The following is a 144,179-nucleotide window of genomic DNA, read 5'->3' on the forward strand; positions in this document are numbered from 1 at the left end:
GAACACCGCCCGAAGAAGGAGAGGGACCAACTTCGGCCGAAGTCATGACAGAAATATATAAAACGCTGATTAAAATATGTCATCTGTAAAAAAAAACACAAAATAAATAAACACTAAATAAATATATATCTGTTGATACATTTCAGATTGGGCCATCATCATTACAAACATATAATTTAGGGGTTGAAAGCCTTCATAACATAGTGTCATGCTAATGCTGGCGACAAGCAGATTGAAGACTGTCGATTATTATTATTACCATTTGGAAACAATGAATCTTTACGGGTGATGTGATCATGTTGTAAAGAAAATCTGTCTAGTTACCTATTCATTATAGTGATACATTATTGGTGACAGTCTTCGGCAGGCCATGAATACTCATTCAACCCATATCTCATGTGGTTCCTGTCTAGCATGACTCCTAAATGTATCCTTGGGATATAACTTACATATTATATAATAAAATATGTTAATGTTGATGATATTACACAGAGATAACACAAAGTCGGACAGCTGAAAACAAATATGTACAGTATTCACACAAAATAACAGATTGGATAATGTAACATCCAAAATGTTTACATTATCCAAAATGTTTAGGAGGACAAAAATGCAGAAATTGACTAGCATACTAAAACACAATTGAAACAAATGAAAAAGCTTTCGCTATGTACCTTATTGGTGCTTTATCATTGATCCCCAGAATGCACTACCCACAGATGTGTTGTTGAAAGACTGAGTCATATATTCAATCATTCATTCAGTACATATCTCTACAATTTGGACTTGCAAGTCATGAGATGTGGCTATAGTGAGAGCAAGAATCATACAGAGTATTGCTTAACCAGAGATTACTAAATACATATATTATATAGAACGCAAGAATAATGGCAAGGATATACATAGTGCATTCAGTAAATGTCCCAAGATACTAACCGTTCCCCAATTTACCCAACTATTTTTATTTGATTTGATTAATTCTTCTAAACTCAGCAAAAAAATAAATGTCCCTTTTTCAGGACCCTGTCTTTCAAAGATAATTCGTAAAAATCCAAATAACTTCACAGATCTTCATCGTAAAGGGTTTAAACACTGTTTCCCATGCTTGTTCAATGAATGAACCATAAACAATTAATGAACATGCACCTGTGGAACGGTCGTTAAGACACTAACAGCTTACAGCTGACACTATAAAGAGACCTTTCTACTGACTCTGAAAAACACCAAAAGAAAGATGCCCAGGGTCCCTGCTCATCTGTGTGAACATGCCTTAGGTATGCTACAAGGAGGCATGAGGACTGCAGATGTGGCCAGGGCAATAAATTGCAATGTCCGTACTGTGAGACGCCTAAGACAATGCTACAGTGAGACAGAATGACAGGATGGCAACTGAGATCCTTTATAGCAAAGACACACCCATCTAAACTCACATGACAAATAACAGATCTTAGGAACATTACACAAAGCAAGATTTTACTTTAGAGAGGAGTATCCCATAGCCAGACAGCATTGGCTATAAATTATCATTCAGTTTGCCCTCTTAGACGAAGTTCTTATCTCGTTCTTGGTACCACTTAGGACCAAAACATTACCTCATCCAATGGCATATATCAATTGTCAATTCTAGATACTCCCATATCAAACACAGCCCCTCCTGGACAAGATCAGAAAAGACAGTGAGCCTCTTAGGTCAAATACTAAATCAAGATAAGGGCAACCTCAGAGGGGACGTGTAATAGTTACAGACACATTCCCATAAGAAGATAAGCCTGACCTCTCCAATCTCTGGGCCCCTAGTGACTGAGCCCTAGCAGAGAAGGGATAACTGCAAACTGCCAACAGTATTATCCAAAAGAAAACATTCTAATGACAAATATCTCACATAAGCATTATTATATAAATAAAACATCTTATTTATCAATGTTACCCAACTAATTCTGATTCTGCTACCACAGCATGTGTAACAACACCTGCACACGGTCGGTACATCCGAACATCACACCTGCGGGACAAGTACAGGATGGCAACAACAACTGCCCAAGTTACACCAGGAACGCACAATCTCTCCATCAGTGCTCAGACTGTCCACAATAGGCTGAGAGAGGCTGGACTGAGAGCTTGCAGGCTTGTTGTAAGGCAGGTCCTCACCAGACATCACCGGCAACAACGTCGCCTATGGGCACAAACCCACCATCGCTGGACCAGACAGGACTGGCAAAAAGTGCTGTTTACTGACGAGTAGCAGTTTTGTCTCTCCAGGGGTGATGGTCAGATTTGCGTTTATCGTCAAAGGAAGCCTGTACACTGGAGCGGGATCGATTTGGAGGGGCAGGATCCGTCATGGTCTGGGGTGGTGTTTCACAGCATCATCGGACTGAGCTTGTTGTCATTGCAGGCAATCTCAACGCTGTGTGTTACAGGGAGGATATCCTCCTCCCTCATGTGGTACCCTTCCTGCAGGCTCACCCTGACATGTCCCTCCTCAATCCCATTGAGCATGTTTGGGACCTGTTGGATCGGAGGGTGAGGGCTAGGGCCATTCCCCCCAGAAATGTCTGGGAACTTGCAGGTGCCTTGATGGAAGAGTGGGGTAACATCTCACAGCAAGAACGGGCAAATCTGGTGCAGTCCATGAGGAGGAGATGCACTGCAGTACTTAATGCAGCTGATGGCCACACCAGATACTGACTGTTACTTTTGATTTTGACCCCCTCTTTGTTCAGGGACACATTATTCCATTTCTGTTAGTCACATGTCTGTGGAACTTGTTCAGTTTGTGTCTCAGTTGTTGAATCTTGTTATGTTCATACAAATATTTAATCATGTTAATCAGATTACACATTCAATATTCTTCCCAGGTCATTGACTTGGTAATTCATGTGTTATTAGCTAACAGGCCAAGAAAAGCATAACAAATACTAAATAATACATTTTATTTTACCATTTATTTTACCATTTGAGTCAACCAAAAGTGAGTGTGGAAATCTTGAAATAGTGTATAAAATGTTGGTGCTGTGTTAGGTGAACACTAAATACTTTGTTGTATGCACCTCTGTAGACTATGACTGCATTCATGTAAATGGGGAGAAATGACATGCACTTGAACACATAAGCAACATCGCAGATTCAGTAGAATACCATTGTATTGACCTTACAGTGAGTAGTTCATACAGGTCATTATAGGTAATCCATAGTGCTGGTGGATTCTTTTGTTTTAAGGGTCGGGTAGAAACGCCAACAGCGAGAAGAAAATTATGAATATATGGACCAGAGTCATGATGCAGTTCCCTTAAGCACATCAAATGGAAATTAAAGGCACCATTAACATTTTTCTCCATTGAAATACTCTGAACCATTGGTATATAGTAGTGTATATGGCACTTTCTTTCACGACATGAGCATGTTTGTACACATTTCTATTTATTCATAAAATACTTTATTCACTACTTTGCTAAAATAAACGTTGTCTTTCTTGCTTTTTTTTGTGCAAATATTTACTTTATAGAAAATAAAAGTTTAGTGGTGACTATTATTTATTTTTGAAGTATTTTATTATTTTATTTTCTAAGTGATATTTAAATTTTAAATTTTTTTATTTTTTATTTTATTATTTTATTTTCTAAGTGATATTTAAATTTTTGACATTATACAGCAATTGGATCTTGGTTGGCGATGATGCTGGATAACCTGGCTTGCAGGTCATCCTGTGGGGAGAGTCGGAGTGCTGGGTAAGACCTGCAGCTGTCTGTGAGTGGCTCCACACCTGCAGCCATGTAATCCTGTAAACTCAGGAAGGGCGTGTCCTCTCCCACGCGATAGTCCTCCTCCGTGTCGCTCTCCGAGCTGCTCCGAGCCGTACTGCCGACTCGGTCGTTGGACTCCGTTTTGTGGCCCGCCGTGTGGCCATTGGGCTTTGTGCTATTGGCACAGCGGCCATTGTTGTTGTTTGTGAGTTTTTTAGGGAGGCTTTGCGGGGGAACGGTTGGTGCCACAACCGTGGCGGCGACCGCCTCGTACTCCTGCGTTGTCTCGTAGTTGTCGTTCTCGACCATCCTCAGCGGGCTGGGCGGGGGGCTGTGTGCCTTATGGCCATAGTTGTAGTGGGCACAGTTCCTTTTGGACTGGCTGTGGTGGTGGTCGGGGCGCGGCGGCTTGTCACGGGGCCACAGTGTGGTGGTGAACAGCAGGGGGTCCTCCTCTTCGCCAGTGGGGCTGACTGCCACCGAGGGGACTGAGGTGGCCAGGCTGGACAGTGGGGCCGAGATCTCAGAAGGAGGGGAGGCCGGGGTCACGGGAGAGAGCAACTCCACAGGAGACAGGCGCGTTGGGGTGGTCATTGCTGATGCATACCTGACAGACAGGACCAAAAGAGAAGCCACTATCGATTAGGAACATAAAAGTGAGAACACACAACTGTATGCATGGACACCACTTGAATCCTTATTAGGGACACATGCTTTTTAGCTAAAATAACTAAATCCATAGCATTACATTTTGTTCCCTATAGGTATAGTCAAATCCTCAAGTGCACATCCGATGAGCGTAGGCTCCTTTACTGAAGTGCAGTGCAATTCACCAGTCTCCACTCAAATACTTTATTTTTTACATTCCTCTACTCTTGTTCAGGATACACATTCATTCCCGATCCATTTCATCAAGCAGGTATAGAACTGTATAGGCCTTTCTCTTAGTATGTGTGGGGAGGACAGAGACACAGATGTGAAGAACACTGGAGCATTTGTCTCCGTCTGCCCCAGCCAGTCATTAGAGTTATGTGCACAGATGGGTTCTCTCTGACTCAGTGTGACCTGTGACCTTTGCTGCACAGCTCGACTGACAACACTGTTACACCTGCGCTCATCAGCACCACATTGGTTTACTAATGAGGATTTATGAAGTCATCATTGTCCATTAGGTTTGATCTAGGAGGGACTGTTTTTGAAGTCTAAATATAGGTGTAATGTGTGCTCCATCTCCGGCCTCTAGGTCACCAGGCTGCTCGTTATGGCGCACACCTGTCACCAGCGTTACTCGCACCTGCACATCATCAGACTCACCTGGACTCCATCACCTTCCTGATTATCTTCCCTACATATTTCACTCCCTTTGGTTCCCTCCGCAGGTGTAATTGTTTCTGTTTCCTGTCTGTGCATTGTTCGTTTTTCAAATCAAATGTATTTATGAAGCCCTTCGTACATCAGCTGATATCTCAAAGTGCTGTACAGAAACCCAGACTAAAACCCCAAACAGCAAGCAATGCATGTGTAGAAGCACGGTGGCTAGGAAAACCTCCCTAGAAAGGCCAAAACCTAGGAAGAAACCTAGAGAGGAACCAGGCTATGAGGGGTGGCCAGACCTCTTCTGGCTGTGCCGGGTGGAGAATATAACAGAACATGGCCAAGATGTTCAAATGTTCATAAATGACCAGCATGGTAAAATAATAATAATCACAGTAGTTGTAGAGGGTGCAGCAAGTCAGTACCTCAGGAGTAAATTTCAGTTGGCTTTCCATAGCCGGTCATTAAGAGTATCTCTACTACTCCTGCTGTCTCTAGAGAGTTGAAAACAGCAGGTCTGGGACAGGTAGCACGTCCGGTGAACAGGTCAGGGTTCCATAGCCGCAGGCAGGCACATTAGTTTCTTGTTTTACATTATGTTGTGTTTATTTATTGAAACACTCCCTGAACTTGCTTCCGGACTCTCAGTGCACATCGTTACAATAGGACAGCTCATAGGAAACCTACAATAATTAAAAAATAACTATTTCATTCAGAAGAAAGAAAATGATAACATGGCAATGGAAATACCACAAATCTTGGATTAAATCTTGGTTTACTGTATATTTATAAACAAAGTGCCATGATATATAAAATGAATGTTATTCCCTAAACATGATATCAAGTATAATCTCTAAAATATACCTTATTCTTAAATGGATATCGCTATTTAACTCAGTGTCTGCCACTTCTTAATGACCTATCATTAGTCACAAACACTCAATTAGTTGTATGGGCTGAAGGGAGGTTATTGTGTGTAAAGCAGCACGTAGCACCATTAGCTACATTAGGTTATCTTTCTCCTACCTGTCTCTGAACAGCGAGTCCCTGGAGGAGTCTGGCGTGTCTCGGGTGTTCTTTAGGTAAACACTCAGGTCTCTGGCGCCGCCCGTGGCGTCCAAACGACCCCGGTGGATGGGCGTGGCGTGTCGGCTGTTCTCCATTGATGACATCACCAAGACAGAGCAGCTGTGAGAGAAGGCACTCTCGCTGTGGCAGTTGCTCCAGCTGAGGGGAGACAGAGGAGAATGAAGAGGGTAGACAGAAGAGGGGAATTAATTGCTTCTCTTAAATGATGCATAACACTGGCTGCTTCAGACCCTGATGTAAGCAGTAAACACGTTAAAACATGTCTATTGCAAACCTGGGTTCAAATACTTTTAGAAATGATTTCAAATACTCCAGCTGGGCTTGATTGAGCTTGCCCGGCTTAATGGACCAATAGAATAGTCCCAAATCTGCTATAACTGCCGTTCTTACACTCCAAGCAGGCTAGAACAAAACCACAAAAGTATTTAAAGGATTCAAATAGCACTTAAAGTAGTTTGCAATATCAGTGGGCTTTGTGATGAATATCAGTGGGCTTTGTGATGAATATCAGTGGGCTTTGTGATGAATATCAGTGGGCTTTGTGATGAATATCAGTGGGCTTTGTGATGAATATCAGTGGGCTTTGTGATGAATATCAGTGGGCTTTGTGATGAATATCATTGGGCTTTGTGATGAATATCAGTGGGCTTTGTGATGAATATCAGTGGGCTTTGTGATGAATATCAGTGGGCTTTGTGATGAATATCAGTGGGCTTTGTGATGAATATCAGTGGGCTTTGTGATTCATCTGATTCAATAAATGAAGGAGCAGAGCTGGCTTTTTTCCCCAAAATGTAATTTAAGGTGCCCCACAGCTTTTTACTATCATTCTTTATATTGTCTCATAGTGTAGTTTCTTTTCATTTTTATTTAGTTTCGTCACATGATTTCTTAATTTGAAGTACATTTGCCAATCAGTTGGGCTGCCAGACTTAATTGCCATACCTTTTGCCTCATCCCCCTCAACCATACCATTTTTCCAATTCCTCATCAATTCAAGGGGATTTAACAGTTTGTATAGTCATTTTCTTAATGGGTGCATGCTTATTAGTAATTGGAATAAGTAGTTTCATAAATGTGTCACGTGCAGCGTCTGGTTGCTCCTCATTACACGCCACAGACCAGCAAATATTCTTTACACCATCAACATATGAATCACTACAAAACGTATTGTATGACCTCTTATACACTATATTAGGCCCAGCATTTGTAACTTTGGTTTTCCTAGATATTGCTATTATATTGTGATCACTACATCCTATGGATCTGGATGCTGCTTTACAGCAAATTTCTGCAGCATTAGTAAAGATGTGGTCAATACATGTTGATGATTTCATTCATGTGCTGTTTAAGTTCAAGGTCAGAATACGCATGGAGAGAAAAGATCATAAAAAGATCATTACGTTCAATTTACGTGCCTTAACTGGGGTCGGAATTCCCCCCAATGTGAATTCATTGCTTTTCAAACCCCTGACATAAACGGAGGATAGAGGAAAGGAGGAAAAGCGGGGTTGTCTGTGGTGAAATGAGAAGGATTAAGATAGCGTAGAGGCTGTAATGCATGTTGACAGTTATGACAGATTGAAGGAGATGAACAGAACATTAGGACTTTATCTTTGACACATTATTACAGTATCTTCTTAGAGCAAGCGCTCATCTCTTTTTAAAAGCGGACGACTTTCACAGATGGGAGGAGAGGAAGGAAAGGAAAAAGGAAAGCTGTTGTGTAGTATTGTACCTTTGACTGGAGGTGTGGGTGACCGTTGTCGATTGATGCACTGATGATGTGTACTGGCTCGTGGAGAAAGACATTTCCGTTTCCTTCACGAGTAGATGCTGTGTGGGCAATGCATTTTTAGACACAAAATGCTATAAGAAGGGAAACGGGAAACAATCAAAAGAAGCGTCAATAGTAAGGCCATGAAATCACGTTCACATTATGAAACGTGCAGTACCTGTAGCTCTGTGTACTCTGAAACAAGTCAACAAAAATATATACAGTGCCTTAAGAAAGTATTCAAACCCTTTGACTTTTTCCACATTTTGTTGTTTTATAGCCTGAATTTAAAATGGAATAAATTGAGATTGTGTCACTGGTCAACACACACACAACAGCCCATAATGTCAATGTTGAATATTTTTTTTCGAAAGGAAGGAAACCTCTCAGGGATTTCACCATGAGGCCAGTGGTCACTTTAAAACAGTTACAGAGTTTAATGGCTGTGATAGGAGAAAACTGAGGATGGATCAACAACATTATAGTTACTCCGAAATACTAACCTAAATGACAGGATGAAAAGGAAGCCTGTACAGAATAAAAATATTCCAAAACATGCATCCTGTTTGCAATAAGGCACTAAAGTTAAACTGCAATAAATGTGGCATAGAAATTAACTTTATGTCCTGAATACAAAGCGTTATGTTTAGGGCAAATCCAACACAAAACATCACTGACTACCACTGCATCATGTTATGGGTATGCTTGTCATCGGCAAGGACTAGGGAGTTTTTTAAGGATAAAACTAAACGGAATAGGGCTAAGCACAGGCACAATTCTAGTGGAAAACCTGGTTCAGTCTGCTTTCCAACAGACACTGGGAGATAAATTCACCGCAGGACAATAACCTAAAACAAAAGGCCAAATATACACTGGAGTTGCTTCCCAAGATGACATTGAATGTTCCTGAGTGGCCTAGTTACAATTTTGACTTAAATCTATGGCAAGACTTGAAAATGGCCGTCTAGACATAATCAACAACCAACTTGACAGAGCATGTAGAATTAAAAAAAAAAATAATGTACCAATATTGTACAATCCAGGTGTGCAAATATTGTTATCCACAGCTCTGACAAATTGAAAACCATATTCATTGGCGACTCCATTACCCGCAGTTGTAGACTTAAAACGAATCATCCAGTGATCATACACTGTCTACCAGGGGGCAGGGCTACCGACATTAAGGCTAATCTGAAGATGTGCTGGTTAAAGATAAAACTGGCGAGTGTAGAGAGTAGAGGGATATTGTTATCCACGTCGGCACCAACAATGTTAGGATGAAACAGTCAGAGGTCACCAAGCGCAGCATAGCATCAGCGTGTAAATCAGCTAGAAAGATGTGCCGGCATTGAGTAATTGTCTCTGGCCCCCTCCCAGTTAGGGGTAGTGATGAGCACTACAGCAGTCTCACAACTCAATCGCTGATTGAAAACTGTTTTCTGCCCCTCCCAAAAGATAGAATTTGTAGATAATTGGCCCTCTTTCTGGGACTCACCCACAAACAGGACCAAGCCTGGCCTGTTGAGGAGTGACGGACTCCATCCTAGCTGGAAGGGTGCTCTCATCTTATCTACCAACATAGACAGGGCTCTAACTCCCCTAGCTCCACAATGAAATAGGGTGCAGGCCAGGCAGCAGGCTGTTAGCCAGCCTGCCAGCTTAGTGGAGTCTGCCACTAGCACAGTCACTGTAGTCAGCTCAGCTCTCCCCATTGAGACCATATCTGTGCCTCGACCTAGGTTGGGCATAACTAAACATGGCGGTGTTCGCCTTAGCAATCTCACTAGAATAAAGACCTCCATTCCTGCCATTATTGAAAGAGATTGTGACACCTCACATCTCAAAATAGGGCTACTTAATGTTAGATCCCTCACTTCCAAGGCAGTTATAGTCAATGAACTAATCACTGATCATAATCTTGATGTGATTGGCCTGACTGAAACATGGCTTAAGCCTGATGAATATACTGTGTTAATTGAGGCCTCACCTCCTGGATACACTAGTGACCATATCCCCCGCACATCCCGCAAAGGTGGAGATGTTGCTAACATTTACGATAGCAAATTTCAATTTACAAAAAAATTGAGCTTCTGGTCATGAAATCTATGCAGCCTACTCAAACACTTTTTATAGGTACAGCTAAGAAGCCTCCTGGGCCATATACAGCGTTCCTCACTGAGTTCCCTGAATTCCTATCGGACCTTGTAGTCATAGCACATCATTTTCTAATTTTTGGTGACTTTAATATTCACATGGAAAAGTCCACAGACCCACTCCAAAAGGCTTTCGGAGCCATCATCGACTTTTGTCCAACATGTCTCTGGACCCACTCACTGTCACAGTCATACTCTGGACTTAGTTTTGTCCCATGGAATAAATGTTGTGGATCTTAATGTTTTTCCTCATAATCCTGGACCACTATTTTCGGACCACTATTTTATTACGTTTGCAATCACAGCAAATAATCTGCTCAGACCCCAAGCAAGGATCATCAAAAGTCGTGATATAAATTCTCAGACAACCCACAGATTCTTTGATGCCCTTCCAGACTCCCTCTGCCTACCCACGGACATCAGAGGACAAAAATCAATTAACCACCTAACTGAGGAACTCAATTTAACCTTGCGCAATACCCTAGATGCAGTCGCACCCCTAAAAACAAAAAACCTTTGTTAAAAGAAACTAGCTCCCTGGTATACAGCAAATACCCGAACTCTGAAGCAAGCTACAGAAAATTGGAACTTTCAAGCTGCATACTGGACCCTATTCCAACTAAACTACTGAAAGTGCTGCTTCCTGTGCTTGGCCCTCCTATGTTGAACATAATAAACGACTCTCTATCCACCGGATGTGTACCAAACTCACTAAAAGTGGCAGTAATAAAGCCTCTCTTGCTCCTACCTATCTTTCTGATTTGGTCCTGCCATACATACCTACATGTACGCTACAGTCACAAGACGCAGGCCTACTAATTGTCCCTAGAATTTCTAAGCAAACAGCTGGAGGCTGGGCTTTCTCCTATAGACCTCCATTTTTATGGAATGGTCTGCCTACCAATGTGAGAGATGCAGAGTCGGTCTCTACCTTTAAGTCTTTATTGAAGTCTCATCTCTTCAGTAGGTCATATGATTGAGCGTAGTCTGGCCCAGGAGTGTGAAGGTGAATTGAAAGGCACTGGAGCAACAGACCGCCCTTGCTGTCTCTGCCTGGCCGGTTCCCCTCTTTCCACTGGGATTCTCTGCCTCTAACCCTATTACAGGGGTTGAGTCAATGGCTTACTAGTGCTCTTCCATGCCGTCCCTAGGAGGGGTGCGTCACTTGAGTGGGTTGAGTCAATGACGTGGTCTTCCTGTCTGGGTTTTCTTCGACTTTAACAGTGTTTTGTATAGCTCATTGACAAAAAAAGACAATTAAATCAATTTGAATCCCAATTTGTAACACAACAAAATGAGGAAAAAGTCTTGGGCTGTGAATATTTTCTGAAATCAATGAATATTTGAAAGTTAGCGAGAGAGTTGCTTAGTCACCATTATAAGATGTAAGCTAGCTACGTGAGTGACTTACATTGACAAACTGGACGTTTTCAAGTGAAGGGTTATAAATCGGAGGTCCATTAGCCATACTTGCCATGGTGTTTCTTTCATTTCGTAGGCTCTGCCTCAGAAGATCATGGAGTTTTTTCCTCTGCTTTCTGTGCACGTAAAGACAAACTGCATTGTGAGACTGACCAGCCATTTAGCCAATCCAAAAACCAGAGGGATGACAGATTTTGTCAAAGGTTGACATCAGAGGTTGTGATTGACCAAAACAAATATTTAAATGTTCAAATGTGCAGGCTATTACCTCAGAGAAAACTACAAATTGCATAATAAGGATACTAGTAAATAATGATTTTGAGTTTAGCATAAAAATGTGACGTGAATTACTTTGTTTTGCAGTAGGCAACCACACACATGATTCCAACCACTAGGAGTGCAATGCAGATTCCTGTTATTGTTAATACACGTTTCTGATACAGCTCCTCAGCTTCTGGAAAAGAGGACAATGCATTCTTAAAACTCCACAACATGCAGGCCTTACTGTTACACAAACCAAACTCTACTTGGAAATCCCAAGGGAAACAAACAAACGTGTTTTAGGTTATGTATTACATTCACAGAAACAAACAAGCCGGGGCACAACGTTTTAGAGGAATCACGTGGGCTTCATTCATGGCATTTCTTTCTGCAATGTTAAACAATGTTTGTCTACTGAACGTGGCCCAGATATAACATTGTATAGTGGCTGTCGACCGAGACGGAATAAATCGAATACATTGATCTGAGGAGGCAGTTCTGCTGAATCCAGTCGGAAAGCGAGGAAGTGTTAGTTGAAGGTCGGGCTCAGTGATCATGACTAGGCACATTTTCCACAATTAAAATCACTCCTTTGTGTAATGTTAATATTCTAATACTGCAAATAGTGCAACATTGTTTGTTCACAGGACCCAGCGCTTGGAATTATGGAATAATTATGTTTCAAAATATTTAGAGGTTAACAGTCACCAGATTAGGGGATCAAGTGAAGTGAGTAATTATATAAACTGTTCAGTAATCACACCTAGTTTGTTTCTACTCCGTTTTTGAAAAATTGTTCGGTTTGCCTCAGTATTACGTGTCCTGTGAACAAATGATGCTAGAAACAATCACTTATTTGGTAAATTGTTCAGAGTGAACATCAAGATCCCTTAAAAGACCTACAGCAAAAACTGACATCACTGATGAGAGGGGAGGAAGCATGAGATGACAGGAAAACAAAGGGGACACTGTTGGACACATACAGTACATCCACACGGTACACTAGGAAATAGGACGACAGGAAAACAAAGGGGACACTGTTGGACACATACAGTACATCCACACGGTACACTAGGAAATAGGACGACAGGAAAACAAAGGGGACACTGTTGGACACATACAGTACATCCACACGGTACACTAGGAAATAGGACGACAGGAAAACAAAGGGGACACTGTTGGACACATACAGTACATCCACACGGTACACTAGGAAATAGGACGACAGGAAAACAAAGGGGACACTGTTGGACACATACAGTACATCCACACGGTACACTAGGAAATAGGACGACAGGAAAACAAAGGGGACACTGTTGGACACATACAGTACATCCACACGGTACAGTAGGAAATAGGACAGGAAAGCAAAGGGGACACTGTTGGACACATACAGTACATCCACACGGTACACTAGGAAATAGGACGACAGAAAAGAAGGAGATGAAATGAATGGGTCGCGAGGGAGGGCGCTGTCAGCATAGTTGGCATGACATGCTAAATACTGGTTGGAACAGAGGAGGGATCAGGGGAGATGCAAGGAAAAGGCAAAAGCAAGAGCTGAAGGGATCTGAACATACAGCATAAACACACTGCAGTCTCTCTGGGCACCTACACTATCTATTGTGTGTCTGACACAACAACAAGAAATAGTCTACTGTAGCTCAAACGTTTGAATGAGTCTAATGTGAGTTTATGGTGGACATTTTAGAACCTAATGTGTGTTGGTATTTTGAGGACCTGCTCGTCGTTTGTTTGTGTGCAGGTTAATTTGACTATACACTAACACATTGAGGTTTTCCAGAAATGTATAATAGAAGGTGTCATTACTAAGCATTGTAGATGCTGGCTACACCATGCGGCTTCGAACTACATGACGTTAATCACATTGCCATTTTTGGGCATGCCGCGAGAATAACAGCATCAAGGCTTGATAGATGGGCAGCATATTTAAGATACATACAGTGGGGCAGAAAAGTATTTAGTCAGCCACCAATTGTGCAAGTTCTCCCACTTAAACAGATGAGAGAGGCCTGTAATTTTCATCATAGGTACACTTCAACTATGACAGACAAAATTAGAGAAAATCACATTGTAGGATTTTTAATGAATTTATTTGCAAATTATAGTGGAAAATAAGTATTTGGTCAATAACAAAAGTTTATCTCAATATTTTGTTATATACCCTCTGTTGGCAATGACAGAGATCAAACGTTTTCTGTAAGTCTTCACAAGGTTTTCACACACTGTTGCTGGTATTTTGGCCCATTCCTCCATGCAGATCTCCTCTAGAGCAGTAATGCTTTGGGGCTGTTGCTGGGCAACACAGACTTTCAACTCCCTCCAAAGATTTTCTATGGGGTTGAGATCTGGAGACTGGCTAGGCCACTCCAGGACCTTGAAATGCTTCTTACGAAGCCACTCCTTCGTTGCCTGGGCGGTGTGTTTGGGATCATTGTCATGCTGAAAGACCCAGCCACGTTTCATCTTCAATGCCCTTGCTGATGGAAGGAGGTTTTCACTCAAAATCTCACGATACATGGCCCCATTCATTCTTTCCTTTACATGGATCAGTCGTCCTGGTCCCTTTGCAGAAAAACAGCCCCAAAGCATGATGTTTCCACCCCTATGCTTCACAGTAGGTATGGTGTTCTTTGGATGCAACTCAGCATTCTTTGTCCTCCAAACACGACGAGTTGAGTTTTTACCAAAAAGTTATATTTTGGTTTCATCTGACCATATGCCATTCTCACAATCTTCTTCTTGATCATCCAAATGCTCTCTAGCAAACTTCAGACGGGCCTGGACATGTACTGTCTTAAGCAGGGGGACACGTCTGGCACTGCAGGATTTGAGTCCCTGGCGGCGTAGTATGTTACTGATGCTAGGCTTTGTTACTTTGGTCCCAGCTCTCTGCAGGTCATTCACTAGGTCCCCCCGTGTGGTTCTGGGATTTTTGCTCACCATTCTTGTGATCATTTTGACCCCACGGGGTGAGATATTGCGTGGAGCCCCAGATCGAGGTAGATTATCAGTGGTCTTGTATGTCTTCCATTTCCTAATAATTGCTCCCACAGTTGATTTCTTCAAACCAAGCTGCTTACCTATTGCAAATTCATTCTTTCCATCCTGGTGCAGGTCTACAATTTTGTTTCTGGTGTCCTTTGACAGCTCTTTGGTATTGGCCATAGTGGAGTTTGGAGTGTGACTGTTTGAGGTTGTGGACAGGTGTCTTTTATACTGATAACAAGTTCAAGCAGGTGCCATTAATACAGGTAACGAGTGGAGGACAGAGGAGCCTCTTAAAGAAGAAGTTACAGGTCTGTGAGAGCCAGAAATCTTGCTTGTTTGTAGGTGACCAAATACTTATTTTCCACCATAATTTGCAAATAGATTCATTAAAAATCCTACAATGTGATTTTCTGGATTTTTTTTCCTAATTTTGTCTGTCATAGTTGAAGTGTACCTATGATGAAAATTACAGGCCTCTCTCATCTTTTTAAGTGGGAGAACTTGCACAATTGGTGGCTGACTAAATACTTTTCCCCCGCTGTATATAGCGTGAATGTATGTTTATTATTCTATAACAAATATGGTATGTTATGGCTGGATGATCCCTTCATTGGCACAAGGAAACTGACTGGAGATGAGGGGGGCAGGCTCAAGCTTCTAGTCCTACATCTGCAAACTAAAGAGAAAGGAACTATCCATACCCATAAATTCAATCCCAAGATGTTCTGCCAATGCAGACACGTGACAAAAAGAAAAGAGAGGTATTTTTCAGATGAGGTATTCAGAACTATATTGCTCTCAAAATGTTTCTACAGAGAATGGAATAATGCATTATGACTGACTATTTCCCCTTATAGAATAATTCTATAATTATTCTAGAAGAGGGTTTCCCAAACTTGGTCCTGGGGCCTCCCATAGGTGCATGTTTTGTTGTTCGCCCTAGCACCACACAGCTGAACAAAACATGCACCCATGGGAGGCCCCAGTACCAAGTTTGGGAAACCCTCTTCTAGAATATCCACTCTATTATAGTCTAACAGCTAACTAAGTAACTAAGATGATGTTACCACAATTAGGAAAAGTGATCAGACACCTAAACCCATCGAATACATGAGTTAATCAAAAATGCATTCAAATGTATCCATCTAATAATCGCTACCATGAGAGGAACTTTCTCAGTGCAGTGGCATGCACATGCAAACATCACTTTGCTTGCATTACCAATGGTAATGTCGCTACACTGTCAATCAGGCAGGTTTACGGGCACTAGTTAGGGCATTAGTCGTTCAATGTTAAACACTACGACATGTCTTACACCTCTCATGATGTGTGATGATCATGTACTATTGCGATTCCCAACACACACTAATGCAGATCTACAAAGTCAATTTTGCCGTCATACCAAATTCTGATTTGCCATTACTCCGATCAACAGCCATGCCTGTTAAATATGTTCAGAGGAATACAAAAACGTATATATACAGTGCATTTGGAAAGTATGCAGACCCCTTCACTTTTGACATATTTTGTTACCTTACAGCCTTATTCTAAAATGGATAAAATTCCAATGAAACTGTTACGTACTGTGATGTACTTCCTATTCTCTCTTCGACAATAGTCTACAATCATCATACTGGTATTTTGGTTAATAGCTGTGTTATCAAAGGAGCTATGATGTGATTATGAAGTTGTGTATAAACTGACGCAATGAGGTAGTATAGGAACAGAAGGCATATTTTTCCCTGAGTAAATCTGACTAATATTCAAACATCTTGTTGGCCCTTAAAAACGATGCAAAACATAAACACATGGCTGTTCTGCACTTGTGAACCCTCAGCTTAGAAGCTCCAAGGCACCTTTCATATGACTGCCCCAGTAACGCTGCTCTGAAAAATGTATAGAAATTCAGCCAATACTTTAGAAATGGGATTAGATTTAGTCCCGTTATGCCAATGTGAAGAAAACATTTTTTGTACCCTATCCATGTTCTCTACTCAAAATATGGTTAGTGACAACAATAACAACCACTCTGTTCTTGGTCAAATTCTATGACTCATCTCATTGTTAACACATATCAAAGTCCTGCTTTCACCGTGTGTAACATGACAGTAACATGACAGTAACATGACAGTAACATGACAGTAACATGACAGCTGACTGAGTTTCAAAGTGTTTGCAACTTTCCCTACTTGGTCACGGGCAACTGTGACGCCTCAGGAGAGTACAGAGTACTATCAATATCAACAACATCTTCAACTACTCTCGCTGGGTCAAACAAGGACTAGTCAAATCAGAAGGAAAGGACTCCTTCCTGAATACTACTCTGAACAGACCCTAACATATACCTCCATTTTGAGTAGCGTACCCTCGACCCACAGCAGCCCTTGTCAGGAGGTCCATTTGTCAGCGAGGGGTAAATGATTGTGCTCTCAGCTCTTCTGAACTGCTGTCGGAGCCGTCTTCATGTCTGTCCTCTCCGACCTCAGCTGCGTTCCCACAGCAAGCATGAAAATATATGACTATTTTGGCAACAGCCATACGGAGACATTGGCTGTCCCCCCTTTGGATAATATTTCCTGATCGTCAAGGATAGGGCTGCGTCCATCCTTTCTCGGCCTATACTACGCACACACAGCATCCGTAGCTCCTCCTCATCTACAGCATCCCTCCTCCTCCTCCGTAGCAGTGAGTGTCTCTTGTTACATTGCTGGCAGCGTGCCCTCCTTGCAGGTCCAGGGGTTCACGGACACGGTATTTTTCCCTGGCTAGATAAAGGCCTCCAACTGGCCGCGGGAAGAGGTTTGGGGGTGGGGTGTGCTGAGAATTTTTGGTCCGCTAATAAAGTAAAGTCCCAGTGCAATCATTTACATTTCTATTTCTTGGGGTTCTGATTTTTCAAGGGGTCAGCATCCCTACTACCCACGGCCATGCCAACTGGGAGGAGGAGTAGTGGGCCACGATGATTAGAGGAACAGATAGCGACAGCAGCATTCCTTTGATTAGCTCCTCAAATTCACTCGCTGTCATCTCAGGGAGACGCAAAATACAACTCCCTCTGTTCCTTTGCTTCCTCCACACTCTGATTACATCTCAATAGGCATCTTTTTTTTGTTCCACCTCGTAGATGAAAGCATGGTCTTATTGCTGCTGTTTTGCCAGGCAATGACGTGTATTCATGGATACTCAATAAAACATTTGAAATGATCAAATAATGTATCTTCAGTCTCTCTCTGTGTTTTCATAATTTTCCATCAATTTGCAAGAGGCTGAATTTCACCAGAGAAATCATCTGAGCGAGGGAAACAGCGCCTCTCTGACTCAGTATAAGAATGCTGTTCATTGACTATAGCTCAGCCTTCAACACCATAGTACCCTCCAAGCGCATCATTAAGCTTGGAGCCCTGGGTCTGAACCCCTCCCTGTGCAACTGGTGAAGGTAGGAAACTGAACCTCCAGTACACTGATCCTCAACACATGGGCCCCAAAAGGGTGCGTGCTCATCCCCCTCCTATTCTCCTTGTTCACTCATGACTGCGTGACCACCCACGCCTCCAACTCAATCATCAAGTTTGCCGAGTGGCGCAGTGGTCTAAGCCACTGCATCGCAGTGCTAGCTGTGCCACTAGAAATTCTGGGTTCGAGTCTAGGCTCTGTCAGAGCCGGCTGCGACTGGGAGACCCATGGGGCAGCGCACAATTGGCCCAGTGTCGTCCAGGTTAGGGGAGGGTTTGGCCTGCAGGGATGTCCTTGTCCCATCGCGCACTAGCGACTCCTGTGGCTGGCCGGGCGCAATAAGTGCTGACACGGTCGCCAGGTGTACAGTGTTTCCTCCGACCCATTGGTGCGGCAGGCTTCCGGGTTAAGTGGGCATTGTGTCAAGAAGCAGGGACGCACGGATCTCGACCTTCGCCTTTCCCGAGTCCGTACAGGAGTTACAGCGATGAGACAAGACTATAACTACCAATTGGAAACCATGGAATTGGGGAGAAAAAGTGGTAAAACAAGTTTGCAGACAACACAGCAGTGGTAGGCCTGATTACCAACTTCGAGAGAGCCTACAGGGAGGAGGTGAGGGCCCTGGCGGAATGGTGCCAGAAAAATAAACTCAACGTCAACAAAATTAAGGAGCTGATCATGGACTTCAGGGGGTTTGGCCAGCAGGGATGCTCTTGTCCCATCGCGCTCTAGTGACTCCTGTGGTGGGCCGGGCGCACTGCATTCTCAACATGGGGGCCCTCAGGGGTGTGTGCTCAGTCTGTACTCCCTGTTCACTTATGACTGCACGCCCAGGCACAACACCAACAGTGATAGGCCTGATCACCGACAACGACGAGACAGCCTATGGGGAGGAGGTCAAAGACCTGGCCATGTGGTGCCAGGACAACAACCTCTCCCTCAACGTGATCAAGACAAAGGAGATAATTGTAGACTACAGGAAAAGGAGGACCGAGCACACCCCCATTCTCATCGATGGGGCTGTAGTGGAGCAGGTTGAGAGCTTCAAGTTCTTTGGTGTCCACATCACCAACAAACTAACATGGTCCAAGCACACCAAGACAGTGGTCAAGAGGGCACGACAAAACCTATTCCCCCTCAGGAGACTGAAAATGTGGCATGGGTCCTCAGATCCTCGAAAGTGTTACGATGAGCGAAGGGGGGGAACCCAAGAGCGGACTCAGAAGAGGAAGCCGGGATGAATGCACAAATAGGTTTATTGATCACAGAGAAATGGGAAGTGCAGAACCGGGGTAGCTAAGATGAGTTGCAAAAACCAGGATTGTAGAGTGAGGTTGGAGTTGGCTGAGTAGGACAGGGGAACAGGTCCTGAGGGGAATCCAAGGTAATGGTGGTGAGTGATATCCAAAGCAAAGTGGTTGGTGGTGAGATGTGGAACAGGAGACAGGAGACAGAGACAGAGCGGTAACTACAAGGAGAGGACAAAAATGGTGTAAGGCAGGGAAACGAGCACAGCAGAGCAACAGGATCTTGAGAATAAACAAAAGGCTAGACTGATACTGTCTGAGCAGAGATTACGATCTGGCAGAGTGGAATTGGCAGGAATGGGTATTTGTAGAGGTCTTGATTTATGGAACGAGTCACAGCTGATAGAGATCTGCTTTGACTCCAGCACACATGTCTCCAACCACACCATCACACACAAATAGAAAGGGAGGGGTCGAGAGAGAACGAGTGTACTGGAGCGAATAGCTGCAGGTAAAGCATATACTGGATGACCACTAGGGGGTGTGGCAGGAGTAGATGTGACAAAAAGGTTCTACAGCTGCACCATCGGTTGCATCACTGCATGGTATGGCAACTGCTCGGCCTCCGACCGCAAGGCACTACAGAGGGTAGTGTGTATGGCCCAGTCCATCACTGGGGCCAAGCTTCCTGCCATCCAGGACCTCTATACCAGGCGGTCAGAGGAAGGCCCTAAAAATTGTCCAAGACTCCAGCCACTGGTACCGGAGTGCCAAGTCTAGGTACAAGAGGCTTCTAAGCAGCTTATACCCCCAAGCCATAAGCCTCCTGAACATCTAATCAAATGGCTACCCAGACTATTTGCATTGCCCCCCCCCCATCTTTTACACTGTTGCTACTCTCTGTTATGATCTATGCAGTCACTTAATAACTCTACCTACATGCACATGTTACCTCAATTACCTTGACTAACTGCCCCCGCACATTGACTCTATACCGGTACCCCCTGTATATAGCCTCGCTATTGTTATTTTACTGCTGCTCTTTAATTATTTGTTACTATTATTATTATTATTTTTATTTTTTTATTTTTTTAACTGCATTGTAAGTAAGCATTTCACTGTAAGGTCGGAGCATGTGACAAATCAAATTTAATTTGATTTGACTGCCTGTCTTTCAGAACACATACATCACGGCCTGTTCACCCCACTATCATCCGGAAGGCGAGATCAGTACAGGTGCATCAAAGCTGTTTCTATCTCAAGTCCATCATAATGTTATATAGCCATCGCTGTCCGGCTACCACCCGGTTACTCAACCCGGCACCTTAGAGGCTGCTGCCCTACTGTATGTACTGTACGTCGATGGAATCAATAATGTTTACATAATTTTTTACTCATATCGTATTTACAGTTGAATTCAGAAGTTTACATATACCTTAGCCAAATAGATTTAAACTCAGTTTTTACAGTAGAAATTCCCTGTCTTAGGTCAGTTAGGATCACCACTTTATTTTAAGAATGTGAAATGAAAGAATAATGGTAGAGAGAATGATTTATTTCAGCTTTAGTTTATTTCATCACATTCCCAGAGGGTCAGAACATAACATACACTCAACTAGCATTTGGTAGCATTGCCTTTAAATTGGTTAACTTGGGTCAAATGTTTCGGGTAGCCTTCCACAAGCCTCCCACAATATGTTGGGTGAATTTTGGCACATTCCTCCTGAAAGAGCTGGTGTAACTGAGTCAGGTTTGTAGGCCTCACTCGCACACGCCTTTTCAGTTCTGCCCACAAATATTCTATAGGATTGAGGTCAAGGCTTTGTGATGGCCACTCCAATACCTTGACTTTGTCCTTGAGCCATTTTGCCACAACTTGAGAAGTATGCTTGGGGTCATTGTTCATTTGGAAGACCCATTTGCAACCAAGCTTTAACTTCCTGACTGATGTCTTGAGATGTTGCTTCAATATATCCACATAATATTCTTTCCTCATGATGCCATCTATTTTGTGAAGTGCACAAGTCCCTCCTGCAGCAAAGCACCCCCACAACATTATGCTGCCACCCCCGTGCTTCACGGTTGGGCTGGTGTTCTTCGGCTTGCAAGTCTCCCCCTTTTTCCTCCAAACATAACGATGGTCATTATGGCCAAACAGTTCTATTTTTGTTTCATCAGACAAGAGGACATTCCTCCAAAAAGTACGATCTTTGTCCCCATGTGAAGTTGCAAACTGTAGTGTGGCTTTTTTATGGCGGTTTTGGAGCAGTGGCTTCTTCCTTGCTGAGCTGGAATTGTTGTTGTTCTGTTGACATTCTGTTGTTTTGGAATTGATTTGCACTTTTCGCACCAAAGTACGTTCATCTCTAGGAGACAGAACGCGTCTTCTTCCTGAGCGGTATGATGGCTGCGTGGTCCCATGGTGTTTATACTTGCATACTATTGTTTGTAAAGATGAACGTGGTACCTTCAGGCGTTTGCTTCCAAGGATGAACCAGACTTGTGGAGGTGTACAATGTTTTTTCTGAGGTCTTGGCTGATTTCTTTTGATTTTCCCATGATGTCAAGCAAAGAGGCACAGAGTTGGAAGGTAGGCCTTGAAATACATCCACAGGTACACCTCCAATTGACTCAAATGATGTAAAATAGCCTATCAGAAGCTTCTAAAGCCATGACATAATTGGAATTTTCACTGGAATTTTCCAAGCTGTTTTAAGGCACAGTCAATTTAGTGTATGTAAACTTCTGACCTACTGGAATTGTGATACAGGTACTTATAAGTGAAAACAATTGTTGGAAAAATGACTTGTGTCATGCACAAAGTAGATGTCCTAACTGACTTGCCAATACTATAGTTTGTTAGCAAAAAATGTGTGGAGTGGTTGAAAAATGCGTTTTAATGACTCCAACCTAAGTGTATGTTAACATCAGACTTCAACTGTATGTACCGTATTCTAATGTATTTTAGTCAATGCCACTCTGACATTGTTCATCGTAACTTCTTGAGAATACTTGACACGCAGACGTCCCAAGTATGCCCCTGGAAATGCAAATGCGCTACGCTAAATGCTAAATGTACTCGTTACAACTCAATCTTTGATCAAAATTCACAAGCAGGGTATTGAATTAAAGCTACACTCGTTGTGAACCTAGCCAGCAAGTCAGATTTTTAAAATGCTTTTCGGCGAAAGCATCAGAAGCTATTATCTGATAGCATGCACCCCCCAAAATGCCAGCTCGACACGTAAACAACAGATTTTGCGATAGCCGGCGCTACCCAAAACGCAGAAATAAAATATAAAACATTCATTACCTTAGACGAGCTTCTTTCTTGGCACTCCTATATGCCCCATAAACATCACTATTGGGTCTTTTTTTCGTTTAAATCGGTCCATATATACCCAAAATAGCTTTGTATGGAAGTTGTGTCATTCAGAAAAAATCATCGTTTTTAAACGCTGCGTAATTTTTTAAAATTAAAAAAGTCGACGATAAACTTTCACAAAACACTTCGAAATCCTTTTGTAATCCAACTTTAGGTATTAGTAAACGTTTATAATCTATCAAAATGATTACAGGGCGATGTCTCTTCAATAGGTCTTCACTTCAAAAACAATGCCATCTGACTGCATCCGGGTGAAGACTGGGAAAATGGAGGTCAGATAGATGGATTTTCCAACAATTAATTAAATTGAAAATTAGGACAATGGCGCCATCGTGCGGAATTTGTATGAATTGCAGGCAGATTCCCATTAAATTCTGTTCTCTTTTAACAACTGGTGGAAGTGACTTATGGAAATTATTTTTTGCTTTCAGAGAGCAGTTTTTCTTGCGTTTTTCAATGAAACACACGATCTGTTATAGTCACAGCCGTGATTTAACCAGTTTTATAAACTTCAGAGTGTTTTCTATCCACACATACTAATCATATGCATATACTATATTCCTGGCATGAGTAGCAGGACGCTGAAAAGTTGCGCGATTTTTAACAGAATTTTCAAAAAAGGAGGGGGTAGAAGTAAGAGGTTTTAATATTTAAATTCCATTCTTTTACTTTTAGATTTATGTGTATTGTTGTGAATTGTTAGATACTACTGCACTGTTGGAACACAAGCATTTTTGCTACACCTGCAATAACATCTGCTAAGTATGTGTATGTGATCAATAAAATTTGATTTGATTTGTAGCCAAAGTATCTGATGCCTGTCGTTAACAAAAGAGTATAACATGTTGCAGTTGTAGCATTTGATTGATGCCAGCAAGCACTAGGCCTCCCTTCAACTAAGCTCAACTGGGGGTTGTCCTGGTGCAGCAAAATGTCCCCCAAGTGTGGCTAGTTTGGTTTTGGCTTCACACCAATCAAATCACTTCCTAAGAAAAAATGTAATTTCAGAAAAACATGTCTGTGATGGGGAGTCCCATAGGGCGGTGCACAATTGGCCCAGCGTCATCCCGGGTAGGCCGTCATTGTAAATAAGAACTTTAGTTACTCTACAATTGTTGGGCTATATGTTTTGATTTTTAATACATTCAAAGGCTGCATAATGAGACAAATTATTATTTGAAAAAAGTTGCATGAAAGGCATGAGCTCTGCCTTGTTTTTTGCGCAGGCTGTACAGACTTCATCAGTTTCTCGTTCACAATTTGACAAGCACTTGATAATGCCTCGAATTTCCCAGCGGCATCCTTTTGTGTAGCTGTAATGCTCCCTAAAAAAATCCAGGCCTTTTGCAGTCAGTGGCCGTTTTGCCCTTTGGGCTGAATATAATAATTATAATTCCCTTCTCCCTGAGTGCTGTGTGCTCCGAAGCACCTCTCACTCACATGGCTCTCCATCATGTGATCGGGGCTTTCTCACAGGCTACAGGTGAAGACAGACACACCGGGGAGGCAACTGCACGCATCCATTATCACAAATGACCTCAAATGCAATTATGCATGTAGTGCTTGTATTATGAAGGGTCATTTTTATGGTGAAATTCATCTTCCCCAAACTTGAAACTCACGCCCTGCTTATGTATACCAGTTAGGCTCTACACCCCTTGTAAAGCGGATTAATGTGCTTAATCTTAAGAAGTAATTTTGTCCACTTTAGTTGTTATACAAACACGAGGTGTGCGACTGTGATTAGAAAATTTGAAAAAAGTTAGTATTTCTTGCCTTACACTGGGCATCATTCACAAGTGATAATATTTAATTCACAAGTGATAGGCTAATATTGTCACCCATCTGATTATTCTTGATTTAATCTTGTCTTTACATCTACTAAATTATGTATGTGTGAAATTTGTTTTGATTTAGAATGGACCGTTATCATGAGCCTCTCTCGAAACAGGGGCAGGGGTTAAAATGCAGGTCAACTATGCACTTAAATAGCGAATGGAGGACGCTTTTCCCGTGATTCATTTTCATGCCAGCCAGGTAGGCTATACTCCTGTTGTAAAGAGAAGCAATGTGTTTAATATTATGAAACTTGAGAAATCAATGTAGTAGCCTAATTCTATAGAAAACTGATGGGATCTTCCTCTTTTTATTAAAGCCATCACTGTTTTCTCACGCAACTGCACAGCTTATAGTAATGTTGCGCAACATGCTAATACGAATGACCATCAGCAGCATCAGAGCTTGGAGAAGCCTCATTACCGTGACTAAATGGTCACATGGAATATGACTGCCTTCATGACCACCGGTGTGGCGGTAATACGGTCACCGTTACAGGCCTATGTGTGACTGTTGTCTTTTTGTTGTCTCAGCATCATTGTATATCATGGTGGTGTATGAACGAATGGGTTTAAGCTGGCTAATACTTTGGCTATCGACATGTCTCTAGACAACTGGAATGTGACAAGTGTCGCTGGTTCAAATTATATTTCATTTATACTCCGGTGGAATGTCTGTAGACCGTCGCTGCGACTGTCCGCTTCATTGTTGCAGGCAGATGAAAAAAGTTCAACTTTGACCCTGTCGCTGCGTCCGTTGTCATGGTTACCTGACTAAGTCAGCAACGAGACAATGCTCAAGTTTTAAAATCCTCATGTAGAATGCCCTACTTTTATTTCATCACATCGTAAGCTATTTTCTTTAATTTGCTCACCATTAACTTGTAAATAATGACATTTTTGTAATAGTTTATTTTCCTGTAATAATCAATAAAAATGATGTTGTCAGCTATGATATGGTCATTATTTGAACTAACGTTAGTTAGCTAGCTAACAAGCTAGAAGCAAGCCAATACATTGTTTAGAGAGTTGCTTTAGTTGCCTGGTTTGCTAGATTGACATATACTAAATATATTTTTAAATGGAAGGGTTATTGGTGTTAACATACACCAGTTATGCTATTTTGGACCACCAGGGTGCTGATGTCGTGCAGCCTGTCGTTTTTGTGTTTATAATGTCAACGACAAGTGTGATGTCGGACGACAATAGAATGTTCATGATGTCACTGCGCCAACTGTCTACAGACATGTCAATAGACAAAGTATAAATCACCCTTTATAGAGCAAACAACTAAATTATCAAAACACAGGCTGTAATATGGCTTTTTAACTGGCTTGGCTTGGCTTCCTCAGTGATTTTACCCACGCACCGCAACTGTTGCCAGGTAACCTATGGTAATTGGACAGTAAGGTGAGTGGGTAAGTCACAGTGATAAAGTGCACTGGGGCCGTTGCCTGGGCGGCTGCCTCTCTCCCTCTCTTGCCTTTCCATGACATCAAAGAGGTCTCTGTTCCGGTTTTTACAGTGCCTCCATAATCCACAATGACCCCTACCCACCTCCCATAAGTGTTATTGCTCTTCAGATTATAAAATACATTGCAGGCTTAGGTTGTTTCCTTTCAAAGGCAGTAAGTAGCGAGATAGAGCTTTTTTAGTACAGCAAACAACACTGTCCCCTGCCTCCTATTTGAAGGTTCAAGTTTGGAAAGTTGAATATACAGTGCCTTGCGAAAGTATTCGGCCCCCTTGAACTTTGCGACATTTCAGGCTTCAAACATAAAGATATAAAACTGTGGCCCATGATCACTCTGGATGAACTGTAGAGATCTACAGCTGAGGTGGGAGACTCTGTCCATAGGACAACAATCAGTCGTATATTGCACAAATCTGGCCTTTATGGAAGAGTGGCAAGAAGAAAGCCATTTCTTAAAGATATCCATAAAAAGTGTCTTAAAGTTTGCCACAAGCCACCTGGGAGACACACCAAACATGTGGAAGAAGGTGCTCTGGTCAGATGAAACCAAAATTGAACTTTTTGGCAACAATGCAAAACGCTATGTTTGGCGTAAAAGCAACACAGCTGAACACACCATCCCCACTGTCAAACATGGTGGTGGCAGCATCATGGTTTGGACCTGCTTTTCTTCAGCAGGGACAGGGAAGATGGTTAAAATTGATGGGAAGATGGATGGAGCCAAATACAGGACCATTCTGGAAGAAAACCTGATGGAGTCTGCAAAAGACCTGAGACTGGGACGGAGATTTGTCTTCCAACAAGACAATGATCCAAAACATAAAGCAAAATCTACAATGGAATGGTTCAAAAATAAACATATCCAGGTGTTAGAATGGCCAAGTCAAAGTCCAGACCTGAATCCAATCGAGAATCTGTGGAAAGAACTGAAAACTGCTGTTCACAAATGCTCTCCATCCAACCTCACTGAGCTCGAGCTGTTTTGCAAGGAGGAATGGGAAAAAATGTCAGTCTCTCGATGTGCAAAACTGATAGAGACATACCCCAAGCGACTTACAGCTGTAATCGCAGCAAAAGGTGGCGCTACAAAGTATTAACTTAAGGGGGCTGAATAATTTTTGCACGCCCAATTTTTCAGTTTTTCATTTGTTAAAAAAGTTTGAAATATCCAATAAATGTCGTTCCACTTCATGATTGTGTCCCACTTGTTGTTGATTCTTCACAAAAAAATACAGTTTTATATCTTTATGTTTGAAGCCTGAAATGTGGCAAAAGGTCGCAAAGTTCAAGGGGGCCGAATACTTTCGCAAGGCACTGTACATAAGTTTGAGTGTTCAATTCCCCATCTTCTATTATTGTTCCATTCAATCATGACATAACAATATCAGGAAACTATAATGAACTGCTTTACATTTCATCCAACTCTACAAAACAAGGCAAAAAAAATGGACATGCGAGAAACAGGTAACGGTGACTAACCCCGATCCGTACACATTTGCGCAACTGCAGCATTTAAACGAGGCTGCAATGAAAACTAATGGGACTGTAGCGACTGTTTTGGCATCAAAGTCCGGGGTGTGAACTAAGTCTCGATTGACATGGCAATGGACCCATAGTACTGGAGAAATAACTGACCCCGCTGTACTTTAAAGTGTGACGTGTCACAACGTAACGTACTGCACGCATTATTCAACTCATTCTGCGCCGTACAGCCTCTTTCCAAAACAATAAATCATCAATGGTGAGTGTAATGGTGAGTGTAAAGGGAATTACTCATGAGTTCATCAATAGTTATTTTTAGCGTAATCACTGCGAGCCATCATGACTCTCAAAAACTGTGACAGGCACAGTTGAATTGTGAAGATAAATTTAGCGCCCCCTTGAAAACCATATTCAAAATCGACACAAACCTTTACATAGGTATGTAATGACACATTATATAAACTCTTTATGGTGTTATATTTACATTTTAGAGTTAATAAGTTGGGCGGGTGAAAAATGCAGTTTCCCCATACGACATATCTCCCCTTTCACTATGACGCAGTAGCGTTTGCTTCCCCACCCACCATTTTTAAAAAGACGATCATGCAGAGATGGGCATCATCAAGGTCTCGTCATTGATTTTGCTGGAAAGGGGAGAAAATGTGCTTTACAATGGTATTCATATTACAGTTGACCTGGAAGTATTACGTTTTTGGGGTGCTTAAATTAAGGTCAAATGTATGGAACATCGCAACGTACAAAAGTGCGTTAGCTACCGTTATACATACAACATTTAAAAAAATGAAGCAACAGGAAGTAGCGCTGATTGAGCATGCTCCAATCACAAGCACAGACAGGAAGAGAAAATAGACGTACTGTAGAAGCTGGCCATTACGTAGTTTTGACAGCGATCACCAGTAAATTCATTTGGACACCTGAGAGGGAAACAAAAAAGTCACAAACAGAAGACAAGGAAGAAGAGAAGATGAGTTTACACCAGATCTACAGAAGACTCACGTGCATCGCTGGTGTTGTCAAGGAGACTGATATGTCTTGCAACCATTGCCAGTTCTGTTTGCGAAAACATATGTACTTGAGAGAAAAGTCTCAATCAATGTCTTAGTCAACAGGCCTCGAAATTCAGCAAATGTTTGGCTCATGCATTCTGATTCCAGGGAGATTTAATTAAAACTTCTTCGGGCTAGGGTCCTTTTTTTCTAAATTTCCACCTGACTGACATGTCCCAAGTAAACTGCCTGTTGTTCAGGCCCTGGAGCCATGATATGCATATAATTGGTACCTTTGGAAAGAAAACATGTTGAAGTTTGTAGAAATTTTAAAATAATGTAGGAGACTATAACACAATAGATATGGTTGGAGAATATCCAAAGAACAACCAATTGGATTTTGGTTTTTTGAGAGCCCATGCTCTTACAATGGAAAGTATATGGGCATAATGAATTCTAGCTCCCAGGATAACATTTCTATGACTTCCACAGGGTGTCAGCAGTCTATGTTCAAGGTTTCAGGCTTGTAACTTCCAAAACGAATGAGAAATATCAGTTTGATTTTAGCAGGTGGGTTCTGTCTTCATCTTGCGTGCATACACACATTTCAAAGACCTGTACTAAGTTTCCTATTGAACATACTTTTTTCCGTATGAAACTGTATAGTTTGATTACATTTTAGGGTATCTGAGGAGTCAATAGAAATGTATTTTGACTTGTTGAAACAAAATGAAAGTTTCATTTTCAGATTTCTATCTCTGCATGTTGAACGAGTGGATTACTCAAATCGATGTCGCCAACTAAACTGACTTTTTGGGATATAAAGAAGGATTTTATCTAACAAAACGGCACTACATGTTGTAGCTGGGACACTTTGGATGACAAATCAGAGGAGGATTTTCAAAAAGTAAGTGAATATTTAATCGCTATTTGTGAATTTATGAAACCTGTGGCGGTGGAAAAATATTTTGATGTGGGGCACCGTCCTCAAACAATCGCAGGGCATGCTTTCGCTGTAATGGCTACTGTAAATCGGACAGTGCAGTTAGATTAACAAGAATTTAAGCTTTCAACCAATAGACACTTGTATGTACCTAAATGTTTAATATCCATAATTTTTTACAATTATTTATTTGAATTGTGCGCCCTCCAGTGTCACCGGAAGTTGTCCCGCTAGCGAGACGCCTTAGCTGTGGACTCCATGCCTGAATAATTGTCTGATTATCAACCTCTTTTGATCCATCGAGAAAGGAAATCGAATCAGGATGTGTGTATGTGTGTCTATTAGTAATTTGTATGCCGTTCTACCCCACTCCACACACACACACACACACACACACACACACACACACACACACACACACACACACACACACACACACACACACAAACAAACAAATTGTCTGGATGTATTGGCCGTCTGGCTCTGGGAGAGACAGTGATTGGAACTTTAGAACAGGTATGAAACACCAGAGAGAACACGAATGGCTGAGTGTGCAAATATTTGGGGTTTATGACTTTCACAGGCACAGTGGCTTGACATCGCTTCCCAATGTATTCCGCTAAGCACCTGGTGCCTGATGTAACATCTAACAGTCTACCAAGTAGACGGCATATTAACAAATTAAGCCCTTCATTAAAATATAAATGACTAGAGGCTAATTGAAAAAGGGTAACATACTGACCAATGCTCAGTTTTTTTGAAAAATCTGCTTTTTTGACGTTTCTTCGTTTGTAAGTTGTTTGTGTACTGAAGCGGGAATTAACGTGTGGGTTAGGGGCGAAGACTGGCAGATCACCTGGTGTCTGATGACAAAGCAGGAGGCTGAGTAATGTCTTGCTAAGGAAGAGATTGTGGAGTGAGATGCAGAAAGAATCCAACAAGCCAGTCCAGCTGTGATTCAGTTCTGACAGGGTCTGCTGGGCAAGCCCATTCTCTCAGAGGCAGAGAAAGAAAAGGGGGATAGAGAGAGAGGAACGTGGGAGTGGGATGGAAAATAGCAGGAAACTGATATGTGTAGGTGTTGCTGGTATGTATGTTGGTTTAGTGACCATTGTCAGGTAGAGTACAGTAGGACGTAATTCGAATGTACTGCCGTTTCAAATAACCGCATGGCTAAAGAAAGACATTCGTATTGGCTATGAATAGTTAAATACAGATTAAATTAAATAAAACATATAATTTGCTATAAATAAATTGAGGAGGGGGTCAGGATGGAAAGCGTTTCTTCCATGATGTTCTGACCCTTCCACACTGTGTGCCTGTTACAGAATCCGTGCTCCGACTCTTCAGGCTTCAGCGAATCGGGCTCCACAGGGACCCCTGGCAGACAGGTTATTTTTGTAGAGGGTTTCTGAGGGAGACCGAGAGGTTATTTTCTCCCCTCCCTTCCAGTGACGGCATGCTGCATCATTTACTGAAAGGAAACGAAATATCCCGGAGACAGCAGCATTTTTGCGCTTAGTCACCGAAGTATTGAACACGAAACTCAATCTGTCGGTGGACGGTAAGAGTCTGTCTTATGTATGTGTTGGATGGCCCAGACCCAAAGTGTATCCTTGGCAATGTCAAGCCTTGTGTCAGGCACAAAGAGGGAGGAGCAGCAGTGATCTTTCTTGCTGCTGCAATGGAAGCAATAATACCATGAGCTATCCCCACCTCACCATGTCTTTTGAAAACGACTGGGTGTTCTAACCACAGATGTAATGATGTAATATACAAATTGGGAGATGCTGTAGATAATTAGGAAGAGTTTACAACCTCGGAATGTTTCTAAAGGGTCAATCCACTTTGCTATACAGACCACAGTGTACTTCAATGCCTTAGTGGTCAATTGGTCTGGATAATACATGATTTTACCTCAGATGGATTTTATATGAATGACAATGATGGAGAATGTGGACAGGACAGCAGAGAGGTGATTATCTTGTCAAATATAGATGTCAGCGATGTATGCTGTTGCTTCTCATACGAAGCGTGTAAAGAGCATGCCAGCTTGTTTGCTGCTCGGGATGATTCGCTACTCATGTGCCTTGAGCTGAGTACTCAAACTCTCAGAGACTGAAAGTCACAGAGGTTCAAGCCACAGGGGGCACTGGGAAAGCACATCAAGCCCCGTCCTGCCTCGGTCTCTCATCGGCTCTATCACTTGGATCAGGGCTGAACACTCTTGACAACAAGAGTGCGATGCTGGAGCATAGATCAATGTCCTGCTGTAAGAACACGGCTGATCCTGACACCAGCACAATGTCAGCACAGAGTCATGTTCAGTAGGGCATGTGACGGAAAACACTTTAAAACGTTTCACAACAACAAACTGAAATGACCCTTTCTTATTGGACAAGTCCAGGTAGTCCCTCCCTACTACAGTCTGTTTAGTTACATTTGGTGCCTAATGAACATGACCCAGCTCTAAGGTTACAAAGTTAAAAATGAAATGGGGAAGAAGACAGAAAGAAAATCTCATAAATACAACATAGCCCCAGATTTGGGGTTTGTTTTTCTTAAATGGAGTGCGATGAAAGGAGCCGGCATTAATAATGTAGGGGGGGCAGAGGAGCATGTGGATAGGGACCTCCACCTGCTCTGCTCTCCATGCTCTCCCTGTTGCTTAGCCCAGTTAATGTCATCCAAAGCATCCATTAGAACATCCTCCCCTACGGCTGCCCAAAAAGACATTTCAAAGTGCAGAGGCAGCACATTTGTACACCGCTATGATGTCTTGTGCATTCACTTTAATCTCTGCTCAGGTCTTTGGATTGTTTAATGATTTACTCAAAAAACATTCAGCTGACACCTTTGCTTTACTGTAAAAAAGACTTTCCTCTAAACTTGGCACAGTTTGGGCCTAAAAAGCTCTGGGGCCTAATTTAGCAGGCATAAATGGGGCTGGACATAGCGCATTCTAAAAGATCATGACTTCAAACATGATAGATAGTAAATGTTATGACTGCATCTACTGTATCAGCATGTGCTACCTCTTGACATGTACAAAATAGCAAAGTAGTGTGCTGAAGTCGGCACCGGCATCATGTGGGAGCACAATTAAATATTTAGAAACAGCAGCTATAAGACATCAGGAATTGTATTAAGCATAAAGTCAAACATAGTCTGCATGGTATAGTACAGTGTGTGGTGTGGATGGTGTTGTGTTTCATCATGTCCTACCTGCAGAGGAACTTGGACCTTCCAGGGGTGATGTCCAGGGTGAAGCACTCCCCTCCGTTTACGCAGTAGTTTTTCTGGCTGTCACTACAGCGCGTCATGTGGCTGGAGGTCTTCACCACAGCGGTGGTGCTGGTGGCAGCTGCAGGAAGATACGAGGGATTAGCAGGAAATGCAGGAAATGGATCCAGTCATCCCAGTAGACCCCTGGGGAGTGTTCAGCTGAACGCTAGTGCTTAGAGAAAGCTACTGTGGCCTCTCTGTACGCTCAGTGTACATCCATGATTTATACCCGTGCCCTTTGTTACAGCGGAACGCAAAATTAATGGCAAGAGATATAGTAAACCGAACCCACAAAGCAAGGATTTGCTTATTGATTACTGCTATCCTTGACAGTAAATATATCAATGAAATGCTTTATCGCACATGCGCCTTTACAACATAAAGATGTACATATATATTTACAAGAAATAAAAAGACACCTCTTGCGGTAGAGCGATCATTTCAACAACTCAAATATAAATGTACTATTCCAGAGCTCAATTGTGTGAGAGAAGACCTGGAACAATAGAGACATTAAGAGCAGTGATATAACTCAAATATTAATAAAACATTTACAACTCCTTGCTGTCTAAATAATGACTTCAAACCTAAAGTCAATTCAGAATGGTTATCTTATCTTCAATGAACCAGCTTTGGAGCAGTGATGTTTCTGAAAAGTCTCAAGACGTGGAGACGCATTTCCCCTTTTCTGCCCATTGGAGCAGCTCAGGCCAGTGCCGTCCAGTGAATCAATAGGCTGGAGCTCTAAGCACTCTGTCAGCTGGAGGTCTCGACAGCCTCTCCCCACAGCCTGTCCTCCCCAGTCTGCACTGTATGAAAGCCCATAAACATTTTAAATAAGCACTTCCCCCCCCCCCCCTAACCCTCTATCTCATCCGGATGTCACTTCTGGCATCAGAAGCCTTTGCGCATCGGAAATACAATGGATGCGACTGCCGGCCGAAAAGACGTCAGAGCTCGATGACTAGGGGGTTGAATGAGTTATCTTGCAAAACAAATCTACTTCCTGGCATGGATGAACGCTCTAGTCGGTTTGACAGTGTTTAGGGCAAAAAAAAACATGGGCCGTGAACCACCCACCGGGCCCTCTTAGACTCAGAGCACCACAAGGGCAGGAGGAATATACTTTCACATACATAATTTTGGCTTAAAACCACATTTTGGTCCTGGCTAATTCCAGCCGGACGAGGTGAGCATTGTTGCATACTTTACTCCTTTTTAAAAACCTACCTGGGAAGAGGATCGTGACCCGGATGCCAATGTGACTGGTTTAGGCTTCATTGACGATTCCGACGTAGTGCCGTGCCTGTGTCTCCTTCCTGACAGACAATCGAGTTAACTCATAGATTATTCTTGAGATGACGCAATGATTTCATAGGTCACAGACACCATGAGGTTACATTTTGTACTGAGAGACATTACCTTTTGACTAAATGCAATTCAATCTCTAGGGGCCATACTGTTGTTTCCCAGTAAACAGCCAACACTGGTTGAATAATTGACAATGCAACAGATTGCTTATCTCCCACAAATCAAATTACTTGCTATGCCACCGTTAAATCAATCAAAAGTCTGCATCCTACTCTTCATTCTAAAAAACAAATGTAAGCTCCCCTCTGCATACAGATAGACTGTAGCTAATATATGGGGAACAATCTCTCCTCACAGACGCCAATGCAATTACACTAGGGCTTAAATAAGGGACAAGTTTAAGTAATGACACACTCAACTAATCATAAATACCAACCATTCCAACGATATGACCCTCAGACAGCCTTCCTCACTTTTTCAAATCCACCAACTTCCAGGTGCTAAATTGTAGGGCAGTTTATCTATTAGAAATGTTGAGCCTTTTCAGCACTGCAACTAAAAGACTGGCAACTGGCCTACCTACGATTGCTCTGCTAGATAAGGGTAATTGCCCAGTGAGGAAAAAAGAAACACATCTGATTGCCATTACTGACGTTTTCAGCTTTTGTTTGGGACCTTTCAAAATGTCAACCAGCTATTGATACAAACCCTATCACTAACATTGATTCAATCAGCAAAAGTCAGCATTGTTATCTGAAATACATCAGCACATACTGTATGCATTAAAACTGGTAAGCGATCGGTACCAAATCAGTCACGACACACCTTACTTCCTTGTACAGTCTAGTTCTTAATCCAGTATCAAAACAGGGAGAAATATGGTTTGAAATATTGTTAGTTTTACAGCAGAGGCTTAATGAGAGAAGTGAGAGAGAGGGTCATGAGGGCTATATTTAACAATGCTGCAGAGCTCAAGCTGCACCTTTTTCACCCACCGAGTTTGATGGAAGAGAAAGATACAGTTCAATCAACAACAACAAATGTGTGTGGTGAATAAGAAACCCAGAACTGGGGAGCGTCGTCCTTCTGCATCGGCCCTTTGGGCCAATGACGGGCTGGTGGTGGATTTTTGCCGACCCAACAGCCCATTGCAGCTTACCGTATGCTTCCCAGTCAAAACAGTTCACGCATTTACACAAGTTTACATACACTTAGGTTGGAGTCATTAAAACTCGCTTTTCAACCACTCCACAAATGTCTTGTTAACAAACTATAGTTTTGGCAAGTTGGTTAGGACATCTACGTTGTGCATGACAAGTTATTGATACAGATTATTTCACTTATAATTAACTGTATCATAATTCCAGTGGGTCAGACTTTTACAGGTACTAAATTGACTGTGCGTTTAAACAGCTTGGAACATTTCATAAAATTATGTCATAGCTTCCGAAACTTCTGATAGGCTAAGTGACATAATTTGAGTCAATTGGAGGTGTCTAATGTCATTTGCTCGTGTTTCTTGGCCCAATTAGTCTCCTCTTCTTATTGGTGTCCTTTAGTAGTGGTTTCTATGCAGCAATTTGACAATAAAGGCCTGATTCATGCTCTGAATAGTTGATGTTGAGATGTGTCTGTTACTTGAACTTTGTGAAGCATTTATTTGGGCTGCAATTTCTGAGGCTGGTAACTCTAATGAACTGATCTTACATTATTCCATGTGTTATTTCATAGTTTTGATGTCTTCACTGTTATTCTACAATGTAGAAAATAGTAAAAATAAAGAACATCCTTGAATGAGTAGGTGTGTCAAAACTTTTGACTGGTACTGTACATACAGTACACTGTATTTATAGATTGCATTTGGATTACTGTTACAGTGCTATTTGGTTTGTTAAAATTGGATTCCTTCTGACATTTCATGATACATTTTTTATTTAAAAATGTTTATTATTCATGTACTTGTTTCACATTTTACTGTGTAACAATCAGCTCGGATTTCAAACCATGCTGCAATTAAAAGTTCAAAGAACTTACAGGATCAGTCTCACCGAATTGTTGAGGAAGAGGGAAATCAAGGCTGGTGGATTTCCTTACATCAGCTCAATGTTCATGGCATCCTCCAAAACAAACACAATCCACAAGAATGAGCAACAATTATCACCTTCAATGGTTAAATCTATCCTCTTTATACAAATGGAACCTCAGCCAGGTACACACCAAATACTACTCCCCCCTTAAAGCGATAGTCCAAAAATATGACAATGACGGCCATCCTAGCTTTGCTCAGGCAAATAAACGCAGTCAGAACTGGCAAATACATAATATACTGTAACAGCATTAAAATACACAAAGGTTTACCCTTTGAATGTTTTTTAAACTTTAAAGCAGACACAAGTATATGTCTATGTGTCTATCACCTCACACTTGTGGCTGTGTCACAACTGCACCCATTATAACATCTGCTAAACTGTGTACAGAGTGAAATATAAAGACAATTTAATATTATTCTCATGTATATCAAAATCTATTTAAAACTGCTTTAGAGAGCAGTAAGACAGACATCTGTTCCATGGCTACACCATGTAGCAGCCGGACGACTGTTTTGTCCCATCCCGTGTGTACAGTTGAAGTCGGATGTTTACATAAACCTTAGCCAAATACATTTAAACCCAGTTTATCACAATTCCTGACATTTAATCCAAGTAAAAAATCCATGTAGCCACTTTATTTTAAGAATGTGAAATGTCAGAATAAAAGTAGAGAGAATTATTTATTTCAGCTTTAATTTCTTTCATCATTTTCACAAGTTTACATACACTCAATTAGTATTTGGTAGCATTGCCTTTAAATTGTTTAACTTGGGTCAAATGTTTCAGGTAGCCTTCCACAAGCTCCCCACATTAAGTGGGTGAATTTTGGCCCATTCCTCCTGACAGAGCTGGTGTAACTGAGTCAGTTTTATAGGCCTCCTTGCTCGCACACACTTTTTCAGTTCTGCCCACAAATCTTCTACAGGATTGAGGTCAGGGCTTTGTGATGGCCACTCCATTATTTTTGTTGTCCTTAAGCCATTTTGCCACAATTTTGGAAGTATGCTTGGGGTCATTGTCCATTTGGAAGACCCATTTGCGACCAAGCTTTAACTTCCTGAATTATGTCTTGAGATGTTGCTTCAATATATCCACATAATTTTCCTACCTCATGATGCCATCTATTTTGTCCTTTCCTTTGCTGGTTTTGCTGAGTGGCCTTTCAGGTTATGTCGATATAGGACTCCTTTTACTGTGGATATAGATATTTTTGTTTCCTCCAGCATCTTCACTAGGTCCTTTGCTGTTGTTCTGGGATTGATTTGCACTTTTCGCACCAAAGTACGTTCATCTCTAGCAGGCAGCACGCGTCTCCTTCCTGAGCGGTATGACGGCTGTGTGGTCCCATGGTGTTTATAGTTGCGTACTATTGTTTGTACAGATGAACGTGGTATCTTCAGGCATTTGGAAATTGTTCCCAGGGATGAACCAGACTTGTGGAGGTCTACAATTTATTTTCTGAGGTCTTGGCTGATTTCTTTTGATTTTCCCATGATGTCAAGCAAAGAGACACTAAGTTTGAAGGTCGGCCTTGAAATGCCTCCACAGGTACACCTCCTTTTTGACTCAAATTATGTAAATTAGCCTATCAGAAGCTTCTAAAGCCATGACATAATTTTTTGTAATTTTCCAAGCTGTTTAAAGGCACAGTCAACTTAGTGCATGTAAACTTCTGACCCACTGAATTGTGATACAGTGAATTATAAGTGAAATAATCTGTCTGTAAGCAATTGTTGGAAAAATTACTTGAGTCATGCACAAAGTAGATGTCCTAACCAAAACCATAGTTTGTTAACAGGAAATGGCCCCATCAGTAGAGGATGCCTGGTTGCTCTTCAAAAGTGCTTTCCTCTCCATCTTAAATAAGCACACCCCATTCAAAAACTGTAGAACTAAGAACAGATATAGCCCTTGGTTCACCCCAGACTTGACTGCCCTTGACCAGCACAAAAACATCCTGTGGCGTTCTGCATTAGCATCGAATAGTCCCGGCGATATGCAATTTTTCAGGGAAGTCAGGAACCAATATACTCAGTCAGTTAGGAAAGCAAAGGCTAGCTTTTCAAACAGAAATATGCATCCTGTGGCACTATTTCCAAAACGTTTTGGGACACTGTGAAGTCCATGGAGAATAAGAGCACCTCCTCCCAGCAGCCCACTGCACTGAGGCTAAGAAACACTGTCGCCACCGATAAATCTATGATTATCGATAATTTCAATAAGCATCTTTCTCCCGCTGGCCATGCTTTACACCTGGGTACCCCTGCCCTGGGCGAACATCTCAGCACCCCCCCCTGCAGCTACTCGGCATCCTATTTCGCAACAAAGCATCCTTCACTCATGCTGCCAAACATACCCTTGTAAAACTGACTATCCTACCGATCCTTGACTTCGGCAATGTCATTTACAAAATAGCCTCCAACACTCTACTCAGCAAACTGGATGTAGTCTATCACAGTGCCATCCGTTTTGTCACTAAATTCCCATATACCACCCACCACTGCAACCTGTATCCTCTCGCTGGCTGGTCCTCACTACATATTCGTTGCCAAGCCTACTGCCGCCAGGTCATCTATACATCTTTGCTAGGTAAAGCTCTGCCTTATCTCAGCTCACTGGTCACCATAGCAACACCCACCCGTAGCACGCGCTCCAGCAGGTATATTGCACTGGTTGTACCCAAAGCCAACACTTCCTTTGGCCGCCTTTCCTTCCAGTTCTCTGCTGCCAAAGACTGGAATGAATTTCAAAAAATCTCCCTCTCTAACTTCAAGCATCAGCTGTCTGAGTAGCTTACTGATCATTGTACCTGTACACAGCCAATCTGTAAATAGCCCACCCAACTACCTCATCCCCATATTATTACTTACCCTCTTGCTCTTTTGCACCCACTATCTCTACTTGCACATCATCATCTGCACATCTATCACTCCAGTATTAATGTTAAATTGTAAGTATTTCGCCTCTATGGCCTATTTATTGCCTACCTCCCCCCTACTCTTCTACATTTGCACACACTGTACATACATTTGTTTATGTGTAACTCTGTGTTGTTGTTTTTGTCACACTGCTTTGCTTTATCTTGCCCAGGTCGCAGTTGTAATGAGAGCTTGTTCTCAACTAGCCTACCTGGTTAAATAAAGGTGAAATATATTTTTTTAAATAAAAAGACAGTGCTGAGGCAGACAGTGGTGGAGATGAGGAAGGTTGCAATGCAGGAAGAGGCACAGGAGACACAGAGAGAGGAAGCAAGCTGAGAGAGAAGTTAGTATTGGTTCCCAAACTTGGGGTCAGGAACCCATGAGGAACCCTGATATTTAAACGAGGTCCCCTGAGAGAATCTGTAATTTTTCAAACATTTTAGAGTCAACTAAGTTCATTTAACACTTACGCACTTTTGCAATAAAGAAAACTGTATTTCAGTACAGATTACATGAGGTAATAAGAACATGAACGTGATTAAAAAGATAACACATTTCAATATAAACATCTCCACATCCTATATTTCTGGACATTTCTAGTGTCCAGTCCGAATTAACTGTTTTGGGAGGCATGACCTGATGTGCGTTTTCTGTCATTTTTAACTACCTGAAAATGCAATCAAACAATACAGTTCCAAAAATGTAATATATTTTGGTTTATATCGGTGATTGTTTGTCTTATCTCGATCGTGTTTATAGTTTATCCACTTATTTTTTTACCTCTACATCACTGACGACGATCGATGCTACTCTACAACCTAAACATCACTAGAACCAATATTTTGATGTGGTCTTGTGTGGCTCAGCTGGTAGAGCATGGTGCTAGAAATATCAGGATCATGGGTTTGATTCCCGCTGGGCACACCCGTATGCACTCACTACTGTAAGTCACCTGGGATAAAAGCGTCTGCTAAATGGCATACATATGTGCAGTAACTGCAGGAATATAAGATCAACTCGTAACTGAGCTGAGAGCACCACATTGGCTTGATGGGGAGGGTAGATTCATATTATTTTAAATGGAACATCTTCCATTTCAATGAAATACTACTAAGCGTTGTGTTTAAATCGCTGGGCTGGCTTGCATTGTTAATGTAACTGTAAATTAAAGTCACTTTGAATTCTAGTAACTGTGCAGTTAGGGGCAACATTTTGATTAAGCAAAAAAATATGTTTTTTGAGATAAACTACACCCATGCTTTTCATTTCGCACCATAACTAATGATGGTGAAAGGGAGGAAAAAAATGAAAGTGTTTCTTTCCCCATTCCAACGGTTGTTGACAGACTGCTTCAGACCACCTGGTGTCTGTTTAGTCAAGAGCCCAATTGGATTTCTCCAACCAATGGAGTGGGTTATAATCATAACCACCCCCCTCATCCCCTTTGGTTGGCTTTACTGTCTACTTCTAGGGCCACAACTTGAACCGATGGATAATCTAATAGACACACCATGGAGATGCCGTGTCTGGGACAATTTTGTTTTGAGCAGACGTCTCCTCCTATTCGATAAAGACTTTCGAGGGCTCCTCTTCAGAGGGCCCAATTAACGAGGGGAGAATATAGTTTGAGTAAAACATTTTAGTGAATACCTTACGAGTTTACAGACTTTTCTTCAACTTTCACCAGCTAAATTAGGAATCCTTTTGGGCAGAGTAGCCGACCATATTAGTTCCTCTAAATGTTTGTTTGATTTAATTCAGAAATAGTAAATGTATGATAAGTATATTAACTGTGTTTGACACCACATGCCAATGTCAGTAAGGGTACAGTACATTGGTTGTGAGTAATAAAACACTGCTGTGCCATATTTCACACTAGTGGTAGTGGCAGGTATAATTAATTAGACAAGTTCATGTGAAGAGGTAACGATAAGTGTATGTCATTGTTATCTGATAAACTTATCGGCATAGCTTTATAGAGTACAATTTTGTAAGTGATTAATAACTGGGCATTATAGAGACAAACACCATGTATCCCACTTCAATTGTAAAACATTAGCAGGCTCAGGAGTTAATATAGCCTGTTCATTTATCTGGGACCTGAGAGTCAAAAACGCTGGTTTGAATGAATAAACCAGTGTGGCTAGCAGCAGCTAGGAGGTTATGTGATAACTATTTCACCTCAAGCATCGCAACAACACCTAGAAAACAGAGTATCCTATCCTCAACCCACATCCCTTGGGGGTCTGAACACCAAATGATCTGTTAAAGAGTAGAGAGGAAGCCCATTGTCTCCGACCACTTCCTGTGTGTGCGAGGCTACTCCAGGCTATAGGTTAACAGTTCCGAGGGCTACCAGACATAGGGAGCATCTGTTTTAATCAGCAGTGTCATATGATCAGCTAATTACTCTCATGGTGTCTTCTGTTAATTTTCAGGTCAGGGTTTTGTGCACAGAGATGAGGCGCCTTATATCACAGCTGTTGACAAGAAATGAGTTTGTTTTCTCTTAGAAACAAATCAAATTTGATCGGTCACACACACATGGTTAGCAGATGTTAATGCGAGTGTAGCGGAATGCTTGTGATTCTAGTTCCGACCGTGCAGTAATATCTAACAAGAAATCTAACAATTCCCAACAACTACCTTATACACACAAATCTAACAAATAATCTAACAATTCCCCAACAACTACCTAATACACACAAATCTAAATGGGTGAATGAGAATATGTACATGGATGAGCGATGGCCGAGCGGCATAAGCATGGTGCAGTAGATGGTATAAAATACAATATATACAGTCCATGTGATATGAGTGATGTAAGATATGTAAACATTATTAAAGTGGCATTATTTAAAGTGACATTGTTTAAAGTGACTAGTGATCTATTTATTAAAGTGTCCAGTGATTGGTTCTCAATGTAGGCAACAGCCTCTCTGAGTTAGTGATGTTTAGCAGTCTGATGGCCCTGAGATAGAAGCTGTTTTTCAATATCTCAGTCCCAGCTTTGATGCACCTGTACTGACCTCGCCTTCTGGATGATAGCGGTGTGAACAGGCAGTGGTTCGGGTGGTTGTTGTCCTTGATGATATTTTTGGCCTTCCTGTGACATCGGATGGTGTAGGTGTCCTGGAGGGCAGGTATTTTGCCCACGGTGATGCGTTATGCAGACCGCACCACCCACCACCCTGGAGAGCCTTGCGGTTGCGGGAAGTGCAGTTGCTGTACCAGGCTGTGATACAGCCCAACAGGATGCTCTTGATTGTGCATCTGTAAAAGTTTGTCAGGGTTTTGGGTGACAAGCCACATTTCTTCAGTTTGAAGGTTGAAGAGACGTTGTTGTGCCTTCTTCACAACACTGTCTGTATGGGTGGACCATTTCAGTTTGTCTGTGATGTGTACGCCCAGGAACTTAAAATGTTCCACCTTCTCCACTGCTGTTCCTTCGATGTGAATAGGGGGGTGTTCCCTCTGCTGTTTCCTGAAGTTTCCTGTATCTCCTTTGTTTTGTTGATGTTGAGTGAGAGGATGATTTCCTGACACCATACTCCAAGTGCCCAAGTGTCTTATCGTTGTTGGTGATCAGGCCCACTACTGTTGTGTCATCTGCAAACTTGATAATTGAGTTGGAGGCATGCATCGCAGTCATTGGTGAACATTGAGTACAGGAGAGGGCTGAGCACACACCCTTGTGGGGCCCCAGTGTTGAGGTTCAGCGAAGTGGAGATGTTGTTTCCTACCTTCACCACCTGGGGGTGGCCCGTGAGAAAGTCCAGGACCCAGTTGCACAGGGTGGGGTTGAGACCCAGGGCCTCCAGGTTGATGATGAGCTTGGAGCGTACTATGGTGTTGAATGCTAAGTTGTAGTCAAAGAACAGCATTCTTACATAGGCATTGTTTTTGTCCAGATGGGATAGGGCAGTGTGCAATGTGTTGGCGATTGCGTCATCTGTGGAGCAGTTGGGGCAGTATGCAAACTGAAGTGGGTCTAGAGTGGCCGGTAAGGTGGCGGTGATATGATCCTTGACTAGCCTCCAAAGCACTTCATGATGACAGAAGTGAGTGCTACGGGGTGATAGTCATTTACTTTAGTTATATTTGCCGTCTTGGGCACAGGAAAAATGGTAGCCATCTTGAAGCATGTGGGGACAACAGACCGGGATAGGGAGCGATTAAATGTCTCTGTAAACACACCAGCCACCTGGTCTGCGCATGCTCTGAAGACACGACTAGGGATGTCGTCTGGGCAGCCTTGCGAGCGTTAACAAGTTTAAATGTTTTACTCATGTCAGCCACAGAGAAGGAGAGGGGGGGACGGAGTCTTTGTCAGCGAGCCGCGATGTTGGCACTGAATTATCCTCAAAGCGGGCAAAAAAGGTGTTTTACGTTTGTCTGGAAGCGTGACGTCGGTGTCCATGACGTGGCTGGTTTTATCTTTGTAGTCAGTGATTTCCTGTAGACCCTGCCACATACGTCTTGTGTCTGAGCCATTGAATTGCGAGTCCACCTTGTCCCTGTACTGGCATTTTGCTTGTTGGATTGCCTTGCGGAGGGAATAACTACACTGTTTATATTCAGCCATATTCCCAGACCTCTTTCTATGGTTAAATGCAGTGGATCGCGCTTTCAGTTTTGCACGAATGCCGTCATCCATCCACGGTTTCTGGTTAGGGTAGATTTTAATAGTCACAGTGGGTACAACATCTCCAATGCACTACTTAATAAACGCACTCACAGAGCCAGCGTATAGGTCAATATTGTTCTCTGAGGCTGACAGGAACATATTCCAGTCCACGTGATACAAAAAATCGTGACGCGTGGCTTCCGATAGGTCAGACCAGCGTTGAATGGTTCTCGTCAATCATACATCCTATTTGAGATTCTGCCTATAAAACGGAACGAGCAAGACGGCGTTGTGGTCAGATTTGCCGACGGGAGGGCGGGGGAGGTCTTTGTTTGCATCGCGGAAGTTAGAGTAGCAGTGGTCGAGAGTGTTAGCCCTGCGAGTCATGCAATCAATATGCTGATAGAATTTAGGTAGCCTTGTTCTCAAATTTTCTTTGTTAAAATCCCCAGCTACATTGAATGCAGCCTCCGGATATATAGTTCCCAGTTTACATAGAGTTCAGTGAAGTTCCTTGAGGGCCGTCTTGGTGTTCGCTTGAGGGGGAATGTACACAGCTGTGACTATAACTGACGAGAATTCTCTTGGTAGGTAAAATGGTCGGCATTTGATTGTAAGGAATTCTAGGTCGGGTCACCTTATCTCAGGTCTATAAACCCTGCATGTGCTGCGATTGTGCTGGTTGAGTGAGGAAGGATGGATCAAATCAAATCAAATGTTATTTGTCACATGCGACAAATAGAACAGTGAAAGGCTAACTTACAAGCCCTTAACCAACAATGCAGTTTTAAGAAAAATACAAGTTAATAAGTAAAAAACGAGAAAAAAATTTACAAATAATTAAAGAGCAGCAGTAAAATAACAATAGCGAGGCTATATACAGGGGGTACCAGTGCAGAGTCAATGTGCTGGTTAGTCAAGGTAATTGAGGTAATATGTGCATGTAGACAGAGTTAAAGTGACTATGCATAGATAATAAACAGAGAATAGCAGCAGCATAAAAGGGAGGTGGGCAATGCAAATAGTCTAGGTAACCATTTGATCGAGGTAATATGTGCATGTAGACAGAGTTAAAGTGACTATGCATAGATAATAAACAGAGAATAGCAGCAGCATAAAAGGGAGGTGGGCAATGCAAATAGTCTAGGTAACCATTTGATCAGCTGTTTAGGAGTCTTATGGCTTGGGGGTACAAGCTGTTGAGAAGCCTTTTGGACCTAGACTTGGCGCTCCTGTACTGCTTTCTGTGCGGTAGCAGGGAGAACAGGCTATGACTAGGGTGGCTGGAATCTTTTTTAGGGCCTTCCTTCTCCCAGCAAGCTGTTGAGTCATTAGTGAGACCAGCCAAACTGATTGCTCTATTTATTCTATCCCCGGGATCGCCAGCAGTGCTGGTTCCTACTCAGACAGATTGAGACCTCCCTGACTTGACAGATTGGAACAAGAGGATGGCTCTGAAAAACCAACGGGAGTCTATGGAGAGTCAGCTCTCCATAGGGAGGAATTAGGAAGAGGAGCAAGTTTCACTGGTTACTCTACTTGGGGGTTTTGTATTCACTGTTGCGTCTATGAAAGGCTGAGAAGGATGACAAAAAATTTCACAAAGTTCCACATTTTTTCTGAAATCCCAGTTCGACAATTCACATAATCATTAAGGAATAAGCAGGACCCTTCCCAGTTATTCAACTGGGAAAGTTTCCAGAATTGTGCCACCCTAGATTGGATGGGAGTGACCATTCTCAGATCCAACCTGAAACTGTTAAAGACGAACAGTGGATATCCTTAAAGCAATGCATATGTTGTCACTTCGAAAGCCCTGAAAGAGCGAGGGACACGTTGAAGATACGTTTATGATAATTAGGGACTAGCTGAGCCTTGAAGAGGCAAAGGATTGGAGGGGTATCAATTTTCCTTTTCCTAAATATTCATGCCACTGGCCAACTTTGCAGTAGGGATAAATCAACCCTGGCTCAAAAGTTTAAAAAATGCCTATTTCAGGAAGATCTTTAAGGGCCTTTAAATGGTCATCCATATTTTCACTGCGCAACCATGTCTTAGGGCAGAAGTTAAATCTTACAATATGGCTGGGGCATCTCCGCTGCCCACTTACATCTTTAATCTATCTGCTTGTAGGTAGAAAATGAGAGGAATCAGGTAAACTCAAAATAATATATTGGTTTGGAAGACCATGTTAAGCTTGCTTTTGGGTTTTCTGTGGGACTGTTTGAATAAATTCCTGTGAATCATGCACTGGCTAAGTAGGTAGGACTCTCCCACTCCAAGCTTTGCATTGACATGCACATCTACAAGAATGGAGTATTTTGAGAACACATGCTGTGGATATGGGAACCTTGGAAGCCCCATCGTTCTTCACCATACGTGGATTAGGTTTAAATCCCGCCTGATCTAAGGGCCTGGCTAAACTGGATTTGTTCTCTTCCAGGAGCCTCTCGTCCTCAGTCTGACTGACACCCATTGTCCCTCTCTTCCATCCCTTCAAGGCTGAGGAGGCACTTGGAAATGGTCATGTGGCAACAGGGGCACTCTCATTATATTCTCCAAATGTAGGGTCACTGTTAAAAAGTGAAGAGGATTTTCATTTCAAGTTATTTGTATTCACAAAGAATCCAGAGTAATGGGATTTCACTGAAATTACTGGTCTATGGTCGTTGACCTAGCTCTTCATCATTATAATCATTATTATCTACTCTTATTTGACCAAGTAAGCTGATTAAGAACACATTATTATTTATAGCAATGACCTGGGAAGATTTACATTGGGGGGGGACTGAGGGGCTGAATGAGCCAATCGGAAGTCAAGGATGGATGCACTAATAAGTTCATCAAAGTGTAAAAGAAATATATGAACTATAACACTATTGTTTCAAGGAGCTTTGATTTTAATGAACTTTTCAAGTACTTACTCTCACTTGAAAAACACAAGGGTAATCGGGGCAGAACCATGAGGGGATTGCGGAAATGGAGTGACGGGACATCATTTTAAGAGGCCATGTTTGATGAAAGCGATTCAGACAGTAGCAATGTACTTCTTTGCGTGTGGGTCCCTGGACACCTACAGACTTGATGAAGTAAGTGATGCACAAGGGGGAAACTGGAGGGAGAACATGACTAATAATATATTTGTAGAACATCTACAAACAAATGTGCATACAGTTCATATAAACTGTTAGAAAGTAAAACTGTAGATAAAGATTGTGCACCTTGGTTAGAACTTATTATGGACTGCTTCACCATGTAGCAATAAAACAAAACATGCAGGGCATCTGTTCAAAAACCTCCCACTTAAAATCCAAACAACCAAGAACTTCAGGGTTCTCAAAGGGTACATATTCTAATATCACAAAACTGAAGGGTACATCTACCATTATGATCTAAAGTAATTTCCTCACCTTAAATAAGCGTGCCCCATTCAAAAAATGTAGAACTAAGAACAGATATAGCCCTTGGTTCACTGACCTGACCTGACTGCCCTCGACCAGCACAAAAACATCCTGTGGCGGACTGCACTAGCATCAAATAGTCTCCATGATATGCAACCTTTCAGGGAAGTCAGGAACCAATACACACAGTCAGTCAGGAAAGCAAAGGTTAGCTTTTTCAAACAGAAATTTGGATCCTGTAGCTCTAACTCCAAAAGGTTTTGGGACTCTGTAAAGTCCATGGAGAATAAGAGCACCTCCTCCCAGCTGCCCACTGCACTGAGGCTAGGAAACACTGTCATCAACGATAAATGTACGATAATCGAGAATTTCAATAAGCATTTCTCTACGGCTGGCCATGCTTTCCTTCCTGGCTACCCCAACCCCGGCCAACAGCTCCACACCCCCCGCAGCTACTTGCCCAAGCCTCCCAGCATCTCCTTCACCCAAATCCAGATAGCAGATGTTCTGAAAGAGCTGCAAAACCTGGACCCGTACAAATCAACTGGGCTAGACAATCTGGACCCTCTCTTTCTAAATTTATCCGACACCATTGTTGCAACCCCTATTACCAGTCTGTTCAATTTATCTTTCTTATCATCCGAAATTCCCTAAAGATTGGAAAACTGCCGCGGTCATCCCCCTCTTCAAAGGGGGTGACACTCTAGACCCAAACTGTTACAGACCTATATCCATCCTGCCCTGCCTTTCTAAAGTCTTCGAAAGCCAAGTTAACAAACATACAAGTTAATAAACAGATCAATGACCATTTCGAATCCCACCGTACCTTTTCCTCAGTGCAATCTGGTTTCCGAGCTGGTCACGGGTGTACCTCAGCTACGCTCAACGTATTTAACAATTTCATAACCGCCAATCGATAAAAGACAGTACTGTGCAGCCGTCTTCATCGACCTGGCCAAGGCATTCGACTCTGTCAAATCACCGTATTCTTATCGGCAGACTCACCACCTTGGTTTCTCAAAGACTGCCTCGCCTGGTTCACCAACTACTTCTCAGATAGAATTCAGTGTGTCAAGTCGGAGGGCCTGTTATCCGGACCTCTGGCAGTCTCTATGAGGGTGCCACAAGGTTCAATTCTCTTTTCTCTGTATATATCAACGATGTCGCTCTTTCTGCAGGTGATTCCCTGATCTACCTCTACGCAGACAACACCATTCTGTATACATCTGGCCCTTCTTTGGACACTGTGCTAACAAACCTCCAAACGAGCTTCAATGCCATACAACACTCCTTCCATGGCCTTCGGCGATGTCATTTACAAATTTACCTCCAACACTCTACTCAGCAAACTGGATGCAGTCTATCACTGTGCCATCCATTTTGTCACCAAAGCACCGTATACCACCCACCACTGCGACCTGTATGCTCTCGTCGGCTGGCATATCGCTACATGTCGCTACATATTCATCGCCAGACCCACTGGTTCCAGGTCATCTATGCGTCTTTGCTAGGTAAAGCTCTGCCTTATTTTACCTCACTGGTCATGATAACAACACCCACCCGTAGAACGCGCTCCAGCAGGTATATCTCACTGGTCATCCCCAAAGCCAACACTTCCTTTGGCCGCCTTTCCTTCCAGTTCTCTGCTGCCAATGATTGGGTATGAATTGCAAAAATCGCTGAAGTTGGAGACTTATATCTCCCTCACTAACTTTAAACATCAGCTATCAAGAGCAGCTAACCGATTGCTGCACCTGTACACAGCCCATCTGTAAATAGCCCATCCAATCTACCTACCTCATCCTCATATTGTTTTTATTTACTTTTTTTGCACACCAGTATTTCAACTTGCACATCATCATCTGCACATCTAACACTCCAGTGTTAATTTGCTAAATTCGAATTACTTTGGTACTATGGCCTATTTATTGCCTCCTCACGCCATTTTCACACGCTGTATATAGACTTATTTTTCTATTGTATTATTGACTGTATGTTTGTTTATTCCATGTGTAACTCTGTGTTGTTGTTTGTGTCGCACTGCTTTGCTTTATCTTGGCCAGGTCGCAGTTGTAAATGAGAACTTGTTCTCAACTAGCTTACCTGGTTAAATAAAGGTGAATGATTTGTCACAAATACAATGCTTTTAGTTTTAGAAATATTTAGGACTAACTTATTCCTTTCTACCCATTCTGAAACTAACAGCAGCTCTCTGTTAAGTGTTGCAGTCATTTCAGTTGCTGTAGTAGCTGACGTGTATAGCGTTGAGTCATCCGCATACATAGACACAGTGGCCTTAATCAAAGCCGGTGGCATGTCGTTAGTAAAGATTGAAAAAAGCAAGGGGCCTAAACAGCTACCATGTGGAATTCCTGCTTCTCAGCCTCTTCTATGTTTGAGAGGCTTCCATTTAGAACACCCTCTGTGTTCTTTTAGAAAAGTAACTCTTTATCCACATTATCGCAGGAGGTGGAAAGCCATAACACATACGTTTTTCCAGCAGCGGACTATGATCGATAATGTCAGAAGCTGCACTGAAGTCTACAACACAGACCCCATAATAATTTTATCATCAATTTCTCTTAGCCAATCACCAGTCTCTGGACAATAAAGTAGAAGAGCTCAGGGCGAGGATTTCCTTTCAGAGAGACATCAGGGACTGTAACATACTGTTTCACGGAATCATGGCTCTTTTGGGATAAACTGTCCCTGTCCATACAGCCAGCTGGGTTCTCAGTACATCGCTTAGATAGGAGTAAAGAACTCTCTGGAAAGAAGAAGGGCGGTGGTGTATGTTTCATGATTAACTAATCATGGTGTGATTGTGATAACATACAGAAACTGAAGTCTTCTTCTTCACCCGACCTAGAATACCTCACAATCAAATGCCGACCGTATTACCTCCCAAGAGAATTCTCTTTGGTTATAGTCAAACGACCCTCAAGAAACCACATATCCTGAGGCCGCATTTATTGTAGCTGGGGATTTTAAGAAAGCGAATTTGAGGAAAGTGCTACCGAATTTCTATCAACACATTGAATAAAGTACTCGCACTGCAAAAATGCTTGACCACTGTTACTCCCCTTTCCGGGATGCCTACAAGGCCCTCCGCCTTCACTTCGGCAAATCAGATCATGACTATATTTTACTCCCCCCTTCCTATAGGCAGAAACTCAAACAGGAAGTACCCGTGCTAAGGTCTATTCAACACTGGTCTGACCAATCGGAATCCATTCTTCAAGATTGTTTTGATCATGCTGGGATATGTTCCATGTAGCCTCTGAGAATAACATTGACGTATACACGGACACAGTGACTGAGTTCATCAGGAAATGTATAGGGGATGATTACATACCAACTATGAGGAGAGAGCCTACAGGGAGGAGGTGAAAGGCCCTGGCAGAGTGGTGCCAACAAAATGAAGGAGCTGATCATGGACTTCAGGAAACAGCAGAGGGAGCACGCCCCTATCCACATCAACGGGACCGCAGTGGAGAAGGTGAAAAGCTTCAAGTTCCTCGGCGTACACATCACTGAAAAACTGAAATGGTCCACCCACACAAACAGTGTTGTGAAGAAGGTGCAACAAGTGACTCTTCAACCTCAGGAGGCTGAAGAAATTCAGCTTGGCCCCTAAGACCCTCACAAATTTTTACAGATGCACAATTAATAGCATCCTGTCGGGTTGTATCACTGTCTGGTATGGCAACTGCACAGCCCGCAACATCAGAGCTCTCCAGAGGGTGGTGCGGTCTGCCCAATGCATCACCGGGGGCACACTGCCTTCACTCCAGGACACCTACAACACCCGATGTCACAGGAAGGCCAAAAAAAATAATCAAGGACATCAACCACCCAGGCCTCGGCCTGTTCAACCCCTACAATCCAGATGGCGAGATAAGTACAGGTGCGTCAAAGCTGGTACCGAGAGACTGAAAAACAGCTTCTATCTCACGGCCATCAGACTGTTAAATATTCATCACTAGCCGGCTACCACCTCTATCACTGCTACACCGCTATCAACTCTGCACCTTAGAGGATGCTGTCCTAAATACATAGATATGGAATCACTGGTCACTTTAATAATGGAACACTAGTCACTTTAATAATGTTTACATAATGCCTTAATCATTTCATATGTATATACTGTATTCTATTCTGCTGTATTTTAGTCAATATCACTCTGACATTGCTCATTCTAATATTTAAATATTTCTTGCTTCCATTTTTCTACTTTTTGATAGTGTGTACTGTTGTGAATTGTTTGATACTACTGTTGTGAATTGTTAGATACTACTGTTGTGAATTGTTAGATACTACTGTTGTGAATTGTTAAATACTACTGTTGTGATTTGTTATTGTTGTGAATTGTTATACTACTGTTGTGAATTGTTAGATACTACTGTTGTGAATTGTTAGATACTACTGTTGTGAATTGTTAGATACTACTGTTGTGAATTGTTAGATACTACTGTTGTGAATTGTTAGATACTACTGTTGTGAATTGTTAGATACTACTGTTGTGAATTGTTAGATACTACTGTTGTGAATTGTTAGATACTACTGTTGTGAATTGTTAAATACTACTGTTGTGAATTGTTAGATACTACTGTTGTGAATTGTTAGATACTACTGCACTCTTTCCGCTACACCTGCAATAGCAACTGCTAAATATGTGACCAATAAAATTAGATATTATTTGATTTGAATTAAGTATATGGATAAATTATAAAAACACAACCATACTAATTTAACAAGTGCTCTTGCTATTTCCTCATGTAGAATAATGAGAATCCTATTGTCACATTCTGACCTTTATTTCCTTTGTTTTGTCATTATTTAGTATGGTCAGGGTGTGAGTTGGGGTGGGCAGTCTATGTTTGTTTTTCTATGATTTGGGTATTTCTATGTTTCGGCCTAGTATGGTTCTCAATCAGAGGCAGGTGTCATTAGTTGTCTCTGATTGAGAATCATACTTAGGTAGCCTGGGTTTCACTGTGTGTTTGTGGGTGATTGTTCCTGTCTCTGTGTTTGCACCAGATAGGGCTGTTTTGGGTTTTCATGGTTCTTGTTTTGTTAGTTTGTTCATGTGTAGAGTCTTTATTAAAGAACCATAAATAGAAACCACGCTGCATTTTGGTCCGCCTCTCCTTCAACTCATGAAAACCGTTACACCTATTCCAGTCAGCACCCCGGTGTAATGACTTGGTTAAAGGGATAGTTCACCCAAATTACAAATCCCTGTAAGCAGTCTATGGACAAGGTATGACAGAAATCCATGCTTTGCATGCAGCGATCCACTTCAGCAAAAAACTGCGATTGCAGTTGGCTAAGGAACGAAAACACTGGAGAATTAGTAAAACATTGCCTGGTCTGATGAATCCCGGTTCCTGCTGTTTCACACTTATGGGTATGGAGAAAACCACATGAGTACATGAGTACATCCGTAATGTCGCTTGTCAACATTGCAGGCTGGTTGTGGTGGTGTGATGATGTGGGGTGCGTTTACATGGCACACAATGGGCTCCTTGATAAAGTGTATTCATCTGCCAATAAATTTTTCCAACAGGATAATGCCCCATGCCACAAGGCTAGGATTGCCCAGGAATGATTCCACGAGCATGACAGTAAACTCAGTTTACTGCAGTGGCCTGCCTAGTCACCAGATCTCAATCCAATTGAGCATCTGTGCAATGAGATGGAACGAGCTAGTCTGAAAAAAGATACACTACCAGCCAACTTGACACAACTGTGGGAAGCATTGGACTCTACATGGGCCAGCATCCCTGTGGAACGCAGTTCAACACCTTGTGGAGTCCTTCCCCCAGACGAATTGAGGCTGTTCTGAGGGCAAAGGGGGTTGCAAGTGAATGTTAGTTTTGTACACTCAGTGTAAATGGCATCCACACTTCAAAACAAGGACTTCAAGGATCTTTGAAGAGTTAAGAAGAAACATGCACCTTTTTTATTTTATTTTACCAGGTAAGTTAACTGAGCACACATTTCCAGTAATGACCTGGGGAATAGTTACAGGGGAGAGGAGAGGGATGAATGAGCCAACTGGAAGCCTGTAAACAAAGAGAATAGAGAGAGTCCTCCAGAGGAGTGTTCAGATGGTTACTAATGGCATCGGGGAGACTTTTAATTGCAGTGTCTGCTCCACAGGTGTTGTGGGCGCAGAGGCGACTCGTATGGGGAATTAGCGAGGAGCTAATCAACAAGGTGGGAAAGAGCCTAGCAGAGCACAGTAGAAGTAGGAAGACTGGGCGTCACACACGCTATTAACCTTGATTGTTTGTCCTGCTCTGTCTACACAGCTATCCTGTAATGACAAATAAGAGGACACACCAACCATTATGGTGAGCAGGGGGCTATTACACAGAAGGGGCCTGTTGTTGAATGCCACTTACAGAATTGCCGGAGAAACGTCACTTCGACAGGTTCTGCCAAGCATATCTAATGATAGTTTAAATTTTATCGCAATTATAAACCTTGAATCTGCGTTTCAAACAAGCAGACTGAGTGATTCAGGCTCGCGGGTGGCGCTGCATCTCAGTGCAAGATGCGTCACCACAGTCCCTGGTTCAAATCCAGGCTGAATCACATCCGGCCATGATTGTGAGTCCCATAGGGCGTCGCACAATTGGCCCAGTGTTTGGCCGGGATATGCTGTCATTGTAAATAAGAATTTGTTCTTAACTGACTTGCCTAGTTAAATAAAGGCGTAATAATTCAACCACTCAGCTCTTCTCTGATAGGGGAGAGAGAGAGGAGGAAGCGTGTGAGAGAGATGTTGTAATTGATGGAGTTTCCGTAATCGACTACCCTAGTGGTTTTTACTGTCTCACTATAATCACTGATAATGCATCTCCTCGTGGCCGACCAAATTTATTGGCATTTTAATGTCTTATTCTTTATTGTGGCACTGCAGCGGATAAAAAAGCATCGATATTTTGGCATCTTTTTGTCAGAGGGCATTTCATACTGGCGCTCGGTGAGACTTTATGGTACAGTAGAATATGTAAGTCTATTCCCTAGCTGTCTGTTTTATGATTTGCCAAAACACTTCAATATTGTGTGGAGTAGTCCAGCAGTCATGTAAGAACTGTATCAATGTACGGGATGTGCAGGGGGACTATGTGGGAAGGGACATGTTCACATTGGCATATGAGGCAGTAATGAAACTGACATGATGGCTGTTGGCTACACTGTCCATTAAGTGAACGTTATTTATAATAAGGGTTACATGGAGAAAATCAGACCTCTCTGAAATAAAAATGGATGGCCCTCCCTTCAGCAAAATATATGTAACCTAAACCCCCCTGAACACTTGAAAAAAAACAAGTGACCCTCTCCTATACCCAAAATAATTATTAAAACAGAGTGGAAAGCAGAGAACATGCCTTTTACCCTGACTTCTTGGACAGATATGCCGTTTTAAAAACGGTTCTTTGTCCTGTAAAAATGACATGGCAACGCAGGACTTCTGATAGCACACAGGGCTGCGGGATAGAAGGATGTGTTTTTTAACCTTTATTTAACTAGGCAAGTCAGTTGTTTACAATGACAGCCTAGGAACAGTGAGTTAACTTCCTTGTTTAGGAGCAGAACGACAGATGTTTACCTTGTCAGCTCAGGGATTCGATCTAGCAACCTTTTGGTTACTAGCCCAACGCCCTAATAACTAGGCTACCTGCTGCCAGGTTCACAGACCACCGTGGACAAGAATAGGGTTGGAAACATCTCCTTTATATTAAAATCATTGCATGAATCTACCATTGTATTTGCAGGTCCAGAAAAAAATGCCTTTCATAAACATTTCATGCAATTCTATGTAATTTTACATATTAGCAGAATATTTTTTAATACCTCACAAATTACCTAAATTACAGGCTAAGACTGGACAGAGACATAGGCCTGTGTTCATCTTATCATATTTCTTCAATGCCAAACCAGTGTGTTGTTGTTTGCAAAGAAACTGTCGTTGAGAGTTTTAAATATCTGTCCAAGAAGTCAGGGTAAATGGTAAGCATGTTCTCTGCTTTCCACTCTATGTTAACAAATAATAAAATCTGAGCAGTCATTAGGAATCTGAGCATGGTACTTTGAAAAGTTAGACCTACCTTTCCACCCCAGACAGAGAATAGGCCTACAGACGCAGAAAAATGTGAGCTTTAACTCCTGGCTTCTCTTCTTCCATGACTTAACCCAATGATGGAAGGTCACAAGTATTTCCCTGAATGCTGTCTGGGTTTTAACATCTTCTATTGTACATAAAGTGAACAACTTAATGAATTGATAGTGACAGAATTAGATTAGTTCCCAAGCAAAGTCCATTCTTTGTATAATCGGCTATAGAAGGTTGTAGCTCAGCCTATGAATGTCAAAGAAACTAAACAATTATATTCCACTATGCATCGGAGTCACATCTTTCCCTGGTATTTTACTTAGTGTTTTGAGCATAAAACATAATTGACCAAAGCTCTGTTTAGAAAAGACAATACTGTGCAGCCGTATTCATCGACCTGGCCAAGGCTTTCGACTCTGTCAATCACCGTATTCTTATCGGCAGACTCAACAGCCAAAGTTTCTCAAAAGACTGCCTCGCCTGGTTCACCAACTACTTCTCAGACAGAGTTCAGTGTGTCAAATCGGAGGGCCTGTTGTCTGGACCTCTGGCAGTCTCTATGGGGGTGCCACAGGGTTCAATTCTTGGGCCGACTCTTTTTTCTGTATATATTAATGATGTCGCTCTTGCTGCTGTTGATTCTCTGATCCACCTCTAAGCAGACCACACCATTCTGTATACTTTTGGCCCTTCTTTGGACACTGTGTTAACTAACCTCCAAACGAGCTTCAATGCCATACAACTCTCTTTCCGTGGTCTCCAACTGCTCTAAATGCAAGTAAAACCAAATGCATGCTCTTCAACCGCTCACTGCCCGCACCTGCCCGCCTGTATAGCATCACTACTCTGGACGGTTCTGACTTAGAATATGTGGACGATAGTCCTATGGCATACCTTCTCATACCCGTTAAATTCTAGTCCTGGTTTTAACTTAACAGCCCTTCACTAACACGGAGGTAGGCTATTTAAAGAGTGATGGGTGGAGGAATTGGCCGACAAATCTATGGATATAGCAGCCTATACCCTAATTTCGTCTGTCAAACAGGTAGGCTTACCTCTTATTTCTTAAATAGGAATAAATAGGTTCCAACACAAAGTGTTAGTATTAGTAAAGTCTACGGTTGAAATGAATTATGCCTACTCAAACTGGCCTACTTTCAGCACCACGAACTGTCCATTTTTTGATTGCTTGAAATTTCAGCACCACAATGTAAATTACTTCAATCTGAATTATTGTGAGGTCAATACCTCTGATAAATACATCATGGGCAAGAAACATTGTTTTTTTAAAATCAATTACAGTAGTAGCAAGCTATCGAAGTTGACCTCTGTCCTCCTCATCATCACGCTCTCATCTTCAAACTGAACAGAACATAGGCTAGTCAGTGCGCAAGATATTGTATTTTTTGGAATAGACCTAATCCCCCCCAAAATCTGAACAATTATTTGACTCTTCTGAACTGCCTCTGTAGGCCTACACAGTATTGGTTAGGCAGCACAAAAAAAGGTTTGATCAGTGAGAGCAGAGCTGTCCACGGCTCAGGGCTGGAATATCGATTGCAGTGTGTAAATTTTTTATTTTTTTAATCTGCACTGTCGGTTAGGGGCTCGTAAGTAAGCATTTCACTGTAAGGTCTACACCTATTGTATTCGGCACATGTGACAAATACAATTTGATTTGATGTAATGCAGCCCAGTTTTATTTACACCATCCCAGCAGCGCAAAAGACTAGGAAGTACATTTTTGTAGAAATATGACTTGTGCTTGCACTTTGCAGCCTCTCAGAGATGAGGGACGGCATCGGGCACACATCGATATAGCTTAATAAGCAACTAATTATAAAACACTGAGAAATATTGACATTTCATCAATTACAAATGACATGACACTCCCCTGGACTACATAAAAAAATACTAAACCCTCCCCTTGACTGAATTTGAAAAAGCATGACCCTCCAGGTACCATTTCTGTCAATTTCAATCCATCTCTTACAGTGGCACTCCACAACTGAGCCATTGTCTCTTACTGGCAACACTGAAGGCGGAAATACAAGTACTGAAGTCTGAATCAAAGGTTATGAAAGGTTATGACAAAGGTACAGTGATGTAGCTTTTCCATTTCCCTTTTGTTGAGTCGCTGATAGAGCCTATATCTTCTGGCCAAGGCTTTGGTGTTACATATCAGGACCATGTTCCACTGTGTGACAATCAAAATTCCTTCAGAAGCTATGACTTTGAGCACATTGGAAGACAATTGATTTAGGATGCCGATCCAAGCCCTTGTTTTACCATTGGTTCATATAATGATTGACAGGTGAGATAAGTAGTAAGGATTGGCTAAGGACCTCAAATTCTTACCCATTTAATTAGCTTTAACAGCTTCTTTATCATGAACTTCACCTCAGAGAGAAAAAAGGGTTTGGTGAAAGCCCAGAATCTACTCTTTACAGTTACATGACAGGTGAACCCTAAAAATATCCAGCGGAGAACTTTGAAAAGATCTGTCCTAAATACAATCTCTTCCTGCCAGACACAGTTGGTTTTAAACCCTCTTCTAAGCTGTTCTCTGCATTATTTATTTAGGGGAGACACTGCATGTTTTTCAAACCGGAGATTCTGACAACACCTCAGAGCGAGAAAGTCTTTCCTATCTGTGAGATAAAAAGTCACTCAGGGTTGAGGATGGGTATTTATGGGGTTACCTAGGGTTCAGCCCTGGGCCATCCTGATGGCTCATCATTAGGTAATGGACCTTGTTTGATAAACAGCACAATGGATACACTTTCATCAGCAATTAAGTGTATTAATCACCAAAAGGAACCAATGTTTTAAGTGGACTATTCTCAAATTCTGCACTGTACTCTGGCATCTGTTCACATATAACTGATCTTAAATAGGTTAGGTAAAAAATAATCTACACATTTTCTGAAGTAGAATTCTGTAATTCAGAAATTGGAGTGCTCATTTGATTTGTACCGACGTCAGCCAAACCTGAGGGTTTCTAATGGCCAGACACAGAATAGGTGAGGCTTTTCAATGAGAAGGACTTGGAAGACATACTGTTTTTGAATTTGCTGAGTCACTAAATGGGGACAAAGGAACGCACACAGAGCCATTACAGAATAGTGGTCGTACCTTAATCAATGGCAAAACATTTTAGCGTAATTAAATTAGAGACTGTCGCCTTCGTCATAATGGTAATGAACCCCTTGGCCCCATTCAAATGCTTCTTATCGCTAACCGGTTGAAGTGTAAAGATTATGGTCCTTGTTTCATTAAAATAAAACTTCCTTAATTGATTTCCAAATTAAATGATGGCCTTCTATCTCGGAACATGTGTCAAAATCAACCATTGGACTATCAAACACAATAGATAAAACCCAGCTGACCTTGCGGTCGTAGGCCGAGCAGTTGCCATACCAGGCAGTGATGAAACCAGTCAGGCAGGATGCTCTCGATGGTGCAGCTGTAAAACCTTTTGAGGAACTAAGGACCCATGCCAAATCTTTTCAGTCTCCTGAGGGGGAATAGGTTTTGCCCTCTTGATGATTGTCTTGGTGTGCTTGAAACATGTTAGTTTGTTGGTGATGTGGACGCCAAGGAACTTGAAACTCTCAACCTGTTCCACAAAAGCCCCGTCGAGGAGAATGGGGGCGTTCTGCTATGGATTTGATGAATAATGGTTAAACAATGTATACATTTAACTAGAACTATATCTAATTGAATTCTACCCTGTTTTACTATATCTGATTTATAATGTTAGTTCATAAGAAAGAGGTTATGTAGCATGAACAAGGAGTAATTAAAACATAATAAACACCATTCCAATTAGGTTGGAGAGGAATGTGTGTGTATGTCTGAAGTAAGCAAAGAGGAATAAGAGAGAATAAATACTATTGACTAATTGACTGGTCTCTGTCTATTTTATGCAAATAAGGATCTTACAAATTCTTAGAAACCGACAGAGTGATTTTAATTGAATTGGTTAATGAACACATATAGAAATTATACAATTTCCTTGTCACATTCTCAGTCCTCCTTATCCTGTAGTCCACAATCATCTCTTTTGTTTTGATCACTTTCAGGGAGAGTTTGTTCTTCCACCACACGATCAGTTCTCTGATCTCCTCCCTATAGGCTGTCTCGTCGTTTTTGATGATCAGGTCTACCACTGTTGTGTCATCTGCAAACTTAATGATGGTGTTGGAGTTGTGCCTGGCCATGCAGTCATGAGTGAACAGGGAGTACAGGAGGGGACAGAGCACGCACCCATGAGGGGACCCGTGTTGATGATCAGTGTGGCGGACGTGTTGTTACCTATCGTTACCACCTGGGTGCAACCCGTCAGGAAGTCCAGGATCATGTTGCAGAGGGAGGTGTTTAGGCCCAAGGTCCTTAGCTTAGTGATAAGCTTTGAGGGCACTACGGTGTTGAAAACTGAGCTGTAGTCAATGAATAGCATTCTCACATAGGTGTTCCTTTTGTCAAATTGTGAAAGGGCAGTGTGGAGCGCAATAGCGATTGCATCATTTGTGGATCTATTGGGGTGGTATGCAAATTGAAGTTGGTCTAGGGTTTCTGAGATAATGGTGTTGATTTGAGCCATGACCAGCATTTCAAAGCACTTCATGGCTACAGACGTGAGTGCTATGGGTCGTTAGTTATTTAGTTAGGTTACCTTCGTGTTCAGGGACAACGGTGGTCTGCTTCAAACATGTTCGTATTGCAGACTCAGACAGGGAGAGATTGAAAATGTCAGTGAGGACACTTGCCAGTTGGTCAGCGCATGCTCGGAGTACAGGTCCTGGTAATCCGTCTGGCCCTGCGGCCTTGTGAATGTTGACCTGTTTAAAGGTCTTACTCACATCGGCTGCGGAGAGCGTAATCACACATTCATCCGGAACAGCTGATGCTCTAAATCATGTATCATTGTTACTTGCCTCGAAGCAAGCATAGAAGTAATTTAGATGGTCTGGTTGTCTCGTGTCACTTTGCAGCTCTCGACTGTGCTTCCCTTTGTAGTCTGTAATAGTTTGCAAGCCTTGCCTCAGCCGACGAGCATCGGAGCCGTTATATTACGATTCGATCTTTGTCCTGTGTTGATGCTTTGCCTCTTTGATGGCTCGTTGGAGGGCATAGCGGGATTTCTTATAAGCTTCTGGATGAGAGCCCCACTTCTTGAAAGAGGCAGCTCTACCCTTTAGCTCAGTTTGGATGTTGCCTGTAATCCATGGCTTCTGGTTGGGGTATTACATACTGTCATTGTGGGACAACGTCATCAATGCACTTATTGATGAAGCCAGTGACTGATGTGGTGTACTCCTCAATGCCATCGGAAGAATCCTGGAACATATTCCAGTCTGTGCTAGCAAAACAGTCCTGTAGATTAGCATCTGCTTCATCTGACCTCTTTTTTATTGACAGAGTCAAGGGTGCTTCCTGCTTTGTTTTTTGCATGTATGCAGGAATCAGCAGGGTAGAATTAGGGTCAGACTTTCCAAATGGAGGGAAAGGGAGAGCTTTGTACGCATCTCTGCGTGTGAAGTAAAGGTGGTCTAGATTTGTTTCTCTCTGGTTGCACATTTAACATGTTGATAGAAATTAGGTAAAACGGATTTAAGCTTCCCTGCATTAAAGTCCCTGGCCACTAGGAGCGCCACCTCTGGATGTGCTCGCACTCATTGAGTGCGGTCTTAGTGCCAGCATCGGTTTGTGGTGGTAAATAGACAGCTACGAAGGATACAGATAAACTCTCTAGGTAGATAGTGTGGTCTACAGATTATCATGTGATACTCCACCTCAGGCGAGCAAACCTTGAAATTTCCTGAGATATCGTGCACCAGCGGTTGTTCACAAATATACACAGACCGCCACCCCTTGTCTTACCAGAGGCTGCTGTTCTATCCTGCCGATACAGTGTACTGTATAACTCACCAGCGGTATGTTATTCATGTCATCGTTCAGCCACAACTCGTTGAAACATAAGATATTACAGTTTTTAATGTTCCGTTGGTAGGATATATCTGTGCTTGTAGTTCATTATCGAGCGATTGTACATTGGTCAATAGTACCGATGGCAAAGGCAGATTAGCCACTCGTCGCTGGATCCTCACAAGGCACCCCGAAGTCCTTCCGTGAAACCTCTGTCTATTTCTCCTGCGAATGACGGGGATGGGGGCCTGTTCGGGTGTCTGGGGTAAATCCCTCTCGTCCGACTCATTAAAGAAAAATTACTCATCCAGTTCTAGGTGAGTAATCGCTGTTCTGATGTCCAGAAGCTCTTTTCGGTCATAAGAGACCGTTAGCAGCAGCACTATGTACAAAATGAGTTACAAACAATATGAAAAAACAAACAAAATAGCATGGTTGGTTCAGAGGCTGTAAAACGGCAGCCATCCCCTGCGGCACCTTCATCATACTCCTGTTAAAGCAAAAACCAAAACGTGCATCCCCTGGGTTCCCAGGGACCGAGTTTGGGAAATGCTGCATTATTTGGTGAAGCTGTATACTTACGCAAAATGAAACCACAAAGGCAAATATGTGTGTACTGATTTATGGTGCTGTCAGGTTGTAGTTGACTGGTTTATTATGGATATTTACACGACAATGTGAGAGAAAATATTCAACTAAGTTTTGCTATTGATATTTAATTTTAAGTCAAAGGGAAGGTACAATTAAACCACAGCCTAGATTAAGGAAGAAGGATACTACCAATTCAAGACAAACAATCATTTCGCAGGGTCATAGAGAACACAATTATTTGACATTTTAAATCGAGAGAAACTTGATCTAGGTAAAAATTTCAATGCAGTCAAAATAATTTTCAAGTGAAGTTATGAAGCTTCTTTCTTGTTATAGAGCTAGGCTCATGCCAACTTATGAACTAGCTCAGTTGAAACAAACTAATGCCCTTGTGCACTGTCAAGGAAAGTTCACTGAAGGAAAATAAATCCCATGTCACAGAGGTCATTTTATTACACCCACTTATTCTCAGCCTTCACTCTTCCAGTTCTTTCACTTCAGCAAGTACTGCTTCTTGTCATTACAATACCTTGTATTATTAATGTTAATGTAACCATGCCTTTTAGCATCAGTTGGATACAACAACCCAAAGGACAGTGTGTATATCAAACTGCCCAGCAATCATGACCCCATTGGCATCATGTGAGTATTCTGTGGGCAAGGTGGGCAGGGGCTAGCCCACACCGGCCCAACATGGGCGAGCCCAGCACAGGCTAACCCACACCAAGCCCACATCAGCCCAACACGGGCTAGCCTACAACAGCCCAACACAGGCTAGCCCACACCAATCCCACATGAACCCAACAACGTCTAACCTACACGAGCCCAACACGGGCTAGCCCACACCAAGCCCAGCTATTACATAATATAGAGGCGGCAATTCATTAAAATAATTTGGCTTTTCCCACCTCCCTTTTGTGCAACCGTTACTGAGAAGTGTCATTCCAATTTAAGGCAGAGATTGAATAAGATCAAGCATAACCTGTTATAGCAGACACCTGTGATAGCAGACACCCGCATAGCGGATATTTTGGAAGTGTCGGAGGTGGAACTAAGGTGAGCAGCATTGTCATGAAGTGTTATAATTTCAAAACGAGAAAGTGTAGGCTAAATATAAATAATTACGCTCAAAATGAAAAAGAATTCAACTAAATAAGGGGGATTTCTATAATCCTAACTGAGGTGTAGATTGCATCTCACATTCCAGTGTTCGAACTTGTAAACAAGGCTGTGTGGAATTTCTGTTAATGCGACTCCCACATTGCGGATTTGACAGCTTGTGGATTTGACAGCTCTATCACAGTTCCACTTTCGACACCGCCAAAACAACAACTACTCGGATGTTGGCTAAAGCGGATCTGATTGAATCAAGCCCTAAGTGTTCTGTTGTGTGATGCCAATTCTTTTGACTCTTGAATCTTGCCAATGAGGAAGTCTTAAACAAGTGCATGTGACATATGAAAAACTGAACAGTTTATTTTCAAAAAATATACTGTATGTATGATAGCAACAACTTGGTTGTCTTTCTGATACAATATAACACATTCACTGAATATCTTTCAAGCTTAAAGTGATACAATTTGTGCATTGTAATGAAACAATTATAAAAATCATTGGCCCAATGTGGGCAGCCTACATGGGGCCAATATTTTAGTCCACATTGAGTCCACATCGTGCCAATGTGGGCATGTTTGCTGGGTGAACACTATAGAAGACTGTTCATGGAGGGGCGCATTGTGCTATATCAGGTATTTTCTATGAGCCACTGTGATTAATATGTGTAAATGTTCTACTGTGCTGCTGTAAATGCTCTGTTTCCTGAAGAGAATGTGTTGAGAAGATAGCTGATGGGGTTATTTACCCAAGTAATGGCTTTATAAACAGAACAGGGAAAGACCATTGGGTGTGTATGTGTATTATCTGTCAAACTGAGGCAGAGCCCCCCCCCTGTTCTGTACACTCCAAAGCCCAGTTTTGCTGAGACAAGGTAATATTTAATAGGAATATCGAACTCTAAATTATACAGAACTCAAGTGAAGAAGTTAATTCAACTTAATGCGGCTACCCACATGAAAAAAATGCTATAGTATACTACGGTGATACTACGGTATCTTTGACAAAGAAGTGGAGGCTTTCTCTTTCAGGAAACCTACTGGAGAAACACTGAAAGAGCACATTTTCCATAATTTGTAGGTACTGTAGGACTGGGGTCAGCCCGGATAGTTCAGAACTTCTGCTGTTGTCTATAACCTGTATGGAACACAATATGGTCCAAACTTGGAATGTAGGTTTCTCACTTATCCCAATTTGTGCCACCCATATGGAGGAGGGGAATGGGCAGGGTATATGTACATTTGATACTATAGTATTTACCATAGTTAAAAAAGTGTAGTGTTTTTGCAGACATAGTATTCTACAGTCTACTACAACGTTCTACAGTAGGTACAACACATGCTCGAAAATACTACTGTGTGTAGTATAGTATTCTACAGTCTACTACAACGTTCTACAGTAGGTACAACACATGCTCGAGGGATACTACAGTGTAGTATAGTATTCTACAGTCTACTACAACGTTCTACAGTAGGTACAACACATGCTCCAGGGATACTACAGTGTGTAGTATAGTATTCTACAGTCTACTACAACGTTCTACAGTAGGTACAACACATGCTCGAGGGATACTACAGTGTGTAGTATAGTATTCTACAGTCTACTACAACGTTCTACAGTAGGTACAACACATGCTCGAGGGATACTACAGTGTGTAGTATAGTATTCTACAGTCTTTTTTTGTATATATAATTTTATATTCACAATGAATTTTTGTTCCCCTTCGACCTCCTTCCTCCCATCCCCCCCTCATAATGCCTCCAAACACATTTAAAAAGGGAAAGTCATTGAGTTACATGTCAGAAAACAAAACAAAAGTATACAAAAATGTTACTTCAATACAAACCAAAATGTAATAGCCTAACAATCAGGTGATTAGGTTTATATCTTATAGGCCTATATAGCAGTAACCTCAAGGGGTGGGGGTTGGGCCAAGAATACTGATCTGGAGGAAGTGTTTGGAGCTGTTCAAAATAGGATACCATCAAGTCCCAGGTGGAATACAATTAGGTGGTTGACCCTCGAATGGTATACATCATTTTTTCAAATTTTAGAAACAGCATCAGATCTTTGAGCCAAAGAGAGGCTACGGGAGGATTGATAGATTTTCAACCTTTAAAAATCCTTCTGCTGGCTAACAGGGAGGCATAGGTCAGAGAAGTATTGTTTTTTGGTACTCCAAAAATAGCCATTTCTGTACTAGGCTGCAACTTTAAATCAAATGCTTCAGAAAGGCTTTTAAATATAGTGAACCAATAGTCTGCCAGATGAGGAAAGGACCAGAACATGAGGGTCAAATCCACCAAGAAGCTTTTACACCTGTCACCTGTCACACCATACATATCACCTTAAACTGTATAAGGCTGAGCCGGGCACAAGAGGAGCTTCCATTAAAACTGAGTAAGGATCACACCAGTGATCTCTCCATTCAAGTTCCTTTTCCCATTCAGATTGGATTTTAACAGAATTATTTACAACGCCAGGTTTAAATCATTTGAACTCAAATATTAACAGTGGCACTCAATAGTCGATCACTTACAAATGCAAATAAGAAATGAACACAAGTCAAACACTGAGATTGTAGCATTACTAAATAGTCTATACAGACTAGCTAATGCCAACATAACAAACCCACGTTGGCTATTTATGTGTTACTAGTGCCAGCTAAGCTAGTCAGCTAGTTTTACTTACACGGATACAGGTCTTTGTTCAGTCGATTCTAGATGTAGCTAGCTAGGTGTCCACATGTCAAGCTATATGTCAGCTAGATAGCCACTAGAAATGGTAGAGAAGAAGTGCTCAGATAAATCCACCGCCACATTCAAATAACCCAGTCAGTGCTTGAGCACTCCGGTTTTTGGTGTGCATGCTAGCAAGTCAGCCAAATATCCCTGTTGTCTGAAATCTTCTCAGCCAAGTATAACGTTTTCCCTGGGTGCTCCTGAAGTTAAGCAATCATCTTGTTACATTGTAAAAATAAATTTCAATATAAATGTGGCGTTAGCTAGTCAGATAGTAAACAGTCAAGCTCCCGCTAGCAAGCCAAATTGATTGTAATGTATTATAGCTAACGTTGCCACTAATCTCAGTCAAATAAAACTAAATGAATAAATCGGTTTCTCCCGGAACAAGAAAAATAAACATTGTTTTCACGTGAAAAGTAATATCCAAGTGGATGTCATGAAAATCAGTTCATTGCCAGCTAGAAAAGTAGCCAGCCACATATACCTCCCGCCATGTCTAGCCAGCTGGGTCACTTCTTCTATCAACTATACTCTTCGCGCCGGACATAGAATGCTTTAGCCTCGGCCACTGTGTCAAAAATTAGGGTCTCTCCCTTGCAAAAGACACGAAGATGGGCAGGGTGTAGGAACTGAAACTTTATCCCCTTCTTGTAGAGACAGGTTTTTAGGTTCTTGAATTCAGCTCTTTTCTCCATGATATTGGCACTCAGGTCCAGGTAGAATCGTATATCTTGGCCACAGAATTTTGGTTGATACTCCTTTGCCCAGCACATTGCTCGTTCCTTGTTTTGGTAATGATAAAAGTAGGCTATGATCGCCCTAGGCCACTCCCCTGAGTTGGGTTTGGGGGTAAGGGATCTGTGCTCTCGGTCGAGCTCTGGCGGTTTGTCCTGTTTCTCACCAGCATGTCAGAGACAAATTGACTCCAGGCTCAATTCCCTCCATGATGCCAATGATCCAGATGTATTCCCTTCTGGCATAATTCTCCAACGAATGTACCTTGGAAAGTAGAGCTGTGTTGGCCGTTTTCATATGAGAGACAGCTGCTTCTAGCTCAGCAATCCGCTCGGTGTTGTCAGTGGAGAAACCTTCTAGTGTAGTGAGGCGTCGCCCAAATGTGTTGACCGTTTCTCGAAAGGCATCAATGGAAGTTTGGAGAGGTGCCAGTGAAGTGCTGAGGAGACAAGCCATATCCTCTTTTAGGCTTCTTTGTTTAGCTAGCTCAGCTACAAGTGTGGTCATAGTAAAGGCCTCCAACTCAGCATCAGGATTGGCCACGGCAGCCATTTTAGGCATTCGAGTAGTTGGTTCGACCTTCAACAATATGTTGGTTGTAGCAGTTCTTTTTATTTTTTTTAAAGAATATAACCAACTAATACATCTACATAAAAACAGCGGCATGTAAAATTAAAGTTTAAATGGGGACCTCTCTCAAACACGTCTTCTTAGATCGAACGACCGGAGGTCTCCCAGTATACTACAGTCTATTACAGAATTGTATAGTAAGTACTATAATATTCTATAGTGAACTGTAGTATTTTTTCATGTGGGTAAACCAAATTGGCAAGGGAATTGTGACAATGGAATTAGACATTTCTCAGTTCAACCCAAACTGTAATGAAATGCACATTTGATTACTATTAGGAAATACCAATTAGGGAAAAGGAAGTGCATTAGAATTTGTGATTAAGAGGGTGCACCAATTGTATTAATGTATGTTACAGTCAACTAGCCCGAGCATGCCATGTACTTGCAACATTGAGTTATTGTTGTATATATATATTTTTTGCAGAACAATTACAGGTGTGTTGTAGGTCGCCGACAACACCAACTGTCTCATACACACATGCAGTCATAGGAATGTCGGACACAACTTTGATACACCTCTCCACTGATTGATATGGCATCCGTACTGGCGAATTCGTTAGCTTCCTTCACATTTTCTAATTTGCTCAATGTGTCAAATAATGCGACAAATCACTATCACGTTCACTGTGCTTCCTGGTTGGACAACTGACCTGCTCTCTGGGTATTGATTTGGTCTGGGATTACCAAAGCAGTAGATCACATTTCCAATTTAAATCCGCAAATTGATCATGCAGCTTAAAAAAGGGGTGAGTGTCTTGCCTCACAGCAGCCCTCAATTTGACTAATGAATGCAGTCACACCACCTGTGTCTTTCAATTTCTAAAATGTGCCTCTGCTGTGGTGGAACACGCCAATAAATTCTATAAACGTCATCAATGCATGAGTTACGAAAAACTTCAATCGATGCGAGGCATTCATAGTATTAAACTTTCATCTGTGCTGATGATGGGCAGATTTCAATGCCAATGCTTTTGTTTCGTCAGGGGTGTGTCAAAAACACAAGGAAACCTTCCCATCTCTCTGCTCACTAAACCAAGCACACACGTCAGCTATCAGAGTGCAGGCGTTATTAACCAAATATCCTGCCTTTCGAACAGATGTCCATCTATAATCTACTCATCACATCTCCAACAGGCAATTGTCAAGTGTGAATTAATTACACTGAAAATCTCATTTGCATGAGGAAATGCATCAAGGGCAGGCAGCCACAAAAACCCACAGCTACACTACAAGAGTCAAATACAGATGTAGGATTTTGATTTGATCACTCTTTTGTTGCTAAGAACATTTTGGACTAAAAGGTAACATCCTGTTGCTGCAAGATTATTTTGCTGAGACAATACTAGTCAAATTAAGATGAGGAGAGGTGAGAAAAACATATGAAATCTCATAGGGAATGGGGAATAACGCTGCAAGAGGACAGAAGTGCTGGTAGAGTCAGCAGCTTCCCAGCAGTTCTAACTCTGGCGGCTCTCAAAGTCATGGTAGATAGCATTACTGGGATTATATTTCTCTGTGGCTCAGAGGTGGAGGGGGAATCAATTAGCCTCCAGCAGGCTCTGACATTGAAATGGAGCATCGGCCTGGCAGGAGGAAGTCTCTCCGTCACCACAGCATTTAGATATAAGAAGTCGTGCATCATCACCTAATGATTTGTCATATGAAATGGAAATAATGCACGGCTAGCATTGGGGGCCCTTGTGCTTATTTCAAATATGCAGATGAGAACATGTTTTGGTGAAATTGACATAACAGCATAGCATTAAAATGCTTGTGACTAACTGTATCGAATGTGGTGTATGGGACTGTAAGGGGCGTGTTTATGCAGTAGTAGATCGTTTTTTAGTTTATAGTTGGTTGTTTAGTAGTAATAGCCTGTGGTGGTTTCGAAAGGGATTTTGTTTCTTGCGCACACCCAGGTAGGTTGGTAATTCTTCTGAGGCTTAGTCATGGCCACTTGCGCTACACAGCAAGTCACAGCATGTCTGCTTTCAGACAGAGTGCTCAGCAACAGGCCTTATCATTCTCTGCATAATAGGAAAAAAAGAATGTTTTAAAAACAACATGTAGAAGTAATGGCCTTTTTAGGCTGCGTATTGTACACTGGAGGATTGTATGCAAACTATTTCTCTGAATGGTATCACATGAATATCTCCTTTCTGTCTGTACCCAGTATGCTGATGTTTGATTTCAACATCAACTGACAGTAGATTTCCTTCATCTGACTACAATATCTGGTTCCCTTAAAAGAAACATGCTTACCCTAGTGAATATTTGTGAGTTTGTCTTTATCTGACATTTAACTTCAGAATCCTTTCTTGTCTAAACTTCCAAGGCTAATACAACTGAACATATTTACTGAAGATGAGCGTGAACTAAAACTGAGAGGAAATGAAAATACCACATGGTGTCATTGGAAATACAAAGTGTGGCGTACTTACAGAATTTAGGGAGAACAACGTCATTAGATTCCACAGTAGTTTGGGTGTAGGGGGTTGGTGTTCCCTTTTTCACTGGTTTTGGGGTGTTAGAGGGTCCAGGTTGCGTGGGCGGGTCTGTGGGGTACATCAATGCAGAAGTAGGGCTGTACTGAGTCACTCTGGGGGACTGGGGTATAAAGGGTCCTCCGGTGGGTTTCCCCTCTACTATGACCTCAGGTTGTCCTGTGGTGGTGGTCGTCGGCATGGGGACAGGGGAGGGGTAGGGAAATGACACTGGCAGATCCCGTGTGGGGTCAGAAATTATGATGAAGGGGTTTTGTTCCATGCGATCAGGGTCCAGGTGGGTGGGCGGCTCATACTCAAAGATTTTGTCCACAAAGACCCACTTGAGGCCGGCGGTGCAGAGGGCCAGGCTGAGCAGGCAGGCCAGGATGGGGAGGATGCAGATCTTCTCAGAGCGCAGGCAACTGCGCACCTGTTCCATCTCTATGCACACACAGCAGGTCCCTGCCAAGCCCAATAATCCCAGGGGCCCGGCTCGACCGCCATCGCAATTGTCCCCGCCTCCCTCGATGCCCTCTTCCCCGCACTCTCCACCTGCCGCAGCCCCCTCCGGCGCTTCCTCGGGGGCTCGTCTAGGATCGGTGCAGGAGTGGGTAAGGGACGCTGATCCGAGAGGGACAACCAGCCCGGCGGAGGAGTCCTCCGCCTCCACACTCTCCGCCATCCTCCCTCTGTCTCTCTCAGACAGAAGGATCTCTGGACTCAACTCAAAGCACACAGCAGCTGGCTGCGGCGGGTACTGTAAAGTGTGTTGTCCATTATCAGATCGCCATGGTGGGGGTTGGGTGGGAGATGAAGAAGGAGGATGCTTTTCAGAGCCGTGCAGGGTTTACCTTTTTAACGTCTGGTAAATAAACCGATAAGATTTCTTCACAGGTTCACTCTCTCAGCATTCTCATGGGAAATGTATTCACAAAACAAGTCCCGAAATAGAAGCTTCAGATTCAGCTCAGCTTAGATGCACAACAAAAGTAGCCCAGAAGACATGATCCAGTTGAGTTCAGTGCATTTCGCTGGGTGGAATCAATAGACGCTCACTCAACTGAGGACAGCTGCTGTGTAAACGCTACGGGCAGGATGCGGCTCTAGCGGCTGGGACAGATGAAGCAGGCACTGCGGTGGCAGGAGTGACATGCTGTCTGTCTGTCTGTGGTGTTCAAGCAGCAGCCGAGAGGGGATGAATCATCTCAGCAGGTCCAGAGAAACAGATCATTAGTGGAGAGAGAGAGACGCACAATGCGGAAGTATTGCCAAGTCAGGATATTCCCGTTTTCTTCCTCTCCCCTTTAGCCACTCTCTCTCTTTTTCTCTCTCTCCCACTCACTCGGTCTCTCTCTGTTTGGTATGTCCACTCACTCTTCCCAGGCTGCTCCCAGTCTGAATACAAAGCATACAGCTAAACAAGTTCGTACTTGATCCAATTATGAGGAATGGTAACGAATCACAGGCAAGCAGACAGCTCAGGCCTCTCTCTCTTCCTCGCTCTCTCTCTCAACCTCTCAGACTAGAACATTGATTATGCTAATACAAAAATGGGTATGTTTTTTTGTCAAGGGGTGGGAGCCATTGAAATAGATATATGTTCCGTCCCAAGGGGATTTAGCTATTGTTTTATGGCTCTTCACAGATATCGTCCTTCATTTGGCGTGAATGACAATTAAAGGAAAAATCAGTGAAGTAACATTTCCATTAAAATAACCAAATAGGGAACTTTCCATTAAAATAACCCAATAGGGAGTCACACATTATCAAAACACAATTCAATTGTGTCATAGTTTACCATGCTTAATTGTTCATACTAAAGAGGCAAATTTCAGCGCTAGCATGATGTTCTTCTTTTCTCAAAATTCAATATGACACATATGCATGTTTTGAGCGTGTCTGTGTGGAAATAAAAGCTTAGACTTCTGACATTTGGGCAATTCAGTCAAAACAAAAAAGGGATTGGGACATAAATGAGCTAAATCTGTTTTAAAATCTTAAATCAAAATGTATTAGCACTAAAAGAGTCTCTTCCCACAGGGAATCCTTACCTTCAGATGGGTAAAACTAATTTCCATAATACTATTCTTTAGGGAACTACTTTACTTCATACATGTATTACTACAGCAAGTTATTCAAAGGCCATATCTTCATACATGTTACTTTAAGTTAAGAAACCGTATTGGACGGGCTGAATAGTAATAGCGAGTACAATTTCTTGCTAATCCATGGGACACAGAACCAGCTCAACTTCTCATCAATCAGAAGCATAGCTCAGATATGCACAGCACAATGAATGCTCTATTTATCACAGGAGGTTGGTGGCACTTTAATTGGGGAGGACTGGCTCGTGGAAATGGCAAGTGGAATCAGTGAAACGGTATCAAATGGTTTCCATGGGTTTGTCGTCATTCCTTTCGCTCCATTCCAGAAATGATTATGAGCCGTGCTCCCCTCAGTAGCCTCCACTACTATTTACTACACCTCTGTAGAAAATCCCTGTCTTGTTTGTCACACAGCCCATGCGTATTTGCTTTGGCCCTCAAATCCCATCTGCCACAATGCAAGAGGAGCCGGGATTATTACTGGTCACAAAATCCACACTTTTCATGGCTGGTTTTAAGCACAATATCCTAACGATCCTGAGCAGCACGACAAAGATGTCCCCCTGGTGAGCTGTTAAGCTCTTCCCCCCGGTGCAAATAGGTTGGGAGGACAATCCAAAGACTGCGGTCTGAGAGAGCAAGCGAGGGGGAGTTTATCCAGGAGGAGGACCACAGTCAGAAAGGTCCAGTCAATGCCACACTTCCCGTTGACACACAAATGACTCGTTTCAATCATCAAGAGGAATTAATACCGGTAATGGTATCTTTGGGTCAGTACAGTGGCCTCCTGTCAAGTGACTGTTCTCATCCTCTGGATCTGGGTGTCTGTATATTAAACTTTACAGTACATTTATGCCATTTAAAACAGAGGTTTGATCAAAAGAGCTATACTTTATTTGATAGCACCTCATGCCTAGGATCAAACACATTGGCATAAAGGCCCAGTGATTTGAATTATGCATGATGAGTCACTGCAAGTAATGGAGAGATATTTGGTATGGAGACCGCTCTGCAAACCAATGGATGTCTATGGGATCATATCACAGGTGCTGTTATGAAATACATTTAATTTGGCAGGCAGGGATACCTCATCTAATACCACAAATTGTCTAGGGGCTCAATAGCTTTCAAGATGATACAGATCTTACGATGGAGGAAGGAAGGGGGAAGCTAATGTGTGTGACACTGAACAAGCATTAAAGCGTGCGAGATGAAAGACGCCAGAGAGGAGATTTTTTTTTATCTGACATCAAACAAGTACAATTTCAAGGGTAGTAGTGAACTGTAGTCACAAATTGAGGACATGGTAAAACTTCAGGAATATCTAAAGAGACGAAAACTCCAGGAAATGACTTTGACATACTGAATCCTAAGAACAGGCTGGCAGCAGTTGCAGTAAGGTTAAATCAATGAATTGAATGGAGTCACGTTACCCTAAACCTAGTCAACGTCTAATCGTGAAGCCAAACGGGTGTTGCCAAATGAGCTTGGATTGCCAGATACTACACTTAAGGTACAACCAATGATGTACTGTATATGCTGTAAACCCTGGATTGCTGATGCTATGTATTGGCCAATGAGATGCTTTAAAGCCACCAGTCAGCCATATTGGAACTCCTGAGAAAGCAGTCCTCCATAGGAATGAATAGAATTCTACAATATTTAATTTAAATGTTTCAAGGGCTTAATTACATGTATTTAAGTATTTAGTTGTAGTGGGGGTGTAATGTTAGTACTTTCAAAAAATGATACTTTAAGGAAAATGTTTATTTATTTATTATTTGAATGTTTAGTTTACATAATATAATGTTAAAGTGTTCATTAAGGTGTCTGTAATAGAATAGACGTGGCAAAAATACAAATGTAGACATTAATTAATGCCTTCATATAGTTTCCTAAATATGTTTTTACAATGTGGAGGAGGGCCAAGATGGAGGCGTGGTGTCTTCAAAATAGCACCCCCTGTCAGTCATTTAGGGTATGTATAAATGATTGGGTACAACAATGTTTGGTCATGGTCGACGTAGCCAACAATGTTACGGGCAACAAATGTTTTAATAATCCGCTGTTGATCAGAAAGTAATAAACATTCAAATGCTGTTTCTGAACTTGATCAAAGGCCAAAGGTACACTGAATAAAAATCTTAAACGTAACATGTGAAGTGTGAGCTCAAATAAAATATTTTTTCATATGCACAAAAATAGTATTTCTCTCAAATGTTCTGCACAAATTTGTTCACATCCCTGCTAGTGAGCATTTATCCTTTGCCAAGATAATCCATCCACCTGACAGGTGTGGCATATCAAGAAGCTGATTAAACAATGTTGTTTTAGATACAGTGCCTTGCGAAAGTATTTGGCCCCCTTGAACTTTGCGACCTTTTGCCACATTTCAGGCTTCAAACATAAAGATATAAAACTGTATTTTTTTGTGAAGAATCAACAACAAGTGGGACACAATCATGAAGTGGAACGACATTTATTGGATATTTCAAACTTTTTTAACAAATCAAAAACTGAAAAATTGATGCTGACTGGTTTTCTGATCCACTCCCCTACCTTTTTTTAAAGTACAGTATCTGTGACCAACAGATGCATATCTGTATCCCAGTGATGTAAAATCCATATATTAGGGCCTAATTTATTTATTTCAATTGACTGATTTCAGGATATATGAACTGTAACTTAGTCAAATCTTTGAAATTGTTGCATTTATATCTTTGATCAGGCTTAATATTTATTACACCCTGTGGAATCTTTCATCACCAAACTTTCAAGTATCCTAGTTAATATTAGTTTACCTAACGCTTGGATCCAAAATTCTCATCCAAGTAATTGTGTCTGCTACAACTATCAAGAGATGTTCATTCTGAAAATCGTCAATGTGCCTCTGTAATATTAGATGAAAAAGGACACCCTCGCTTGTGGTAGTTATTCCTCCAGCTAAATGGGAACACATTTATTTCCTTTTACATGCAGTCGTTTACAGGAAGTTCTATCCATTATTTATGGTAGAGGATAGATGGACCTGGCCTACAAAAATCCTACCGTAGATTTTAATGTGAGGCAGATTATCTGCCTATTGGCATAAGGTTACGAGTGCATTAGGAGATGATAAGGCACTTTCTTGGCAAAAACAGCCAAGCATAACTTGTATTAACAAATACTGGACAAGGTCTAAGAGGAGTCAGGCTAGAAGTCAATAATGCTTTCACGGGCTACCTGTTAATTGTAGGTGGGAGGGCGTACAGGTTGTCACCAATATATTAATGTGCAATTTGTAAAAAAAAAATTATAGGTGTGACATCATTACGTCCACCTGTTTTTAATCAAAACAAGATAGTTAAATGGAAACGCGTCCTAGCAGGCAATTGTTGCATCTATTTTCTATGCGAACCTCCTAAATGTCGACAAAAAAAATCACTGGGCAAGTCAATGAAAACATAGCTAGTGAGGTTTAAAGAAATAGAGGCCGATTTTAATCCTGCCAGAGCGTTGTATCATTGGCATGGACGAGACAGCACTTAGGGCATGCTGTAGCTAAGCTCCCCGTCGAGTCATTAAATGGTAGAATATACAGTCGTGGCCAAAAGTTTTGAGAATGACACAAATATTAATTTTCACAAAGTCTGCTGCCTCAGTTTGTATGATGGCAATTTGCATATACTCCAAAAAGTTAGAAACAGTGATCAAATGAATTGCAATGAATTGCAAAGTCCCCCTTTGCCATGCAAATGAACTGAATCCCCAAAAAACATTTCCACTGCATTTCAGCCCTGGCACAAAAGGACCAGCTGACATCATGTCAGTGATGCCAGCAGCATACTACCCTGCATACCACTGCTGGCTTGCTTCTGAAACTAAGCAGGGTTGGTCCTGGTCAGTTCCTTGATGGGAGACCAGATGCTGCTGGAAGTGGTGTTGGAGGGCCAGTAGGAGGCACCCTTTCCTCTGGTCTAAAAAGATATCCCAATACCCCAGGGCAGTGATTGCAAAGACTGCCCTGTGTAGGGTGCCGTCTTTCGGCTTTGCACAAAAAGGGCTTCACAGGAAAGGATATTGCTGCCAGTAAGATTGCACCTAAATCAACCATTTATTGGATCTTCAATGAGAGCGGTTCAATTGTTGTGAAGAAGGCTTCAGGGTGTCAACGAAAGTCCACAAGCGCCAGGACCATCTCCTAAAGTTGATTCACCACCAGTACAGAGCTTGCTCAGGAATGGCAGCAGGCAGGTGTGAGTGCATCTGCATGCACAGTGAGGTGAAGACTTTTGGAGGATGGCCTGGTGTCAAGAAGGGCAGCAAAAAAGCCACTTCTCTCCAGGAAAAACATCAGGGACAGACCGATATTCTGCAAAAGGTACAGGGATTGGACTGCTGAGGACTTGGATAAAGTAATTTCCTCTGATGAATCCCCTTTCCGATTGTTTGGGGCATCCGGAAAAAAGCTTGTCCGGAGAAGACAAGGTGAGTGCTACCATCAGTCCTGTGTCATGCCAACAGTAAAGCATCCTGAGACCATTCATGTGGGGGGTTGCTCCTCAGCCAAGGGAGTGGGCACTCCCAATTTCAAACTCACTCCCAATTTTGCCTAATAACACAGCCATTAATAAAGAATGGTACCAACACATCCTCCGAGAGCAACTTCTCCCAACCATCCAGGAACAGTTTGGTGATGAACAATGCCTTTTCCAGCATGATGGAGTACCTTGCCAGTGATAACTAAGTGGCTCGGGGAACAAAACATCGATATTTTGGGTCCATGGCCAGGAAACTCCCCAGACCTTAATCCCATTGAAAACTTGTGGACAAACAAAAACCAACAAATTCTGACAAGCTCCAAGCATTGATTATGCAAAATGGGCTGCCATCAGTCAGGATGTGGCCCAGAAGTTAATTGACAGCATGCCAGGGCGGATTGCAGAGGTCTTGATAAAGAAGGGTCAACACTACAAATATTGGCTCTTTGCATCAACATCAATGTAATTGTCAATAAAAGCCTTTGACACTAATTTAATAATTTTAAATATATTTCAGTATTCCATAGTAACATCTGACAAAAAATTCTAAAGACACTGAAGCAGAAAACTTTGTGGAAATTAATATTTGTGGAAATTTATATTTGTGTCATTTTCAAAACTTTTGGCCACGACTGTATGTAGGGGGCTTAAAAATGTAAAGAATGACCACTGGATAGTCCCAGCCTCGGCTCCTTGCCCTGGCTTTGATGTGACAAAAAAGGAGCAGTTGAGTCAATTACAGGGGAAAGAATTAAGGAGAGGCTGGGTGTGTGTTAGTGCTGTGGCTCTCTGTCCTCGCCTCCCCCTGTCCGCCAGCCTGGTGCCTCTGGTAAAGGCTCATTTGTTTCTCAGTTAAAAGACCTCTGTGTGCGACCGTCAGACACATGCACACACTCCGCCCCATCCCACTAGTGCCTGTAATGGAGCTATGGGCAGGAAGTCAGTCATTCAATGGAGGAGAGGGAGCTCCATTATCAGTAGTGCTACGTGCACTGCGTATCATTATTTACCGTGGGAGAGTACATTGAGAGCAACAACTGAAGCAAACAAAGAGATAAACACTCGAAAGCCACAAAGGTTGTATCTCTCGCTTACAGTTTCTTGACTGATCTGTGAGAAAATAGCAAAAATGCTTTCTGATCCTCAAACATCAGAATTCAAATGAACTACAGTGGTGACAGAAGAAATAAAAAATCATCTAAATCATACATAATACAAAAGACAACCCAGAGGCAACGCGTCAAATTAAATTGGCATTTTTCTGAAATAAAATGCAATTTTAAAAAATGTAAAAAATATTTTACCTTTATTTAACCAGGTAGGCAAGTTGAGAACAAGTTCTCATTTACAACTGCGACCTGGCCAAGATAAAGCAAAGCAGTTCGACACACAACAACACAGAGTTACACATGGAGCAAAACAAACACACAGTCAATAATACAGTAGAAAAATAAGTCTATATACAATGTGAGCAAATGAGGTGAGATAAGGGCGGTAAGGAAATGAATAGGCCGTGGTGGCGAAGTAAATACAATATAGCAATTAAAACACTGGAATGGTACATTTGACAGTAGATGAGTGTGCAAAGTAGAAATACTGGGGTGCAAAGGAGCCAAATGAATAAATAAATGCAGTAATGGAAGAGGGAGTTGTTTGAGCTATTTATAGATGGGCTATGTACAGGTACAGTGAACTGTGAGCTGCTCTGACAGCTGGTGCTTAAAGCTAGTGAGGGAGATAAGTGTTTCCAGTTTCAGAGATTTTTGTAGCTCGTTCCAGTCAATGACAGCGGAGAATTGTAAGGAAAGGCGGCCAAACGAGGAATTGGCTTTGGGGGTGACAAGTGAGATATACCTGCTAGAACGTGTGCTATGGGTGGGTGCTGCTATGGTGACCAGCGAGCAGAGATAAGGCGGGACTTCACCTAGCAGGGTCTTGTAGATGACCTGGAGCCAGTGGGTTTGGCGACGAGTATGAAGCGAGGGCCAGCCAACGAGACCGTACAGGTCGCAGTAGTGGGTAGTATATGGGGCTTTGGTGACAAAATGGATGGCACTGTGATAGACTGCATCCAATTTGTTGAGTAGGGTGTTGGAGGTAATTTGTAAATAACATTGCCGAAGTCGAGGATCGGTAAGATGGTCAGTTTCACGAGGGTATGTTTGGCAGTATGGGTGAAGGATGCTTTGTTGCGAAATAGGAAGCCAATTCTAGATTTAACTTTGGATTGGAGATGTTTAATATGAGTCTGGAAGGAAAGTTTACAGTCTAACCAGACACCTAGGTATTTGTAGTTGTCCACATAGTCAGAACCGTCCAGAGTAGTGATGCTGGACGGGCGGGCAGGTGCAGGCAGCGATCGGTTGAAGAGCATGCATTTAGTTTTACTTGTATTTAATAGCAGTTGGAGGCCATGGAAGGAGTGTTGTTAACACAGTGTCCAAAGAAGGGCCAGAAGTATACAGAATGGTGTCGTCTGCGTAGAGGTGGATCAGAGACTCACCAGCAGCAAGAGCGACATCATTGATGTATACAGAGAAGAGAGTCGGCCTGAGAATTGAACCCTGTGGCACCCCCATAGAGACTGCCAGAGGCCCGGACAACAGGCCCTCAGATTTGACACACTGAACTCTGTCGGAGAAGTAGTTGGTGAACCAGGCGAGGCAATCATTTGAGAAACCAAAGCTGTTGAGTCTGCCGATGATGATGTGATGTTTGACAGAGTCGAAAGCCTTGGCCAGGTCAATGAATACGGCTGCACAGTATTGTTTCTTATCTGTGGCGGTTAAGATATTGTTTAGGACCTTGAGCGTGGCTGAGGTGCACCCGTGACCAGCTCTGAAACCAGATTGCATAGCGGAGAAGGTACGGTGGGATTCGAAATGGTCGGTGATCTGTTTGTTAACTTGGCTTTCGAAGACCTTAGAAAAGCAGGGTAGGATAAATATAGGTCTGTAGCCGTTTGGGTCAAGAGTGTCCGCCCCTTTGAAGAGGGGGATGAACGCAGCTGCTTTCCAATCTTTGGGAATCTCAGACGACACGAGAGGTTGAACAGGCTAGTAATAGGGGTTGCAACAATTTCGGCAGATCATCTTAGAAAGAAAGGGTCCAGATTGTCTAGCCCGGCTGATTTGTGGAGGTCCAGCTTTTGCAGCTCTTTCAGAACATCAACTGACTGGATTTGGGAGAAGGAGAAATGGGGAAGGCTTGGGCGAGTAGCTGTGGGGGTGCAGTGCTGTTGACCGGGGTAGGGGTAGCCAGGTGGAAAGCATGGCCAGCCATAGAAAAATGCTTATTGAAATTCTCAATTAAAGTGGAATTATCGGTGGTGACAGAGTTTCCTATCCTCAGTGCAGTGGGCAGCTGGGAGGAGGTGCTCTTATTCTCCATGGACTTTACAATGTCCCAGATCTTTTTTGAGTTGCAGGAAGAACATTTCTGCTTGAAAAAGCTAGCCTTGGCTTTTCTTTCTGCCTGTGTATATTGGTTTCTAACTTCCCTGAAAAGGTGCATATCTGTTCGATGCTATTGCAGAACGCATTAATTGCAGACATAGCCATCTCTACTCCCAGAAACAAGATAGGAATTACTTTGCATTATACAGTTTGAGGGAAAGTAAACGTATCGAGAGAAAAAAAATGACTAGAGAGAATTTGGGAGTGAGCTGCCGTTTTGTGGAAGTGAAAAGCAATAGTGCCATCAATAATGCTCATATCATGACAAACTTTGAGCAAATGCTGTGAGGAAATGCAATTTTGTTTAAAATGTTTGCCATTCTTACAAATGTCACCTTTTGCGAAATTAGATAAGTAGAGAGAAGTGTGCAGACGAGAACTGCAGGACTGGAGCAGCAGTCTTTCATTCATTATGCAGTGTTGGGAGGTACATTAAAGTAATTCTCGTTCAGAGCCCCTTTCCCAAATTGAGTGGGACATACTTGAGGAGTTGATGTGACTGAGACTGCAGCAAGCAGTGCTCCAATAGTATAGGACAGTCATAGCCCATGCAGATGCTGGGTGATTACACCACGGTTGGTGACAGCAGGGCCAACGGTGCTAATACTGTTAATCTCTGTGGCTTTGTCATTTTGTCACATTCTCAAAATGGGGCTGCGTTTGGTCATCTTGGTCTGTCAACAGCCAAAGAGAGGAAAACAAATGCTATAGCAGGGATGTGTAGGCCTACTCTGTTCACCCTGACAGTTGTGACTACTCTGTAAGTATAAGTAAAATTGTTCAATTATGAGCCCAGTTGGTTTAGCCAAAATAAAAGACAGGAACCTTCCCACTAGCCTTGATTGGCTGAGATAATGGATGGGCTGGACATGCCGAGAGATGAGTTCGGATTGGCATGTAGCACACTACTGTCTACAACATAGCTAGCTGCTCAGTATGTGTAGGCAATCCTTTCTAACACAGTTTTTTTGAAAGATAACATGAATAACTGCAAAAGTGTTGCTCTCCATTTTCTGGAGGACAGAGTATTGAAATGAGTGGAATGCCCAGTGGAAGCAGAGTATGATAGCTAAGGAGACGGAGAAAATTCTGGTGTTTGATTACAAATATGTGGAGGGTGTCGAGAAGAGAACACACAGAAGGCTGTTGTATAATACATCTTCAAACCATGGCATCCGTGACAGAGTGGGAGAAGCATTCATCATTGTATACGTGTAAGAGAGTCTGGCTAGCTACATTTTCAGATATTTTTCAAATTTTGTCAGAAAGTAGTTTTCATCAAGTTAAAATGTTTTGATAGCTAGCTAGCTAATGTTAGCTGGCTGGCTTGCTAGCTAACGTTACGTGTATGATCTGTGTAGTAATATTATTTGCATCTCAGAGCCATTTGCATTTCTAGTTATAGCCTAATCTTAGCTAGTTAGCTAACACTGAATCTAGTTGGTTAGTTACCTGCAGATTCGTGCATCGTAGTAACGTTATGAGTTGGGATTATGGTTCACTGTTTAGCTAGCTAGCTACATGTCTAAACAAAAGACTCCACTTTGCAAGGTACAGTGGTTATTCTTTTAAAAGTTTTGAGCGTTAGTGGTAGATGGTGGCATTCTGTCATAGCACCACACTATCACAAGGGGGAGTTAGAACGCTGATCTATCGGTAGTCTAAACTGTGGCACAAATTGACTGTTCATAAAATTGACAGCTGTGCCATATAGACCGCAAAGTAGTTGGGAAGACATTTTCGATGTACCGATTCTATGGCACATGGTTTCTGAATTGACAAGCAATTTTCCGTTCCTCCTGAAAGTCATATTATTAAAAACCGTCAAATGCACTCTCTCCGTCGCCAGCACGCACTTTAAACATTTGGATAATAAAGCATTTAAAGCATATTGAAGATAGAAGCCCCCTCTTAATGAGTTCCGAGAGCTGATCTGTTATCCAACTGTGACGTGTACTCCCGCTCTGGCCTCTAGGTCACCAGGCTACTCGTTATGGCGCACACCTGTCACCATCTTTACGAGCACCTGCACGTCATCAGACTCACCTGGACTCCATCATCTCCCTGATTACCTGCTCTATATATGTCTCTCCCTTTGGTTCCTTCCCCAGGCGTCATTGTTTCTGTTTCAGTTTCATGTCTGTGTGTTATTCGTGTTTCATTTATTGATTAAATCACTCACTACCTGAACTTGCTTCCAGACTCTCAGTGCACATCGTTACAGAATGATGCCTCACCTAAGGGAAGCATCAGGGAGTGTTTTTTTTGTTTCGGTGGGAATGACGTCAGGTCCGGGATCCGCTACAGGCTCTCATGCCTCAGACAGATCACCAGGCTCCCCTGCTTCCAACGGCTTGTCAGGCTCTCATGCCTCAGCCGGATCACCAGGCTCCCCTGCCTCAGTTGGTCTGTCAGGTTCCCGCGCCCCAGCCGGCAACAGGTTCCTGTGCATCAGCAGAGGTGACCGGTCCGCTCCTGATCCCCAGTATCATCATTTTGGTCAGCGTCCTGCGGGTGGAGCCGCACGTCTGAGAGGGGGTACTGTCATGTGTGTTACCTCTCCGGCCTCTAGGTCACCATGCTACTCGTTATGGCGCACACCTGTCACCATCGTTACGGGCCCCTGCGCATCATCAGACTCACCTGGACTCCATCACCTCCCTGATTACCTGCCCTATATATGTCTCTCCCTCTGGTTCCTTCCCCAGGCGTCATTGTTTCTGTTAAAGTTTCCTGTCTGTGCGTCTGTGCGTGTTTCATTTATTGATTAAATCACTCACTCCCTGAACTTGCTTCCAGACTCTCAGCGCACGTCGTTACACCAATGGTTATTATTATTAGTATTATTATTAACCCTGCATTATAATTATATAAAAGCCCCTTAAATATTCTCACAGACCAGAAATAAATCCTATTCATAATGAATTATCAGATGCGTGTTGCAAGCCTGATTTTTTTTTTACTTACTATATTACATATTGGATCACAAAAAAATATAACTTTTACATTAACATGTAGTTTACCAATAAAATGGATTGACCGGGATGTGGACATACTCATTATACATATCCCGCAATAAAGAAATTCTCACTCCAATACATTTTAATAGAAAGTTAGCAAAAAAAGTCATGCTGCCATGAAAAGGAAAATACCTGTCTATTTGTGGAAAAATCAACCTGATTAACTATTTCGTTATATCACAGTTGACCTATTTGCTTATGGTTTTGCCTTCACCTAGCGACCTATTTAAATTATATGAGCAAAAAATATGACATTTTATTTCACTGTACCGTTTACACCTTCTGTATCCTTGGCACGTGACAAATAAACGGACAAGCTAGAAACAAAACAAAACAGTGTTTAGAAAGTAGCTTTTAGCTAACTGGTTTACTAGATTGACATATACTACATTCATTTTCAAATGGATGGGTTTATTGGTGTTCAAATATATCATTTATGCTACTCTGGACCACCAGGCTACATGAACCTACAAACATTTTGTTAATGGGATTTATCTGTTAATTGAATGATTAGAATATTCCACCCTGAAACCATATAATTGTATGGAATTGATTAGAATGTTTCCAATTATAATCAATAAATATGTAGTTCTAGTCAGAATTAGGGTAAAACAGTCTAGCTAATGTTTATGTCTTTATAGTGTCTTGTAAAACAGACTGTCTGAGCAGAATTCGGTGCCGACCTTGGCTAGGGGCCACTGAGAGATTAGGGAATGGAAAGGGAGTGATTCTCACGGTCCCTAATCTTTGTCGGCTGGGTAGCAGGACAGTGTGTGCACACCTACTGTTTGTGTGCAAATGTGTGTGCATATGTTAGTGTGGATGTGTGTGTGTATGTTAGTGTGAATGTGTGTGAGTATGTTAGTGTGAATGTGTGTGCATATGTTAGTGTGAATGTGTGTGAGTATGTTAGTGTGAATGTGTGTGCGTATGTTTGTGTGAATGTGTGTGTGTATGTTAGTGTGAATGTGTGTGTGTATGTTAGTGTGAATGTGTGTGTGTATGTTAGTGTGAATGTGTGTGCGTGAGAAGCCAGTATAAAATGAATTGTCTTGTACAACAGACCAGCCCTCTCGTAAATAAACTTTCTGACTATCGTAGCTGGGCCTCCGTCTGATTCATTTCATCCAGTTTCTTACAAATTCTGGGTTTCAGGCTGAGTAGTGAATTGAATTGGGTTTATGAACATTGAGAGCATAATTCTCGTAACACATTTACAATAGCAAAAATCACAATAATCACAAGAATGGCTTCAGATCAAAGTCTATGTTGAGACCGAAGGGAGCAAGGGTCTTTAAATAAAAAATCCAGACAGCCTCTCGTTTTAATAACAATAAATTATCGAGGTCACACCCTCTCCAAGGGAGGATGACATGTTCGATGCCAACCCTAGGAGTGGCTGCCTGGATCTTTAATTTAAAGACCCTTTCTCCCTTCGGTCTCAACGTAGACTATGATCTGAAGCCATTCTTGTGATTGTTGTGATTTTGCTATTGTAAATGTTTGTAGGCTTATGTAGCCAAATTGTATCTATGCTCGTACGCTATCCATTCATGTTTTTTGTATGCTATTTAAATATATGAGAATTAACCAATGATATCAGGCCACACCCGGCCATGATTACAGACACCTGTTTGTCCTTTGACACATATAAACTAATCACCCCAAAGTGTTTGTCATTATAACCTGACGAAGACAGCTCGTCTGTCGAAAAGTTTAATATTAGGTTATAAAATTATTACATCTGAGCTCCTAGAGTGTGCGGCTCTCCTTTAATATTTCAAGTGTTCTATTCCGCTAGCCAGCAGCTCGCCTAAATAGGTGTGCGTTTCCTTTGCCTCTGAACTGATTACTAAAATAATGCAATGAAAGGTCCCTAGTTGACTAACCTGATATGAAGGTTGGTTACACAATGAAAGTGGTGGGGAAACAAAGACGGGGAGACAAAGGAATTAAACTATCGTAAATGTGGATATTTAGCAGCCTTAACTCATTGGGATTTAGAAATGCAATGTACATATTTACGCTTGTATGTCTTTGTCGTCGCTCTGTTGAAATTGCCCGATCCGTCTGTGATGAATAGTTCGACAGAAAGTCTCTGGTTGTCCATGTAGCCACCGCTCCATGTTTTCTGGTCTAATGTACATTTTGTCAGGAGTCCTTTTATGCCCTTGCCTTGGAGGGCGATTCCATCATGTTTCCACAATGTCTGTGCTCACGTGGACGTGGTTACCGACTTGACATTATTATTGTTTGGATCCCCACCAACTATTTCCCACATTATTTATGTTAGGAGTAATGTTTCAATGTCCCATTTTTTGGTGTTACAATACTGCAAAGTGTCTCTCTGTTGTAACACTCAGACATTCCATTCTCCATACCACATTCTTTTGGAGAGATTGGTCTACACTGACAAGTTCTGGCCTGTTTTAGATCAATATTTTTGCACTTTATTTATCCATCTTACATATTTAACTTTATTTGTTTCCCGAAAATGGTGAATAACTCACCACAGGTTAATGAGCAGGGTGTGTTTGAAAGGATGCACAAACTCTTCAATATTGGGTTGTATTGGAGAGAGTCTCAGTCTTAAATCATTTTCCACACACAGTCTGTGCCTGTATTCAGTTTTCATGCTAGTGAGGGCCGAGAATTCACTCTCACATAGGTAAGTGGTTGCAAAGGGCACCAGTGTCTTAACTGTGCGATTTGCCAAGGCAGGATACTCTGAGCGCAGCCCAATCCAGAAATCTGGCAGAGGCTTCTGATTAAATTCAATTTTCACAGAACTGCTTGTTGCAATTTTGATGAGGCTCTCTTGTTCAGATGTCGGTAAGTGGGACTGGAGGCAGGGCATTAAAGGGATAACGAATCCAGTTGTTTGTGTCATCCATTTCGGGAAAGTACCAGCGTAATTGCGCACCAAACTCACTCAGGTGCTTTGCTATATCACATTTGACAATGTTCGTAAGCTGAGTGTTCATTTTCACACAAAAAATCATACAACGATGGAAAGACCCGTGTTTTGTCCATGTTAATGCAGACAGAAAAGAGCTCCAACTTCTTAATCGTAGCCTCGATTCTGTTCTGTACATTAAATATAGTTGCTGAGAGTCCCTGTAATCCTAGATTCAGATCATTCAGGCGAGAAAAAACAACACCCAGATAGGCCAGTCGTGTGAGAAACTCGTCATCATGTAAGTTGTCAGACAAGTGAAAATTATGGCCAGTAAAGAAAACTTTTAGCTCATCTCTCAATAAAAATAAAACGTGTCAATACTTTTCCCCTTGATAATTGAGGAAAATAAGAAAATCTTCAAGCTGCATACTGGACCCTATTCCAGCTAAACTACTAAAAGAGATGCTTCCTGTGCTTGGCCCTCCTATGCTGAAAATAATAAACGTCTCTCTATCCACCAGATGTGTACCAAACTCACTAACAATGTCAGCAATGAAGCTTCTCTTGAAAAAGCCAAACCTTGACCCAGAAAATATAAAAAACTAATCGGCCAATATCGAATCTCCCATTCCTCTCAAAAAAAATGAAAAACTGTTGCGCAGCAACTCACTTCCTTCCTGAAGACAAACAATGTATACGAAACGCTTCAGTCTGGTTTTAGACCCCGTCATAGCACTGAGACCGCACTTGTGAAGGTGGTAAATTACTCTTTAATGGCATCAGACTGAGGCTCTGCATCTGTCCCCGTGCTCCTAGACCTAATTGCTGCTTTTGATACTATCGATCATCTATTTATCTATCTATCTATTTTACCTCTTGGTGATGTCATTCGGAAACATAATGTTAACTTTCACTGCTATGCGAACGACACACAGCTTGTACATTTCAATGAAACATGGTGAATCCCCAAAATTGCCCTCCCTAGAAGCCTGTGTTTCAGACATAAGGAAGTGGACGGCTGCAAATGTTCTACTTTTAAACTTAGACAAAACAGAGATTCTAGTTCTAGGCCACAAGAAATAAAGAGATTTTCTGTTGAATCTGACAATTCATGTCGATGGTTGTACAGTCATCTCAAATAAAACTGTGAAGGACCTTAGCGTTACTCTGGACCTTGATCTCTCTTTTGAAGAACATATCAAGACCATTTCAAGGACAGCTTTTTTCCAACTACGTAACATTGCAAAAATCAGAAACTTTCTGTCCAAAAATGATGCAGAAAAATGTATCCATGTTTTTGTCAGGTTAAACTACTGCAATGCTCTACTTTGTGGCTTCCCGGATAAAGCACTAAATAAACTTCAGTTAGTGCTAAACACAGCTGCTAGAATCTTGACTAGAACCAAAAACATGTGATCATATTACTCCAGTGCTAGCCTCTCTACACTGGCTTACTGTTAAGGCAAGGGCTGATTTCAAGGTTTTACTGATAACCTACAAAGCATTACATGGGCTTGCTCCTGCCTATCGTTACGATTTGGTCCTGCCGTACATACCTACATGTACGCTACGGTCACAAGATGCAGGCCTACTAATTGTCCCTAGAATTTCTAAGCAAACAGGGCTTTCTCCGATTGAGCTCCATTTTAATAGAATGGTCTGCCTATCCATGTGAGAGACGCAGACTCGGTCTCAACCTTTATAAAGTCTTTATTGAAGATTCATCTCTTCAGTAGGTCCTATGATTGAGCGTAGTCTGGTCCAGGAGTGTGAAGGTGAACAGAAAGGCACTGGAGCAACGAACCGCCCTTGCTGTCTCTGCCTGGGCGGTTCCCCTCTCTCCACTGGGATTCTCTGTCTCAAACCATATTACAGGGGCTGAGTCACTGGCTTACTGGTGCTCTTCTTCTTCGCTTGAGAGGGTTGAGTCACTGACGTGATCTTCCTGTCTGGGTTGGCGCCTCCCACTTGGGTTGTGCCGTGGCGGAGATCTTTGTGGGCTATACTCGGCCTTGTCTCAGGATGGTAAGTTGGTGGTTGGAGATATCCCTTTAGTGGTGTGGAGGCTGTGCTTTTGCAAAGTGGGTGGGGTTATATCCTGCCTGTTTGGCCCTCTGCTGCAATAGTTTATGTGTCGGGGGACTAGGGTCAGTCTGTTATATCTGGAGTATTTCTCCTGTCTTATCCGGTGTCCTGTGTGAATTTGAGTCTGCTCTCTCTAATTCTCTCTCTATCTTTCTTTCTTTCTCTCTCTCAGAGGTCCTGAGCCCTAAGACCATGCCTAAAGGACTACCTGGCCTGATATCTCCTTGCTGTCCCCAGTCCCCCTGGACGTACTGCTGCTCCAGTTTCAACTGTTCTGCCTGTGGCTATGGAACCCTAACTTGTTCACCGGACCTATCTGTCCCAGACCTGCTGTTTTCAACTCTCCAGAAACAGCAGGAGCGATAGACACTCTCTGCATGATCGGCTATGAAAAGCCAACTGACATTTACTCCTGAGGTGCTGACCTGTTGCACCCTCTACAACCACTCAAATTATTATTATTTGACCCTGCTGGTCATCTATGAACATTTGAACATCTTGGCCATGTTCTGTAATAATCTCCACCCAGCAAGAAGAGGACTGGCCACCCCTCATAGCCTGGTTCCTCTCTAGGTTTCTTCCTAGGTTCTGGCCTTTCTAGGGAGTTTTTCCTAGCCACCGTGCTTCTACATCTGCATTGCTTGCTGTTTGGGGTTTTAGGCTGGGTTTCTGTACAGCAGTTTGTGACATCAGCTGATGTAAGAAGGGCTTTATGAATAAATTTGATTGATTGATTGATAACCAGCGCACTTCTGTACGTTGTAAAAGCGTGACATGTTCACTGTCCATATCTTTGCATAGTGCAGAAAATACACAAGAGTTCAGGGTTCTTGCTTTAACAAAGTTATCCATTTTCACTGTAGTGTTCAATACATCTTACAAGCTGTCAGGCATTCCTTTGGCAGCAAGAGCCTCTCGTGGATGCTGCAGTGTACCCAAGTGGTGCCGGGTGCAACTGCTTGCATGCGCGTTACCACTCCACTATGTCTCCCAGCCATGGCTTTTGCACCATCAGTACAGATGCCAACACATCTTAACCACCAAAGTCCATTTGATTTCACAAAGCTGTCCAGTACTTTAGAAATATAATCTCCTGTTGTCCTGGTTTCCAGTGGTTTGCAGAAGAGGATGTCTTAATTAATTGACCCACCACAAACGTAACGGACATATACCAGGAGCTGTGCCAGGCCCGCCGCGTCTGTTGACTCATCCAGCTGTAACGCATAGAACTCATATAACTCACTGGCTTGTATGCAAAGTAGTAATTGTTTCAAGACATCTGCTGCCATGTCACTGATGTGTTGTGAAACAGTGTTGTTTGATGAAGCAATTGTCTGTGTCGTTTTTTTGGCCGTATCCCCAAGCATTGTCCCAGCCATATCTGTGGCAGCAGGAAGAATTAAGTCCTCCACAATTGCCTGTCCTAGCCACTCAGTAGCTCAGCATATAAGACGCTTCGAGCCCCTTCTTATTAATTTTCGCTCAGAAATCTCCTGTTGGCATGTTATGTTTCTAAATGTCTGCGCAAGAGTGAAGGCTTCATCGAGTTGTGAGATAGTACTTTTGCACATATAACACCCTGTGGCTAAGGAAAGGCACTCCTCCCAATATAAGTGAACCCCAAATCAATGTAGTTCTCATCATATTTGCACCTCATCGATGGTCCAACGTCCCTGTCTGTTGTTCATTGCATTCCCAGGTAAGGGGGCAGTAGCTCTTCGGCTGCATCAGATTCACAACTGTCAGTGTCCATGCTAGCAGGCCTAACAACAAATGTAGAATTACTGATGCTAGCATTGGATGTGCTTGTGGAAGCAGAACAACTTGTCGTGGACAGGTTCAGGTATAGTACTGCTGATAGTAGCAGTACTACCAGTAGAGCTGGTATGTTTCTCTGGACGTGGGCCTTTGTTTTTTTTAACCATTAATTTTAGAGCAAACGGAATGAGCAGCAGCTACGTTTGGCTACATACGGACTGTTAGTGGAATTCCTGTGAAAGAGTAACGGTTAATGTTCATTATTTGACTAAGCTACCTGTATTTGACATTGTGTTGTTATTTCGCTGAACACTAGATGTAATTTTATTTTTGGCAGTGAAACGAGGCTACTCAGGTGAGAAAAAAAACTCACCCAAATGTATAGCGCCATAGGAAAATATAAACAGACTGCTTGAAAATGAGAGGGAAAAAAAATGTGATTCACATTTTTCTTTGGCGTACTCCCGACAACATTGCGCGTACACCAGTTTGGGAATAGTTGTAGACAAAGACATTCAAGGGCCATTTTCTCAAAATATTCAAGGGCCATTTTCTCAAAAGTGGGGTAACAAGTTTATCAACTTTCTGAGCAGAATTACTTTCTCTTCATTCCTCAACTGTAGTGTATGATATATAATTTTCTAGCTCTGAGTCTCTACTTGTAAAACACAATGATCACAATTTTGGTACATAAAATCGAATTGAGCCGGTCGGTGACAGTTAGTTCACCACACTGAAGTGTCACGGAGCAGGCATTCCTTATAAAAGTGGCTGCCTTTGCTTTCGTCATGTACTTTCTTTTTTTGTGTCTATATGTATATTTCTTGCAACAGAAGCAAAGGAATAATCACCTCAACAGACGAGAAATGAGTGGCCCAACACAGATTATGGAATTCTTGATGAAGGCAATCTGTCGTGAAGGCAGTTCAGTGCGTCAAAGAAAAACCCTCCCATCAGCGACAAAACAATCCCCATCACAATTTAATTTCAGTCTTTGTGTACATTTTACAAAGACTTCTGATTCAGTGAGAAAATGCAGAGAAAGAGAATTTCACCGAGCAATAGTGCGTGAATGGAAGAAAAGGGGTCGTCGTCACGTTAAAAGTGCGAAAGATAAATTAAAATGAAAGATAGCCGGAAGAAAAGCAGCTATATATAACTCTTCAGAACAAATTAACATAGGATGAGATGCAGAGGAGTGCTAGTGGGATTGTAAAGCGTCAAAGCCTTCTTACCCATGGTGAATATGCAGGCACTGATGGAGAAAATAGATCGGAGAAAATAGATCAAAGCAAGAAAGCCAAACACATTCTATTCAGCGCATTTGTTCCATCTAGATCTATGGGCTTAAAGAAGCAATCTCCCTCTTCAGCTCCCATGCTGCACAACCGAGCACCAGCAGAGAGACATAACATTCCCAAGAGCAGACAAACCCCTCTGACAACCCTGAACAGGGACTTGGCACAAGGAAAAAACACAAGGCTAATAGTGTGCTTATGTAGAGATCCCACTAGAGCCTCCTTTCCCTGACCAAGTTAACCTCCACTCATTTGGGCCTATTCAAACCATACTCTGAATCATAGACATTAGTTTTCCCTGTGTAATCGAATGGATGACAAATTTAAGAGATGAACCTTATATATCCTGTCAAACGTAATGCACCGAGGAATATTTACAATGGTCCTAGCAAGGCGGAATTACAGAAAATGAATTCTGCCACCAGGAAGTTCCCCTGACCACACCCGGCCAATGGGATGAACTCAATATCCACCAGCCAACAGTCATGGATGTCTAGATGTTTTTAGCAGCTTATGAAAACATGACATGTCTATGGTTTTTTCATTAATGGAGTAATGTCTAAATGCCATTGATATGACATTGTCTGTTTGCTTCGCAGAAAGGCTTTATCCTAGTGCGACTGATGTGGGATTATTTGTGACCAACCGCCCTGATTCGGTCTTATTTACCAAAATTTGAAATAGTGTTTTTTACATTGGATAAAATCAGAGACATACAATTACAAAATGTGACTCGATTCAAGAAACCAGGCGTATGTCGCAAGTCACGACTTCACTGGAGAGCCGTTTGAACATACAAATATTTTTTTTATCAGAATGCGTTTTTTGGGTCAGAAATGCCTTCTCGAACATGTGAACTTTCATGTGCCTTAATAACAAACGTTTATGACATATATAAAAACGAATAAAGTTGTTAAATTAAGAGCCTAGTCGGTTTAGCCAAAGAAAGACAGGAACCTTACCGCTAGCCATGATTGGTTGAGATAATGAGTGGGCTGGACATGCCGAGAGATGAGTTTCAAATTATTCTGCTGTGTAGCATCTTGTGTCTATAAAATGAGCTGCTCTTTATGCGTAGATAATCCTTTCTACTGCAGTTTTTCTAAAGATATAGCGTTAGCCATGGAGAACTGCAAATATGTTGCTACTGCCCTCAATAGCATCGCTGCCCTGAATTTATCAGTTCTTTGGAAAAAAGTTGTGATGGACTACTTTCTGGAGGACGATTGTGCCATGCTGACTCTCTCTGACTCTGAAAATGAATCAGACGACGAGGAAATCCCGGATTTAGGTCAAAACATTTTCATTGAAGAAGACATTGTAGAGTCGTTGGATGACGGTGATGGGAAAGAAACGGCGATCAACAGTGTTGTTGTCACGGAAGAAGTTTACCGAGTTTTGAAATCAGTGGAACACAACGGGCCAAACAAGCTGTGCAAACTAAACAGGATGTCTAATGAAAGGGGTTGCAGTTGCCATGAAGCTTTCATCCATGTATACAGGGAAGAATCTAGCTACAGATTCTAAATACACCTCTGCACCTCTGCTGTCTTCAACCAAGATCTCAGCGATCACTGCCTCATTGCCTGCATCCGTAATGGGTCAGCGGTCAAACGACCTCCACTCATCACTGTAAAACGCTCCCTGAAACACTTCAGCGAGCAGGCCTTTCTAATCGACCTGGCCGGGGTATCCTGGAAGGATATTGATCTCATCCCGTCAGTAGAGGATGCCTGGATATTTTTTTTAAATGCCTTCCTAACCATCTTAAATAAACATGCCCCATTCAAGAAATGTAGAACCAGGAACAGATATAGCCCTTGGTTCTCCCCAGACCTGACTGCCCTTAACCAACACAAAAACATCCTATGGCGTTCTGCATTAGCATCGAACAGACCCCGTGATATGCAGCTGTTCAGGGAAGCTAGAAACCATTATACACAGGCAGTTAGAAAAGCCAAGGCTAGCTTTTTCAAGCAGAAATTTGCTTCCTGCAACACGAACTCAAAAATGTTCTGGGACACTGTAAAGTCCATGGAGAATAAGAACACCTCCTCCCAGCTGCCCACTGCACTGAAGATAGGAAACACTGTCACCACTGATAAATCCACCATAATTGAGAATTTCAATAAAGCATTTTTCTACGGCTGGCCATGCTTTCCACCTGGCTACTCCTACCCCGGTCAACAGCACTGCACCCCCAACAGCAACTCGCCCAAGCCTTCCCCATTTCTCCTTCTCCCAAATCCATTCAGCTGATGTTCTGAAAGAGCTGCAAAATCTGGACCCCTACAAATCAGCCGGGCTAGACAATCTGGACCCTTTCTTTCTAAAATTATCTGCCGAAATTGTTGCCACCCCTATTACTAGCCTGTTCAACCTCTCTTTCGTGTCGTCTGAGATTCCCAAAGATTGGAAAGCAGCTACGGTCATCCCCCTCTTCAAAGGGGGGGACACTCTTGACCCAAACTGCTACAGACCTATATCTATCCTACCGTGCCTTTCTAAGGTCTTCGAAAGCCAAGTCAACAAACAGATTACCGACCATTTCGAATCTCACCATACCTTCTCTGCTATGCAATCTGGTTTCAGAGCTGGTCATGGGTGCACCTCAGCCACGCTCAAGGTCCTAAACGATATCTTAACCGCCATCGATAAGAAACATTACTGTGCAGCCGTAATCATTGATCTGGCCAAGGCTTTCGACTCTGTCACCACATCCTTATCGGCAGACTCGACAGCCTTGGTTTCTCAAATGATTGCCTCGCCTGGTTCACCAACTACTTCTCTGATAGAGTTCAGTGTGTCAAATCGGAGGGTCTGCTGTCCGGACCTCTGGCAGTCTCTAAGGGGGTGCCACAGGGTTCAATTCTCAGGCCGACTCTCTTCTCTGTATACATCAATGATGTCGCTCTTGCTGCTGGTGAGTCTCTGATCCACCTCTACGCAGACGACACCATTCTGTATACTTCCGTCCCTTCTTTGGACACTGTGTTAACAACCCTCCAGGCAAGCTTCAATGCCATACAACTCTCCTTTCGTGGCCTCCAATTGCTCTTAAATACAAGTAAAACTAAATGCATGCTCTTCAACCGATCGCTACCTGCACTTACCCGCCTGTCCAACATCACTACTCTGGACGGCTCTGACTTAGAATACGTGGACAACTACAAATACTTAGGTGTCTGGTTGGACTGTAAACTCTCCTTCCAGACCCATATCAAACATCTCCAATCCAAAGTTAAATCTAGAATTGGCTTCCTATTTCGCAAACAAAGCATCCTTCACTCATGCTGCCAAACATACCCTTGTAAAACTGACCATCCTACCAATCCTCGACTTTGGCAATGTCATTTACAAAATAGCCTCCAATACCCTACTCAACAAATTGGATGCAGTCTATCACAGTGCAATCCGTTTTGTCACCAAAGCCCCATATACTACCCACCATTGCGACCTGTACGCTCTCGTTGGCTGGCCCTCGCTTCATACTCGTCGCCAAACCCACTGGCTCCATGTCATCTACAAGACCCTGCTAGGTAAAGTCCCCCCTTATCTCAGCTCGCTGGTCACCATAGCATCTCCCACCTGTAGCACACGCTCCAGCAGGTATATCTCTCTAGTCACCCCCAAAACCAATTCTTTCTTTGGCCGCCTGTCCTTCCAGTTCTCTGCTGCCAATGACTGGAACGAACTACAAAAATCTCTGAAACTGGAAACACTTATCTCCCTCACTAGCTTTAAGCACCAACTGTCAGAGCAGCTCACAGATTACTGCACCTGTTTATTTATTTAATTTTTTTTATTTTTTTATTTTTTTATTTTACCTTTATTTAACCAGGCAGTTAAGAACAAATTCTTATTTTCAATGACGGCCTGGGAACAGTGGGTTAACTGCCTGTTCAGGGGCAGAACGACAGATTTGTACCTTGTCAGCTCGGGGGTTTGAACTCGCAACCTTCCGGTTACTAGTCCAACGCTCTAACCACTAGGCTACCCTGCCGCCCCTGTACATAGCCCACCTATAATTTAGCCCAAACAACTACCTCTTTCCCAACTGTATTTAATTAATTTATTTATTTTGCTCCTTTGCACCCCATTATTTTTATTTCTACTTTGCACATTCTTCCATTGCAAAACTACCATTCCAGTGTTTTACTTGCTATATTGTATTTACTTTGCCACCATGGCCTTTTTTGCCTTTACCTTCCTTCTCACCTGATTTGCTCACATTGTATATATATACTTGTTTATACTGTATTATTGACTGTATGTTTGTTTTACTCCATGTGTAACTCTGTGTCGTTGTATCTGTCGAACTGCTTTGCTTTATCTTGGCCAGGTCGCAATTGTAAATGAGAACTTGTTCTCAACTTGCCTACCTGGTTAAATAAAGGTCAAATAAATAAAAAATAAATAAATTCAGTTATTATACGTTTCTAATTTGATCAGAAAGTTGTTTTCATTGCAAGTTAAGGCTTGCTGGTAGCTAGCCGGCTGGAGTTCGATGGCTGGCTTGCTAGCTAATGTTATCATTCAACCTAACTTATTTGGTTAACTTTAGCTATGACAATCGGTTTGTATTGCTAGTATTGTTACTCTATGGATTGGGATTATAGTTCATTTTTTATCTAGCTAACTTTAACGTGTCTAAACAAAATACCCCAAGTTAATGCTTGCTGTTAGCTAGCTAACGTTAGCTGAGGTTAGATGGCTGGCTTGCTAGCTAACATTAATGAAGTGTATGATGTGTGTGTAACGTTAGTGATGTTTTCTCAGAATGCCATTTCACATTGCTAGTTATAGCCTAATGTTAGCTAGCTAACATTGAACCTATTTGGTTAACTTTAGGTAGCTATGAAAATCAGTTTGTATTGCTAGTTTAAGTTTGCTGTTAGCTAGCCAGCTGATGTTAGATGGCTGGCTAGCTAGCTAACATTATGTGCATGAAGTGTGTGTAGTGAAAGACCAGAGTGAACACTTTGTCTGAGATTCCTGGTGTTGTGAAGGGCAGCACTGTGAAAATAATTTTCATTAACTTATGTATGGAATACTATGTGATAAGTGCGTGTGTAACAGTATATAAAGTATGCTAATGTACTGGTGTGAAGGCATTTGGGCAGTGGTCAAAAGTACTTAAGTAAAAATACTTTAACATACCACTTAAGTAATTTTGGAGGGTATCTGTACATTACTTTACAATTTATATTTTTAGCAACTTTTACTTCACTACATTCCTAAAAAAATATATGTACTTTTTACTCTATACATTTTCCCTGACACCCAAAAGTACATTTTGACAGGACATTTGTCCAATTCACACACTTTTCAAGAGAACATCCCTACTGCATCTGATCTGGCAGACTCACTAAACACAAACGCTATGTTTTGAAATTATGTCTGGGTGTTGGAGTGTGTCCCTGGCTAGCCGTCAAATTATTATTTTTTTAAATAAAAAGATAAATACATTTTGCTGTCTGGTTTAGTATAAGGAATTTGAAATTATTTATAGTATTTTTTTGGTTAGTGGAGGTCCATGTGTTCCAGACTTGTCTTGTAGCATTAACGGAGCAAAGCTTTGATTATGATGCCCTGATCTCAAAAACAATAATCCCTCACCATATTGAGATGAGTTTAAAAGACTAGCAAGTGTTGTCAACGATGCTGGAATGGAGAAAAGCTTTGGAAACACTCTTTTTGAACAATGGGCGTATATCTATCACAATGCAGTAATGTCAATGTTCCAGACAACATGTTGTCTGACATGACAGAGTGACACAGTCTGCTCTCCCCAAATGCTTCAAGATGTCCAACATTGATCCTGTACCCAAGAAAGTGAAGGTAACTGAACTAAATGATTATCGACCCATAGCAATCACTTCTGTCATCATGAAGTACTTTGAGGATCATATCACCTCCATCTTATCTGACACCCGAGACCCACTGCAATCTGCCAACCGCCCCAATAGATCCACGGATGACGCAACCGCCATCGCATTGCACACTTCCCTATCCTATCTGGACAAGAGGAATACCTATATAAGAATGCTGTTCATTGACTACAGCTCAGCATTCAACACCATAGTACCCTCCAAGCGCATCATTAAGCTCAGAGCCCTGGGCCTGAATCCTGCCCTGTGCAACTGGGTAGGGAACTTTCTCACGGGCCGCCCCCAGGTGGTGAAGGTAGACATCGACACCTCCACTACACGGATCATCAACACAGAGGCCCCACAAGGATGCGTTCTCAGCCTCGTCCTGTACTACCTGTTCACCCATAACTGCATGGCCACGCACACCTCCAACTCAATCATCAAGATTGCAGACGACACAATGGTAGGCCTGATTACCAACAATGACGAGACAGCCTACTGGGAGGAGGTGAGGAAAAAAACACCCCACATCGAAGGGGAAGCAGTGGAGAAGGTGAAAAGCTTCAAGTACACATCACTGACAATCTGAAATGCTTCACCAACACAGACAGTGTGGTGAGGAAGGCGCGCCTCTTCAAACTCAGGAAGCTGAAGAAATTTGTCTTGGCCCCTAAGACCCTCACAAACTTTTACAGATGCACCGTTGAGAGCATCCTGTCGGCTGTGTAACCCCTGATACGACATCTGCACCGTCTGCAACCACAGGGCTCTCCAGAGGGTGGTGCCGTCTGCCAAATGCATCACCGGGAGCACACTGCCTGCCTTCCAGGACATCTATAGCACCCGGTGTCACAGGAAGGCCAAGAAGAAGATCATCAAGGACCTGTTCACCCCACTATCATCCAGTAGGTCAGTGCAGGTTCATCAAAGCTGGGACTGAGAGACTGAAAAAAGCTTATATATCTTGAGGCCATTAGACTGGTAAATAGTCATCACTAGCTGGCCTCCACCCAACAACCTAGTTGTCACTGTCACCAGACGGCTACCATACGGTTACTCTACTCTGCACCTTAGAGGCTGCTTCCCTATGTACATCGATTTAATAATGTTTACTTACTGTTTAACCCATTTCATACACACACACACACACACAGTACCAGTCAAAAGTTGACACACTTACTCATTCAAGGTTTTTTTTCCTTTATTTTGACTATTTTCTACATTGTATAATAATAGTGAAGACATCAACACTTTTGAAATAACACATACGGAATCATGTAGTAAACAAAAAAGTGTTTTAGATTCTTCAAAGTAGCCACCCTTTGCCCTGATGACAGCTTTGCACACTCTTGGCATTCTCTCAACCAGCTTCATGAAGTATGGAATGTATTTCAATTAACAGGTGTGCTTGCTTAAGTTAAATAGTGGAATTTATTTCCTTCTTAATGCGTTTGAACCAATCAGTTGGTTCAAAGGTAGGGGTGCTGTACAGAAGATATACCTTTTTGGTAAATGACAAAGTCCATGTTATGGAAAGGACAGCTCAAATAAGCAAAGAGAAAAGTCAGTCTATCATTACTTTAAGACATGAAGCTCAGTCAATATGGAAAATGTCAAGAACTTTGAAAGCTGTAACTTAGAATAGAGATAATTCTCAAATGATACAACCTAATCTTATGAAATGTTTTGGTGAACATGACAGATTTGATTACAATGTCTAAACGATTTGAGGAAATGACCAACATGCATTATACATACTGTGTGGCCTTCCAATGCTATGCCGACATCTATAATCAAGCCTCATCAATTCCCAGCTACAATTGGCTAATGCAGGTCATTATGTCCCAGGAAATACTGAGAAATTACTTCCTTTCAGGGTAAACAAATGAAAAGCCCTGGCGAACACAGAGGAGGGTCTGCATGGACGGGCTAATGATGGCCTGTGGTTTCAAGTTGCAAGAAAAGGGCTACTTAAATGGAAAACCTTGAGGGGAAACTACTCAGACATAAGTACCACAAATCAATGGAGTGTTGAATCAAGGCCTGCATATTCATTATGAAGTAATAGAGGAGAACATATGACAAAGTTTATTCATTGGAGGGAGATGACAGCTCTAGCTGATCCAATCCATGGAGTATCTAGTTGACTGCATTATTTTGTTCCTTAAGACATCAGCTGACATTTTGTTCTTGGCATTGCTGTACCTTTGTAACGATGGTAACCGTCTGTGATTACCACACCACACACACACACTGCCATGGCCTTTTTTGCCTTTACCTCCCTTCTCACCTCATTTGCTCACATTGTTGTCACACTTGTTTATACTGTATGTTTGTTTTACTCCATGTGTAACTCTGTGTCGTTGTATCTGTCGAACTGCTTTGCTTTATCTTGGCCAGGTCGCAATTGTAAATGAGAACTTGTTCTCAACTTGCTTACCTGGTTAAATAAAGGTAAAATAAAAAATAAATAAAAACTGCACAGTATGGAGATCACCACTCATGGTGCAAATGGAGGTATTCAGGTAACAATACAGTGAAGGTGAGCTTAGAATAATAGAGTAGTTAGTTTATGAAATAGTCTATGCAAAAAAAACATGTACTGTACTTAGAGTTTTCCTGATGCAACGTGATGGATCATTCCCTTCGCCTTGCTCATTTAGAACAGTATACTCTTCCTGCCTGTACATCTTCTCTCTCATTCTGTACATGAAGATGGCGCTGCAGTGGATAGAAGCCATCTTATGGGCTCCTGACCAATTCTGCTATTTTTTTCTACGCTGATCACATTGTCTCCGCCATCGTGTCCTATGACAGTTTCTGGACATGAGGACAGCGATCACTAAACTTGATTTGGATGAACATTTCTACTTCAATGAGTCGACGGCTCTGGACATTCTGCTTACTCCGGACAAGGCCCTAATCCCCGGGACTCGAAACAGGAAACGGCGAAAGCGAGGCAGGCGAGGCACCATTCTGACGAGACTACGTCGGCGAGAAAATACAACTTCCTTGAAAATCTGTAATATCTTATGTTTCTCAGAGTCATGGCTGAACGAAGATACACTGATACACTGAGCTTACAAAACATTAGCAGCAAAGCATTTCCATGACATATACTGACCAGGTGAAAGCTATGATCCTTTACTGATGTCACCTGTTAAATCCACTTAAAATCAGTGGAGATGAACAATAGGAGAAAGGTTAAAGAAGGATTTTTAAGCCTTGAGACAACAGACATGGATTGGGAATGTATGCCATTCAGAGGGTGAATGGACAACACAAAATATTTAAGTGCCTTTGAACGGGGTATATTAGTAGGTACCAGGAGCACCTGTTTGGGTGTGTCAAGAACTGCAACACTGCTGAGTTTTTCAGGCTAAGCTGTTTCCCGTGTGTATCAAGAATGGTCCACCACCCAAAGGACATCCAGCCAACCGCCATCGATAAAATACAGTACTGTGCAGCTGTCTTCATCGACCTGGCCAAGGCTTTCAACTCTGTCAATCACTGCATTCTTATCAGCAGACTCAAAAGCCTTGGTTTCTCAAATGACTGCCTCGCCTGGTTCACCAACTACTTCTCAGACAGAGTTCAGTGTGTCAAATTGGAGTGCCTGTTGTCGGGAACTCTGGCAGTCTCTATAGGGGTACCACAGGGTTCAATTCTCGGGCCATATATATCAACGATGCCGCTCTTGCTGCAGGTGATTCCCTGATCCACCTCTACGCAGACGACACCATTCTGTATACATCTGGCCCTTCTTTGGACACCGTGTTATCTAACCACCAAACGAGCTGCCATACAACACTACGTCCGTGGCCTCCAACTGCTCTTAAATGCTAGTAAAACCAAATGCATGCTCTTCAACCGTTCGCTGCCCGAAACCCTCCCGTTCGACTAGCATCACTACTCTGGACGGTTCTGACTTAGAATATGTGGCCAACTACAGATACCTGGCTAGACTGTAAACTCTCCTCCAGACTCATATTAAACATCTCCAATCCAAAATTAAATATAGAATCAGCTTCCTACTACGCAACAAAGCCCCCTTCCCTCACGCCGCCCAACATACCCTCATAAAAATGACTCTCCTACCGGTCCTCTACTTCGGCGATGTCATTTACAAAATAGCCTCCAATACTCTACTCAGCAAACTGGATGCAGTCTATCATAGTGCCATCCGTTTTGTCACCAAAGCCACTTTTACCACCCACCACTGCGACCTGTATGCTCTAGTCGGCTGGCGCTTGCTACATATTCATCGCCAGACCCACTGGCTCCAGGTTATCTATAAGTCTATGCTAGGTAAAGCTCTGCCTTATCTCTGTTCTCCTCAACTTGTGTTGCCCAGCCAAACTGCGGAGGTAGGGTAGTAGGCAATGACTGATCTCCCCTTCTTCGAGGCGATCAGACTCGCTGCCACCAAACTTCAGGTGGGGTATCCTATGCCTACTCCGCCTACCAAGAACACTAGGATAAACGGAATTACCCCCCAGGATAATTCCACAAACGTGGGGAGAACAGAGAAGAGCAACTCTTCCTCAGGGGTATAATCCACCTCTTGGTCAGAGAAGGCGTTGCCTGATACGGCAAGAGACATGCCATAGTCCTCAATTCCGGATTTGTCTGTAAGGTCCACCCCCTGTGAATAATTTTGCCGGGGGCTCAAGCAGCAGGAAAGCCTGGGACTTTGTTGTAAACTAAATCTACCTCAAGCAAGAACAAAATATCATTTTGCTATGTAAAATGAGAAAAAGACATGTATGTAAAATGCGTGTATAATGTACATGCATCAACAAAAGAAAAAGCTGTAAAAAACAAGTTTATTTTTTACCTCCAAGGAGGGGGGTGATTGATGGGCCCCCCAAAATGTTATAAACAAAAAAACAATAAAAGATAATGAGGCCTGGACAATACTTTCCATGTACTTTGTTTATGTTCGATGATAGTTTGAAACAAGGTCATCAGAAACAGATCAGAAAGTTTTATTTACCAGGGGAGTGGGAAATAAGTGCTAAATACGTAGAGCTAACGGGGATGCTAGCTAATCAGCAGGCTATTAGCACAAGAGTGACAATAGCTAGCCAAGTGTATGTTAATACGAAGTGCCAACTCAGTGTGTAAACCAAGCCACTCGAGGTAAAAACGCACAGCTAGCTTTATCTTTTAGCACAATGGTTGCTAGCTAAAAAAAACATGTGTGACGATGTTAGCCAACTAGCTAGCTAAGACACTCTGCAGTTCAGCTAGCTAACTGAACAGTGGGGACCGAAGGAGAGCTAGAGACCACGAGTTGAACTAGCGAGTGTTAATACCAAGTGATGACTCGTAAACAAAGTGATGACTCGTACCAAGTGATGACTCATAAACTAAGCAGCTTTAGGTAAAAAGCACAGTTAGGTTTATCTTTTACAGGGGAATATAAAGAATGCTTCATGGTGGGGTAACACACTTGAATAAACAGCACCGCTCGAGTATAGCCAAGAAAACCAAGTGGGGGTTAGCCCATTGGTTGCTAGACAGAACTGTGTGTGGCGCGGTTAGCCAACTAGCTAGCTAGTTAAGACACTGCAGTTCAGCTAGCTAACTCAGAATGGTGGGGAGCTAACTGAGGTAACTTCGCTTGGCAAAGCGAAGCATAAGTTATCAGAATTTCTGTCGATAGAAGAGTAGCAACTCAACACCCCATGGTGGAGTGGTAACCCATACCAATTGGAACAATTAAGTTGAGAGCTAAGTTTTCTGAAGAAACCTGTTAATAAAACAGTTTAATAAGCAAATTCTAGATTTGTGAAGAGGAGTTGAATGAGGAAACCAGAGCATTGCAGGTGCTATATGCAAGGCTCATGCCCACAAAGCTCTGAATGGCCTGTTAGGCGTGATTGAAAGGGTTTCAGCGAATAGGACACGAGGGGGCATGTCCCATAGTGCGATGTCGAACCGAGTTTACTGAAAGAGAACTGTGGCACAGTGAAGAGCTTGGGTATATACAACAAGGGAAAAATGGCCATCAGAGAGGAAGCATGTAACAGCTCAGTGTTTCCCAAAACTTTTTATAGTCCCTTACCCCTTCAAACATTCAACCTCCAGCTGCGTACCCCCTCCAGCATCAGGGTCAGCCCACTCTCAAATCTTGTTTTTTGCCATCATTGAAAGCCTGCCACACACACGCACACACTATACGATACATTTATTAAACATAAGAATGAGTGGGAGTTTGTCATAACTCGTCTCATGGGAAGTGACAAAGAGCTCATATAGGACCAGGGCACAAATAATAATATAATAATAATCAATAATTTAGCTCTTTATTTAGCGATCTTACATATAAAGCCATATTTGTTCATCAAAAATTGTGAATAACTCACCACAGGTTAATGAGAAGGGTGTGCTTGAAAGGATGCACATAACTCTGCAATGCTGGGTTGTATTGGAGAGTCTCAGTCTTAAATAATTTTCCACACACAGTCTGTGCCTGTATTCAGTTTTCATGCTAGTGAGGGCCGAGAATTCACTCTCACATAGGTACATGGTTGCAAAGGGCATCCGTGTCTTAACAGTGTGATTTGTCAAGGCAGGATACTCTGAATGCAGCCAAATCCAGAAATCTGGTAGTGGCTTCTGATTAAATTCAATTTTCACAGAACAGCTTGTTGCAATTTCGATGAGGCTCTCTTGTTCAGATATTGGAAAGTGGACTGGAGGCAGGGCATTAAAGGGATAACGAATCCAGTTGTTTGTGTCATCCATTTCGGGTAAGTACCTGCATAATTGCGCACCAAACGCACTCAGGTGCTTTGCTATATCACATTTGACAATGTTCGTAAGCTTGGACCTGTGTTGTCCTTGTTAACTTCTTTGGGATAGGGGGCAGCATTTTCACTTTTGGATGAGTAGCATGCCCAGAGTCCCAGATGCTAATATATGCATATTATTAGTAGTATTGGATATAAAACACTCTGAAGTTTCTAAAACTGTTTGAATGATGTCTGTGAGTATAACAGAAGTCATATGGCAGGCAAAAACCTGAGAAAGAAATCAAAACAGGAAGTGGGAAATCTGAGGTTTGTAGTTTTTACACCTATTGAATACACAGTGGGATATCGGTTATGTTACACTTCCTAGGGCTTCCACTAGATGTCAACCGTCTTTAGAAACTTGAATGAGGATTCTACTGTGATGTGGAGCCGGATGGGAGCTCTTTGAGTCAATGGTCTGCCTACAGCCTCGTTCTCAGTCAAGCGCTTTCACTTGAGAGGTAGCTGTCGTTCCATTGCTTCTCTACAGACTTAAGAATTCTCTGGTTGGAACATTATCAAACTTTTGAGATAAAAACATCATAAAGATTGATTTATACTTAGTTTGACAAGTTCCTTCGACCTGTAACATAACTTTTTGAACGTTTTGTCCGAATGGACCAGATCGCACATTTGGATTTGTTTACCAAACGCCCTAACAAAAGAAGCTATTGGACATAAATGAACATAAATGTTGGACATTATTGAACAAAACAAGCATTATTGTCAAACTGCAATTCTTGGGGAGTGCATTCTGATGAAGATCATTAAAGGTAAGTGAATATTTCTAATGCTATTTATGAATAATGTTGACTACCCAACATGGGGGATATTTCTCTGGCTGGTTTGGACTCTGAGCGCCGTTCTCAGATTATGCTTTTTCCGTAAAGTTTTTTTGAAATCTGACACAGCGGTTGCATTAAGGAGAAGTGTATCTATATTTCCATGTCTAAAAACTGTATTTTCATCGACATTTATAATGAGTATTTCTGTGAATTCATGTGGCTCTCTGCAATTTCACTGCATGTTTTGGAACGACTGAACGTAACACGCCAATGTAAAATACAATTTTTGGATATAAATATGAATTTTACCGAACAAAACATACATGTATTGTGTAATATGAATTCCTATGAGTGTCATCTGATGAAGATCATCAAAGGTTAGTGATTAATCTTATCTCTATTTGTGCTTTTTGTGACTCCTCTCTTTGGCTGGACAAATGGCCTGGTTTTTCTGTGAGTTGGTGGTGACCTAACATAATCTTTTGTGGTGCTTTCGCTGTAAAGCATTTTTGAAATCACTGTGGCTGGATTAACGAGAATTCTATCTTTAAAATGGTGCCTAATACTTGTATGTTTGAGAAATTTGATTTATGAGATTTCTGTTGATTTGTATTTGGCGCCCTGCAATTTCATTGGCTGTTAGCGAGGGGTTCCGCTAGCAGAACTGGGTTCCGACAGAGAAGAGCGCCAACTTCTTAATCTTAGCCTCAATTTTGTAGAGAGAGTCCCTGTAATCCTAGATTCAGATAATTCAAGGGAGAAAAAACATCACCCAAACAGGCCAGTCGTGTGAGAAACTTGTCATCATGCAAGCGGTCAGACAAGTAAACATTGGTCAGTAAAGAAAACTTTAAGCTTGTCTCTCAATTCAAAACGGGTAAATACTTTGCCCCTTGATAACCAGCGCACTTCTGTATGTTGTAAAAGCGTTACACGGTCACTGCCCATTTCATTGCATAGTGCAGAAAATACACAAGAGTTCAGGGAAGGGGCCTTGCTTTAACAAAGTTAAGCATTTTCACTGTAGTGTCTAAAACGTCTCGCACTCCCTAAGCAGCAAGAGCCTTTCGGTGGATGCTGCAGTGTACCCAAATGGCATCGGGAGCAACTGCTTGCACGTGCAGTACCACTCCACTATGTCTCCCTGTCATGGCTGATGTGCCATCAGTACAGATAACAACATATCTTGACCACCAAAGTCCATTTGATGTCACAAAGCTGCCCAGTACTTTAAATATATCCTCTCCTGTTGTCCTGGTTTCCAGTGGTTTCCTTAACTTGACCCACCACAAACGTAACGGACATACAGTATACCAGGAGCTGTGCCAGGCCTGCCACGTCTGTTGACTCATCCAGTTGTAATGCATAGAATTCACTGGCTTGTATGCAAAGCAGTAATTGTTTCAAAACATTTCCTGCCATGCCACTGATGTGTCGTGAAACAGTGAAACAGTGTTGTTTGATAAAGACGTTGTCTGTATAGTTTTTTGCATTGTCCCAGCCATATTTAAGCATTGTCCCAGCCATATCCACGGTAGCAGGAATAATGAAGTCCTCCACAATAGCATGGGGCTTGCCTGTCCTAGCCGCTCAGTAGCTCACCATATAACACTCTTCTAGCCCCGTATTATTAATGGTATATGCTGCTTTTATACATGTCTTACTACTCGAAAGTTGTCTTAATTCTCACTCAAAAAACTCCTGTGGCTTTTTTTCAAATGGGCATGTTATGTTTCTAAATGTCTGCGCAAGAGTGAAGGCTTCATTGAGTTGTGAGATAGTACTTTTGCACATACAACACACTGTGGCTGAGGAAAGGCACTCCTCCCAATATAAGTGAACCCCAAATCAATGTAGTTCTCATCATATTTGCACCTCATCGATGGTCCAACATCCCTGTCTGTTGTTCATTGCATTCCCAGGTAAGGGGGCAGTAGCTCTTCGGCTGCATCAGATTCACAACTGTCAGTGTCCATGCTAGCTGGCCTAACAACAAATGTAGAATTACTGATGCTAGCATTGGATGTGCTCGTGGAAGCAGAACAACTTGTGTGGTCAACAGGTACAGGTGTAGTACTGCTGGTAGTAGCAGTACTACCAGTAAAGCTGGTATGTGTCTCTATGGATGTGCTTGTGGAAGCAGAACAACTTGTCGTCGACAGGTTCAGGTGTAGTACTGCTGGTAGTAGCAGTACTACCAGTAAAGCTGGTATGTGTCTCTATGGATGTGCTTGTGGAAGCAGAACAACTTGTCGTCGACAGGTTCAGGTGTAGTACTGCTGATAGTAGCAGTACTACCAGTAAAGCTGGTATGTGTCTCTATGGATGTGCTTGTGGAAGCAGAACAACTTGTGGTCAACAGGTACAGGTGTAGTACTGCTGGTAGTAGCAGTACTACCAGTAAAGCTGGTATGTGTCTCTATGGATGTGCTTGTGGAAGCAGAACAACTTGTCGTCGACAGGTTCAGGTGTAGTACTGCTGGTAGTAGCAGTACTACCAGTAAAGCTGGTATGTGTCTCTATGGATGTGCTTGTGGAAGCAGAACAACTTGTGGTCAACAGGTACAGGTGTAGTACTGCTGATAGTAGCAGTACTACCAGTAAAGCTGGTATGTGTCTCTATGGATGTGCTTGTGGAAGCAGAACAACTTGTGGTCAACAGGTTCAGGTGTAGTACTGCTGGTAGTAGCAGTACTACCAGTAAAGCTGGTATGTGTCTCTATGGATGTGCTTGTGGAAGCAGAACAACTTGTCGTCGACAGGTTCAGGTGTAGTACTGCTGGTAGTAGCAGTACTACCAGTAAAGCTGGTATGTGTCTCTATGGATGTGCTTGTGGAAGCAGAACAACTTGTCGTCGACAGGTTCAGGTGTAGTACTGCTGATAGTAGCAGTACTACCAGTAAAGCTGGTATGTGTCTCTATGGATGTGCTTGTGGAAGCAGAACAACTTGTGGTCAACAGGTACAGGTGTAGTACTGCTGGTAGTAGCAGTACTACCAGTAAAGCTGGTATGTGTCTCTATGGATGTGCTCGTGGAAGCAGAACAACTTGTGTGGTCAACAGGTACAGGTGTAGTACTGCTGGTAGTAGCAGTACTACCAGTAAAGCTGGTATGTGTCTCTATGGATGTGCTTGTGGAAGCAGAACAACTTGTCGTCGACAGGTTCAGGTGTAGTACTGCTGGTAGTAGCAGTACTACCAGTAAAGCTGGTATGTGTCTCTATGGATGTGCTTGTGGAAGCAGAACAACTTGTCGTCGACAGGTTCAGGTGTAGTACTGCTAGTAGTAGCAGTACTACCAGTAAAGCTGGTATGTGTCTCTATTTTTTTTTTTTTTTTTTTTTTTTTTTTTTTTTTTTTTTTTACCTTTATTTAGCCAGGCAAGTCAGTTAAGAACAAATTCTTATTTTCAATGACGGCCTGGGAACAGTGGGTTAACTGCCTGTTCAGGGGCAGAACGACAGATTTGTACCTTGTCAGCTCGGGGGTTTGAACTCGCAACCTTCCGGTTACTAGTCCAACGCTCTAACCACTAGGCTACCCTGCCGCCCCAGTAGCAGTACTACCAGTAGAGCTGGTATGTGTCTCTATGGATGTGCTTGTGGAAGCAGAACAACTTGTTGTCGACAGGTTCAGGTGTAGTACTGCTGATAGTAGCAGTACTACCAGTAAAGCTGGTATGTGTCTCTATGGATGTGCTTGTGGAAGCAGAACAACTTGTCGTCGACAGGTTCAGGTGTAGTACTGCTGATAGTAGCAGTACTACCAGTAAAGCTGGTATGTGTCTCTATGGATGTGCTTGTGGAAGCAGAACAACTTGTCGTCGACAGGTACAGGTGTAGTACTGCTGGTAGTAGCAGTACTACCAGTAAAGCTGGTATGAGTCTCTATGGATGTGCTTGTAGAAGCAGAACAACTTGTCGTCGACAGGTTCAGGTGTAGTACTGCTGGTAGTAGCAGTACTACCAGTAGAGCTGGTATGTGTCTCTATGGATGTGCTTGTAGAAGCAGAACAACTTGTCGTCGACAGGTTCAGGTGTAGTACTGCTGATAGTAGCAGTACTACCAGTAAAGCTGGTATGAGTCTCTATGGATGTGCTTGTAGAAGCAGAACAACTTGTCGTCGACAGGTTCAGGTGTAGTACTGCTGGTAGTAGCAGTACTACCAGTAGAGCTGGTATGTGTCTCTATGGATGTGCTTGTAGAAGCAGAACAACTTGTCGTCGACAGGTACAGGTGTAGTACTGCTGGTAGTAGCAGTACTACCAGTAAAGCTGGTATGAGTCTCTATGGATGTGCTTGTAGAAGCAGAACAACTTGTCGTCGACAGGTTCAGGTGTAGTACTGCTGGTAGTAGCAGTACTACCAGTAGAGCTGGTATGTGTCTCTATGGATGTGCTTGTGGAAGCAGAACAACTTGTCGTCGACAGGTTCAGGTGTAGTACTGCTGGTAGTAGCAGTACTACCAGTAAAGCTGGTATGAGTCTCTATGGATGTGCTTGTAGAAGCAGAACAACTTGTCGTCGACAGGTTCAGGTGTAGTACTGCTGATAGTAGCAGTACTACCAGTAAAGCTGGTATGTGTCTCTATGGATGTGCTTGTGGAAGCAGAACAACTTGTTGTCGACAGGTTCAGGTGTAGTACTGCTGATAGTACGCGGGCCTTTCTTTTCTTTAACCATTCATTTTAGAGCAAACGGAATGAGCAGCAGCTACGTTTGGCTCCATAAGGACCGTTAGTGGAATTCCTGCGAGAGAGTAACGGTTAATGTTCATTATTTGACATTGTGTTGTTTTTTCATTGAACACTAGATGTAATTTTATTTTTTGCAGTGAAACGAGGCTTCTCAGGTGAGAATCACATTTCTATTTGGCTTAGCCCCGACGGCATTGCGCGTACCCCAGTACCCCAGTTTGGGAATACCTGTAATAGCTGATGATACAGCATGTGACACAGTATGTTCTCACTGATGTGCTCATGTGTTGGCAGCCCTTAGCCTGCCAGTCAAATCTGTGTGTCAATAGGCCCAATGTGAGTAGAGAACGAGACGTCCCTCCAAAACCTGACATGATAAGATACTTCAGTCCAGGGTAATATCATATCACATGCCACTGCCAGCAACCTAATAAAGAAAGACACAATGAGTGCTGAATACTGATTCAGTCTTCTAGCTGTCCACATTGAGCAGGGCTAGCCTAGCCGTGTTTAGCATCTGCTGCTTCCCGGAGCTCCTGCCGCTTGACCTTGCTGTGCTTATGCCTCAGACAAGAGGTGGATGAAATTGCTTTTTTCTCTCCCTTGGCAGCTATTCAGAGAAGTACTACTGGCTAATTGAAAAAAAGTGATTAAGTGGCAGCTTTAAACTGGCCCGCAAACTGATCACTGTTGCAATGTTGCAAAATTGCGGGAAGTAAAGAGGAGAGGATGTAGACTTGGAGCCAGCGTGGGCCCGAGCATTACTCAGCTGCAATATTAAAGGCCCCAGGGTTTTTCTCTATCAGCCAGAAGTTGATCAACATCAGAGTTTTTTGGCGAGAAGGCAGAGCACATAATGAATAAGTGCTCCAGGGCAGAACAAAAGATCTGACTCTGCATGCTTTTGGAAAGTTACATTGTTGGCACAGTCAGCATTTATACCTGTATCCATAGTGATGCTGCAGTATTTATCTGGACACCACAACTCGTAAAACTTGTCGTGAAATCAAACTCTTGCATGTTCAGACTTACCTGTGGTAATGAAGCCGTTAACAACAGCTTACAATAAAGGCCCTTTTATCTTGGATTGGTAAGGGATGTGCCATAGAAAGTAGTGTCTATTACCACCAAGCAGCAAAGTCAGGCTAGAAACTGTAAAACAGCTGTCCACTATTGATATAAAAAAACACAGGGTGAAGAGTTCTTTCCCTCAGAGCAACCATAGCCTCGTAGTCATAGCCTTTTAATATGTTGGACAAAGCCACTCAGAGGTCATTAACGCTAACCCTCACACACATCATTTCCACTCTGGTTCTGATGAGGGAGACCTCAATTCCACTAATTCAGTTACAAAGCCCCCATGACCACAACACATCCATTCGCATATACTACCTCTTCAGTTAGTTGTCATTACATTTTTAAGGTTAAAACATTGTATATGAATGGTCTTATCATGGAGGACTGTCATGTTACCGATGGTGCTGGTTTTTCCTAAGTTATTGAAGGCTTCGCATGTGTAGGAGCCAGTATATGTGATGGTGGCTTTCCTGAAGTGGAGCTTGGAGACTTTCCCTCTGTAGGAGACAGAAACATAGGGAATGAAACATTTTTCAATGAGCATGACCAGAGCCTTCCATCTACATACAGCACATAGAGGGACCGGAGCAAGCCAATTCTATTATGTGCTCTTTTAAAATAACTCAGTTGAAATTTGAAAACATTCCTAGGTTTAATTTGTTGATACTGGCGTGGCAGGGTAGCCTAGTGGTTAGAGTGTTGGACTAGTAAATAAATGAAGGCTATTTTTGCAGTCGATTCTGGAAATTGTTTATTTAAGTTTCAATTATATTATTTGATTATCTAAACAATATTTCATGTAAACATTGTTTTGTTATGTCGGCTACAGGCTTTCATTAGGTAAGAAAAAGGCTAATTAGAAGGTTATTTTTCAAAGCGATTTGAGTTGTCACTAGGTAGGTTTTCATTGACCCAGTTTTTTTTCAACAAAAGCAATGTCGCAACAACAAAAAATCATTGCCACATGTGTAATGAAAACTGACAATATAAGATGGTGTCACGCCCTGACCATAGTAAGCTGTTTATTCTCTGTGTTGGTTGGGGCGTGATAGTGACTAGGGTGGGTCATCTAGGTTTTTTGTATGTCTATGTTGGCCTGATATGGTTCCCAATCAGAGACAGCTGTTTATAGTTGTCTCTGATTGCGGATCATATTTTAGGTAGCCATGTCCTCATTTGTGTTTATGGGATCTTGTCTACATTAAGTTGCCTGAGTGCACACCAGTAGCTTAACGTTTGGTTTATGCTTTATTGTTTTGTTTTGGTGAGTTTCAGTTTATTAAAAATATATGGAACTCTATTCATGCTGCGCCTTGGTCTCACTCATACGACAATCGTGACAGAAGATCCCACCAAAAAATTGACCAATCAGCGTGTACAGGAGCAGTGGACTTGGAAGGAGATCCTGGATGGAAAAGGACCCTGGACGCAGGCCGGGGAGTATCGCCGTCCACGCACCAGATCTCCTGTGCGCCTCTTCAGCCTGGTATGTCCTGTGCCGGTTCCTCACACTCGCCATGAGGAGCGTGTCGTCAGTCCGCTGCCAAAGAAACCCCAAGATACTTTTGGGGGGGTCACATGGAGCTGGCGGTTGAGCAGCGGAGAGTGCCAGAGCCTGTGTAGGAGTCGGAGGAGGAATTCGATGAAAGATTCCGGAGAGAGGTGGTAGCGATGAGAATGCTGCAGCACACTCGTCCGAAGTGCGTGTCCCCTGTCCGGTACGTCCTGTGCCAGCTCCCCGCACTCTCCCTGAAGAGCCAGAGACCGTCAGGGAGGCGATGGAGAAGTTGGGAGAGAGAGAGAGCAGAGAGATGATGTGCAAATATATTCTGCTAACATTCGACCAGAGTATCCAGTTAGCAGTCTGGTGAAACCTGTACCGGCTCCACACATCTGGACTCTAGTGCGCCTCCCCAGTCCGGTACGTCCTGTGCCTTCTCCCAGCACTCGCCCGGAGGTGCGTGTCACCAATCCGGTGCCACCTGTACCGGCTCCACACACTAGGCCTCCAGTGCGCATTCACAGTCCAGAGCTTCGGGCGACGGTTCCCAGTCCAAGGCTTCGGGCGACGGTTCCCAGTCCAGAGCTTCGGGTGACGGTTCCCAGTCCAGAGCTTCCGGCGACGGATCCCAGTCCAGAGCTTCCGGCGACGTATCCCAGTCCGGAACCTCCTGCGACGGTCCACGGTCTGGAACCTCCTGCGACGGTCCAGAACCTCCAGCGAGGGTCAACATTCCAGAGCTTCCAGGAAAAGGCAGCCAGTCCAGCTCCAGGGCAGGAGCCTTCCTCTGCACTGGTGGCTAGTCCAGGCACGGTGTCCAGTCCAGCTCCAGGGCAGGAGTCTTCCTCTGCTCCGGTGCCCAGTCCAGCTCCATGGCAGGAGCCTTCCTTTGCGCCGGTGCCCAGTCCAGGCACGGCGGCCAGCCCAGCTCCATGGCCGGAGCCTTCTTCTGCGCCGATGCCCAGTCCAGGCACGGTGTCCAACCCAGCTCCAGGGCCAGAGCCCTCCTCTGCGCCGGTGCCCAGTCCAGGCACGGCGTTCAGCCCGGCGCCATGGTCAGATCCGGATCTTGGGGGGGGCTACGACCCGCACCGGAGCCGCCACCGACACTAGTCACCCCCCCATTTGGTTTCAGGTTTTGCGGCCGGAGTCCGCACCTTTGGCGGGGGGTACTGTCACGCCCTGACCATAGAGAGCCCTTGTTTCTCTATGGTGTAGTAGATCAGGGCGTGACTAGGGGGTAATCTAGTTTATCATTTCTATGTTGTGTTCGATTCCCAATTAGAGGCAGCTGGTAATCGTTGTCTCTAATTAGGGATCATATTTAAGTAGCTATTTTTCCCACCTGTGTTTGTGGGATATTGTTTTGTGTTTGTGCATGTGCACCACGTAGTCACGTTTAGTTGTTCGTTTATTTTGTTTTGTTTAAGTTTCTCTTTGTATTAAATATGTGGAACCCAACATCCGCTGCGCTTTGGTCCCGTTCTTACGACAACCGTGACAGCAAGTCATTACTCTATTCTTTAGAACCGCATTGTATCAATTGCATGAATTTGTTTTCTAAAGTATGTCATTTTGAGACGATTTGAAAATAGGACGCTGCCCCTTTAAGACAAACGTTCCAAAACAGATATCAGCATGGCTATACTAGGCTAGTCAAGACACATTTTGTAGCTCTCTTTTTGCAGACTTTCAACAGTAGCCAGTGTATTGCTAGTATGTTCACTATTTAAGGTTTTCTTTAGTATTTCATTTTGTACAACCTGAATTCAACATGAATTACATTTATTTTTTTCTCACCCATCTACACACTAACCCATAATGACAAAGTGAAAATGTTTGGCATTTTTGCAAATGTATTGAAAATGAAATACAGAAATCTCATTTAGGACTGTATTCGGTCCCACTTTAAATGACATGCAGCTTATAAAGGCTTCATGAACACTACATGAATGTGTTCTAAATAGCCATATGTCATGCTTTATAAAGAGTTCATAAATGTGGCATAACTGTGTGAAATAACCACCTATGTCAAATGACATGCAGTTAATTCTGAAAAGTTTTCAGACACCTTGACTTCTTCCACATTTTGTTATGTTACAGCCTTACTCTAAATTTGATTAAATTGTTTTTTCCCCCTCACCAACCTACACACAATAGCCCATAATGTCAAAGCAAAAACAGGTTTCTTTTTCAAAACTGAAATCACATTTACATAAGTATTCATACCCTTGACTCAGTACTTTGATGACGCATCTTTGGCTGTGATTACAGCCTCGAGTCTTCTTGTGTATGACGCTACAAGCTTGGCACACCTGTATTTTGGGAGTTTCTCACATTCTTCTCTGCAGATCCTCTCAAGCTATGTAAGGTTTGAAGGGGAGCGTCACTGCACAGCTATTTTCAGGTCCCCAGAGATGTTTGATTGGGTTCAAGTCCTGGCTCTGGCTAGGCCACTGAAGGACATTCGAGGATTGTCCCAAAGTCACTCCTGCATTGTCTTGGTTGTGTGCTTAGGGTCGTTGTCCTGTTGGAAGGTGAACCTTCGGCCCAGTCTGTGGTCCCTGAGAGCTGTGGAGCAGGATTTCTCTGTACTTTGCTCCGTTCATCTCTACCTCATTCCTGACGAATCTCCCTCATTCCTAACGAGTCTCCCTCATTCCTGCTGCTGAAATACATCCCCACAGCATGATGGTGCCACCACCATGCTTCACCGTAGGGATGGTATCAGGTTTCCTCCAGACGTGATGCTTGGCGTTCAGGCCAAAGAGTTCAATCTTGGTTTCATCAGACCAGAGAATCTTGTTCATCATTTCTTGACAACCATTTTCAGGTCTTGCCATAGATTTTCAAGCAGATTTCAATCAAAACTGTAACTCTAACTCGGCCACTCCCGTGTAGATTTGGCCTTGTGTTTTAGGTCATTGTTGTGCTGTAAGGTGAATTCATCTCCCAGTGTCTGGTGGAAAGCAGATGGAGCCAGGTTTTCCTCTAGAATTTTGCCTGTGCCTCATTAAGTTTCTTTTCTATCCTGAAAAACTCCCAGACCTTAACGATTACAAGCATACTCATAAAATGATACAGCCACCACTATGCTTGAATATGGAGAGTGGTACTCAGTAATGTTTTGTATTGGATTTGCCCCAAACATAACATTACCACAAGTGGACTCCAATCAAGTTGTCGAAACTTCAAGGATGATCAATGGAAACAGGATGCACCTCAGCTCAATGGTCTGAATACTCATGTAAATAAGGTATTTGTTTTTTATTTGTAATAAAAAAAAAATTCAAATATATTTATTGGCATTTTTTTTTTTTTTTTTACAATTTAACAATCATCAAAATATGACACAGATAATGCTCCTACGAAAAACACCATGCTACATGGGAGCACATCGTGCAAAACGCTTCCCCCCCAACACATGAACACCCCCCTCCCTCCCCTCACTGATTAACAACAACAAAAAAAAAAGAGTGCCCTTCACATTCAATGCTAGAAAATAAATTATTCAACGCAAAAACAAATAATAATAATAATATATTAATGAAGAAAGTAGTAATGAGGCAACTAAGGTGACATCTCTAGAAACTGCTGAAAGTCCACCCAGAGATCAGTAAATTCTAAGGGTTTATTAACTGGTTATGGCTGCAATCCCAATACCGGGATCAATATGACAACTACCAGTGAAAATAGAGGGCGCCAAATTCAAACCACAGAAATCTCATAATATCAATTCCTAAAACATACATGTGTTTTATATCATTTTAAAGGTAATCTTGTTGTTAATCCCACCAAAGTGTCCGATTTCAAGTAGGCTTTTCAGCGAAAGCACTACAAACGATTATGTTAGGTCTCCACCAAACCACGATAAGCACAGCCATTTTCCAGCGAAATATAGCATTCACAAAAAACAGAAATAAAGATAAAATGAATCACTAACCTTGAATTATCTTCATCAGATGACACTCATAGGACTTCATGTTACACAATACATGCATGTTTTGTTTGATAAAGTTCATGTTTATATAAAAAAATCTGAGTTTACATTGGCTTATTAGATTCACTTGTTCCAAAAACATCAAGTGATTTGGCATAGCCACATCGTTTCAACAGAAATACTCATCATAAATGTAGATGATAATACAAGTTATACACATGGAATTATAGATATATCTCTCCTTAAAGCAACCGCTCTGTGTCAGATTTGTAAAAACGTTTACGGAAAAAGCAACACATGCAATAATCTGAGACGGCGCTCAGAACAGAAGCCAAATTAGCCGCCATGTTGGAGTCAACAGAAACCTGAAAATACATGATACATGTTTCCTTACCTTTGATGAAATTCATCAGAATGCAGTTCTAGGAATCCCAGGTCCACAATAAATGCTTGATTTGTTCGAAAATGTCCGTTATTTATGTCCAATTAGCTACTTTGGTTAGCGCATTTGGTAAACAATTCCAAAGTCACAAAGGGCGTCCACTATAATGTGACGAAATGTCCAAAAGTTCCGTAACATTCAGTAGAAACATGTCAAACAATGTACTGAATCAATCTTTAGAATGTTGTTTACATATATCTTGAATAACGTTCCAAATGGAGAATTAGAATGACTTCAGATGATCGATGGAACGCAGGTCCTTCATCTGTGAACGCGCATAGTGAATGCATGGTCAACTCGTGGCAGTGGTGACTATTTCCTGTGTCATTCGACCCCCCTTCACATTAGAGTCATCAGACAAAGTTCTATTGACTGCTGACATCTAGTGGAAGGCGTAGGAAGTGAAAACTCATCCATATCTCGCTGTAATTTCAATGAGAGCTTGGTTGAAATTCTGCCACCCCCAGAAAAAACAAAACAGGAAGTGGAATTTCTCAGGTTATTGCCTGCTATATGAGTTATTTTATACTCACAGACATAATTCAAACAGTTTTAGAAACTTCAGAGTGTTTTCTATCCAATACTAATAATACTATGCATATATTAGCAACTGAGACTGAGGAGCTGGCCGTTTACAATGGGCACCTTTTCATCCAAGCTACTCAATACTGCCCCTTCAGCCATAAAAAGTTAAGTAAATTGTACATTATTTTTTCAGATGGAAAATAGGAAGATAGTTCTTTTAGCCACATCTGCTTGCTTGTCGGAGTGTCTCACTTCCATATAATAGCTGTGCATTTATTGGCTGCAATGACTGCCAATTTAATGACTCTGGTTTTGCTACAAATATTAACTGGTAGAACAGAATCATCTCCAAGAAGGATCTAGTGGTACCGTCATATTAGTGACCTGTGATAAACTCTGAATAATGTCTTTCCAATAATTGCTTAGTTCAGGGCAGGACAAAAACATATGCATAAGTGTGCCCACTCCCGTTTTACACCTTGGGCAAAATGTTTAATATTTAGAATTGATCTTGTACAGTCTCTCTGGTGTAAAGTAGACTCTAGGTAAAATATTGAATCGCATTAACTTGTGCCTTGTGTTAAATGAAAGACGCTGAGCATCTAAAAAGAGCTTTCCCCATTTCTCATCCTCAAAAATTAGACCAAGGTCATCATGCCACTTCATGCAAGCTTTCTGTCACTCCCTGACCTTAGTATTCTTTGTTTTCTTTATTATTTTGGTTAGGTCAGGGTGTGACATGGGTGATATGTGTGTTTTTTGTCTCATCTAGGGTGTTTGTACAGTCTAGGGTTTTTGGTAGATTTATGGGGTTGTTTCCATCTAGGTCTTAATTAATCACTACCCTTTGATTATCTTCATCAGATGACACTCATAGGACTTCATGTTACACAATACATGTATGTTTTGTTCAATAAAGTTCATATTTATATCAAAAATGTCAGTTTGCATTGGCGCGTTACGTTCAATAGTTCCAAAACATCCGGTGATTTTGCAGAGAGCCACATCAATTTACAGAAATACTCATAATAAACATTGCTAAAAGATACAAGTGTTATGCATGGCATTTTAGATCCACTTCTCCTTAATGCAACCGCTGCGTCAGATTTCAAAAAAGCTTTACGGAAAAAGCACACCATTCAATAATCTGAGTACAGCGCTCAGACAACAAAACAAGCCATACAGATATCCGCATGTTGTGGAGTCAACAAAGTCAGAAATAGCGTTATAATTATTCACTTACCTTTGATGATCTTCATCAGAATGCACTCCCATGAATCCCAGTTCCACAAATGTTTGATGTGTTCAATAAAGTCCATAATTTATGTACAAATACCTCCTTTTTGTTTGTGCATTTAGTACATAATCCAAACTCACGACGCGCGGGCAAGTCCAGGCGAAACTTCAGACAAAGTCATATTACAGTTCGTAGAAACATGTTTAAAAAAGTATAGAATCAATTAATCAATAGGATTTTATCATAAATCTTCAATGTTTCAACCGGAGAATTCCTTTGTCTGTAGAAATGCGATGGAACGCCGCTACCTCTCACATGAGAGCGCGTGATCAGCTCATGCCACTCTGGCAGACCTCTGACTCGTTCAGCTCCCATTCCCCCCTCCTTCACAGTAGAAGCATCAAACAAGGTTCTAAATACTGTTGACATCTAGTGGAAGCCGCAGGAAGTGCAATATGACACCATAGACACTGTATATTCGATAGGCAATGATTTGAAAAACTACACACCTCAGATATCCCACTTCCTGGTTGGATTTTTTCTCAGGTTTTTGCCTGCTATATGAGTTCTGTTATACACAGACATCATTCAAACAGTTTTAGAAACTTCAGAGTGTTTTCTATCCAAATCTACTAAAAATATGCATATATTAGCAACTGGGCCTGAGTAGCAGGCAGTTTATTCTAGGCACCTTATTCATCCGAGCTACTCAATACTGCCCCCCAGTCCCAAATAAGTTAAGCCACACCCTCTCCACTGACTAGAAGGCTAGTGAATTGCTTTGCAACGCTTGCAGTTAGCCACTGATTCCTTCCAAGCAACTTATTGTTGAATTTGCGATTTCAAACTTGTATTATGTTGATGGCCGATGAGCACCGATACGTTTTATCTATAAGTTCTCTTCATCTGACAAGGATTGAAAAGGATTTGCCAGTAGATTGTTGACTTCATTCATGAAGATGACTGCTTGCTAGCTAAGATTTTGAAAGTATGATGTTGACATGATCAGTCCAATCAAAGCTATGGTAGATATAACGTGTTTTGACGTCATTTTATCTGTGGCCAATGACATTGAGCCTTCTTGGATGGGTAATTCTAATGTAAATCTGTCAGCACCTAAAGGGCTTGAATTTTCAAGGTCTCCCTGGAGATTTGGCAGTGACGTAGTGTCCCCCATGAGTGACAGAACACTGAGCCAATCGCGGCGCAATTAGTGAACATTACCAACCCTTACGCTCTGTATTTTGCGCAGGTTGCCGCACCACCACAGAAAGCACTGCAATACCTGCATTTTTGGAGCTGCCGAACTAAAGAAAGCTAAAAAGAGACCATTTTTGTATGCGGGTTTATTAACTCGAATATATATATATATTTTTTTACATTGTTTGCAAACTGATATGTGACACGTATTAATGCAAAACAGGAAACAAAAAAAGTGTTTTGGTGAGACCAGAGGGAGGGCTGACATGCTGACTTTTGCCCCTGGCTGAAAACCTGATAAGGTTTTAGCAGGAGAGTCGAGTGAGGGAGGCATCCAGGGGGGAAGAAAGAGTGCGTCTCCTCCAGGGGTGAAAGTAACGTTGTCCGGTACGGCGACCCAGCAAAATTTTTATTTATTTATTTATTTTACCTTTATTTAACCAGGTAAGCAAGTTGAGAACAAGTTCTCATTTACAATTGCGACCTGGCCAAGATAAAGCAAAGCAGTTCGACAGATACAACAACACAGAGTTACACATGGAGTAAAACAAACATACAGTCAATAATAAAGTATAAACAAGTCTATATACAATGTGAGCAAATGAGGTGAGAAGGGAGGTAAAGGCAAAAAAGGCCTTGGTGGCAAGGTAAATACAATATAGCAAGTAAAACACTGGAATGGTAGTTTTGCAATGGAAGAATGTGCAAAGTAGAAATAAAAATAATGGGGTGCAAAGGAGCAAAATAAATAAATAAATTAAATACAGTAGGGAAAGAGGTAATTGTTTGGGCTAAATTATAGGTGGGCTATGTACAGGTGCAGTAATCTGTGAGCTGCTCTGACAGTTGGTGCTTAAAGCTAGTGAGGGAGATAAGTGTTTCCAGTTTCAGAGATTTTTGTAGTTCGTTCCAGTCATTGGCAGCAGAGAACTGGAAGGAGAGGCGGCCAAAGAAAGAATTGGTTTTTGGGGTGACTAGAGAGATATACCTGCTGGAGCGTGTGCTACAGGTGGGAGATGCTATGGTGACCAGCGAGCTGAGATAAGGGGGGACTTTACCTAGCAGGGTCTTGTAGATGACATGGAGCCAGTGGGTTTGGCGACGAGTATGAAGCGAGGGCCAGCCAACGAGAGCGTACAGGTCGCAATGGTGGGTAGTATATGGGGCTTTGGTGACAAAACGGATTGCACTGTGATAGACTGCATCCAATTTGTTGAGTAGGGTATTGGAGGCTATTTTGTAAATTACATCGCCAAAGTAAATAAATAGTGGGAGTACGCCGTACCTGTAAAACATGAGCCTATCACAATAACTAAAACAAAGCCTACAGTTTTCTTGACAATTAGACCACTTTTTATCATTACTGCATGGTAATGATAAATGGACTTGAAAACGAGATGGGGTTCAAGAAAAACACTGATATTTTGCCATGGCAGAGATGAGTGGCCGACACCGAAACGAGCGCAGACAGCAGTGGAAGAATACATTCTAGCCTAATGACAATCAAAAATGTCATTACATTTTTTTTGTGTTTTGTGTAACAGATGTCTCTTTCCATTCACCACTGTTTGGAGGCTGGGAATATGTTGTGAGTGGATGAACGTATGCAGGTAGCCTCGTAAAGGAGCCCTTTGATTGTTTGACAATCAGACGAAAACATCACGACTGGTTGTGTTTATGCCACAATTAAATGAAATATATTTTAAAAGTTAAATGGCAAATCTTTACGACTAGACCCACAGAGATCTTATTGAATTAATAGGGATTTTATATGTAATTATTTGATTAGGTCCATAAAAATGTTTGGTGCAAGCACGTGCACATATAGGAGGTTGAGTACCGGGAACAAATTAATTATACTTTCACCCCTGGTCTCCTCCATTTTCTCATGTGAGCATGGTCATGCAGTGAGATGCTGCACATATAATAGGGTTTGCCTTAACACAGCCCTGCCTTTCCACTGCTGCAAAATTTCGGAGAGGGGAAGCAGTAGCAACTGTTGAATCGGAAGAGAGAGCCATATGCCTTGCACACTATCCTCCTCAGCCTCCGGGGCTGTGCCTTAGGTTAGCCGACGCTTCTTACCACTCTTAGGAGGGATAGAAGGGTGGATCCTTGCTGCGGCTATAGTGTAAGACTGCTTCCCTACAGGTTTGGCCTGGTTCAGGAGTCTTAGGGGACTGAGCTCACCGGGGGCTTGTTGCCCCCTCCCAACTGTGAGGCTGTGGCTAGATGCAGGAATCAACGGGCTGCCAACGGGTCTGCGGGGCAGGCAGAAGTTAACGGCTTCTACTTCATTTTTGCGCATGTCACACTTCCGCCGCATGGCAGGGACAATGGGAGCAAACAACTTCTTGGATGTCACAGGGGCCTCCAGAAGGTCCACTTTCTCTTTGTCTGTTAAGCTGGATAAGCTCAGCCAGAGTGCCCTTCCTCCCACCACTGATAGGCTCATGGTAACACCACAACCTTGGATGGCACTACCGGAGGAGCGGAGGCTCAGGTCTCTTACCAAGCGTCTGGAGCCTCCGAGTCCAGTTGCTTCCCCACCTCCTCCAGTAACCAGTAAATCAGCCTGATAAGCCAACAATTAAAGAGGTCAGGTTGAGGGCTCTAATTGCTGAGTGAGGCTTTGAACCTTTATCAGAAAAATGGAAGCAGTTAAGCATTCTACCTTTCAATGGAGTTGAGCGCTGGTGTTGTTAGTGACATGGTGCGAGGGGCTGAGGTGGTGAGCCAGTGACGACTGCCAAACCCAAATTCCATAATATTGTGCATGTCCAGGCTTGGGGTACCCTTAGAAAACATCTGGGGAGCAGTTCCTTTAACAGGTTTGTGTGGGACTGGAGTCTTTTCCCATCATACAGGTCACTTGACTGGCCCTGATCCCCTACAGAAGACAGCCACTCGACATCAAGTCTGGTAGTGGCCCGCTTACAGACATGAAGGAGCCAGAACTCCACTGCTCTCAGAGCAGTCAGGTCTGCGGACCTGAGAGGATGGGAGAATGGGGTCGTCTGTCAGATTGATCCCATCGTCATCCCCAACTTCGCCTGACGACAGTGAGGGAAGGGACTCGAGGCCATCCATGACCTCACTCCAACTCGGCTCGTTCGTGGTGAGCTGATCCTCCGCAAGGGGGGCTAGCGAGATTTTGGCAAATTTTGGCCTCTTCAGACCTGTTCTAGTACGTAGTGTTCACAAAACCCGGGGTCCTCGAGCGCCTCCTGGACATGTTCCCTACCCAAGTAATTAATAGAGAGTAGGAATCTTTCCCCGCTATCATGGAGCTGCAAGCACAAGAACGTGGATGTTCGAGTGCTGGGCTAGGTTTGTCCTAGGATGGGATAGCAGTGGACATTGCGAGGTACACAGCTTACTAAGGGGAATGAGCAATGCTCATGAGCAATAGTGGGGTGTTAGCTAGCTAGCAGCTACCTTGTAGTGAAGGTGTGCCATGGCTAGTTCAGTGCTGGCTGAAGGAAACTAAGTGAACGAGTTAGTTTTCAGAGAAAATGCACAAGCGACCAACGGTGCTGTGAAGGCAGAGGGTTAGGGTTACTTGTACTTGTTTATTGTTTTCTCCATGTGTAACTCTGTGTTGTTGTCTGTTCACACTGCTATGCTTTATCTAGGCCAGATCGCAGATGTAAATGAGAACTTGTTCTCAACTAGCCTACCTGGTTAAATAAAGGTGAAATAAAACATAAAGAATAACACAAAGGGTGAACATAGGTTAATAAATCTTCTTAGGGATAGGCGTTCCGTCAACAGTACAGTTGTAAATCACGCAGTGCCTTGTGTCAAGATTGCAGATTTTAGAGAAACAACAAATGTCGGTACATATGTGTCTTATATCGGCTGAACGCTTACATTCTTGTTAATATAACTGCACTGTCCAATTTACAGTAGCTATTACTGCATAAAATGCCATGCTATTGTTTGAGGAGAGATCCTAACAACAAAACAATTTTTTCACCGAGATAGGTTTGATAAATTCACCTCTGAAGGTGAAATGTGCACTTACGTTCTGAAATCTTGCTCTGATTTATCATCCTAAGGGTCCCAGAGATAACATGAAGTGTTGTTTTGTTAGATAAAATCCTTTTTCATATCCTAAAAAGGTCCATATAGCATGCATGATCGATTTTGTATTTCCACTCATTCAATTTGCAAAGAAAGGAATCTGTGAAAATCTAACCCTAAATGTTGTTTCAAGCAGTCAAATCACGTTTTTATGTATTCCTCCGAGATCCAGAACGTATCTAGACTTCACTATATCATTAGGGGTTTAGTATATCCTATAGGACACCAAATTTGGTCAGAGAGTGACGCCTTCATGGCACGCCGATGATGCGGGCCGTCTTCACTTGATCGACTGTAACTTTGTCAAATAAGCTAAATCAAAGTCCAAGTATACAGATTTGACGATATTCTTGCAGAAAAATGTAATGTGAATGTAAATGTCTCCGTCACGATTTGCACAAATGTACCTGGGTGGCTTCACACTAAATGTCATGTAGTTTGCTCATACTTCAAGTTATCCTTCTGAAGCTTTGCACATACACTGCTGCCATCTTGTGGACACCATCGAAATTACAACCTGAGTGATGGCTAGATGAGGGACCTAACTGTTGCATTTCAAAGATGGTGGTTGAAAAAAAAAGTTGGGAAAAAATGTCTTTGTATTTTCTTCTACCAGATCTATTGTGTTATATTCTCCTACACTCAATTCACATTTCCACAAATTCAGTGTTTCCTTTTAAATGGTACCACGAATATGCATATCCTTGCTTCAGGGCCTGAGCTACAGGCAGTTAGATTTGGGTCATTTTAGGTGAAAATTGAAAAAAAGCGGGCTATCCTTTAAAGATATTATCAAACGCATGAATAACTTCTAAAGTTGTTTCTCTTCAAATGGATATAGAATACAAGTTATTCATTTGTTTGATAAGATTAAAGATTCTCCCAGGGGACCCTATTAAAATTCTGTGGGGTCCCAGTTTGGGAACCACTGTACTAATAACCTCTCTCCCTGCTTGCTTCAACACTTCCGGTTTCTGTGTATCTCATTTGTCTCCATCATTACAGCCCACTGTCGGTCTCACTACTCTCTGTAAAGAACAAATCTTTTTTTATGAGAACTTGAAGTAGTCCATCTTTTGTTTTTAGCTAGCTTAGCTAGCTTCAGTCAACTGCTCCTGCTGAGGTCAGGCTCCGTTCAACATTAGCTTCTAGCTTCATACTTCTAGCTGGCTAGACATGTTACCAATTTTACACGCATTCATTCTGAGAGTCTGGGTTTTTTTGTTTGGGGAGGGATGTCTTGACACAGCAGGAGGGATTAAAAAGAATTCCCACTGTCAGCAGCGTTTCTCTGCCACTTGCCACTGTAGGTCTGGGCTGAGATACACTACCGGTCAAAAGTTTTAGAACACCTACTCACTCAAGGGTTTTTTCTTTATTTTTCACTTTTTTCTAAATTGTAGAATAATAATGAAGACATCAAAACTATGAAATAACATATATGGAGTCATGTAGTAACCAAAAAAAGTGTTAAACAAATCAAAATATATTTTGTATTTTTTTATTTGGGGAATTATTACGTGTTACATCAGTTTGCAAACAATGTAAAAAAAATAATAATTGAGTTAATAAAGCAGCATACAAACATGGTCTCTTTTTTTTTGCTTTCTTAAGGCAGCCCAAAATGCAGATGCTGTCAATCCAGCATGATTTCTGCCACGCTCAAAACAACTTAACTCGGAAATGGGAAAATCTGTTGAAGACAATTGGGGAAAAAACGATCTCCAACTGGAAAAATACATTTTGAAACGTCATCCAACTCGGAATTGTAACTAGGGCCTCTTTCTAGAGTTACGACCTGAAGATCACCGTCATCATGATTCGACCTGGTCTTTTTCAGAGTTCCAAGTTGTCTTGAAAGCACCATAAATCCAGAGAATACCAGACTTTGATGACAACATTTTCCCACAAAGGATGCGCCACCTTCCTGTTCAGGGTGAGTACTGCACAACAAGGTGAGTTAAAATGTAATGTACACTGCTGCGTAAATTATATAATATGCCAGGCAGATATGTACACTTATTATTACTTTCTTACTTACAGTATATGGTGTGTAGTAAACTGTTAGTAGCCCATGTGCCTCACCCTAATTTGTTCTATTTTCCTCTCTTAATTTTGCCTACTGTTCTGACTTGGTGGTGCACATGTAGCCTATAACCTGTTTTAGATAAATGTAATCATTGAATATTGTAAGAGCTTTCATTGTCTGCTTATAACCCCTTTATTTGTCCTATGGTTCTGACTTGGTGTACAGGGAGAACACTAAGAATGGCCCATATTCTGTCGCTGTACATTTCAAAAGTGCTGAACAAATAGTTATACTGACTACGTTCGTCCTAGCTCCCTCATTAATGTCATAATCGAAATTACTGATTGCCTCGTATCCGCTTGTCGTCCCCTTATGTCATAGTTTGTACATCTCAATTGTCAGTATAACCACATTTGTTTAAGCAAGTCATCCATATCAGATATGTTTCATTAAAAGGCAGTAAATGAGGCTGAATGACCTGTTTCACTGCCAGACAAGGCTCCGCTGATGGTCAGTTGTAGCAGTTGTAAAGTTGTAAGGACCGAAGCCGGAGATGAAAAGCAGGTACGGGGAGTCAACATACAGTGCCTTGCGAAAGTATTTGGCCCCCATGAACTTTGCAACCTTTTGCCACATTTCAGGCTTCAAACATAAAGATATAAAACTGTATCTTTTTGTGAAGAATCAACAACAAGTGGGACACAATCATGAAGTGGAACAACATTTATTGGATATTTCAAACTTTTTTAACAAATCAAAAACTGAAAAATTGGGTGTGCAAAATTATTCAGCCCCTTTACTTTCAGTGCAGCAAACTCTCTCCAGAAGTTCAGTGAGGATCTCTGAATGATCCAATGTTGACCTAAATGACTAATGATGATAAATACAATCCACCTGTGTGTAATCAAGTCTCCGTATAAATGCACCTGCACTGTGATAGTCTCAGAGGTCCGTTAAAAGCGCAGAGAGCATCATGAAGAACAAGGAACACACCAGGCAGGTCCGAGATACTGTTGTGAAGAAGTTTAAAGCCGGATTTGGATACAAAAAGATTTCCCAAGCTTTAAACATCCCAAGGAGCACTGTGCAAGCGATAATATTGAAATGGAAGGAGTATCAGACCACTGCAAATCTACCAAGACCTGGCCGTCCCTCTAAACTTTCAGCTCATACAAGGAGAAGACTGATCAGAGATGCAGCCAAGAGGCCCATGATCACTCTGGATGAACTGCAGAGATCTACAGCTGAGGTGGGAGACTCTGTCCATAGGACAACAATCAGTTGTGGCCTTTATGGAAGAGTGGCAAGAAGAAAGCCATTTCTTAAAGATATCCATGAAAAGTGTCGTTTAAAGTTTGCCACAAGCCACCTGGGAGACACACCAAACATGTGGAAGAAGGTGCTCTGGTCAGATTAAACCAAAATTGAACTTTTTGGCAACAATGCAAAACGTTATGTTTGGCGTAAAAGCAACACAGCTCATCATCCTGAACACACCATCCCCACTGTCAAACATGGTGGTGGCAGCATCATGGTTTCTTCAGCAGGGACAGGGAAGATGGTTAAAATTGATGGGAAGATGGATGGAGCCAAATACAGGACCATTCTGGAAGAAAACCTGATGGAGTCTGCAAAAGACCTGAGACTGGGACGGAGATTTGTCTTCCAACAAGACAATGATCCAAAACATAAAGCAAAATCTACAATGGAATGGTTCAAAAATAAACATATCCAGGTGTTAGAATGGCCAAGTCAAAGTCCAGACCTGAATCCAATCGAGAATCTGTGGAAAGAACTGAAAACTGCTGTTCACAAATGCTCTCCATCCAACCTCACTGAGCTCGAGCTGTTTTGCAAGGAGGAATGGGGAAAAAATTTCAGTCTCTCGATGTGCACAACTGATAGAGACATACCCCAAGCGACTTACAGCTGTAATCACAGCATAACGTGGCGCTACAAAGTATTAACTTAAGGGGGCTGAATAATTTTGCACGCCCAATTTTTCAGTTTTTGATTTGTTAAAAAAGTTTGAAATATCCAATAAATGTCGTTCCACTTCATGATTGTGTCCCACTTGTTGTTGATTCTTCACAAAAAAATACAGTTTTATATCTTTATGTTTGAAGCCTGAAATGTGGCAAAAGGTTGCAAAGTTCATGGGGGCCGTATACTTTCGCAAGGCACTGTATACTTTTGTACCTGTTTCCTTCAGCATCTTCACACAGTCCTTTGCTGTTGTTCTGGGATTGATTTGCACTTTTCGCACCACAGTACGTTCATCTCTAGGAGACAGAATGCGTCTCCTTCCTGAGAGGTATGAGGGCTGCGCGGTCCCATGGTGTTTATAGTAGCGTACTATTGTTTGTACAGATGAACGTGGTACCTTCAGGCATTTGGAAATCGATTCCAAGGATGAACCAGACTTGTGGAGGTCGACATGTGGAGGTCTTGGCTGATTTCTTTTGATTTTCCCATGATGTCACGCAAAGAGGCACTGAGTTTGAAGGTAGGCCTTCAAATACATCCACAGGTACACCTCCAATTCACTCAACTGATGTCAATTAGCCTATCAGAAGCTTCCAAAGCCATGACATTTTCTAGAATTGTCCAAGCTGTTAAGGCACAGTCAACTTAGTCTATGTAAACTTCCGACCCACTGGAATTGTGATACAGTGAATTATAAGTGAAATAATCTGTCTGTAAACAATTGTTGGAAAAATGACTTGTGTCATGCACAAAGTAGATGTCCAACCGACTTGCAAAAACTATAGTTTGTTAACAAGAAATTTGTGGAGTGGTTGAAAAACAAGATTGAATGACTCCAACCTAAGTGTATGTAAACTTCCAAATTCAACTGTATTGGTGCATTAGGATATGTAGGGTGCCGTTTGAGAAGCAGCCATATTGTTCCATGGGTTTTATCTATCTCTTCTCTGCCACAGATCAGTCATGTTTTGGTTGTCGAGGACACAAAGGACCTATTTTACAACCACAACGCTGGGCTGTAATCTGTCCAGGTCGAGCAGAGAGGAGGCTATAGAGGTTTTCTGAGTTAATTTGGAAAAGGAGATGAAAGACAATGTATAAGCCGTTTGTGTTTGATATCTATAATAATTGTTGTGGTATACAGTAGAAGGAGACTTGTGTAGCAGAGATGCAGCAGCCTATATGGAGGAAAACTTGGTTTTGTTCACGTCGTTGTTGCTCATAGATGGGCAACACTGCCATCTAGAGTGCAACACCAGTTTATACAAGAGCTGAGATGAACCTACATGAGATGAAGCCAGGAACACTTCTATCTTTCAAGACAGACTCAAACAACCCATCGTCAGGCTATCAAAAATGACATGGGTCAAAGTGCCATGACCTGATTTTACAGACAGTGAAGAGAAATGCAAAACAACAATACATCATGTTGAGAGACAGATCTTTTCTACGGCCATCTCTGATATAAGCATGATCAATTATCAACACTCAGGGTGGGGACAGACAGCAAATCTCAAATGGAGCGCAGTTCACAATGCATGTACCATCTCATCAGCTGGTAATTTTGGGGGGGGAAATGTACATTTGCTGCAGAATAGCCTATATTACAGTAAAATTAGGACTACTGTATATGAAAGCACATAGGTGGAAGGAAGAGTGGACCAAAGTGCAGTGTGGAAAGTGTTCATTGTATTTATTTTTAAGACACACTCAAACAAAAATAACAACGGCACAGACACTAAACAGAAAATAACACCCCACAAAACACAAACGGAAAATCACAACTTATATATGATCCCCAATCAGAGACAACGATAGACAGCTGGTTGGGAACCACACTCGGCAAAACAACAAAGAAATAGAAAGCATAGATTTTCCCACCCAAGTCACAACCTGACCTAACGAAAAATAGAGAATAAATGAGGATCTCTAAGGTCAGGGCATGACATCTCCACCTGGCTATCGGGGTTCACCTGTTTTTATCGTGTGTGTGCATATATATATATATATATACAGTGGGGCAAAAAAGTATTTAGTCAGCCACCAATTGTGCAAGTTCTCCCACTTAAAAAGAGGGAGGATTTGTAGGATTTTTAATGAATTTATTTGCAAATTATGGTGGAAAATAAGTATTTGGTCACCTACAAACAAGCAAGATTTCTGGCTCTCACAGACCTGTAACTTCTTCATTAAGAGGCTCTTCTGTCCTCCACTCGTTACTTGTATTAATGGCACCCGTTTGAACTTGTTATCAGTATAAAAGACACCTGTCCACAACCTCAAACAGTCACACTCCAAACTCCACTATGGCCAAGACCAAAGAGCTGTCAAAGGACACCAGAAACAAAATTGTAGACCTGCACCAGGCTGGGAAGACTGAATCTTCAATAGGTAAGCAGCTTGGTTTGAAGAAATCAACTGTGGGAGCAATTATTAGGAAATGAAAGACATACAAGACCACTGATAATCTCCCTCGATCTGGGGCTCCACGCAATATCTCACCCCGTGGGGTTAAAATGATCACAAGAACGGTGAGCAAAAATCCCAGAACCACACGGGGGGACCTAGTGAATGACCTGCAGAGAGCTAGGACCAAAGTAACAAAGCCTACCATCAGTAACACACTATGCCGCCAGGGACTCAAATCCTGCAGTGCCAGACGTGTCCCCCTGCTTAAGCCAGTACATGTCCAGGCCTATCTGAAGTTTGCTAGAGAGCATTTGGATGATCCAGAAGAAGATTGGGAGAATGTCATATGGTCAGATGAAACCAAAATATAACTTTTTGGTAAAAACTCAACTCGTCGTGTTTGGAGGACAAAGAATGCTGAGTTGCATCCAAAGAACACCATACCTACTGTAAAGCATGGGGGTGGAAACATCATGCTTTGGGGCTGTTTTTCTGCAAAGGGACCAGGACGACTGATCCGTGTAAAGGAAAGAATGAATGGGGCCATGTATCGTGAGATTTTGAGTGAAAACCTCCTTCCATCAGCAAGGGCATTGAAGATGAAACGTGGCTGGGTCTTTCAGCATGACAATGATCCCTAACACACCGCCCGGGCAACGAAGGAGTGGCTTCGTAAGAAGCATTTCAATGTCCTGGAGTGGCCTAGCCAGTCTTCAGATCTCAACCCCATAGAAAATCTTTGGAGGGAGTTGAAAGTCCATGTTGCCCAGCAACAGCCCCAAAACATCACTGCTCTAGAGGAGATCTGCATGGAGGAATGGGCCAAAATACCAGCAACAGTGTGTGAAAAACTTGTGAAGACTTACAGAAAACGTTTGACCTCTGTCATTGCCAACAAAGGGTATTTAACAAAGTATTGAGCTAAACTTTTGTTATTGACCAAATACTTATTTTCCACCATAATTTGCAAATAAACTCATTAAAAAATCCTACAATGTGATTTTCTGTATTTTTTTTTTTCTCATTTTGTCTGTCATAGTTGAAGTGTACCTATGATGAAAATTACAGGCCTCTCTCATCTTTTTTAAGTGGGAGAACTTGCACAATTGGCGGCTGACTAAATACTTTTTTGCCCCACTGTATATACGACTGCCTTGCAAAAGTATTCATTCCCCTTGGCGTTTTTCTTATTTTGTTGCATTACAGCCTGTCATGTAAATGGACATATACAAAAATAGTCCAAAATGGTGAGATGAAATAAAGAAATGGAAGTGGTGTGTGTATATGTATTCACCCCCTTTGCTATGAAGCCCCTAAATAAGATCTGGTGCAACCTTCAGAAGTCAAAGTCTACCTGTGTGCTATCTAAGTGTCACATGATCTGTCACATGATCTCAATATATATACACCTGTTCTGAAAGGCCCCAGAGTCTGCAACACCACTAAGCAAGAGGGCACCGCCAAGCAAGCGGCACCATGAAGACCAAGGAGCTCTCCAAACAGGTCAGAGACAAACTTGTGGAGACTTCTCCCCAAGCATATGGAAGAAGGTACTCTGGTCAGATGAGACTAAAATCAAGGAAAACCCAACACCTCTCATCACCCCGAGAATACCATCAGCATCATGCTGTGGGGATTATTTTATCGGCAGGGACTGGAAAACTGGTCAGAATTGAAGGAATGATGGATGGCGCTAAATACAGGGAAATTGTTGAGAGAAATCTATTTCACTCATCCGGAGATTTGAGACTGGGGCCGAGGTTCACCTTCCAGCAGGACAATGACCCTAAGCATACTGCTAAAGCCACACTTGAGTGGTTTAAAGGGAAACATGTAAATGTCTTGGAATGGCCTAGTCAAAGCCCAGACCTCAATCCAATTGAGAATCTGAAGGAGCTGGAGCAAGAATGTAGAATGTGGAGGAGAATGTGGAGGAGCTGGAGCAAGATTGAAGAATGTGCAACAATCCCAGGGGCAAGATGTGCCAAGTTTATAGAGACATACCCCAAGAGACTTGCAGTTGTAATTGCTGGAAAAGGTTACAAGGTTTTGACTTTTGGGGGGTGAATAGTTATGCACGCTCAAGTTTTTTTTTTGTCTTATTTCTGTCACGACTCCTACCGAAGGTGGCTCACCTTCCTGTTCGGGTGGCGCTCGGAGGTCGTCGTCACCGGCCTACTAGCTGCCATTGATCCCTTTTCCCCTTTTCTGTTTATTGGTTTCACCTGTGTTTGTTTTAGGCTGATTGGTTGGGCTTTATTTACCAGCAGGCCCGACTGTGCGGGATTGTTCGATGTACGTGTGTACACATCTGTGTGTCACGGTTTTCCCATGTGCTTGGGTTTTTTGCTGGACTGTTTAAGTCCCCCGTGTTTGGGGCATTTGTTTTGGTTGGCGTATGTTCACTGTTGTTGTGCATTAAAAGTTAGCACTACCCTGAACTCTCTGCTTCCTGCGCCTGACTTCTCACCCACTACACCCCGGGCGTTACAATTTCTTGTTTGTTTTACAAGAAAAAATATTTTTCATCTTCAAAGTGGTAGGCATGTTGTGTAAATCAAATGATACAAACCCCCAAAAAATCCCTTTAAATTCCAGGTTGTAAGGGCAACAAAATAGGAAAAAATGCCAGGGGGGTGAATACTTTCGCAAGCCACTGTATATATGTGTGTGTATGTATGTATGTATGTATGTATGTATGTATGTATATATATAATCATTTTATGCAGAGTGAATGTTGTTGCTATAAATCAGTGTGCACGCGAGCACGTTCCGTTTTTCTCTTTCCATCAATTCCATTTAAATTGCATGCAAAATAGATAATGGATATATTAATCTTGAACATGATTGAGTGTACAAAACATGAGGCTGACCAGGTGAATCCAGGTGAAAAGCTATGATCCCTTGATGTCACTTGTTAAATCCACCTTTATCAGTGGAAATGAAGAGGAGAAGACAGGATCTTCTATCCTTGAGACAACCATTAAGACATGGATTGTGTATGTGTGCCATTCAGAGTTTGAATGGGCAAGACAAAAGATTGAAGTGCCTTTTGAACGGGGTAAGGCAGTAAGTGCCAGCCGCACAGGTTTGAGTGTCAAGAAGTGCAACGCTGCTGGGTTTTTCATGCTCAACAGTTTCCCATGTGTATCAAGAATGGTCCACCACCCAAAGCACATCCAGCCAACTTGAAACAACCCTAGGAAGAATTGGAGACATGGGCCAGCATCCCTGTGGAACGCTTTCGACAACTTATACAGTCCATGCCCCAACAAATTCAGGCTGTTCTGAGGGCAAAGGGGGGTGCAACTCAATATTAGGAAGGCTCCTAATGTTCAGTACACTCAGATGTCCTAGCCTACCTCTTTTGTAATACAGTCAATGTAATATTAGCCTTATATTGTTGCTAATTGATGATGGGTTAATATGCATAAGCTTCTAACTTACAGTGCCTTGCAAAAGTATTCAGACCACTTGGATTTATTCACATTTTGTGTTACAAAATAGGATTAAAATATATTTAATTGTCTTTTTTTTTAAAGATCAATATAAATTAAATGACTCAAATATAGTTGTTGCATAAGTATTCGGTTCACTGAGTCTACATATTAGAAATACCGTTGGCATCTGTAACGGCTTTCTTCTTCCTCTTCTGAGGAGGAGTAGTAGGAAGGATCGGAGGACCAAAATGCAGCGTGTTATGTATCCATAATGTAATTTAATGAGAATGAGAATAAATACAGAATACAAAAAAGAACAAGAGAAACAAAATGAAAACCGAAACCGTCCCGGATGGTGCAAACACAGAAAGGGAAAATAATCACCCACACCAAACAGGTGGGAAAATGCTACCTAAGTATGATTCTCAATCAGAGACAACTAACGACACCTGCCTCTGATTGAGAACCATACCAGGCCAAACACAAAAACACCACATAGAAAAAGGAACATAGACAACCCACCCAACTCACGCCCTGACCATACTAAAACAAAGACCTAACAAAAGAACTAAGGTTAGAACGTGACAGAATCGATAAGTTGTAAGTCTTCTTGGGTAAGTCTATAAGAGCTTTGCACACCTGGGTTGTGCAATATTTCCCATTTATTATTTTCAAAATTCTTCAAGCTCTGTCAAGTTGTTGAGGATCATAGATTTTCCAGCAGATTTAAGTCAAAACTAACTTTCACTGTCTTCTTGGTTAGCAACTCCGATGTAGAGTGAATTCTGAGTGTTCCGACCCTTCCCTTCTTTCCACATTTTGTTACGTTACAGCCTTATTCTAAAATAAAATCTGAAGTGTTCCTTCCCTTCTTTCCACATTTTGTTACGTTACAGCCTTATTCTAAAATAAAATCTGAAGTGTTCCTTCCCTTCTTTCCACATTTTGTTACGTTACAGCCTTATTCTAAAATAAAATCTGAAGTGTTCCTTCCCTTCTTTCCACATTTTGTTACATTACAGCCTTATTCTAAAATAAAATCTGAAGTGTTCCTTCCCTTCTTTCCACATTTTGTTACGTTACAGCCTTATTCTAAAATAAAATCTGAAGTGTTCCTTCCCTTCTTTCCACATTTTGTTACGTTACAGCCTTATTCTAAAAAAAATCAGAAGTGTTCCGACCCTTCGCTATGAGACTCGAAATTGAGATCAGGTGCATCCTGTTTCCATTGATCATCTTTGAGATGTTTCTACAACTTGATTTGAGTCCAACTGTGGTATTTTCAATTGTTTGGACATGATTTGCAAAGGCATACACCTGTCTATATATGGTTCCAAAGGTTGACAGTGCACGTCAGAGCAAATACCAAGCTATGAGGTTGAAGGAATTATCTGTAGAGCCCCGAGACAGGATTGTGCCGATACATAGGTCTGGGGAAGGGTACCAACGAATGTCTCCAGCTTTGAAGGTCCCCAAGAGCACAGTGGCCTCCATCATTCTTAAATGGAAGAAGTTTGGAACCACCAAGACTCATCCTAGAGCGAGCCGCCCGGCCATACTGAGCAATCAGGGGAGAAGGGCCTTGGTCAGGGAGGTGACCAAGAACCAGATGGTAACTCTGACAGAGCTTCAGAGTTCCTCTGTGGAGATGGGAGAACCTTCCAGAAGGACAACCATCTCTGCAGCACTCCACCAATCAGGCCTATATGTTAGAGTGGCCAGACGGAAGCCACTCCTCAGTAAAAGGCACATGACAGCCACCCCCATATTTCACCGTAGGGATGGTGCTAGGTTTCCTCCAGATGTGACGCTTGGCACAAAATAATCTTGGTTTCATCAGACAAGAGAATCTAGTTTATCATGGTCTGAGAGTCCTGCGGGTGCCTTTTGGCAAACTCCAACATGGCCTTTTACTGAGGAGTGGCTTCTGTCTGGCCATTCTACCATGTAGGCCTGATTGGTGGAGTGCTGCAGACATTTTTTGGTACCCTTCCCCAGATCTGTGCCTCGACACAATCCTGTCTCGGAGCACTATGGGAAATTCCTTCAACCTCATGGCTTGGTTTTTGCTCTGACATGCTCTGTCATCTGTGGCTCTTGTTTTTAGTTTTTTTGACTGTCATGTCTCTTCTAATATGGCAAAAAAAATCACTAGCTAGCTAACAAACAACTGTAATGATGCTTTTGAGAGCAAATTCTCTTTGTGAATTTTTGTTTTGTTTTCAATAAACATTGGAGACGAAATATAGTTTACATATGCAATCTAAGCCAGCCCGTCCGTTTGGCACACGCATCGGTTTTATTTCACCTTTATTTAACCAGGTAGGCTAGTTGAGAACACCTTTATTTAACCCGGTAGGCTAGTTGAGAACACCTTTATTTAACCAGGTAGGCTAGTTGAGAACACCTTTATTTAACCAGATAGGCTAGTTGAGAACACCTTTATTTAACCAGGTAGGCTAGTTGAGAACACCTTTATTTAACCAGGTAGGCTAGTTGAGAACAAGTTCTCATTTGCAACTGCGACCTGGCCAAGATAAAGCAAAGCAGTGTGACACAGACAACAACACAGAGTTACACATGGAGTAAACAATAAACTAGTCAATGACACAGTAGAAAAAATAAAGTATATTTACAGTGTGTGCAAAAGGCATGAGGAGGTAGGCAATAAATAGGCCATATGAGCAAATAATTACAATTTAGCAGATTACAACCTGTTAGGCCTAGGCAGAATACTGCCCCCTTTGGAGGAATTGCGTGCCCATAGTAAACTGAAAAAAAATCTGTCCAAAATTGCTAATATATGCATATAATAATTATTATTGGATAGAAAACACTCTAAAGCTTCTAAAACCGTTGGAATTATGTCTCTAAGTATAGCAGAACTCACAGGGCAGGCAATCTCCCAAACTAGTTTTGGGATCATGAAAGTTGGGGCAACTTTGACGCCATCGCCCCCACCCTTCCCAACCAGCTATGGATCTGGGGACACTATACCTGTGTCCTGAAAATACCTGTGCGTTAGGGCGTGAATTGGTCACATTCATTCCTTTGTTCCAGCACTCCGGAGGAGAACTAACAATGACCGGTTGAATTGAGAATTGTTTTGTATGTTTAGAACATCCTAAAGCTTGATTCTGCACTTAGTTTGACCTGTTTAGTCGACATATAATATGTAATTTTGAAGTTTTGATGCGCAACTTTTCGGGACAAGAGGAAATTTTGGGTGCAATTCAGCTGATACTGCTAGCAGATGCTAATACAAAGACACAAGACTTGAAACCAAACAATGTTTTGGGTAAGTATGACCCCTTCCAGTACATTCTGAACGAAGACCATCAATGGTAAGGGAATATTTATGTTGTAATTTTGTGTTTCTGTTGACTCCAACATAGCGGAGAAATATTGCTTATGTCTGAGCGCCGTCTCAGATTATTGAATAGTGAGCGATTTCTGTAACGTTAAAAAGAAATGTGACAAAGCGATTGCATTAAGAAGCAGTGTATCTTTCTAACTATATGTAGAATATGTATATTTAGTCAAAGTTTATGATGTCTATTTATGTTATCTTGCGGCGCTATCTATAATTTCTCCGGACATTTTTCAGTATTTTCTGAACATGAATTCAATGTAAATGGACATTTATGGATATAAATGGCATATTATTGAAAAAAAAAATGTACTGTGTAATATGTCCTATTACTGTCATCTGATGAAGATTTTCAAAAGGTTAGTGAATGATTTATTTTTTAATCCTGATTTAATAAATGTATATTTTCTGGGACAAAATGGCTGCCTCTTGTCTTTGTTTCGGTGGTGGTCTAATATAAATATGTGGTGTGTTTTCGCCGTAAAACATTTAAAAAATCTGACATGCTGGGTAGATGAACAAGTTGTTTATCTTTCATTTGAGCTATTGGACTTGTTAATGTGTGGAGGTTAAATATTTCTAAGAATATTTTTGCATTGCCTGCGCCACGGTTTGAGCTGAACGGGGGGGGGGGGGGGGGGGGGGGGGGGGCGTTCCCCGAGTGGGACCCCTCGCTTTAACAGGTTCACTGGAGTGATAAATGAGCAGATGATGATGTGCAAGTAGAGATGGTGTGCAAAAGAGCAGAAAAGTAAATAAAATAAAAACAGTATGGGGATGAGGTAGGTAGATTGGGTGGGATATTTACAGATAGACAGTACAACTGCAGCGATCGGTTAGCTGCTCAGATAGCTGATGTTTAAAGTTGGTGAGGGAAATAAAAGTCTCCAACTTCAGCGATTTTTGCAATTCGTTCTAGTCACTGGCAGCAGAGAACTGGAAGGAAAGGCGGCCAAATGAGGTGTTGGCTTTGGGGATGATCAGTGAGATATACCTGCTGGAACGTGTGCTACGGGTGGGTGTTATCGTGACCAGTGAACTGAGATAAGGCGGAGCTTTACCTAGCATAGACTTATAGATGACCTGGAGCGAGCGGGTCTGGCGATGAATATGTAGCGAGGGCCAGCTGACTAGAGCATACAGGTCGCAGTGGTGGGTGGTATAAGGTGATTTGGTAACAAAACAGATGGCACTGTGATAGACTGCATCCAGTTTGCTGAGTAGAGCGTTGGAAGCTATTTTGTAGATGACATCGCCAAAGTCGAGGATCGTTAGGATAGTCAGTTTGGTTGCTAAACAACCAACTCGTCTAAACAATCAAAACATGGATATTTATATCATTACTAGGATAAAAGTTGGTGCCCCATAAAGCTTCACGTCACACATTTACCAATATAATTCATGCAGAACATACACTGAGTGCACGAAACATTAGGAACACCTTCCTGATATTGAGTTGCACCCCTTTTTTCCCTCAGAACCACCTCAATTCATTGGGGCATGGACTCTACAAGGTGTCAAAAGCGTTCCACAGGGATGCTGGCCCATGTTGATTCCAATGCTCCCCACAGTTGTGTCAAGTTGGCTGGATGGCCTTTGGGTGTTGGACCATTCTTAATACACATGGGAAACTGTTGAGCATGAAAAACCCAGCAGCGTTGCACTTCTTGACAGACTCAAACCTGTGCGGCTGGCACCTACTACCATTCCCGTTTTCAAAGGCACTTAAATATTTTGTCTTGCCTATTCACCCTCTGAATGGCACAAATGCACATTCCATGTCTCAACACTTAAAAATCCTTCTTTCAACCTGTCTCCTCCCCTTCATCTGGATTTAACAAGTGACATCAATAAGGGATCATAGCTTTCACCTGGTCAGTCTGTCATCGAAAGAGTAGGTGTTCCTAATGTTTTGTACATTCAGTGTATTTCACATTGTCTTTTTATATTATCCACATTTTTATGAATACAACTCCACTGATTACAATCTCTCTAGATATATAACAGATCTCAACAGATATCTGTGTTGGTACTGATTTTTCACAGTAGAGCAGTGGTACTCATTGGGCAATGAGATTTGCGGCTCGCAGTGATTTTCCTATTTTCCATTCATAAAACACAACAATGACACAATTATAATTCAATGTGGCCTGAATCACTTCATTGAATATATATTGTTCCCTGGCTGGCAGATAGATGGCAGTATAGCGCAGCTGTTGAACAGAAAGGCCAAAGTAGAACGTTTTCCCGAAATAGAACAAAACTTCTCAGCTATAGCGAGGAATGCAGGAAGCATTATATGCGAGGCAATCATAAACCAGGCGAGGCAATCATTTTAATGTCTCTTATCGATGGCGGTTATGATGTCATTTAGGACCTTGAGCGTGGCTGAGGTGCACCCATGACCAGCTCTGAAACCAGATTGCATAGCGGAGAAGGTACGGTGCGATTCTAAATGGTCGGTAATCTGTTTGTTAACTTGGCTTTCGAAGACCTTAGAAAGACAGGGTAGGATAGATATAGGTCTGTAGCAGTTTGGGTCTGGAGTGTCACCCCCTTTGAAGAGGGGGATGACTGAGGCAGCTTTCCAATCTTTGGGAATCTCAGATGATACGAAAGAGAGGTTGAACATGCTAGTAATAGGGGTTGCAACAATTTCGGTAGATCATTTTAGAAAGAGAGGGTTCAGATTGTCTACCTCGGCTGATTTGTTTGGGTCCAGATTATGCAGCTCTTTCAGAACATCAGCTATCTGGATTTGGGTGAAGGAGAAATGGTGGGGGCTTTGGCGGGTTGTTGTGGAGGGTGCCGGGCAGTTGACCGGGGTAGGGGTAGCCAGGTGGAAAGCATGGCCAGCCGTAAAGAAATGCTTATTGAAATTCTCAATTATAGAGGATTTATCGGTGGTGACAGTGTTTCCTAACTTCCCTGAAAAGTTGCATATCACGGGGGCTATTCGATGCTAATGCAGAATGCCACAGGATGTTTTTGTGCTGGTCAAGGGCAGACAGGACTGGAGTGAACCAAGGACTATATCTATTCCTAGTTCTACATTTTTTGAGTGGGGCATGCTTATTTAAGATGGTGAGGAAGGCACTTTTAAAGAATAGCCAGGCATCATCTATTGACGGGATGAGGTCAATGTCATTCCAGGATACCCCGAGCAGGTCGATTAGAAAGGCCTGCTCGCAAAAGTGTTTTAGGGAGCGTTTGACAGTGATGAGGGGTGGTCGTTTGGTCGCAGACCGATTACGGATGCAGGCAATGCAGCAGTGATCGCTGTGATCTTGATTGAAAACAGCAGAGGTGTATTTGTCATAGAAAATATATTCACTCCACCCAGTACTGTGATCAACATTTACCAGAAAGCATGGAGTCCTTGGCTCAGACAGTGTTTCCCAACCCCTTCTCAGCCTCCAGTATTTATGCTGCAGTAGTTTGTGTCGGGGGGCTAGGGTCAGTATGTTATATCTGGAGTATTTCTCCTGTCTTATCCGGTGTCTTGTGTGAATTTAAGTATGCTCTCTATAATTCTCTCTCTCTTTTTCTCTCTCTCAGCCCTAGGTCCATGCCTCAGGACTACCTGGCCTGATAACTATTCGCTGTCCCCAGTCCACCTGGTCATGCTGCTGCTTCAGTTTCAACTGTTCTGCGGCTATGGAACCCTGACTTGTTCACCAGACGTTCTACCTGTCCCAGGCGTGCTATTTTCAACTCTCTAGAGGCAGCAGGAGCGGTAGAGATACTCTGAATGATTGGCTATGAAAAGTCAACTGACATTTACTCCTGAGGTGCTGACCTGTTGCACCCTCTACAATCACTGTGATTATTATTGTTTGACCGTGCTGGTCATCTATGAACATTTGAAAATCTTGGCCATGTTCTGTTATAATCTCCACCCTGCACAGCCAGAAGAGGACTGGCCACCCCTCATAGCCTGGTTCCTCTCTAGGTTTCTTCCTAGGTTCTGGCTTTTCTAGGGAGTTTTTCTTAGCCACCGTGCTTCTACACCTGCAATGCTTGCTGTTTAGGGTTTTAGGCTGGGTTTCTGTACAGCACTTTGTGACATCAGCTAATGTAAGAAGGGCTATATAAATACATTTGATTAGTAGTGTGGGCTCAATAGCATCTCATTAGTGGATCAGCTGTACATTTGATGGAAGAATGAACTGTGCATGCAAAGGGTTGCAATTCCATTGAATTGGGGATAGTTGAAATATGCCACAAAACCTAGAATTGCCTTATGTGGATCCCACGAAAAGGTACACTGTTATAAGCTAGAAGAAAAAGAAACGCACACCTATTAAGATGAGGTGCTGGCTAGCGGAGTAGAAAACTTGAAAATAAAAGAGGGCCGCACACTCTAGGAGCTCAGATGCAAAAATGTAATTACAAACGTTTCGACAGCCAAGCTGTCTTCATCAGGGTATAATCACAAACACTGCGGGATGACTCGTTTATATAGTGTCAAAAGACACAGGTGTCTGTAATCATGGCCAAGAGTGGCCTAATATCATTGGTTAAAAATCAAATATTAAAATGTCATACAAAGAACAGCATACAAACAACAATTGGATAGCATACGATCATAGATTAATTTGACTACACAAGTTTACAGACAATTACAATGACAAAGTCACAATAATCACAAGAATGGCTTCAGATCAAAGTCTACGTTGAGACCGAAGGGCGCAAGGGTCTTTAAATTAAAGATCCAGGCAGCCTCTCGTTTTAACAATAAATTATCAAGGTCACCCCCTCTCCTAGGGAGGGTGACAAGTTTACAGACAATTACAATGGCAAAGAGGGGGTAGACTCTTACCTGTATACATCACGGATGGACTTTTCTCCCTGTCACGGATGCCGTGGTGTCCCTTAGTTTGAAGATGTAATCCGGAGACAGGTGTTTTCTCCATTTCCTTCGCTATCATACTCTAATTCCATTGATTTAAAAATGTGTACTTCCAGAAAGTGGAGAGCAACATTTATGCAGTTCTACTACACAACATATTTTTTAAAAGGCTGCGTTAGACAGGATTACATACACATACTGACCAGCTAAAACAGACAGAAGCAAGCTATATGGCAGACCAATCCGAACGCATCTTTCAGTATGTCCATCCCACTCGTTATCTCAGCAAATCATGGCTAGTGGGAAGGTTGCTGGCTTTTCTTTGGCCAAACCAACTACAGTAGGCTCTCTAATTTAACTATTGTATTCGTATTTAAGAATGGCATACAAGTTTGTTATGAAGACACATGAAAGTCCATATGTTCCAGGTGGCTTTTCTGCCCCCCAAAAAAGCATTTTGATAAATAAAAAAGTTTATGTTCAAATGGCTCTCCTGTGAAGTAATGTCCCGCGACATACGCCTACTTTCCTGAAATGAGTCACATATGATACACTGCTCAAAAAACTAAAGGGAACACTTAAACAACACAATGTAACTCCAAGTCAATCACACTTCTGTGAAATCAAACTGTCCACTTAGGAAGCAACACTGATTGACAATAAACGTCACATGCTGTTGTGCAAATGGAATAGACAGCAGGTGGGAATTATAGGCAATTAGCAAGACACCCCCAATAAAGGAGTGGTTCTGCAGGTGGTGACCACAGACCACTTCTCAGTTCCTATGCTTCCTGGCTGATGTTTTGGTCACTTTTGAATGCTTTTTTTTTGAGTGCTTTCACTCTAGTGGTAGCATGAGACGGAGTCTACAACCCACACAAGTGGCTCAGGTAGTGCAGCTCATCCAGGATGGCACATCAATACGAGCTGTGGCAAGAAGGTTTGCTGTGTCTGTCAGCGTAGTGTCCAGAGCATGAAGGTGTTACCAGGAGACAGGCCAGTACATCAGGAGACGTGGAGGAGGCCGTAGGAGGGCAACAACCCAGCAGCAGGACTGCTACCTCCGCCTTTGTGCAAGGAGGAGCAGGAGGAGCACTGCCAGAGCCCTGCAAAATGACCTCCAGCAGGCCACAAATGTGCATGTGTCTGCTCAAACGGTCAGAAACAGACTCCATGAGGGTGGTATGAGGGCCCGACGTCCACAGGTGGGGGTTGTGCTTACAGCCCAACACAGTGCAGGACGTTTGGCTTTTGCCAGAGAACACCAAGATTGGCAAATTCGCCACTGGCGCCCTGTGCTCTTCACAGATGAAAGCAGGTTCACACTGAGCACATGTGACAGTCTGGAGACGCCGTGGAGAACGTTCTGCTGCCTGCAACATCCTCCAGCATGACCGGTTTGGCGGTGGGTCAGTCATGGTGTGGGGTGGCATTTCTTTGGGGGGCCGCACAGCCCTCCAGGTGCTCGCCAGAGGTAGCCTGACTGCCATTAGGTACCGAGATGAGATCCTCAGACCCCTTGTGGACCATATGCTGGTGTGGTTGGCCCTGGGTTCCTCCTAATGCAAGACAATGCTAGACCTCATGTGGCTGGAGTGTGTCAGCAGTTCCTGCAAGAGGAAGGCATTGATGCTATGGACTGGCCCGCCCGTTCCCCAGACCTGAATCTAATTGAACACATCTGGGACATCATGTCAAGCTCCATCCACCAATGCCACGTTGCACCACAGACTGTCCAGGAGTTGGCGGATGCTTTAGTCCAGGTCTGGGAGGAGATCCCTCAGGAGACCATCCGCCACCTCATCAGGAGCATGCCCAGGCGTTGTAGGGAGGTCATACAGGCACTTGGATGCCACACACACTACTGAGCCTCATTTTGACTTGTTTTAAAGACATTACATCAAAGTTGGATCAGCCTGTAGTGTGGTTTTCCACTTTAATTTTGAGTGTGACTCCAAATCCAGACCTCCATGGGTTGATCTTAATGTTTTTACTCATAATCCTGGACTATCGGACCACCATTTTATTACGTTTGCAATTGCAACAAATAATCTGCTCAGACCCCAACCAAGGAACATCAAAAGTCGTGCTATAAATTCACAGACAACACAAAGATTCCTTGATGTCCTTCCAGATTCCCTCTGTCTACCCAAGGACGCCAGAGGACAAAAATCAGTTAACAACTTAACTGAGGAACTCAATTTAACCTTGCGCAATACCCTAGATGCAGTTGCACCCCTAAAAACTAAAAACATTTCTCATAAGAAACTAGCTCCCTGGTACACAGAAAATACCCGAGCTCTGAAGCAAGCTTCCAGAAAATTGGAACGGAAATGGCTCCACACCAAACTGGAAGTCTTCCGACTAGCTTGGAAAGACAGTACCGTGCAGTACCGAAGAGCCCTTACTGCTGCTCGATTATCCTATTTTTCTAACTTAATTGAGGAAAATAAGAACAATCCGAAATTCCTTTTTGATACTGTCGCAAAGCTAACTAAAAAGCAGCATTCCCCAAGAGAGGATGGCTTTCACTTTAGCATTGATAAATTCATGAACTTCTTTGAGGAAAAGATCATGATTATTAGAAAGTAAATTATGGACTCCTCTTTAAATCTGCGCATTCCTTCAAAGCTCAGTTGTCCTGAGTCTGCACAACTCTGCCAGGACCTAGGATCAAGAGAGACGCTCAAGTGTTTTAGTACTATATCTCTTGACACAATGATGAAAATAATCATGGCCTCTAAACCTTCAAGCTGCATACTGGACCCTATTCCAACTAAACTACTGAAAGAGCTGCTTCCTGTGCTTGGCCCTCCTATGTTGAACATAATAAACGGCTCTCTATCCACCGGATGTGTACCAAACTCACTAAAAGTGGCAGTAATAAAGCCTCTCTAGAAAAAGCCAAACCTTGACCCAGAAAATATAAAAAACTATCGGACTATATCAAATCTTCCATTCCTCTCAAAAATGTTAGAAAAGGCTGTTGCGCAGCAACTCACTGCCTTCCTGAAGACAAACAATGTATACGAAATGCTTCAGTTTGGTTTTAGAACCCATCATAGCACTGAGACTGCACTTGTGAAGGTGGTAAATTACCTTTTAATGGCATCAGATCGAGGCTCTGCATCTGTCCTCGTGCTCCTAGACCTTAGTGCTGCTTTTGATACCATCGATCACCACATTCTTGTGGA

General features: G+C 42.3%; 1 protein-coding gene across 1 annotated transcript; it reads right to left on the bottom strand.

Moving 5' to 3' along the window:
• Positions 1-3,621: 3,621 nt before the first annotated feature.
• On the bottom strand, positions 3,622-70,426 carry LOC139388135 (pro-neuregulin-1, membrane-bound isoform-like). Its single transcript, XM_071134718.1, has 8 exons — positions 69,552-70,426; positions 32,826-32,964; positions 28,527-28,585; positions 11,850-11,952; positions 11,488-11,614; positions 7,885-7,982; positions 6,084-6,284; positions 3,622-4,350 (listed from the first exon to the last, which is right to left on the bottom strand). Exons 1-8 carry the CDS (start codon positions 70,276-70,278, stop codon positions 3,645-3,647), a joined length of 2,160 nt encoding a protein of 719 aa, XP_070990819.1. The 5' UTR covers positions 70,279-70,426; the 3' UTR covers positions 3,622-3,644.
• Positions 70,427-144,179: the final 73,753 nt, after the last annotated feature.

Source organism: Oncorhynchus clarkii, chromosome 29 (genome assembly GCF_045791955.1).
Source record: "Oncorhynchus clarkii lewisi isolate Uvic-CL-2024 chromosome 29, UVic_Ocla_1.0, whole genome shotgun sequence".
NCBI lineage: Eukaryota > Metazoa > Chordata > Actinopteri > Salmoniformes > Salmonidae > Oncorhynchus > Oncorhynchus clarkii.

Bases quoted from the DNA above. Each gene is read 5' to 3' on its own strand.
- LOC139388135 (XM_071134718.1), bottom strand. From the start codon at position 70,278: ATGGCGGAGAGTGTGGAGGCGGAGGACTCCTCCGCCGGGCTGGTTGTC. The intron at 7,983-11,487 runs GTAAGTCACTCA...TTGCCCACACAG, and splicing joins AAAACGTCCAGTTTGTCAAT to CATCTACTCGTGAAGGAAAC. The intron at 6,285-7,884 runs GTACAATACTAC...GTCTCCCCTCAG, and splicing joins ACCCACACCTCCAGTCAAAG to CTGGAGCAACTGCCACAGCG.